The following is a 126,556-nucleotide window of genomic DNA, read 5'->3' on the forward strand; positions in this document are numbered from 1 at the left end:
AAAAATGAAAAAAACCAAACACTGTCTTCACTTTCCCAGCCCTTACCTCTACTTCCTGCCCCAAACTCAAGTAAGTGCCTATGGGATATAATTCCAGCCTCAAAGCCCATCCATGTGGGACTCTTATCGGTGGAGATTGATGCCCCTCACCTGTGTGAGTCCTTTCCAGGTTCTTTGAACCCTTTTGGGTGCTTCTAGCTTCCAGCTTTGAGAGAGAAGATGGACGATGCCAACTCCACTTAGGATGCTGAAGGAAAAGACTCTGGGAAGAAGCCAACATGAGAAAAGCTGATGGTTTCCATCACATTCCTACTCCCAGCTTGCTACACTAGGGACTTGGGGGTAATTCCCCTTGGATGAGATCTGGGGCTCTTTCCTTTGGTTAGCTGAGTTACCTCATTCCCAATGGGAGAGACTTCTCACTGTATTGTGTGGTATATATCCTCCTATGTATACCTTTTCTGATTTCTGTTTTGCTACTGAATTGGTTAAGTTGGCTTCTTTGATAATTGCTATTTGTGTTCATTATGGAATTGGTATTTGGTGGGAAAAGGTCAAGTCTTGGATATAAAGCTTCTTCCTTCCCCCTAAACTAATGAAACAATGATCAGAAGTTAGCTTGAACTTGAAAATCACATCCTTTAGATTGATAATATTTAAGGAAGCTGATAGATAAAATTCTATTTGGAAGGCAGTAGGGCCAGCCTCTGGCCCTAGTTTACTTTGTTCAAGTCGTTTTTCAGTTGTGTCAGACTCTCTGTGACCCCATTTGAGGTTTTCTTGGCAGACATGCTGAAGTGGTTTGCCATTTCCTTCTCCGGATCATTTTATAGATGAAGAAACTGAGGCAAACAGAGTTAAGTGATTTGCCCAGGGTCACCTGAGCATAGATTTGAACTCAGGAAGATGAGTGTTCTTGACTTCAGGCCCAGCACTCTATTCCCTTTGCCATCTGCCTGCCCCTTCCCCCCCAATTTGCTACATAATTCCTATTAAGATCTCCTTTGGAGAAAAGTGGAGAGAGAAGAGGCTAGAAATGTCTATTCTGCTTCCCTTTGAGCCACACAACGACATTCCAATTCTTCATATGGGGGACAACTCTTGCCACACAGGTTAAATTGATTGGGGTTTACAACCTAGTCCTGTGTGGAGATTGAGAGGGTTTGAAGGGTTTGAGAAATAAACTCTCAGCTAGGATGGAAGAAAGCAGAACTCTGAATTCCTCTCCTCCTACCCCCACCCTCCGTGAATTTTTGAGGTATTATTTTCTTCTCGGGAAAAACAAATGTCAGTGTGAGCCAAACAAATGTCTGTGTGGTATACTCTCTGGAGAGGTACCCAAGGGCCAATAACATACAAGAGCCATACATAGATGAACGGGAAGGGACTTGAAAGTCCATGTGGCCCAGCCACTTCATTTTACAGATGGAGAAACTGAAGCTGAGGGCTGTTAATTCACTTGTCCAAGGTCACACAGGCTAATGCAGTGGATAGAGTGCGGGGCCTGAAGTCAGGAAGACTCCTCTTCCTGAGTTCAAATCTGGTCTCAGACACTTAGTAGCTGAGTGACCCTGGGCAAATTACTTAACCCTGTTTGCCTCAGTTTCCTCATCTATAAAATGAGCTGGAGAAGGAAATGGCAAACCACTTCAGTATCTCTGCCAAGAAAACCCCAAATGGGGTCACAAAGAGTCAGACATGACTGAAATGACTGAAGAACAACACACTTCACTGGAGGGGAGCAATGTTGCAGATGCTTTTTAACATCGATGTTGTTCCAGATGTGTGCTGCCTATCCATGCCTTTGGTGAAGGGTGGGCTCAGGAATCCTGGGACACCAGCCCTTCGGATGGTTGAGGTCAAGAAGGTAGCATGAGCTTGGTTTAAGGTGCCTGGGACTGACCTCTGTAACTGACACCAAAGCCTAAGGAGGAGTGTAGAGGAGAAACTTTTCAGAGAAACCTTTCAGGGGCGAGCTGTGCTCACTGAATCCCTGCTGCTTGAATAGCAAGCTTCTCTTTTGCAATCCTTTGCTGGTCTGACAGGCTCCTACAGAATTACATCACTTCCTAAAAACCCTCAAACACATCTCCTTCAGAAAGTGAGCGCTGACAAAAAGGCAGCAGGAAACAGGAAACGTTCAGCTCCTGTGAGGTTGGAGCCCTAGACAGCATCATGACTGAGAGGGGCCAAGGTGACTTGAGGACTCCCGGCTTCCTCCTCATCTTCTGCCTGCTGCTTGGGAAGCTCTTGGGTGAGTTCCCTGGTGCCTTTTGAGGGTGGTTGTTCAGGAGGCGAGGGAGGCAAGCTGGGTGCCTAAGGCTACAGAACTCTGCTGGGAGGGAGGGCGGACAACACCCAGCAGACCTGAGCCTCTCTATGGACTTAGGAGGGAGGAGGAGAGGGCGGACTCAAGCTGGCTTGTCGGGTAGGCACCCTCTTTCTCTCCTTTGCTCCCTTCTGCAGTCTGATCATGTTCTTCTCTGGCAGGGTATCTGACCCTCCTGGAACAATTTCCACTCCTGGATGGCTGGGCCCCTATAATTTACCCACACTTAATGGCCACATTAAGAAGCCTGTAAACCCTGGAGAAACTCAGGGGAGGGAGTGGGGCAGCGGGCTGAAACAGACTAGGAACAAGTTGACTTTTAAAGTGAAGGGGCCCGAGACCCCACAATGGGAAAGCCATGGTTTGTAAGATGTCTATGAAGTGAACCAAGGAGAAGACAGTCGTTTGTGTTGACTTATCAATACGGAGGAGATTAGTGTGGGAAAAGGGGATGGAATCCACACTAAAGGGAAGGTGCTTTCTATTTCCTTCTCTGGTAACTTTTTAGAGGGGTTCATTTGCATCCCCCCTTAATAAATGTTTGTTGCACTTTTATAGTGGCAGGAATTATATTTACATTGAGGATTTTCTCACAGAAGTTAGAACACATAGATAATTTAGGCTAGCATTTTCCATCTTCCTTTTCTCTCTGTCTCTCTTCTCTGTCTCTCAGTCTGTGTCTTTCTTTGTCTCTCTCTGTCCTTCTCCTCCTCTTTCTTCTCCTCCTCTTTCTTCTTCTTCTTCTTCTTCTTCTTCTTCTTCTTCTTCTTCTTCTTCTTCTTCTCCTTCTTCTTCTTCTTCTTCTTCTTCTTCTTCTTCTTCTTCTCTCTTTCTGTCTCTCCTCCAGATAGATAAATACATAGATGTATATACATATACATATATGAATGTATTTGTGCATATGTATATGTGTGTAATCCCTAAAAGTTTCCATCCACCATTGACGAATGTTTGTTTGTAAAAGCAAAAACCTTCTTTATGGCTAAAAGGTTCCAGGAAGGCCAGAATATCACATTTCAACATTCCATGTAAGGAGTGGCAATTGATTTGTGTCCTTGACGGTTACCATGGGAAGCAGGATTGATCACAATTGCCTTCCTCTGTAGACTATTTGCTGCACCTGCCCTTGAGTAAATAAAAACAAATCTCATCTTGGTTACAGACTGCTGGCATCTGACCCAGAGCAGTCTGTGTGTGGAAAGAAGTGCTCTCATCCTGTAGGGACCCTAGAATTTTGCAAGTGGAAGGTATAATGGAACTCATCTGGTGAGGCAGTTTGTTGCTGGGAAAGAGTGCTGGGTCTGGAGTCAGAGAATCTAAATTAAGCTCCTGACTCTGACAACTACTAACTGTGTGACCTTGTGGAAATTGTTTAACCTCTCTGGGCCTCAGTTTCCTCACCCATAAAATAAAAGGAGTTGGCTTAGATGATTTCTGAGTTCCCTCGGAGCTCTAAATCTCCAATCGCATTCAAACTCCACATTTTACAGATGAAGAAACAGCCTCAGTGAGAAGAACTGATTTGTACAGGTATAAGAATCTTGGTTCCTCTTGGGCTTAAGCCACTACACACCCACCACTTGTCTTTTTTAGATACACAGTTTCAGGAAGCACTGACCAAAGGATTATTACAGCAAATTCTCAATTATGACGGAGATCCTCGTGTCTCTTTTTTTCATTGGCTGCCCTGATTTGGGGCACCTTCCAGCTCATGAGCAACTCTACCAGAGGGTAGAAGGGAAGGAGACGAAGTGAGACTTAGACCAGCTACCCCATTGGTTCCTCCATAGCAATGCTGTTATTATAAAGGTTTGATAAGAAGTTGAGGCTAGTAATTGAAATGAGTTTGAGGGAATCATCTATGGATTTTATTCCTTGAGTCAAAGTGTTGTGAAAGGGAAGTTACACATCATCTAATCTACCCTTTTAATTTTGCAGATGAGGAAAGTGAGGCCCAAAGGGGATTGGTGACTTGACAAAGATAACAGCTTAGTGTGGGGTCTAGAGTGAGGTCTCCAGGTCCAAAAAGCGAAGGTCTCCCACTGCATCTGGGGCCATCTCCAGTGGTCCTGATCCATATCTTGCCACTGGACTAAAATTGCTCTGGGGGAGAGAGTGAGACTGATGACTTTGCATAGCTCCATCTCACTTGAATCCAATTCACTTGCAAGTCTTGATAATACTTTCCTAACCTCATGGTCCTTTTTGACGATAAGGACAAACAACAATAATCCTTCTCTACGCTATCTGTAACATTTGGACACAAAAGTTTCTGCTAAGATTTCTCTAACCCATTGACTTCCTGAACCAAAGACTGATGCCTTTCTGGGCCAGAGTAGGAAGTATAGAATACTGGGCCTCATGGAGTGTGGTACTTGGAATCAGGAAGTCTTGGGTTCAGATCCCACCTCTGACACTTACTAGCTGTGTAACCATAGGCAAGTCACCTAACCCCTCTAAGCCTCAGGCTACACTGATATCTCCCAAGTTATAGAGGAATGTGACCTGCATCACACATTCTTTTTTTAAAATATCATTTTTTCTAATTATATGTAAAAATAATTTTTAACATTCATTTTTTTAAAATTGAGTTCCAAATTCTCTCCCTCTTTTCCTCCCCTACCCCTCCCTGAGATGACAAGCAATTTGATGTAGGCTATACATGTGCAGTCATGCAAAACATATTTCCATATGAGTCATGTTGTGAAAGAAAAAACAGACCAAAAAAACCTCCCAAGAAAAATAAAGTAAAAAAAGTATGCTTCGATATATACGTATATTCAGACTGCATTAGTTCTTTCTCTGGATATGGATAGCATTTTTCATCATAAGTCCTTTGGAATTATCTTAATCATTGTATTGCTGAGAATAGCTAAATCATTCACAGTTGATCATTATTAGAATATTTCTGTTATTATGTACAATGTTCTCCTGGTTCTGCTCACTTCACTTTGTATCAGTTCATGTAATCTAACCAGGTTTTTCTGAAAGCATCCTGCTCATCATTTGTTATAGCACAGAAGTACTCCATCATAATCCTATACTTTGACTTGTTAAGCCATTTCCCAACTAATGGGCATCCCCTCAATTTCTAATTCTTTGCCACCACAAAAAGAGCTGCTGTAAATATCTTTGTACATATAAGCACTTTCCCTTTTTTTAAAAAAAAAATCTCTCTGGGATACAGATCTAGTAGCAATATTGCTGGCTCAAAGAGTATGCACAGTTTGATTGTCCTTTGGGCATAGTTCCAAATTGCTCCAGACCAGTGCTTTAGTGTCTCAATTTTCCCACATCCCCTCCAACATTCGTCATTTTCCTCTTCTGTCATATTAGCTAACACGATAGGTGTGAGGTTGTACCTCAGAGTCATTTTAATTTGCATTTCTCCAATCAGTAGTGATTTAGAGCACTTTTTCATATGATCTGAGATAACTTTGATTTCTTCTTCTGAAAGTGCCTGTACACATCCTTTGACCATTTATTACTTGGGGAATGACCTTTTTTTTATTATTTATAAATTTGACTCAGTTCTCTATGTATTTGAGAAATGAGACCTTTATCAGAGAAACTTGGTGTAAATTCCACCTCCCCCCCCAGTTTTGTAGGATTTTTAATTCACTCTGCTATCTGCTTGTTTTATGGGTGAGCTCAACCCATTCATATTCACAGTTATGATTGCTGTGTATTTTCCTCCATCCTATTTTTTCCCTTTTCCCCCTTCTCTCTCCTTTCATGCTGTTCCTTCTAAAAAGTGTTTTGCTTCTACTTCCCCAAATCTGCCCTCTCTTCTGTCAGGCCCTTCTCCCCTCCCCCCTCCCACTTCTCTTATCTCCATCTCCTTCTACTTCCCTGTATGGTAAGATAGACTTCTATACCCAACTGAATGTGTATGTTATTCCCTTTTTGAGCCAATTATGATGAAAGTAAGGTTCAAGCATTGTACTCCCCTCCCCCCATCTTCCTCTCCACTGTCGAAGCTCTTTCATGCCTCTTTCATGTGAGATAATTTACTCCATCCTACCTCTCCCTTCCTTCTTCTTCAAGTGCATTCCTCTTTCTTACTCCTTAATTTTATTTTTTTAGCTATCATCCCATCGTAGTCAGCTCATATTCATGCCCTCTGTTTATGTATGCTCCTTCTAACTGTCCTAATAATGATAAAATTCACTGGAGTTACGAGTATTAACTTCCCATGTACTCAAATTTTCTATTCAGCTCTGGTCTTTTCATCAGGGATGCCTGAAAGTCCTCTATTTCATTGAATACCCGTTTTTTTCCCTTGAAGGATTATATTTGGTTCTGCTGAGTAGGTGACTCTTGGTTGTAATCCTAGCTTCTCTGTCTTTGGGATTATCATATTCTACACTCTCTGATCCTTTAACAAAGAAGCCTCTAAACCCTGTGTAATTCTGACTGTGGCTCCATGATATTTTAATTGTTTCTGGCAGCTTGCAATGTTTTTTCCTTGACCTGAGAGCTCTGTAATTTGTTTATAATATTCCTGGGAGTTCTCATTTTGGGATCTCTTTTAGGAGGTGACTGGTGAATTCTTTTGATTTCTATTTTACCCTTTGGTTCTAGGATATCAGTGCAGTTTTCCTTGACAATTTCCTAAAATATTATAGCTAGACTCTTTTTTTGATAATAGCTTTCAGATAGTCCAATGATTCTTAAATTATCTATCCTGGATCTATTTTCCAGATCAATTGTTTTTCCAATGAGATATTTCACATTTTCTTCTTTTATTCATTCTTTTAATTTTGTTTTATTGTTTTATTTGTTCTGTGAAGTTTGGATTCAGTCAAAGGGCCACAGTTGAGGATCTAGAAGGCCACATGCATCCTCAAGGCTACAGGTTCCTAACCCCTGCACCATTCTGTTTTTTAAGGTGTTATTTTCTTTAGTATATTTTTTGTGCTTCCTTTACCAAGTTGTTGACTCTTTTTTCATGATTTTCTTGCCCTTGCTCTCCTTTCTTTCCCCAATTATTTCTCTTCCTCTCTTATTTGATTTTTAAAATCCTTTTTTGAGCTCTTCTGGCAATTCTTTTGGGCCCAAGACCAATTCATATTTTTCTTTGAGGCTTTGCAAGTATCTGTTTTGACATTGTTATCATCTTCTGAGTTTGTTTTGATCTTCCCTGTCATCATAGTAACTTTCTATGGTCAAGTTCTTTTTTTGTTGTTTGCTCAATTTTCCAGCCTATTTCTTGACTTTTAACTTTATGTTAAAGTTGGGCTCTGCTCCCAGGGTGGAGGGGGCACTGTCCCAAACTTCAGCTTTTTCATGCCACTGTTTTCATAGCTACTTCTGGGGGTTCATAAATTTTAAATTCTTCCAAGGTGGTATGATCTAAGGAGATATGTGGTCACTGCACTCCTTACCTGTGCTCTGATCTATAAGTGACCAGAAGCACTTTTTTCTGCCCTGGAACTGTGACCAGGGTCCCTGTTCATGCTAGGGCTCTTCCTCACTCAGGAACTGTGACCTAGAACCTCATATGGACATGCAGGGCCAGCAAAGGGCCTTGTAATCTCTTTCTGACAAATTATCCACTCCTCTGAATGTCTGTGGGCTGAGAGCTCCAGGAGCCACCACTGCCACTGCAGATTCAATCACCCCGAAGGCCTGCTGCCAGCTTGCCAGTGCACATCCTGAGCTGGACTAGGGCTCCACTCCCACCCCAGTGAGACAGACCTTTTTTTGCAGACCTTCCAAGTTATCTTGGGCTCACCTCATCCTTTTGTTGCTTCTGCCACTCCAGAATTCATTTTGAGGTGTCATTTTAAAGTTGTTTGGAGGGGAATTTGGGAGAGCTCAGGTATGTCCCTGCCTCTTCTCTGCCATCTTGGCTCCGCCTCTCTCGTGCATCACCTGTCCTTGACATGTTGTCTTTTGGCACCGTCCTAGCCTCCATGAAGGAACCCCAAATCTACGTATTTGCCAATACTTGATCTCTTTTCTTGATTCTCTGAGAAATTCTAGAGATGCCCACTCTGCTCACTTAGATGACCTTCTAACCGTAGTCCAGTGTCAGAGTAACCACCATTTGGGCCATGAGCCTGATAATCAAAGATCTTGTGAGTATGCTGAAAGCTGTGGAGTTTTGCCGTCTCGCTTTGGTGAGTTTTGTACTTCTGGACCTGGAGGCTGCCACCCTCTAAACCAGGGGGTTCTTAATTTAGGGCTCATGAAATTGTTTTTTTAAAAATATGTTTTGATAATAAATCCTTTGTAATTCTGTGTTTTCTTTTTTTGAGTTGAAAATATGATTCTGAGAAGAGGTCCATAGACTTCACTGGATTATCGAAGAGGTCCGTGACACAGATGAGGTTAAGAAGAGAGGTCTAGAAGGCATTACTTCTCTCTCAGTGACTTTTAGCTGGCTTTATTGTACCAGATTTTTTTTCTGCTACTTGGTGGATAATGGCAAATTCTCCCCAAAGCTCACAGCTGTCCACTCACAAGCCATGAGTGGACTGTGTAAATCTGGCTGGGCACTGATCACCTAACAGTTCAGGAGTTTCCTCCTACAGGTGGACCACACCCTATCCTTCCCTCATGGTCCTCTTTGAGAATGAAGGACAAACAACAGCAACCTCTAACCCGACTCTAGCTAGGTGGTACAATGTTTAGAGTGCTAGACTTGGAGTCAGGAAGACCTGAGTTCTAATCCTGCCTCAGATACTTCCTTGTTGTATGACCCTGGGCACTCATTTAATCTCTCTGTGCCTCAGTTTTCCCATCTGTAAAATGGAGGAGGGAGGTTGGACTCTGTGACCCCTAAGACCTCTTCAGGCTCTAAATCTATGATCCTATAAAACTCTTGCATGGAATGCTGGTTGAGGAGGTTTGGCTAAGCACGAGATCATTCTTCATGAAAAGGACTTCAATAGGATACTTGGGCTGGCTACCTTCAGGTTTAAGTTTACAGTGGGATACATTTGGATTGATCACAGACATCTTAGATTGAATCAGGCACACAGTGCTGATCTTCAACAGATTTGTGCCTTTGGGGCAGAGAGTGCACTCTCTTTTTGGGATTCTCATGACCGATGAGCTACCTTGGAGCTGACTGAAGCCACGACACCAGAACTGCCCTTTTCCATGGACCCTCTGGCCTCTTCTGAGTCGTTTACTTGCTTATGAGGTTCTGAGACTTGACTCACAGTGACTCACTAGGAAATGCTAGTTTTGTTTCATGTTTTTCCCCTTACTTCTTAAAACCAGATCCAGGTTAGACCTAGAGGGCCCATTAGTTCTAATGACAGAACTTCCAGACAGAAACTCCCAAGGTGGAGTTAAACCCAGACTGGCCTCTCATGATGTGGCTGCTGTTCCGCCCAGTCATGCTCCTGTCTGTCAGTTCATGTCAGCTCCCAGGAATATATTCTGGCTTAAAGGGAGCTCCCAGGTACAGCTGTCATTACTAACATATGAATAGTATGGTCCTATTGGTAATAGAAAGCTTTTGTGGGGAGTGGGGGCAGATGGTAGAGATTTTGTGATTCTTGCTGTGTGGGCGTGCCAAGTCATTTAATAGAGAAGGTATACTGGGTTTAGAGGGGGATGTTCAAGAATATAGGGCTAAGTGCCCTCATGTGTAAAATGTGGGGTTTGAGCTAGATAATCATTAAAGTTTTTTCCAACTCCAAATCCTATAATTTTCTGACACTAAGTGGGAAGCTACTCCAAGTAAACCTCTCCTTTATGCCATAGGTTCCTCTAACATGAAGATTCCTTATAAATATTCTACATCTAGCATTTTGCACAATCCTCGCCTGTAGTAGGTGTTTAATAAATGCTTTTTGTCTAATTCAGACTTTTCTCATGAAAATTTAGAAATTTTGTCTTCCAGTTTGTCATTTCATCTCTCTCTAAGGTTCACAATGTAAGCCCAGCCCACCTTTCCAGGCTTTCCACACATTGGTTCCCTGCATTCCAACTGAACTGTCCCATTTGCTGTCCCTCCAGTTCAAAGTCCCATTTCCTGCCACCGTTCCTTTGTACCTGTGCCTGGAATATACTCCCTCCTCTCTTCCACCTCTTAGAATCCTTATCTTACTTCAAGGCTCACTGACCTTGAGTGCCACCTCCCAGGAAACTTTTCCTATATTCCCCTCCTGCTTAGTGGTCTCTCCCTCCTCAAATGATCAGCTTTAGAGTTAGAGAGGAAACATTTGAGTTTATGTGGTCCAATCCCCTCTTTTTGCAGACAAAGGAACATACGCTGGATCTCTTCATTGGAATGGAATTTCCTAGAGGGCAGGGATTTTGTTATTTTTCCTTTGTGTTCCTAGCCCCTAGCAGAAAGCCTTAAAAAAAAAGCCTCCTACATAGTAGGTGCTTAATAAATGCTTGTTAGATTGGATTGAATCAGATTGTATTTACTACCCAAGAAAGGTTGAGTTCTAGGAGAGCATGATGAAGGGTGACATAATGTCCATAGCACCTTAGCCTTTCATGTGACTCTGGGTATCTCTGGGTCATTTCTAGATCTGACAAGAGTGTAGGAGAAAGAGCATAGGACTTGGAATCAGAAGACCTAGGTTGATACCTTGTGTGACCTTGATCAGTCATTTTACTTCTCTGAACAACAATTCCACAGATGTTGATTAAAGGTAGGTTCAGACCATAGGCACTATGGCTCATGGGCTCATGAGAGATACAGAGGTTTGGCTATGGCTTAATCCCTGATCTTATGATATAGTAGGAGAATAAAGACACAAATATGGATACAAAGGCAGGATGAGATAAAAAAAAAAAACAAGCTTGCCTGGGAGTCAGGAATATTTGCATTCAAGTGTATCAAGGCCTTCTCATTGCCTCCCTGCAACCCTCTAAGACTGTAAGTTGTAAAACAAGTGTTAATCTTCATTAATAAGGGGGAATTTCCTTACCCAAAGTTACCCACACAAAATAATAATAGCCCCCCACCAAAGAAAACATGAGATAACTATGACACACAGTATTACATGATATATGTATTAGAGAATTGCAAAACAAGGTGCTTCGAAGGAATTTTCTTACCCAGAGTTCCCCCCTCCCAAAAAAAAATAGCCTATCCATCCCCCAAAGAAAATGGCAGCTAACTATGATATATACGATTACATGCTAAATGCATTAAAGAGTTGTAAAGCAATGTGCTTTTTAAGGTCTGAGGTGGACAAGCTTTGTATCTACCATGAGGACCAGGGCAGCCTTCCTGGAAGAGGTATATTCCATTTGAGTTGGGCTTTAAAGGAGAGATAGGAATTCATAGACCACTTCTGGTACTAGATCTGCTCATTAATCATTCTTTCAATAAACTGCTTATTATTAAAAATTAGATTTTCTAGACCTTTACCTCCTTAGTTATAAAAACTATTTTGACTAGAGGGTCACTTTCCATAGCCACCATATAAAAATAGGGGATTCCCTGAGATAGTTGGCCAGGAGTATTTGTTATTGAAATGGATATTTCTGCACACACCATTAGTCTAGAGCAAGAGTTCTTAACCTGGGGCCTAGGGACTCCAAAGGGGCACATGAATTTGGGTGAGAAAAATCACATCTTTATTTTGAATAACCTCTAACTGAAATTTAACATTTCTTTTAATTATGAATTTTTTAAAAACCATTTTCCTGAGAAGGGGTCCATAGATTTCCCCAGACTGCCAAAGGGATCTGGATATGACACCTTCCAAAATGTTAAGAAACCTTGGTCTAGAGATTCTTTGCTTCTTTTAACACCTGCTTATCAATTGCAACCATCAATTTATTTTTAGCGTTCAAAGGAAGTTCAGTCACATGAAGAGCAGAACACGGTGTCACAATGCTTTGCATGTCCATTTTTGTCTGTCAAAACATCCTGTGCAATAAGAAGTACACATGTTATTTATCTCCATTACACAGTTAAGCCAACCTGGAGGCAGAGGAGCTAACTAAATTGCCAAGTCTGTATAGCTACTCCTTGAGGCAGAAAAAAGGCTGGAATCCGATGGCCTAAGTAAGCTCAGTGGTCTTCCATCTATAAGCTCTGCCTCACATTGCCCTATAATAGATTGTATAGGAGAGAACAAAGAATAAGTAGGGAATAAAAGATAAAAGAATAAATCTACTTTAAGTCATCTGATCAAATTTCAGGTGACTTTCAGGCAAATGGAAAGTCCAACCAAAGAAGGTAATGAAAATAAAAATCTTAGATTTTTTTAAAGGAAGTCACAAATCTTTAACTGAAACTTTCACGTAGATTAAAAGAAATAGTAAGGATAAATATTTAATGTTTTCCCAATGATTATTTTTTAAAGGAGGAACTTTCTGTACAAAGGCCTAGGATTGTACTTGCCTAATGGCAAAAAAAAAAAACATTTTTATGGTAGATGAATGTGATGGAATACTATTGTGCCATAGAAATGGTGAAAAAAATAGTTTCAGAAAAACCTAGAAAGACTTGTATAAACTGATTCAAGAGTGAAGGGAGCAGAACCAGGAGAACAATTTATATAATAAGAATAGCATTGTAAAAACAAAGAATAACTAATCATGAGTCTGAGAGGCCCAATCACAACTGAAGCATGCTACCCACCTCCTTACAGAAAGGCGATAGACTCAAGGAATACAGACAGTGTGATTGTTGTTCCTGGCATTTTGTTTTTCTTTTTCGGTGATGGGGAGGAGCAGAGAAAAAATGGTGGGGTTGTTTTTGTTCATTGAAAAAAATTTAATTAAAATAAGTTTGAATTTATTTTTGATGCTTTCTGGGATCCCTCCACTGAAGCTGTCTTCTGAAGTGACATTGTGGTATGGAGGTGGCCATAGGTTCCTGAAGTGTGCCATGACAGAGGAAGTTCTGTTGGGTCCTGTCTAATCTGAAAAAGCCTCAAGCACAACCCTGTACATATGGACCATACACCTGATATTCAAGGCCCAGATCAGCCAAGCGTTAAGTCTCATCAACAGATCAGCTGCAGGGTGATGGCATTCTAGAAATCATATGTAGTTTAACCATCGAGAATCTTTTCAAATTCTACTCCCCCCCCCCATTTTGGTTCACATCTTACCCAAAACTTACTAAAAATATATAAGCATGAATGGAAAGGGTAAAGAAGTGGCAGAAATTAGCAAACTTTTCAAATTGGTTATAATTTATTTAATTTTTACCTTATCAAAATTTGGGAGAAAAAAAAGACATCCAGATCGGTGATTAAGTGGCACTTGTACATTCATGGTAGAAATAAAGTCAGCACAATAGTGACAGTGACTGGCATTTATATAGTGCTCTAAGGCTTGTTACATGCGTTATATAAATTGACACTCCTGTGAGGTAGATACAATTTAATTTTTTTAATTACAATTTTTTCAATGAACAAAATCCATTTTTTTCTCCTTTTCCCACCCCACCAAACAAACATACAAAATCCCTCTAACAACCACAGTATTGGCTCTTCACCTTAAATCTGTCACCTCTCTGTCAAGAAGTGAGAACATGCTTTAATAGTGATCGATCCTCTCTCAGTCATGGTTGGTCAAGGTAATGATCAAAGTTCTTATGGCTTTCAAAGTTGTTTGTTTTCACAAAGTTGTTGTTAATGTGTAAATTGCTATGCCTGTTGGACAGATGAGGAGACATGTCCAGAGGTTAAGTGAGTTGCCTAGGATCACCCAATTATTAAGCATATAAGGAAGGATTTGAACTCCAGTTTATCCAATCCCAGGGAATCCAGAAGACCATTATACCACACTGCCGGTTGAGCATTATACCATTATATCTCATAGCTACTACATTGGATTGTCTGTTGTTTTCCTGTAATCATTTTGACAATGCAATGAAGCCAGAGTTTTTTTTTTTAAGTTTCATTTATATTACAATCAACTCATTCTTTTTCTTCTGCGGTGGTTTCTGTTTGGTCATTCCCTTCTCCTTTCCTCTAGGATGTTATCTGTAGACATTGGCTTGTGTGACCAGTCATTAATCATTAATCTAGACTAGCTTGTTTCCCACTATTACTTTAGAGAAATCATTTGACTTTTCCTTCTTTCCTGAACTTTGAGAAGAATCTCTCACCTAGGGGGAGCAGGTCACTGTGTTTCTCATTGGCCTGTAGCCCTTGGTTTTCAGACTCTCTCGTTTGGCTGTTTTGGGCATGTATTGATTAGAGGGAATTATGCTGAAGCTGGACCAGAGGCCTTAATCTTTGTCCCAGCTTGCCCATTAACTTTGTGACCTGGGGCATATGCTTATTTTCACTTGCAGAAAAATTGGAAAGGCAATTTCTCATGGGGATGTAAAAGTGAAAAATGGGCCAGGTGGTGGGCACAAAAACTGAAAACAGGAGCTGACCAGGGATCGATTCTTTTCTACTTAATTTGGGGCTACAGTTTTAAAACCAGACATTTGTAATGGGAGGGAAGGGTGAATTTAATTTAATTTAAATGGCTAGTATCATAGGAAATAAGGAAGTTAACTAGGTGTGTACAAGTCATTTCATTTCTAGGGACCTCAGTTATCTCATGTATAAAACAAGAGATAGTAATAACTAAACTTCCTGAAGGCAGAGAGCTTGAATCACATGATATTTTGAGGTCCCTGGTTGTAGATATCTTTTATTTTATTATATATATATTTTTTGGCAAATAGTATTTTTTTCCAATTACATGTAAAGATAGTTTTCAATATTCATTTTTATAAGATTTTGGGTTTAAATTTTTTTTCTCCCTCCCTTCCTCTCTCTTATCCCCCTCCCCAAGATGGCAAGCAATCTGATATAGGTTATACATGTACAATCATGTAAACATATTTCTGCATTAGTCATGTTGTGAAAGAAGAAACAGAACAAAAGGGAAAAGCCACAAAAAACAAAAAAATAAAAACAAAGAAAAAAGTGAAAATAGTATGCTTTGATCTGCATTCAGACTCCATAGTTTTTTCTCTTGATGCGGGCAGTATTTTCCATCATGAGTCTTTTAGAATTCTCTTGGATCATTGTATTGCTGAGAAGAGCTAAGTCTATCGAAATTGATCATCACACAAGGTTACTGTTACTGTTACTGTGTACAATGTTCTCCTGGTTCTGCTCACTTCACGCAGTATCAGTTCATGTAAGTCTTTCCAGGTTTTCTGAAATCTGCCTATTCATCATTACTTATGTAATAATAGTATTCCATTGCATTCATATACCACAACTTGTTCAGCCATTCCCCCAATTGATGGGCATCCCCTAAATTTCCTGTCAATTTCCAACTCTTTGCCCCCACAAAAAAGAGCTGCTATAAATATTTTTGCACACATAAGTCCTTTTCCCTTTTTTATGATGTCTTTGGGATACAGACCTAGTAGTGATATTTCTGGATCAAAGTGTATACAGAGTTTTATAGCCCTTTGGGCATAGTTCCAAATTGGTCTCCACAATGGCTGAATCAGTTCACCAACAATGCATTAGTGTCCCAATTTTCCCGTATCTTCTCCAACATTTATCATTTTCCTTTTCTGTCATATTAGCCAATCTAATAGGTGTGAGGTGATACCTCATAGTTGTTTTGATTGCATTTCTTTAATCAATGGTGATTTAGAGCATTTTTTTCATGACTATAGATAGCTTTAATTTCTTCATCTGAAAACTGCCTGTTCATACCTTTTGATCATTTATCAATTGGGGTATTACTTGGTATATGTCTTTTAGCAGGGAACCAGAGCACATGTTGCCCATGGAAAAGGTCAGGGCCAGGCTCATCCCCATACATGCCCCATGGGATGGCCCCTGTTACAGACAGAAGTTGGTATAGGTCTTAAGACAGTAATGGATGTGGACAGACCTTAGAGTCAGGAAGGCTTAGACTCAAGCGATCCTTTTCACAGAGGCTGGCTTGGCAATGTAACCTCTCTAAGGCAGCACATTATAGAACAGATGCTGTTCTGCATTGGTTGAGGGAATTTCCTCATTGGGAGCTCTTTACACTTATGAAATCACAAATTTCAACCAAAAAATGATGTTAAGATGTTTTATGCATGTCCATGTTCAAGGGAGAAGGGAGAATCATTTAAAACATCCAAGAGGCTTGGATTAGGATGATGCACTCACAGGTACCCTAGTGGCCTGAAAAAACGAATCCACGTTTCCAAATGGAAACCGAGGGGCAACCTTAGCAACTAAAAGAAAGAATGGCAGAGCCGGAATAAATCTTAGGGACCATCCAAGGGTTTTGCATCTGTATTTTATAGAGGAAGAAACTGAGTGAGGCCCAGAGAGGCTTGGTTACTTGCCTAAAGTCATGTGTCTGGTTAGTGGCAAGATAGCATTTAGTTCCCAACCCCATCCCCTAGTTCCCTAGAGAATGCGCTGGCTAACACTTTCCTCCAAAATGTGTGTTCCAAGCCTCAACGGTCATTGTGAATATGTGTTCCCACATCTCCCGCTGCTTTGCACAAATCTTCCTATCTCACTCTAATATCCAAATGATGGCCTCTTACTGGGACACAACACTGAAGGGCACGAGTATGGAGCAGCTTCCCTAGAAACCTCACAGCTAATTGTCCCTTAAGACTGCTTTCCTAGTCCATCATCTGTCCCCAAGGTGGAATGCAGAGAGTTAAGCAGATCACCATCGACACATTTTTGTCGATTACTCCCCCAGCATCAGTCATGACTCCCTCTGGTTATGTCAAGGCCAATGATTGTATCTAAAATACACTCTCTGTTTTTAATACTTGCTAGGTTAAGCAATCTCTTCATAGGTCTCCAAATATAGCTATCGTTATTCGGGCAGTTAGAACACCTGTGGTATTAGAAAGCTGACATTTAGCCTTCCTCACATCTGCATAATTGCCTAATATTTTATTATCATTGCATAATTGCATAATTTGTTCCTCATGTAATTCCTCTAATAAGTGCGAATGAGGCGAATGTAGCCGAAGGGTGGGGTTGTGGGTACTCTCCATAGGGCCAGCCTTGATCTTAAGCCATATTAATTAATGATCATGTTTGATTGACAACGTAAGACCAAAAACACAGGATATCAGAGTCATAAGGAAGAACCATTCCTTCCACCAGGGGAAAAACAACCCTATACAATGCCTGAAATTCCACTATTAGTCCTTTCTTCTTCTGAATTATTTTTAAATTCAAGTACTCCCTTGGGAAAGGAAACACATAAAGTAAACAAATGTTTATTGGGGCCTACTAGGTGCAAAGGACTATGTTATCTGCTGATCTGACAGAGATACTGAGACTACAGATTTATAGCTAGAAGTCCTTCCATTTTATAGAAGTGAAAGCCAGTCTCGGAAAAGTTAAGTGACTTACCCAAAGTCACACAGGTAGTAAGCGACAGAAGTAGGATTTGAACTCAGATTTTCTGACTTCCAAGCTAACTCCTTGTCCATTCTGGCAATACTTCCTCTGAAACAAAGGACAGGGTTTTATATCATGTAATTTATAATTGATTAGAGGTGCTAAGACATAACAATATATCACTATAATAGTACATGAAAGATATAAGCAACATGCTATGAGAATTCCAAGGAAGGAAAGATCATTTACTGTAAGAAAGGATAGGAGGAAGCTTCACAGAAAAGATTGTTTTTGTCCTTAGGCCTCGAAGGATGAGCAGTAGAGCCACAGAGATAAGGAAAGAGAGCAAGCTCTGGGAATAGTAACTACAAAGATACAGAAATGGGAAAACAGAATTAGTATAGTTTGACTGGATAATAACACAGGAAAAGGAGTAGTACAAGATTTGGGCCCAATTGTGGGAAGTTTTGAATGACTGGCTAAGGACTTGAGCCTTGACTGGTCATAGAATTTCAGAGGTGGAAGAAACCATAAGGCCTTCTAACCCATTTGTCGTCCAACCCGTGCCTGAACAAGAATCCCATAGTCAGCATCTCCAGCATCCTCAAGTCTTTGCTTGGAGGGGGACCTCAGCTCCTCCTGAGGCAACTCATTCCACTTTTGGACAGCTCTGGTTGATAGGCACTTTTTTCTTTTGGTAGAGCCTAAATCTGCCATTTTGAAACTTGTACTCATTGCTCCTAAGTCTGGACTCTGGGGTTAAGCCAAACACTTCTTATCCATCTTCTACGTGACAGTCCTTTAGATATTTGAAGGCAACTCCAGAATCTTTTAGAAAGATTAATCTGACAGCAAAATGAAAGATAGACTGGAATAAAAGAGAGATTGCTGGCAGAAAAGTCATTTCTTAAGCTATAATCCAGGCAAAGCTAATGAGGGCCTGGTAATTATAACAACAGCAGACATTTACATAGTATTTTAAATATTTAGCATACCCAAAATTCTTAGGGCAGTTTTAATCTTGAGTAGTTTATTATCCATAATAATATGATATCTATATTATCTCATTTGACCAAGTTATTGCCTTTCTCTGTGTCCCTGGTGCCAGGCACATAGTAAGCACTTAATAAATACTTGTTGTTAAGGTCCAGAATATCAAAGGACTAATGAAAAGAAATGCAGGGGAAGGTGGCCTAGCCATTACCAGATCTTAAATTGTATTATAAAGCATCAATCATCTAAACTACTTGGTACTGGCTAAGAAATAGAGTGGAGGATCAGTGGAATAGGTTAGGTACACAAGACGTAGTAGTCAATGACTATGGTAATCTACTGTTTGACAAACCCAAAGATCCCAGCTTCTGGAATAAGAACTTACTATTTGACAAAAACTGCTGGGAAAACTAGAAAAGAGTATGGCAGAAACTAGGCATAAACCAAAATCTTACACCATATACCAACATAAAGTCAAAATGGGTACATGATTTAGATATAAAGGCAGATACTATAAGCAAACTGGGACAGCAAAGAATAATTTACCTGTCAGAATTATGGAGAACAGAAGAATTTATGACCGAACAAGAGATAGAGAACATTATAGAATGCAAAATGGATAACTTTGATTACATTAAATTGAAAAGTTTTTGCACAAACAAAGCCAAGGCAACCAACATTAGGAAGGAAGCACAAAACTGGGAAAGAATTTTTACAATGTCTCTGATAAGGGCCTCATGTCTAAAACATACAGAGAACTAAGTCAAATTTAGAAGACTACAAGTCATTCCCCAATTGATGGTCAAAGGATAACAGGCAATTTTCAGATAAAGAAATTAAAGGTATCTATAGTCATATGAAAAAATGCTCTAAATCACTATTGTTTAGAGAAATGCAAATTAAAACAACTCTGAGGTACCACATCACACCTATCAGATTGGCTAACATGTCAAAACAGGAAAATGATAAATGTTAGAGAAGATGTAGGAAAATTGGAACACTAGTATTGTTGGTGGAATTCTCAACTGATCCAACCATTCTGGAGAGCAATTTGTAACTATGCACAAAGGGCTATAAAACTGGGCATGTCCTTTGACCCAGCAATACCCCTCCTAGGTCTGTATCTCAAAGAGATCATACAAATGGGAAAAGGACCCACCTGTACAAAAATATTTATAGTAGCTCTTTTTGTGGTGTCAAAGAATTGGAAATTGAGGGGATGCCCGTCAATTGGGGAATGGCTGAACAAGTTGTGGTATATGAATGTAATGGAATATCATTGTGCTGTAAGAAATGATAAGCAAGCAGACTTCAAAAAAACCTGGAAAGACTTGTTTGGACTAATGCTGAGTGAAATGAACAGAACCAGGAGAATGTTGTACACAGTAACAGCCATGTTGTGCAATGGCTAACTTTAATAGACTTAGCTCTTCTCAGCAATGCAAAGATCTAAGACATCTCCAAAAGGCTCATGATGGAAAATGCTATCCACATCCAGAGAAAAAACTATGGAGTTTGAATGCAGATCGAAGCATACTATTTGCTCTTTTTTTCTTCTGTTTTGTTTTGTTTCTTCTTTCTTGTGGTTCCTCCTATTGGTTCTAATCCTTCTTTACAACATGACTAATGTGAAAATATGTTTAATAGGAATGTATATGTAGAGCTTATATTAGATTGCATGCCATCTTAGGGAGGGAGGTGGGGAGAAAGGGGAAGAAAATTTACAACTCAAAAGCTTATGGAAGTGAATGTTGAAAACGAAAAGTAAATTAATTAATTTTAAAAAATGTTTGTTGTTGACTGATGCAGCTAATTAAGGTGAGAGATAGTTTTTGAACCCAGGTACCTCTAAGTCTGGCACACACATTATTATTCCATATTACCTCACTAACTGGAAATTTAAAATGTGGTGTTGGGGAAAGGATGCTGCATTTGGAGTAAAGGATTTTGGTTCAACTTCCAGTCCTATCATTTACTACCTGGGTGACTTTGGTTGAGCTACTCTGAGCTTCAGTCCTCCCATTTATAAGATTAGGAGATTAGATTAGATACCCTCTAAGGCCACTTCCCAATCTAAGTCCATGATCTTAAGTCCCAAACACCATCCTGAAAAGACATTTAGCAGGTTACCAGATTTCACCTCATGATCATTACAGATTTTATGCCAAAATTTTTTGCAAAAAAAAAAATGGGATATGACCATTATATGAAGCTTTTAAAAAAATTGTGCCAGTAGTACTTAAAAATAATTTATTACTAAACTGTCTTTGGTGCAAGATTAGAATGCATGGAATTCTGGTGAATATACATTAAAATTGACTGACAATGCACATGGGCTGAGAATTCTAGGCTCATGGAGAGAGAAATGCCTACCCATATGCCTCTGGTGAATACATTGCTACTCTGTTTACCTTTTAGGTGGCATGATGAATAGAATTATACCATGTGACGATTACATAATGAAAGATTATAAACCAATTTTTGGACTGAAAAACACAGGGTACGGCAATTATACAGTGACAATGATTATGCAGTGGAATATAGTACTTTCAGTGAGAGGAGAGACAGATCAGCCTTTCCTATGCTTGTGAGTTTACTAGTATTATTTCCCTTTAATTAGCAAGAGAGTGACTGGACCTGTGAGCTCACTGTTATAGAGAACTTCCAAGTGTGGAAACTCCTTGTACCAAAGCTGATCAGCACTTTTACTGCAACTTGTCACTTTAGACATTTCCTTATTGAAACATTATGTGAGATGCCCATGTGAAGGCAGGTAGGTGACAAAGTGGATAGAGCACCAGGCCTGGGATCAGGAAAACTCATCTTCCTGAGTTCAAATCTGGCCTCAGCAGTGCGACCCTGGACAAATCACTTAACCCTGTTTGCCTCAGTTTCCTCATCTGTAAAATGAGCTGGAGAAGGAAATGGCAAATCGCTACAGTATCTCTGCCAACAAAACCCCAAAGTAAGGGCAGCTAGGTGGTGCAGATGCTTACTAGCTGTGAGACATGGGGTAAGTCACTTAATCCTATTTGCCTCAGTTTCCTCATCTGTAAAATGGGCTGGGGAGGGAAATCCAAACCATCTTTGCCAAGAAAACCCCAAATGGGGTCACGAAGAATTGGATACGACTCGACAGCATCAACAACAACTAGGGGCATGCAGACAATTTGAGTGCAACGTGAACCTAGGTCTTACCTGCTCTGAGGCTGGATTTCTATCCATCATCCTATGTTGCCTGAAACTGACCTATATTTGTTGCATCTCATGCTGACTCCAACTCTAAGAAAATGAAGCTCCACAGGCAGTTTTGACTTTGGTATCTCCAACACCTAGTATAGTACCTTTGACATAGCAAGAACTTAATGCTGGCTGGATAGCATTGGCTCCCAGAGTGAGCTATTTGGGTGGATGGCCCCACAAAAGAGAGAAGAAAAGGGCTGGGAGAGAGCTCCCTTGGTTGATGTCATGCTTTTTGCATAGGGTGACTCTGCCTGTTACTCACTTCCTTCCTTCCTTTCACCACTTCTGCTTTGAGCTCAGATAGGGCTGGACTGCTCTTGATTAAGATCAGATTTGCCACGTGGCCTAGGAGAGAACTTCCTTCTCTTTGCCTTAGTTGCTTTTTACTTTAAGCATTCATTTACTTTGTAGCAGCAATAGAACTCTCAATATATACCCATGCGTGTGCTGGAGCCAGCTCCTGGCTGGTGAGAACTGACACATCAGCATGTTCAGTGTGAACATTTACACTTTGGAAATCAGCAAAGGCTACAAATCAGGGCTTAATTTATTGTTTTGTTGATGGTGTAGACTTAATAAAATAATGGGGAAAATGTTAATAATGCACATTGAACTTAAAAGCATGTCCCCTGCACGTTTGTTGTTTGTTTTTTTGATAGCTGGTTGTTAAACATTTACTAGCATACCCCTGTTATATTTACCCACCAGAAACAACTGGGATGTGGCCTGAAAGAAGTGCTGAGCAGTGCAGACTGGTGCAAACAGCAGCTGAGTAGAGGGTAGAAGACCTGGCTTGGGGTACCTATTGTCTCATCCAGACATATAACTGGATAAAATCATTTCACTTTTTTGATCATCACTCTCCTCATTTGTAAACAAGACAGTGTCAGTCAACAAGCCTACTTTGTGGCAGGTAGGTGAGTGATATACAAATGAAAAAATGAAATAAGTCAAGCATTTGGGAGCTTACATTAGATCAGAGGAGGCAGCATGTACATATACAGGAATCTGGAAAACTTATACCAAACAGGTGTGTGGTGGTTTGGGGGGGAAGGGGTGGGAGAAAATAGCTGAGAAGGGAGCTCCTGAGCTAAGCCTGGAAAGAAACTGAGAACCGTAAGACTCAGAAAGGAGGAAGGCATACATTGTAGGGATCATGCTGAGTAGAGATTTGGGGGAGTGGGAAAGATAAGTACAAAAAAACTTGTTCAGAGTCCAGAATAAAGTCAAATTGAAGAATACAAGCAAAAGTGAGGGTTGGCTTTCAGCAATCTAGTTCAACTTAATACACATTTGAAGCACTTACTATTTTTAGAATACTGTCAGTCAGTCAACAAGCTTACTATGTATGTGCCAGGCACTGTGCTAAATGCTGGAGATACAAAGAAAGTCAAAACTACTGCCTCTGCTCTCAGGGAGTTCACATTGTAATGGGGGGAGACAACATTCAAAAAAATATAGGCATGCAAGATATACAGGAAAAACTGGGGATAATCTCAGAGTTGAGGTGGAAGGTAGTCAGGGCTTCCAGGGGGCAGAGGATAGGAGGGAGAACATTCTAGGCATGGGAGACACACCTGTGAAAAGGAACAGTCAAGATATAGAGTATTGTGTTAGAGGAATAAGAAGGCCAGTGTCACTGAATTGTAGAGGACATGGAGGGAAATAAAGTGTAAGGACACTGGACAGGTAGGAAGGAAGCAGGGTACAAAAGAGTTTTAAAAGCTAAATAGATTTTCTTTGATCTTGGAGGTGATAGGGAACCACTGGAGTTTACTGAGTACGGGGGTGGTGTGACATGGTCAGACCTGTGTTTTAGGAACCTCACTTTGGCATGGATTGGTTGGGGAGTGACTTGAGGCAGAGAAACCAATTAGGAGGCCATTGTAGTAGTCTAACCTTGAGGAGATAAACAGCCTGAACCAGGTTGGCAGCTGTAAGAGTGAAGAAATAGGGGCACAGAGGAGAGATTCTGTGAAGGCAGAAATGACAGGACCTCTCAACAGATTGACTATGTGTGTAGGCGGAACCAGAAATTAGGAAGTAAAAGTCGTTGGAGGCCAAGACCCTGCACCCCAAATGGTAAATGCAAGTGAGGAGTCAAGTTGTGAGGCTGGATGTCTGTATGGGAGGAGGATGGTACCCTCAACAGAAACAGGAGAGTTTGGAAGAGTTAAGGTTTACAGGAGAAAGAGGGTTTAAGGAGAAAGCACTGTATTAAGTTGCTGTTCAGTCATTTAGTAGTGTCTGACTCTTTGTGACCCCCTTTGGGATTTTCTTGGCAGAGATATTGGAGTAGTTTGCCATTTCCTTCTCCAGCTCATTTTGGAAACTGAGGTAAACAGAGTTCAGTGACTTGCCCAGAGTCACACAACTAGTAAGTGTCTGAGTCCAGATTTGAACCCAGGAAGCTGAATCTTCCTGACTGTAGGCCTGGCACTCTATTCACTGCACCATCCAGCTACTCCCTGCATTAAGTTGCTTTCTGTATCCAATTCAGCAAGCATTTATTAAGTCCCTACTATGTACCTGACACTGTGCTAGGTGTGGGGGATGCAAAGAAAAAAAGGAAACCATCCCTGCCCTCAAGGAGCTTACATTCTATTCTATAACAAGATTTCCAATAATATTTTCATCCTTACAGGGCAGTTGTGAGGAAAGGGCTTTGCAGATCTTAAAGAACTGTAGAAATGCCATCTAAGAAATAGTTTCATGCATTGGAAGAGGGGCTGCAACTGGAGACAAAGGACCTGGGTTCAAATCCCACCTCTCCCACTTAGGGTCTGTGTGACCTGGAATAAATGAATTAACCTCTCTGGACCTCTATTTCCTTATCTGTAAAACCAGGGGTTCTAGGGGCAGCTAGGTGGCATAGTGGATAGAGTACTGGCCCTGGATTCAGGAGGACCCAAGTTCAAATCTGACCTCAGACACATAACACTAGCTGTGTGATTTAATCGCTTAACCCCATTGCCTAGCCCCCCCCCAAAAAAAAATTGCATTGGCATTTGGGGCAGCTAGATGGCACAGTGGATTGAGCACCAGCCCTGAAGTTAGGAGGACCTGAGTTCAAATCTGACCTCAGACACTTACTAGCTGTATGACTCTGGGCAAGTCACTTAACCCCAATTGCCTAAAAAGAACCCAAAACCAAAAACCAAAAAAAAAAAAAAAATCAGGGGTTTGACTAGATAACCCCTGAAATCCTTAAAGATTTTCGTTAATGATAATGCAATAATAATAAGTTAGTTCAGGCCGTTATTTTTCTGGATGCCCCACAGCCAAATCCTGTAGCATAATCTCCATGTGGTGGGATAATATCTGCTTCCAAAAGTTTTCTTCTGTGACCTTTTGACTGAGTCCAAGTTTTACAGAACAAATCCTTTTATTAAGGGGATTTGTTCTGTGAAGTTTGGATTCAGTCAAAGGGCCGCACTTGAGGACTTAGAGGGCCACATGTGGCCTTAAGGCCACAGGTTCCAATTACAATGATAATTGATTTAGTTAATGTCTGAGCACAGATTCGAAGACTGTTTGAGTTGGAAGGGGCTGTTGAGGTTTTCTGGTCTAATACCTCGGGTTCCTCATCTCTAAAATGAGGGATGGGGACTAGATGATCTCGAAGGTCCTCTGCCAGCTCTTAATATATGACCCAATGTGATCCATGGATCCCTACATTTTACAAATGGGGAAATTGAGGTCCAGAGCAGTCAAGTAACTTACTCAAAGTCACATAGCAACTTAGGGGAGAGCCGGAAATAGATGCTGCGTCTCATGACTTCAGATGAGAGTTCTTTCCATAGTATTGGGAAATACTTAGTGAAGTCAACTTAACCGGCAAATGCTTTGTCACACCAGCTTGTCAGTTTTAAGTCAGGAAGAAACCAACAAATAGGGAAATAGGGGTTAAGAAAAAAGCAAAGCTTTACTCAATGCGTCATAGGTGGAGGCAGAGCTGAAATTGCAAGCCAGGTCTCCTGACTTCAAATCTAGTTATGTTTTCACTATATTACTCCTTAATGAAGATGCTCGTCTTAATAAATATTTATATATGCATATCTTTGTATTGTATATGTGTATGTATATATTCATCTTATTTAACTACGATCCTCTTGAATTTCATCTTATTCAAAAAGGTGGGCTTGTCAGACTCCTCTGTGTGTGTGGGCTCAGTCTTTCTTTCTGTGCCCATTTTCACTTTGTTGGCTTCTGCTAGGAAACAACACCTGCAAAGCTGAGAAGGTGCTTATTTGGGGTGCAGGGTCTTGGCCCCTAACTGCTTTCACTTCCTAATTTCTGGTTTCACCTACATTCCCCAAGAATGTTCGAAGATGAAAAGCAGGGGGATTTGATCTTGCACGACTTCATCTGGGGGTTGAGAGAGACAAAGGCTGTGTATCTGGAGCCGATTGTTAGTGGGCTTCCATTTCTGTCTATACAATAAATAGGAAATAACCTATCCTCTGGCTTCATGGTACAGCAGGAGACTCATGCAAAAGGGAAAGTACTATTGCCACACTATGCTTCCTGAAAAATGGTAGCTAGGTGGTGAAGTAGATAGAGTTCTGGGCCTGGAGTCAGAAAGCTCTGAGTTCAAACTCGGCCTCAGACACTTAGATCTGTGTGACCTTGGGCAAGTTAATTAACCTCTGTCTGCTTCAGTTTCCTCATTATGACACTGTTGCGGTTCACTTGGCTCACAGCCCACCTCTGGGGGTAAAGAGCTTTGCAGCAGCAGGTTGAAAGTGTTAGTACCAGAGCTGAGCTTCTTATGGGACTGTAGCTAGCATTTTGAGGGCAATGGAGTTGATGGAGGAGAGACTTCAGGACACTACCCCATGGTGGGGGAGGCACAGACGTAAGGACTCGAAGAAGAAATTGGGGGATGAGAGCAGGCCAGATTTCTTCTACTATTAAAAAACCTTCCCTTGGCTTTACCGTTCCCTCAAACTGCTGTCTTCTATCTCCCCTCCCTTTTGCAGCCAAATTCACAGAAAAAGCCCTTTATATTCATCACCTCCACTTCATCACCTTGCATACTCTTCTCAATCTCTTGCACATGGGTTTCCAACCCTTCTAAAACTATCCTCTCCAAAGTTACCAGTAGTATCTTAACTACTAATATTCAGTTGTTTTTGACTTTTCGTAACCCCATATACCATGGCCAGGCCCTTCTATCTTCCACTGTCTCTCAAAGTCTGTTGAATTCATGAGTATTGTTTCCATGATACTATCTATCTATCTCATCCTCAGCTGTCCCCTTTTCCTTTTGCCTTCAATCTTTTCCAACATCAGGATCTTTTCGCACTGAGTCCCATCTTCTCATTATATGGCCAAAGTAAGCTTCAGCTTCAGTATTTGACCTTCCAGTGAATAGCCTGAATTAATTTAAGTATCGACTGATTGGATCAAATCTTCTCCAGCACCACAACTCGAAAGTGTCAATTCTGTGACACTCTGCTTTCCTTGTAGTCTACATTGTATTACATCACTATTGGAAAAACCATAGCTTTGACTATACAAATCTTTGCGGGCAAGGTGATGCATCTGCTTTTTAATATATTGTCCAGATTTGCCATAGCTTTTTCCCAAGTAGCAAGTGTCTTTTAATTTTATGATTGCAATCACTATCTGCAGTAATCTTTGAGCCCAAGTATATAAAATCTGACAGTGCTTCCATTTCTTCTCCCTCTATTTACCAGGAAGTGTTGGGACCAATTGCCAAGATCTTAGTTTCTTTGATGTTAAGCTTCAAGCCAGCTTTTACTCCTCTTTCACACTCCTCTAGAGGCTTCTTAATTGCTCTTCACTTTCTGCCGTCAGATTTAACTGCTAAATCCAGTAGCTTTGCCTTAGTCCTCATCTTTCTTGACCTTTCTACATTTTGTAATACTATTAAACCAGAGGTAGGGAACCATGGCCTCAAGGCCACATGTAGCCCTCTAGGTCCTCAAGTATGGCCTTTTGATCCAAAAGGATTTGTTCTTTGAAGTTTGGATTTAGTCAAAGGGCCACACTTGAGGACCTAGAGGGCCACATGTAGCCTCAAGGCTGCAGGTTTCCCACCCTTGTTAACCCTTCCCCTTGCCCAGATATATTCTCCCTTGTCAGTTTCTCTGGTTCTCTTCCTACCTGTCTGATCACTCCTCAATACCCTTCTCAAGCTAGTCACCCATGTCCCATTCTCTAACCATTGGTGTCCTCCAAGTCTCTCTCTTGGCCCTTTTTCTCTACATCCTCTCTTGGATTCTTTTATCATCTCTTTGTAGATGACTCCCAAATCCCTTGAGTTCTAGTACTGCATCACCGACTTCCAGACTCTCATTGGAGGTCCTATAGGAAGGAAACAAGGGGATAAACATTTATTAAGCGCCAACTACATGTCAGGCACTGTGCTAAACACTTCACAATTATTATCACATTTGATCCTCACAAGAACCCTGGAAGGTAAAGAATATTATTTTCCCCATGTTACAAATGAGGAAACTGAGGTGAACAGGTTCAGTGAATTGCCCAGGGTGACACAGCTAGTCAGTGTCTGAGGCTGTATTTGAACTCAACTTCTTGACTCCAGGCCCAGAACTCTATCCACTGTACTATCAAGCTGCCCATAGGTATCTCAAGCTCAGCATGTGCAAAATAGAACTGATTATCTTTCCTCCTAAACCTACCTTTTCTCCAGACATGCCTATTTCTACTAAGGGTACCACCATCCTTCCAGTCACACAGTTTTGCAAACTCGGAATCATTCCCAATTCTTCTCTATCCCTAACCACCCTAACCATCAGTTGTCAAATCTTGCCTCTACCCCATCTCTCACATTCACCACCTTCAATACACTCACACCCTAAATTAGGTTCTCTTATCTGGACTATTGAAGTGGCTTTCTAATTCGAATCCCAGTTTCCAGTCTCCCTTTATTGACAAAATAATCTCCCTAAAGCGCACATCTGACCATGCTCAAGAGTCTTTAATGGCCCCTTCTGGCATTTAGGATAAAAGGCAAAGCATTTAAAATCCTCCTTACCCTGACTCTAGCCTAGTTTCCAGATACATCATATCACCCCTAATTATCAACTACATTCCAGCCCAGCTGTTCTATTTGCTATCTCCCAAACTTGACATTCCATCTCTTACCTCTGCACCTCTCATATATTGTTTTCCATGTGTGAGATGCACTCCTTTCCCATCTTCACCTTTTAGAATTCCTAGTTTCTTTCAAGGCTCAACTCCTGCAGCAAATCTTTTCTTAACCCCTTATGTCAATGCTGTCTTCCTCCCCAAATTATCTTGTATTTATTTGTTTACATGTTATCCCCTCCCCTCCCCCCACCCCAAGAACGTGAGCTCCTTGAGGACAGGAACAATTTTCCATTTTGCCTTTAAATCCCTAGCATCTAGGGATTGTAAATAGTGGGTGTTTAATAAATACTCAGACAATTGAATTAAAAATGAGGAAACTGAGGGAGAGAAAAATTAATAACTTGCCCAATGTCATATAGGGAGTAAGTGGCACAGTCAGGATTTGAACCCAAATCTTTGGCTCTTCCCATCAGACCATGCAATCTTCAATGAACTACATGACTATAGGCTTCAGTAATAGGAGAGAGAGGAGAGGCTCGGTGAGGATGGGAGTTTGTCCTGGATGTGTGAATTTCATAACCTGATCCTGGGAAGTAAATATAAGCAGATTTCATTGCTGGCTATCAATCACTAAAGGAAGAATAGGCCTATAAATCACAGCATTATTGCTCCTTAAAAAACACCCAGTGCACCACAAAACATTTTATGTGTAAATACATGAGACATGGCACAAGGAAATTACCTTAAGACAAAGTGACTTGTAAGCAAATCACCTCGATCTTTAGCGTGAGGTCAGAACTCTAGAAGAAAGAGACGAAGGTATTAGGCAAAACACATTCTTGTATTATTCAAAAGGAAGGGACATCAGTTGGCTCTATAGGCACATGTGTTACTGAATGAATCTGTTTTGAAGATTCTTCTCTGTAGGGACAGACACACAACCTCTTTCACCACGCACATAATAGGTACTTGCTAAGTACTTTTTTAATTTAACTGAATTAGTAAATGGTCTTCAAGAGCTGCTGCGGGCAACACTGTACAATGATTAACTATTATAGACTTAGCTCTTCTCAGCAATATAATGATCCAAGACAATTCCAAAAGACTCATGATGGAAAATGTTAACCATATCCAGAGAAAGAATTATGGAGTCTGAATGCAGATCGAAGCAAACAATCCTTCCCTCCCCCCCACTCTTTTTTTGTTTTTTCTTTTCTTGTGGTTTTTCCCTTTGGTTCTAATTCTTCTTTCACAACATGACTAATGTGGAAGTATGTTTGACATGATTGTACATGTATGGCCTATATCATATTGCTTGCTGTCTTGGGGAGGGGGATGGGAGGAAGGGAGGGAGAAAAATTTGGAACTCAAAATTTTACAAAAAGAATGTTGAAAATATTCTTTACATGTAATTGGGAAAAAATGGTCAATTTTTTTTTTAAAAAGACTTACTGTGGTAGCAAAGGACTAGAAATGAAATAGATGCCCATTGATTGGGAATGACTAATAATACATGAATGCAATGGAATATTAGTATGCTATAAGCCATGACAAATATGTTGGATACAGAGAAGCATCAAAAGACTTATACAAAGTAATGCGAAGTGAAGTAAGCAGAGCCAAGAGAACAATATGCATAATGACTACAGCATGTAAATGGAAGGAAAAAAACAGCAACCATCAAACAATCAAAAATGAATGCTGCAAAATTACAAAGAATAATCCTGTTCCCAAAGAAGAGATATAAGAAGATATCTCCTACCAATCCTTTGCAGAAGTGGCGGTGTGGTCCACAGGTGTGCACACTGCATATGTTGCCATATTTTTTCAATGTGTTGACCAGTTTTGCTTATTTTTTTCTATTTCTCATCTCTTTAAAAAAATTTCTGTTATAAGTTATGGTTTTTGGAGGTGAGGAGAAATAGGAAGAAGTATTGGTAATATAAAAACAAAAATATCAATACAATTTAAAAAAGAGTTGAAATAGCTGAAAAATGTGTCCACCTACAGCCAACCTGTCGATCTAGCTCTCCAAACTTAACTAGGTTTGTCATCTATCTATCTATCTATCTAATTATCTATACACACACACACATATATATTCCATCACTATATATATTCATTTCATATATATATGTTCCATCACTAAGCCTGGAATCAAAGTCTTTGTGCCTTGGTAGAACCTGCTACAGTTTAAATTCACTCTACTGTCATGGACTTTGAAAACCCAAGATTACTTCTAAACCAGGAAGAAGCATTGGAGGAGGACTTGGCTGAAAAAAGAGTTTGTCATATAACCAATACAACCGGATTCTCTTGGTAATTTTAACCCAAATTGGGGTAATTAACTGATATACAGTGTCAAAAAAGAGAAGGCAAAACTGGCAGTTCTGTGTCCAGTTTGACAATAGGCAATATGATTGAGAGCTCTAAGATCGTAGAGATCATCTAAGCCAAATCCTATTTTCTAGATGAGGAAACTGAAAGCGAGAAAGCTAAGTGTTATAATAGGCAGTTTAGCTGCAGAGCCAGGATTTGATTGCTTTAGAGACAGAGATATGACTTGATCTTCAGGATGACAAGATATTTCCACAGCCCAATCTTCTGTAGTACTGCTATCTTCAAGTTCCTAGAATTTGGCTGGGTTCACCATCTATTGGACTTGGCATTGGCAATCAGATTCCGTTCTGGATATCATCATTACCTGCTGTTCTCCACACAGGCTTCTTGGGACTCTAGTTCCCAAGGAGACCATGAATCCTGTAATAATAATAATAATAATAATAGCTAATATTTATGTGCTGAGCATTGTGCTAGAAGCTTTACAATTTTTATCTTATTTGATCCTCACAACAACCCTGAGAGATAGGTACCATTATTATCCTCATTTTACAGATGAGGAAACAGAGGCAACAGAGTTTAAATGACATATCCAGGATCACACAGCTAATTTATGACTAAGGCCAGATTTGAATTGCATAGCTGAATGAAATTTTCTCAAATTGGTTCTCACTAAATTATGGGCACCAGTCTACCACTGGTAGAAATGAAACATTTTAGCTCTTCTTCAGTTTATCACAAAGGTATAGAAAACTAGGTGAATAGAGCATGGGCTCTGAAGTCAGGAGGACCTGAGTTCAAATCCAGCCTTAGACACTTACTAGTTGTGTGACCTGGGCAAGTCATTTAACCCTGTTTGCCTCAGTTTCCACATCTGTAAAATGAGCTGGAGAAGGAAATGGCAAATCACTTCAGTATCATCCCCCCCCCAAAAAAACCAAAAAACCCAAATGGGATCACAACTGAAACAACTCAACATCAACAACAGCAACATGGAAAGATGAATCAACTGACAAAAAAAAAATTCTACATGGGTAACAGCATTCCTGCCACCCCCAACCAAATGCTGGTAAGCAGATCTACCCTGTCATAAGTCCTAATTTACACGGTCATTTAAAAATCAAATACCTGGATTCTGGGAAAGGGATAGTTTTCCTGCATGTTTTTCATAGCAAAAAGTTTCTAAATATTCTACTAAATTAACATAATGTAACTGAAGCTGCTTCCTGGTTCCTATGAAGCTGCCCCAAGAGAATTTCATGTGATATGCATCTTGTTTTCATTAAATACCCAGGAGGATTGCAGTCAGATAATCTCAGTCTAGCAGACAGAGTTCTACAAATTGTGAGTCACTGGTTTCAGAGATGTAAACCAATACACACAGTTCAGTTTTAATTCATTCTCTATCACTAATTCCCAGTCCTTTAGAACTTGGATCCCTTATAATTGATTATTCAATTTCACAATGCATCCTTCCTGCTCCACTTCTCAAAGTATTGCATGACATATGTTAATGTCATCACAGAATTTAAATTACTTGGTTTCAGAGAATTTCATGACGCCCCTTGAAATAGATTCACAAAATCCCAGAGCTAGAAGTGGCCTTGGAGGTCATGGAAGTCTAACCCAAATCTGAACAGGAAATGATTAAAGACAGCCTACAGTACTTCTAAACTAGGGCTGAGAATTGCTGTATTAAATCAACAAAGTTTCTCAGTGTTCTTAATTTAAATGTGTCTAAAGTATCTATTTGCTCTCTCTGTCTCTCACTGTCTCTCACTGTCTCTTTCTCTCTGTCTCTCTCATTCTCTGCCTCTCTGTCTCTCCCCCCTCTCTCTTCCCTCTGTGTGTGTTTCTTTCCCTTTTCCTCTCTTTTTCTCTTTCTCTGTCTGTCTGTGTGTCTTTCTGTCTGTCCTCTCTGTCTTCCTGTCTTCTTCTTCTTCTTCTTCTTCTTCTTCTTCTTCTTCTTCTTCTTCTTCTTCTTCTTCTCTTCTTCTTCTTCTTCTTCTTCTTCTTCTTCTTCTTCTTCTCCTCCTCCTCCTCCTCCTCCTCCTCCTCCTCCTCCTCCTCCTCCTCTTCCTCTTCCTCCTCTCTCTCTCTCTCTCTCTCTCTCTCTCTCTCTCTCTCTTCTCTCTCTCTCTCCTATCTCCTCTGTCTTTATCACTGTCTCTCCTGTCTCTGTCTCTCTCTATGTGTTTCACTGTCTCTGTATGTGTCTGTCTGTCTCTCCCTCTATTCTGTATACTCAAATATGCTGTTACTTCTCCTTATATGTTCAATCAATTTTAGGTCGGATGGACTAGTAATTTCAGCAGTGTAGGGAATTCCTAAAGAGGAAACTCCCTCTGCCAGTGAAGCTCAGCACCATCTCTGCAACTTAAAATCTTAAAGAGTTATCTGGGGCATCGAGAACTTTAGTGACTTGCCCAGGGTCACAGCCCTTATATGTCAGGAAAGACTCGAACTCAGATCTTCCTGATTCAGAGACTGGTAGCTGTCTGTCTCTGATGCCATGCTGTCTCTCATGTTATAAGTTAATGTTAAACCAATGTACTAATAATCATAATAATTACTGTTGCCATTTTAAAATGATTTAAGGTTTACAAAGCATTTAGTATATACTAACTTATTTGATCCTTATAACAAATTTGTTATAAACTGTTATTATTCAGATAACATACCTGTATCTATATCTATTATATATACATACATATATATACATACATATATATGTATATGTGTATATATATATATATATATATATATATATATATACACACACATAGTTATAATAGTTCTCAGAACAAAATATGGAAGGGGAAAATACATGCAGTAGTACAGAAGATGAAGCCACTGCTCCCAGGGAGTTGAGAAGCCAGAAGCTTTACTTCTCTCAGCCATGGTCCCTCATGGTCCAGCTTGGATGCTGCTGCTGTTGCTGTATCAATAGCAAGAGAGGCAAGCAGGAAAAACTATAACAATTGAAAAAAATGTAAAACTGAGCCCAAAACTTTTTTTAAGGCTTGACCAAGCTTGGCCATAAAAGGCTAAGAATGCAACCGGGCAAAAAGAAAAGCTAATGTCCCTGTGCCTTTTACTGCTCACTCACCTATCTGGGAGAATGAAGAGGTTTGGGATTGGAAAACTGGGCGACCTGAAACTTGAGAACTGTTTGGTAGTTATGAGGTGAATAGCCCTTATATGAACAACTACCTAGGGGCACCCTAACTGAAAATCAGGAGACATAGGAAATGATTCCCATAAGCTGGGTGAGGTGTCCAGAGAGACCTAAGCCCCTAGACCAGAAAGTTGCATTCAAAGGTGATATTAAACCTTGGGGTATTAAGTAGCTAAACCAATGCCCTCTGGTCAGAGACCAATGACTTTTACCCAAAACCCAGTGGAAAGGATCAGACTGGCGACCATAAAAGAGGCTGCATCTTACTAGTCATGTGACCTTGGACAAATCAGCTTGGATAGATGACTTCTAAGATCTCTTTCATTTTAAAATCTATAATCCTATGTGCAAAATCAAAATGTTTTTCTCAGATAAATTAATCTTTTTATTTAAAAATGGATGGGCTTTCATCCTTGAAAAGGCTGGAAATCACTGCCCATGCCATATTGAAGTAAAGGGAAAAGCTTTCAGTGGGTGTGGACAAGATCACTTAAAGTAACAAAAAACAACACATCAGCCCTGTCTTTTTGCCAATGTAGATGTGTTTCTACAGGTTTTGCTACACCTCCAGAATATTCTGGAGATGAGCCACTTGTCTTGGAAGAAATAATCCCTCCATTCCTGGTGGAAGTGCATACAGAGCTGTACTCTACCCCAGAACAAGGAGAAAATGATGCAGGGACAGAGGGCAACCTTCGAATTTCAACTATGACTCCCTCAGCTGTGTCAGAGGGGGAGGGTATGATGAGCCCAGAGCTGCTGCTAATGGTGGGCATTCCGCTGCTGTTACTGCTCCTGCTGTCTTTGATAGTGGTGTTCCTTGTAAGATACAAGAAAAGAAGAAAATCCAAGCCAGGTAAGCATTCAGTGTGTGTTTCCACTGTGGACAACTACTTTAAATGTTAAGAATGCGGTAATAATGATTTGTTTGGTTTTGTTCTTACACTCAGTGCCTTCGAGTCAAGGATCTCAAAGTGCTTTACAGTCGTGTGAGTAGCATTACAATTGTCATTCGCATTTGGGGAGATGGGAGAAAAAGTATTTATAGAAGTTTAAATTCAAACATGGGAGTGTGTCCAGTTCAAATCAACATTTACTAAAAAAAACCCCTAGGAAGTGCAATGCATCATTCTGGGGAAGGGAGACAAAAAGATGGACACAAAACAGTCTCTACAGTGAAGGTCTTTCTGGGAAGAGAGGGAAGTTGTAAATAGCTCAGATATAGGTAAATAAAAGGCAATTTCGGGAGGGAGAGAACACTAACATGGCGTGGGAGTCAGGCAATTGTTCATTTGTTTCCATCACCTCTGACTCTTTGTGACCCTATTTGGTGTTATCTTGGCAAAGGTGCTAGAGTGGTTTGCCATTTCCTTCTCCAGCTCATTTTACAGATGAGGAAACTGAGGCAAGCAGGGTTAAGTGACTTGCCCAGGGTCAAACAGCTAGTAAGTGTCTGAGGCTGGATTTGAACTCAGGAAGATGAGTCTTCCTGAGTCCAGGCCTGGCATTCGATCTATCATGCCACCTACCTGCCTTAGTGGATTTGGAAATGCTAGCCCTAAATGTGGCACTTTGAGGACTCCCTAATGTTGCTCCCATGGACTACTCCCAGGTCCACAGCATTCAAAGGCATAATTATGCATCTCAATTCATAACTGATGAGTCCGAATTTCTATTGAATCTCCCCGACCAAGCCAGAATGACACATGATGGTAAACAAAGCACATTTACTTGAGCAGAATCCAAGGCAGATAATAAGTAATGTTTGAGATCTGGAGTCAGAGGACCTGGGTTCAAATTCTTCCCTAGCTACTTATTATCTGTGTGACACTGGCCTCTATTCCTCATTGATAAAATGAGGGGCCTGGATTAGATGGCCTGGAAAGTTCCTTCCAGCTAGAGATCTAGATTCCTTTGAATCAGTAGCAAGCCCTCTCAGTGCTGATTTCCTAAAGGTCTGGAGGTTATAAATCCAGCCCCCCTCCAGATGCTCTCTCTGTATCTTCAGCACAAAGGGAGTGAAACGGGCAATTTCACTCATGCATAGGTTTGTTACAGAGGTGAATGTTTGCAAAGAGCTCCACTGAATAACCTCTCTCCTGTCTCTGCTCCCATCTCTGGCTTCTCAGCATGGCACTGCACACTACAGAAAATGGAAAGTTTCTTAGAAATGTGCCAAATAGACAAACCCTGAGACCTTGAATGCCTGAAGGCAGTGGCTTTGGAGCATTGCAGAGAACCTTGTTGCTTCTTGCAGAAACTGCAAGGGGAAAAGCAGGGAAGAGCCTTCTAAATACAAATCCAATTTTCTTCTTTCTTCCTCCGTCTTAGACAGGAGCACGATTCTGGAAAGCCTTGAATGCCAGAATCAGAATCAGAGAGGGGAGAGATTACAATGGAGACATAATTAAGAGTTTTTTCGTCTAGGGCAAAACCAGTTTGGAATAGGGTTGGAGCAAAAGCATAAAGGATAGTCTGTTTTAAGGTGCGGTTAAGCCAAGACAGAGAGTAACCTGGTTTTCATCCCCAGGGCAGGTAGGAGGAAAAGGTGTGACAACCTAGGGGTGGTTACCTAGTGATACAGGCTAGCCAAGTACAATGAGGTGAGTTGTGGCAATTGCCCTCAAAGCCGGGTGGAAGTATGCCCTCCTGGTGGATAGGAAAGGACCCTTCTCCCTATGCTAGTTACAGTTCTAGACCAGATGTAAGAAGACCAATGGAGAAACTATATTGTTAGTCTAGACAAGAAGAAATAATGCCCCAAATTAGAATGAGTGCAGAGGAAATGGAAAAAAGAAGTTAGATTTAGAAAAAAATGAAGAAGAAGAAGATTTTGCCAGTGAAGAATAAACAGGACTTGGCAGCTTGCCTCATGTACTTGCCAGCTCAAACCAGCCCACGAGAGCTGATTGTTAAATTTTCAATATTAGAATTTGCACTCAGAAAATCAGAAAGTACTGCAAATTGGGGCTTGATATATTGTTCTATTGATTGCCTAGATTTAAGAAAGTGATGAAGAAAGGATCAATAATGCAGATCAAAATTAAAAGTGTGTGTCATGCCTAATTTTTTTTTTGGATAGCTGGTTGCTAAACATTTACCAGCACATCCCTGCCTATCAATAAATTAAGCTTTTCTTGAATCTGTGTAAAATTGCTAGCCAGTACCAGTACTTAGTTCTCTCTAAGTAATGATTTTCGATAAGTTTATGACCAGTGAATATTGTGAGAAGGGCCGCTAGGTGGCACAGTAGATAGAGCACTGGTCTTGGGGGCGGGAAGATTCATCTTCCTGAGTTCAAATCCAGCCTCAGACACTTACATGCTGTGTGATCCTGGGCAAGTCACTAAGCTCTGTTTGCTTCAGTTTCCACATCTGTAAAATGAGCTGGAGAAGAAAACAGCAAACCACTCTAGCATCTTTGCCAAGAAAACCCGAAATGGGGTCACAAAGCGTCACATACAATTGAACAACACAACAATAATATTCTGAGATTTGAGTACCCTCAGTACACCCCATGATTTGGGGTAGATACCTGTGTTCATCTGACGCAGAACTTTTCACGATTTTACAAACTTCAGTCACATCTCCTTTCTAGACCAAAAGGCCGTAATTTTTTTAAAAGCATGTAATCATATGAAGGCTCTTCCAATTTCTTTAATCATTTTAGTTGACTTACTTTGAAATCTCTGTAATTTAAAGCACTTTTCCACTTACACTTAGAGGTGGGAGGTATTTAAATTTTGCAAACAGTAAGCCCTTAAGCAAGCCACTATTCAAAGTGAGGAATCTTAAAGATGGTCTAGTCCAAAACCCACTCTCCCCTCATACTCCCATTTTAGAGAAGAGAAAACTGAGGCCCAAAGAAAAGAAGCAATTAGCTCTAGTTAAGGGCAAGGATATAATGAGAATTCTGATCTTCTGACTTCTGAACTACTGTGTTTCTATGAAATCAACCTCCTTTTAACCTCTTACTCTCAGACTAACGTTCAATAATACAGGTACAGGAATACTGTGGTTTTATACAAGAGTAAGGCATTATTTTCATTCATTTATGTTAATTCATTCAACAAATAACTAAAAAAAACCCCTCAGATTAACACAGTACTTTGCTCACAACACCTCTGTGTAGTATGTAGTGTATTTTATATGTTTTATAGATGCATTTTATAGATGAAGAAACTGAGGCTCAGAGAAATTAGGTGACTTCCCAAAATTCACATGGCTAGAAATATTTATTGCACCTATTTTGTGCATGGCACTGATCCTGAGGCAGTGGGCATATAGATGTAGAAGACGTGATTTTATTTGTACTGCCTTCTTGATGAGACCAGCCAAGCTGTTGGCTAAGTGACTGGCTGGCCAATCTGAGAAAGTAATTCTATCTGAGTATTAATGACCAATTGTGCCTTACTGGCTAGGTGACTTTTGCATGTTGAAAGGGACTTTCTAGTTCCTGACCCAAAGTAACACAGGAATTTAATGCACCACAGCAGACCTGGGGGGAGAGGGGGATGATTTAGGGCAGGTGGGGTCTTTTGTCACCTCTCATATCACCACATGGACAGCTGCCTGTTCTGCTCCAACATGGTGCCAGCCTAATCTGCAACATCAGCTGGCTCTTTTTGTGTTGCTTGGCTCTGGTTGGTGATAAGCTCACTGCTTCGCCAAGGCTGGCCCTAGTGTTCTCTTCACCTGCCCTGACATTCTGTTTCTTTGGGTCATGTTTCCGATCTGACAGAAAAGGGAAGATCCATAACTTGTAAACTCCATGGGAAATGAAGACTCTGAATTTAGAGATAAGACAACATAATATGTCTCAGTCACTTTTAGTCCTGATGACTCTTTGTGATCTCATTTTGGTGTTTTCTTGGCAAAGATACTGGAGTGGTTTGCCATTTCTTTCTCTAGCTTATTTTACAGATGAGAAAACTGAGGTAAGCAGGGTTAAGTGACTTGCCCAGGGTTACACAACTAGTAGGCGTCTGAGGCTAGATTTGAATTCAGGAAGATGAGTCTTTCTGACTTCAGTACTCTATCCATTGGGCCATCTAGCTGATAGTTAAAAAAAAAAAATTCCTGGTGTCGCATTTTAGTCCTGTTTGTTGGAGGCCAGTTCTTGACTATTCTTTTATATCAGACCATTCAGTCCAGTTAGTATTTATAAAGGACCTACCATATACAAAATACTGTGTTAGACACTGGAGGTACAAAGACACAGTGAAAAACAGTATCTGCCCTCAAGACGTCTACATTCTACCGGGAGACACACAAGGTGAAAAGGAAAGTATTTATATGATCATTGGAGGAGGCTTAAGAAAGCACTAATGGCTGAGATGAGAAAGACTTCCTGTAGGAGACAGCACACTTTTTGGAGCTTTAAAGGAAGCTAGGGACTCTGGGAAGTATAGGTTGAAGAGGGAGTGTGTTCCAGCCATGGGGTAAGAGCCTATGCAGAGACATAGAGGTGGAAACAGCAAGGAAGCCCGTTTGGCAGGAACATACCCAAAAGAGAGAAACATGAACTAAAACCAGGAAATGTAGGTAAAGGGCCAGATTGTAAAAGGCTTTAAATGCAAAGCTGAGAACTTTGTACTTTATCCTAAAGGGAATATGTACCTGGTAGCATACATGTTGTTTTAGTCAAACCATGATAGAAAAAAAATTTCTCTAATATATTTTTACTTATTTCATTAAATATTTCCTAATTACATGTAAAAATGTTTATTCATTAAATTTTTTTCATTCCAAATTCTCTCCCTCCTGCCCCTCCCTACTCTTTGAGAAGAAAGGCAAGCCATTTGACGTCAGTGATACATGTGAAGTGATGCAAAAACATATTTCCACATTAGCCATGTTACAAAAGAAAAACAGAGACCCCCCAAATTAAAAAAAAAGTATGCTTCAATTGCTTTCAAGTTCATCAGAGCTGTCTCTGGAGGTGGACAGCATTTTTCATCAATCAAGAGAATTCCCTTGGAATTCTCTTGGAGTAGTGTCTTGATCATCCTTACAGTACTGCTGTTGCTGTATACAATGTTCTCACTTCACTTCGCATCAGTTCATGTAAATCTTCCTAGGTTTTCACGAAAGAAGATTTTAAAGTTGACTATTGAAAGCCCTTGGTCCAACCTTTCAGAAAGTCAATCTCACCTCATTAAGGGCTCCTTTCCCCCTTCATCATCAAGAAAGAAAAGAAAGACATTATGTAGCACTATGATGCTCTGAGATCATTCTAGACAGTGAGCATTTGAGCATTTAAATCTGTGGTTGGTATTATTTACTTATTAAACACTTCAGTATGCCAGTTCAGTGAAATAGGTAGAAGGAAAGCTCCCTTTGAATGGGGCTGCCCCAGCATGGTGTCAGCCTCCATGCAGGGAATCTTCGAACAAAGAGCACAGCTCATTCTCTTAGTGGTCAGCATAAGAACAGGACTCAGTTTATTCCTTCTCTAGCCTCCACACCTTTGCATCCCTAGAATGCTCTCCTTCCTCATGTCTACCTCTTTGAATCCAGTAAAACGTAAGTTACTTGAAGGCAGTTTATTTTGTTTTTGTCTTTATTGCCAGCACCTAATATAGTACTTGGCCCATGATAGGCTTTAAGAAATGCTTGTAGAGGGGCAGCTAGGTGGCATAGTGGATAGAGTGCCAGCCCTGAAGCCAGGAGGACCTGAGTTCAAATTTGGCCTCAGACCAAACACTTGACACTTACTAGCTGTGTGACCCTGGGCAAGTCACTTAACTGCAATTGCCAGAAAAAGAAAGAAAGAAAGAAAGAAAGAAAGAAAGAAAGAAAGAAAGAAAGAAAGAAAGAAAGAAAGAAAGAAAGAAAGAAAGAAAGAAAGAAAGAAAGAAAGAAAGAAAGAAAGAAAGAAATGCTTGTGGAATTGAATGCAGCACAGTATTGAAAAAAACAAGGTTGCTAGGTTTGGAGTTAGGAGATTTTGCTTCAAATTCTAGCCCTGTTCAAATCCCAACCTCTCCACTTTCAGAGTGTGTGACCTCAAGCATGTCCCTAAATCTTCCCAGACCTCAGTTTTCTCATCTGAGTGGTAGCCTAAATGACCTGGAAATCTCTGATCCATTGACACCTGGCTCCTACGTTGACTTCTGAGCACACTCAAAAATCCCACCTGAATGTAAAAAGAAAATGAATGAGGAGACAAGTATCGTAGGAAAAGACTTCCTGCACTAAGTACCATCAGTGAGATGAAGTAGAAAGAACCCAGTTTGAAATCAGAGGATTCCCATTCAGTGCATTAGATTTGAATCCTGTTCCTGAAGACAAGAAAAAGTAATAAACATTTATCAAATGCTTGCTATGTGCCAGGCACTGTGTCAGGTATGGGGGATACAAAAAAAGGCAAATTTTCCTTGACCTCTAGGAATTTATATTCAAATGAGGGAAGACAATATATTAAAGGGAGCTGAAAAGCAAGAGAGGAGAGGAAGAAGAAACTCCTAGAAAGGCATGGTGTTGAAGATGAGAAAATCAGAAATTGAGCCAGGAGGAATGAAGTTTGGCCAGCCTAGGCCCCTCCTCCAAAGTGGAGGCCATGGGAAGTACTCACCAATGAGAGAAGATAGCTAGTATGGCAAAAGGTATTCCAGGGTGAGGTTCTGAGGTAAGTTCCAGGGTAAGATGGCCGCTGAAGCATGGTGTCAAAGTCTGGAACATCAGAAGCAGAGCCAGGAAGAGAATGAAGGTTGACTGATCTGGGCTCTTCCTCAAAATGGAAGCTCTGGGAAGAACTCATCAATAGGAGGAGGAGGAGGAGGCTAGCATGGAGGATGTCAGGGTGAGAAGACCACAAGAGAAGATGGATGTTCCAGGATGAGGAGGCCTCAGGCTCTAAGGGAAGTTCCAGGGTGAAATAGAAACTAAGGTGTCCAAGTCTAGAAAGTCAGAAGAAAATTCCAGAGAAGCTGTCACTTGCCAGTTGAATGCTCTTGGGCAAATCCTTCCCAACCTCTGGGCCTTGGTTTCCTCAGCTGCAAAATAAATGGGTTGGACTAAAGAAGAGGTTCTTAACCCTTTCTTTGCCATGGACCTCTTTGGCATTCTGATCAAGTGCCTATGTACCCCTTCTCAGGGTAACATTTTCAAATTCATAAAAGACATAGGATTGCAAAGAAAACCATTCATATTGAAATAAAGTTATCAAAAGCAAGTTCACGAACATTAGGTTAAAAACCCCTGGATTCCATGATCACTTCAGATTCTTCCAGCTCTAAATCCTAAATAGAGTGAAACAATGACAACCAGAGACACTGGAGGCTATGGAATGAGAGGTCAGATCAGGGGAGGCTGCAGAGACAAAAACGAGCCATTAGAATCAATAAGTTTGAGAGGGGTCCAAGTTGCCTAAAGGACAGAGATAAGGGAGTAGGAGGAGATATAGAAAGAAAGGTAGGCCAGGTAGAATGGTCTAGAAACCTAGAAAATGGAGGACAAGTAATTGGTCATCTTTGCTTAATTCTTCTCTCTCCCCACTCACATCCTCCATCTTTCCCTATTACCATGGCATCCAGGACAAGGTTACAGAGCAAGGACGGGCAGTCCATAACAGGCTTTCCGTCCTGATTTAATGCCGATTGCAGTCACTTCACGTGAGTTTCCTCCGGAGCACATCATTAATGGGTTTTTAAAACTTACTTATCATCTGTACGCAGAGCCAGCTCGCGGGTGCCAAAGAGCCCAAGGGAGGAAGGGGCATCGAAAGAGAAACTGACATCCTCATCATGAAGTCATAGATGACTTCATGCTCTCAGGGGCGGTGCCGGAGGGTTATCATGCAGGGATGGAACCTCATGGCTTTGAGGGGACCTAACTGCCCCAAAGACAGTTCCCTCCAAAGACAAGCTTCCTCTGGAAAGGGATATTCAAAAGGAAGAAGGAGGAATGGGTCTATCTTTAAAGCAATATAGTAATATTCTGAACGGAAGGGCAGGTAGGTGGTACAATGGCTAGAGAGCTGGGTCTAGAGTTGAGAAGACCTGAGTTCAAATGTGACTGTACCATTTATTAGCTGTGTGATCCTGGGCAAGTCCTATGCCTGTCTGCCTCAGTTTTCTTGACTGTAAAATGGGGAAAATAATAGTACATGCCTCCCAGGGTTGTTGTGAGGATAAAATGTGGTAATAACTGTAAAATGCTTAGTGTAGCCCAGGGGTGGGGAACCTGTGGCCTTGAGGCCACACGTGGCCCTGTAGGTCCTTAAATGTGGCTCTTCGAGTCCAAGCCTGTGAAGTTTGGATTCATTCAAAGGGCCTCACTTGAGGATCTAGAGGGCCACATGTGGCCTTGAGGTCACAGGTTCCCCACCCCTGTTATAGAGAAAAGCAACTTTGAGAGACTTGAGAACTCTAATCAGTGACAATAACCACAAATCCAGAAGACTGAAGATGAAGCATGCCACTTAGCTCTTCCTTGAAAGGGGCCGAACAATGAATGAAGAGAGATACATTTGGGGCATGGCCAATGTGGGATTTGTGTTATTGGACTATGAATGTTTATGAGGAGGGTATTCTTTTTAGGGTATTTTTGTTGTTGTTGTTTAGTTAAGGGGTTCATAGAAAGAACAGATTACAAATGCATATAAAAATAAGTAAATTTTAAAAAGAAAAACACCACAAAAATGGATTTGTTATTATTCTTATTATTCTTACAGCTTGCACAGTTATCATTTAACAGTCACCCCCAGGACAAACACGCCTTCCATATCAGCCTAGGTTCCGTAAGAATCCAGCACCTGTAGGAATTTGGGACAACCTTATTCTGCTGAAGAAGGAAATTCCCTTCAGCTCTGTGAAAGCAATCAGACATTAATGCTGAAGACCAGAAAATTGGGTGCCAGATTTCCTTGGATTAGAGATGGCATTAGAACCTGCCAGCTCACAGGAAATTATAACAACAGCTCATGACTGCCAGGAACACAATTCCAGGTGCCTGCTGGCTGTTTTTCCCCACTTGGGACCTGCATTTGTCTGCAGGCAATGGACAAATAGCAGCCTACAATTGCTAGAGATCACCAATATTTGGTTCTATGCAGTGAATCCCACTGCTTGGTGTTTTTGCAGCTAAATGGTTCTCAGAAGATAAAAAGCCAATTGTGCACCTTGGCTGTCTGAAATCCCTCAATCAGCAAGCATTTTTAAGTGCCTGCTATGTGCCAGGCTCTGTTAGGTGCTGAGGATGGAATTCCCAACAAGTTCATATTGCAATGGTAGGTAGTGTCTCTCGATGGCCTGCTGGAGCCCACTTCCACAAAGCTCAGCATTCCAAGCTGCTGTGCTGGAGGTGCCCCAATTATGCTTCCAGGATCTGGAAAGTTGTACCTTCCTCCCAGGAATATCTACTGTATGCTAGGCACTGTCCTAGGTGCTAGGAATACAAAGACAAGATTCTGAGCCTGATCTACTTTATTACCATTCTGCAACTGAATCCCATAGTAGAATATAGGATGTAAAGTCCTTGACAGGAGTGATGTTCTTGTTTTATCTTTGTAGCTCCAGCGCTTAGCACAGTGCTTGACCCATTACAGGCAGATAATAAATACTGTAACATTGAGAAGCAGTGATGTGAAGCAGTGAGAAGAGGGCTAGCTTTAAGGATCAGGAAGAATCAGACACATACATACAGGCTTAGTGACTCTGGGCAAGTCACTTCAATCTCAAAGTGACCCTAGGACTAAAAATTCATGAGAAGGTGCTGATTTGCATTGTTAGTGGAAGTCTCTTACCAGGAGTTCATTATAATGAAGTTACAAGTCTGGTTTAAAAAAAATGGGAATAGGGGAAGAACTTGTGCAGAGCAGGACAAACTGAGAAGACGTGGGACACTTATGGGCAAGCCAAGAACTTTGCTGGGCCACCATGAAGAAATGCCAAAGCTGGGAGCGAGTCATTGTAAAGAATTCTCTGCCTCCAGTTGCTCCATGATTTACTCTGGGTGTAAGGAAGCAGAAATACTTTGCCTCCTCTTCAGGACTGGGATCCTGCGTGTGGAGAAGAGCTATACTAAAGCCATGTGGAGACCTGCTCTCAACTTATGCTGTTGAACTGGTGCATCATTAGGAAGGAATGTAAGGGCAAGTGCCCAGAGAAGCCTCTTCTTTAGCTGACTTACCATGTGTCTGAGAGCAACTTTTCTGGATGTCTGCAAACAGAGGGGCTCTCACTAAATCACCTATGAGGTCTCTTCCTGCTCTGATCAATAACATTAAGGTGGTTCTGAGACTTCTATTTAGCTTGGCTTTTTTTCCTGACTGCTATCCCTCACACCCTCTATAGCCATGTGCTGAATTTCTACCCATCCTTTAGCATGGTTCAATGGGATATCTGGAAGCAGAGGATGTGGATTTTGATTATATCTCAGAGCAAGTATCCCTTATGACTGTAGACAAGTCACTTAACCACACTGGGCCTTAAAAAATCACCTAAACCAAAAAAGCATGCATGCACCTACATATGTACATTATCATATATGTATGCATATATATCATAGCAGACCTAAAATGCTCACCTCTCCCCAGTGTTTGGCCATTTTTTTCCCCTTTCCTCAGATGAATTAGCTTTCTTCAAGTTCCAACTACAACCTCCTCTTCTACAGGAAGCATTTTCCAAACTCTCTTAATTCTAGCCCCTTCCCTCTATTAATTATTTCCTATTTATCCTCAGTATGGCTTGCTTTGTATATATTTGTTTGCATGTTTCTCTCTCATTAGATCGTAAGCTCCCTGAGGACAGGGACTATCTGTTGCCTTTCTTTGTATCTCCAACATCTAGCACACAGTAGGCATGTAACTACTGTCTGTCTGTGATTGCCTCTAAGCTGTATTTTTGAAGTTGATTTTTTTGCACCAAGCTATACGTCTTACTACAGCAGAACCTTGGGGGCTATCCAGTCCAACCCTCTCAGCTTTAGAGATTATAGAACTGAGTCCCAGGAAGTTGTGACTCATACCGAGGTCATGTAGACAGAAAGTGTTTGAGCTGAGATATGAAAGCAGTCTTCTGGCTCCAGACAGAGTCTTCTTATTCTTCATAGGCACATTCTAATTGATTAAATTTCATTCTATTAGCTTTATTCCAATGTCTTGATATTTTTTGGATCCAGACTCTGTCATCCAATATATCAGTAGTAGTAGCAACAGCAACAGCAACAGCAACTATTACTACTACTACTGACATTTATATAGTGCTTTAACGATTGCAAAGTGCTTTATTTACATTGTGTTTTCTAATCCTCATAATAACCACATGAAACCACCTGTATGTTATCTGCTTATTGGATAAGTGTGCTATTGATACCTATGTGGTTTCGACCAAGTTGCAGCACTTTGTTTACACCTCTCTAAAAATAATTCACTTTTTTCTATAGCACTTTATGGTTTGCAAAGCATTTTCTTCACAATAATCCTGTGCAGTAAGTGTTGTAAATGTTTAAATCCCCCCTTTTCACAGATGACAAAACTGAGGCTCAGAGAGAGCAGAATTGGGGACAGAATTCAAAGAGACAGTCTCTTGACTAGAAATCCATTATCCTCGCTGGTTGGGAGGGCAGGTACCATGTGTTTTCTAAATGTTGTGTCTTCTCCAGTTTTACTCAATCCAGTTTTCTAGCCCAATGTCCTGCCCTCAGTAAGGGCTAAGTAAATGTTTGTTGAATTGGATTGAATTTCTTCTTCTTGTTCCTCTCTCCATGCTCTTGACCCTCTTAGCAGGTTTTCAGGCAAAGCTTGACCGCTTCTCAGAGGCACTGTAAGGTCACCCTCTTTCTTTTTTTCCCAGCTCTGGGTTGGACTTAGTCTCTGAAATCCCTTAAAATCAGGAAGAAGCTGGAGCCAGCTCAAATCAGCCTGCTGTAAGGCCCAATTGTTAATCTTTACATCTTGGAAGTGGCAATCGTTACAAATCAGGGCTTGATTTATTATTTTGTTGATTGACTAGACTTAGGAGAGTGTTAATAATGCAGATTAAATTTAAAAGTGTGAGTGCATACATCTCTCCATCTGCCCCTCTGCCCCTCCCCCCCAGCCAGATTGTTAAACATATAACAGCATGCCCTAGATTTTAATTCTAACCATTCTGTAATTTTATGACCTCCTTTTCTTAGTAATGAGGCTAGGTTGAAGAGTGAGTCTGAAGCAGAGTTGGGGGTGGGGTGAAGGAGGCCCGAATTAAACTAACCTCTGAAGTAGCCAGACCCCAAAGGCTCCTGTTTTATAGTGCTTTGCCTTACAATGAAATGTGAACTTGTTGAGGGCAGGGACTGTTTTATATTTGTTATTATATCCCCAGCACCTGGCACATTGCAATGAACAGAATAGGGCAGGGTGGAGAACCTGCGACCTCGAGGCCACATGTGGCCTCTAGGTTGTTGGGTGCAGCTTTTGACTGAGTCCAAGTTTTACAGAACAAATCCTTTTAGTAAAGAGATTTGTTCTGTGAAGTTTCCATTCAGTCAGAAGGCTGTATTTGAGGACCTAGACTGAGGCCACAGGTTCCTTACCCCTACAATAGGGGCTTCATGAGTCCTTTCTGAATTGAAATGAAATGCTTCTTTTGACTTATAGATTAATTATTATTTGTTTTAAAAAAATTTTAGTGATGCCTTTTGTTGTCACATTACAATCATTTTCAAATACACCTTTTCCTCTTCTCCCCATGAGCCTTCCCTTGCAACAAAACAAAACAGAAAACCAGGTAAGCAAAACCAACCATCACATCTGCTAAGTTTGAGTATTACACTTCTGTAAGGAGAGGAGGAAGGTATGTTTCTTCTCCAGGGTTAAAATTGGTCATTATAGTTACAAGATGTTCAGTTCTGTTGTTTTTTTTTTTCCAGAAGAATTTATTTAAATTGATTTCTTTATTCTTTATGTAGAAGAGTCTGATTTTAGAAAGAGGGGGAGAATGCAGTGATTGATAGTTATGAGAATATTTATTTCATCTCTATTTTATTTCAGATGAACTAGGCAGTGAAAACGTCAAAAGGTAAGCCTTTTGAAGTTCTCAAATCAGCTCAATTGTTGATAAGCACAACTCTGGAGATCCTTAGGATTCTCCTGTTGTCAAGTCTTTCTTTTCTCCTGATTTTCCTTGGAAGGGAGGGGAAGTTCCTTTCTTCTGGTGAGGGATTTCTGTGTGCATTTTAGCACTATAACCCAAAAGATAGTCCCTAAGTGGTGAGCAAAAAGAAAGGCATTCATTTCCTTCCCTCCAAACCACATTCTCAGTAAGCTAAGAATCTCATCGGTTTGATTATTCTTGTCAAATGAACAACCCCTTTATATTTGCTACTAATGATTCTAAAGGCAAGATGGGTAATCAAAACTCATACTCTGGGTGATATCTCCCAATCTTGATGTTTTCTTATCTATTTCTCATGTTGTTAGGTAGTCTTATTCTTACCAAACAATTTCCCCTTAGCAATTAATTTTCCTTCTGAAACAAAGGAATAGTGGCAACCAAAAAGACAGTGGCAGAAATATAACCCTCACAAAATGATAGTGGGCATTTATACAGAGTTTTAGGTTTGTGAATTGCTTTATGTATATTATTTGAGCCTCACAACAGCTCTGTGAGGTAAGCGCTATTATTATTCCCATTTTACAGATGAAGAAATGGAGGCTGAGAAAAGTTAAATGACTTTTTCCAGGGTCACACATCCAGTCTAAGGAAAGATTAGAACTCAAGAACTCCTGACTCCAAGTCCAACCCCCTATCCACCATGCTGCTCCCTCTCCAGGAAGAAGCTTTTCTGGACAAAGCCCAGCAGCCCACTCTCCCAAGATCAACCAGTTATTATCTGATTGGACAATTTACTTGTCCCTTGTCTAATAAAATGTCCATACCACCAGGGATGGGAGCAGCAGCACAACATAGTGGTTAGAAAAGTGTTCTTACAATCAGAAAGACGTGGATTCAGATGCTGTCTCTGACTCATGCTAGTTGTGTGATGGACAAATCACTTATCCTCTGAATGGTCCAGGAAACTCTAAGATTTTCAGTTATACTTGAGCTGCTAAGCTGTATCTGTGGGGAACATTTCTACACTGATGAAATCAGAGGTCTGAACCCTGCAAAAAGCAGATGCTGGGGCTTTTCTTTTTCTTTTTTTTTTTTATGTCTATAATACCCAGACAGTTTCTCCCCGATTCTGTTCTACAGTCAGTTATGAAATCTGAGAATTGGTTGCAATGGATTTCTGAAATGGAAAAGTTCCATTTTTTTTTCAGAGGAGAGAAAAAGATAGGAGAAGGTAGAGGATTAAAGATGGTTTCTTGACCTCAGGGGATTTTTTTTTCAGAAAGGCTTTGATGAAAAGGGAAGTAAGACTTCACAGGGCTTAAAACATGAAGAATTACCTTCCTGAAGACAGTCTTCTGGTTGATGTGTTAGCTGACTGCATTTTCCACCTTTGGTCTGGCTTTTGGGCCACCCTGTAGTTTTCTCCCTATAGCCCACATGTTGATATTATGTTCACTTTTTTTTTTTTGGTCCAGTGAGAGATTGATGTTTCCTGTATCCTTAGCTTTGAGTGAAGGTTAACTTCACTGAATGAGGCAGAGTCCCTAGCCTGAACATCAGATACTGAATCATAAATAGCATTGTTTTTATGGTACTAAGACGTTGGGGACTCCTGGAGAAAAGCTTGGCCTACCAGACTCTTAGTTTCTCTTCTAACCTACCTTTTATGTCCTCTCTCCAGCCCCATTTTTGAAGAAGATACACCTTCTGTCATGGAAATAGAAATGGAAGATCTGGATAAATGGATGAACAGCATAAACAGAAATGGTATTGGTAACTCCTAGTTATATTTTGTAATGAGATTAAGAGCTTTTCCAGATAACCAAAGATGAGTTTTCCTAAAGATAACCAAGTTTTTTTCAGTAGGAGAGGATGTTTCTATTTGGGAGCCAAAGCATGGTAGCAACTGGACAAAAAGAAATTTAAAATACTAATCATAATAGCCAATACATTTTTTTCTTCACTCTTCAAAACATCCAATTATGTGGTAGTAGAGATCTCTAATCCCATTTTAAAATAGATTTCTAATGCCCTTAATAGCCTTAATGCTTCTATAAGAAAGGCAACATGGTACAGTAGGTAGAGGGTCACCCTGGGAACCAGGAAGCCCTGAGTTCAAGTCCAGATTTTCTGACACATGTGTGACCCATCAGTGTTCTAGGCAATTCTTTGACTGTAAGTTACAGAGAAGATGCAAGCCTGCATTGGTAGAGGGACTTTCCTCATCTGGGAGTTCCTTATACCAAAAAATTAGTAAGCTGTCTTTATCCTCATTCCTAAATGTTTGTATTGCATTTTGTCTTCTGTGGCAGCTAGGCTACTACCATTGTGACCACAGCAGAAAGCCATTTTTCATCCATTTTATATATTGAAATACCCAAATCATCAATCTTGGAACCAGGCTGGGGATCTGGTGTGGTCACTGATGTAGTTTGAGAATTTCAGTATATTTGGGTGGAAGTAGTGGAGGGAAGGGGAGATGATTTGTTTAAAAACACTGGGTTGGTGTTGTGAGAAACTTTTCATTGAAAGAACTCTAAAAGGTCCCGCCAAAGCTATGCCTTCGACTTCTAGAGCTCCCCAGGGACACAGAGTCTGAACAAATCATCCAAAGGATGAGGCTGTATTCTTCTGTGCTTATTCTGATGTCTGTGAAATGGAGTGACGTTGACTAATGATGGCCAAAATATCTTTCACCCTTTCCAGCTGAATGTGAATGTCTACCTACAGTCAAAGAAGAAGAGAAAGAGTCAAGCCACAACCCAAGGTAATTGCAGATAATGAAGGTGCTCCCTGTGGAGGTGGAGACTGTGAAGAAAAAGCTGCACAAAACATACAGGGCAATGTGTTTCAGTGGGAAGAGCATTGGCTCTGGAGTTAGAGGTCTTGGGCTCTGATCTGGCATGTATAACTTGTGTGGCCCTGGACAAGTCATTAGACTTTTGTGGGCCTCAGTTCCTCATCTGTAAAATGAGGGATTTGGACTAATTGACTTCTGAGGTCTCTTCCAACTCTGGATCTATAAGTCTATAACCTAGTGGCCACTTATAAAAAATTTAAAATCAGTACTTATACTTCCCAGACCTTCTAAGTAGATACTTAACTGTTCAGCTCCAGTTTTATTTCAGTCGCCCTAATTATGCTAAACTGTAGTTTGTGTGTATCAGAGAAGCGGATGTTTTGTACAGAAAACAGATGGCAGAAACAGTCTCCAAAGGGGGTGAATGTAAACAACAGCGAGAAAAAAAATGAAGCCTTACATTTAATAATTAAAAAAAAAAAGAAAAAAAGCCAACACCTGGACAGATTATTTTAGGAGATGGGGGCATTACAAAAACGTTTTTATTTCTGCCACTAGGTGGCTCTGCTTACTTGAGAATCTTATGCCCACCCAAGATGGGGTATTGCTGAGCGTCATATTGGTATAGAAAGAAGGTACTTAGATCTTGGAATCTTTAAAGCTGATTTGTAGACAGGGATTGTCTGGTCAGAGTACTGAGGAGATACTTTGCCCAAAGGTGGAACACTTGGAAAAATTAGAACAGGTGATCTAGAAGGCCGTGGAATTGAGACCCTACCAGAAGATGGTGCTTTTGGATGAAACATTAAATCAGGGAACTTAAAGAGCTTTTCATCATGCTTGTCTTTTGTTGAAATAGAAAGATCCACACACATTCCAATCCTTCTGATTAGAGTGAATTTCATTTTCCCAACCAAAACCCTTTTTTAATTATAATTGCTTTGATTCATCTTTTCTTGCATTCAGCTTGCCCGTTCCGATATGTAAAGAATCCAAACTTACCCAGCTGAGGCCCTGGAAATAGGCTTAGTTTGGGGTATGGAGAGTCAGCCTACCTTGGCCTTGGGGGAATCATAGTATCATAGCCTTAAATAGGGAAGATACCTTGCAAGTCATTTATGATCAAACACCCTTGTTTTATAAATTAAAAAACCAAGACCCAGAAAGTAATGACCAGGGTCATACAGGTAGTAAATGACAGCTACGATGAATCTAAGATTTTCTGCCGCCAAAGCTGACATTTTGATGATTCTACATCTTTCAGGCTACATGCTAATGAGCAGCTGCAGAGTCCCAACCCAGAAGCATGGGGAAATGCAGTATTTTGGTCATATCAATGATTAAGGGGGCTGGAAAGTCAATATTTAAACTCTTAAATGCTTCTTTTTCCCTCCACTCCCTTTCCTCCCCTCCAAGAAAGGCCTCCTTCTGTTCTCTCCAATCAACCCTGTTCCTGAAGAAGTGGAAGAGGGGAAATCTGATTTCATCATTTCTTTGTAGTGGTGTGAATCTAAGTCAATGAATCGCTCCCTCTTGGTATTTGCTTTTTAAAGGTTATCTCTTAATTGTGGAATGGAAGGTTTGCTAAAGGCAGTTCAAATGCTAGCGAGCTACAGAGAAAGTATTTGTGGGAAAGAGAAGGAGGATTTCACCGCCCCAAGAATCATATCAAGACATATTGTGACCCTAGACTGAATAAGGCAGGATCTCAAAATAGATTATTTCATCCTTGAACAAATCAGTGATTCCTCGTGCTGAAAACAACAACCCTTCCCCCTTGCCAAAATTCTATAATGAATGTAAAAGAGGCTTTTCATCAAACTAGATTTTTATCCTATTTAACTACAAAATAAAATCCTACTATAAACAGTAGGACTAGTTAGAAAATTTCATCTTCTGAAATTTTAAGAGAGAAACATTCCTTACTTAAACTTGACCCCTCTTGGCCTCCATCTCCTCATCTATAAAAAGAAGGGGTCAGATTTAGATAATCTCTAAAAACATTTCCAGCTTTTATTCCTGTGACTATTAATTCTGAGATCCCAGCTCCAGAAGTGTGTAATATAGAAAGGAAACATAATGCTACTGAGAAGCCTTACTTTTACCTATGACAAAGAAATTCCAGAACATCTTTCAAAATTTCCATCTCTTAAGAAAAGTAATTTACAAAGCTCCAGCTTACTACCTATACAGTGGGTGAGGGCTTCTTTGTGCATGGTCTAATCAAGAGGAGGTAGTCTCATCAACGGTCTATGATGCTCCTCTAATCTACTGATGGGAAGTTCAATTCAGTTTAATTCAACAAACATTTATTAATTAGCTATTATGTGCAGGACACTGTGCTAGGATGCTGTGTGATGGCAATACAAAGATAAACAAAACAAAACAACCTAGAAAGAAGAGAAAAATCCCTTCCTTCCAGGAGAATAGACAAGTAAATGCAAAGCATATATAAACCCAATCCAAAAGGTATTTATTAAGCACCTATTATATACAAGGAGCTTGGTATGGTGACTACAGAGTTGTCTTCTGAATCTAAAAGACCTGGGTTCAAGTCCACTTCTGACACATCCTGGCTGTGTGACCCTGGCCCAGTTACTTGACTTCTCAGAGCCCCCAGGCAACTCTCTGAGACTATAAATTATAAGAGAATAAATCTGATTTCGGAGAGGAAGTTTCTTCCCACAAACTCCTATACAATGAAATCACAAGAGTCTGTCTAAATGAACATGCACAAAGACACTGGGCTAAATGCTGGGCATACAAAGACAAAAGGAAAATGAGCTCCTGCTCCCAAATTGCTTATATGCTACCTTCACCTTGAGTTTGTTGATTAAAAATTTTTATGTTTTCGAAATGAGTAAAAAATCATTAGGTGTCATGAAGAGTCAGATATGACTGAACAACAAGAATCTTTGTATAACAATCATTCCAAACTCTGGCTTTATGGGATTCCAGATATCTCCAGTCCAATTCTGTCCAATCTAACAAGGATGCATTAAGCCCCTGCTATGTGCAAGACACTATCTAGGAGAATATCAATGTCCTTAACATCCGTAAAACAAAGTTGATCTTCATTTTCTTTCCTTTAGAATATATGCCATAAAATACAATTAAAACATTCTTTTAAAACCATTAAAAAAGAACATATGCCATAAAACCCCTTTAAGAAGGGGGACTGAAGAATGCCCCCAAGTCAGGCAATCTAGTGCTGAAATTGCCCAAAGCTTGCCATTCAGCAAAGTTGAGGAAATAACAGTTCATCCTGAATCCTGAACTGAAGGGTTCAGTGAGAATATCTCAAGAGAAAAAAGACTGAGAGTAAAGCTAGACTGTTCAAATCCAAATGTCACTGTTAATTAGCTGAAGAAAAAGAGTACCATTTTTCATTGTCGGTATGTCAAAATCTCTGATCATCAGATGATGTCAGACCTAGAAAAGACCTTTGAGATCAGCTCATCTAGTCCAAAATTCCTTAACGTTTCTTGTATCATAGACCCTTTCGGCTATTTAGTGAAGCCTACAGATACCTTCTCAGAATAATATTTTTAAATAATTGAAGGAAATGCTAAATTTCAGTTGGAGGTTAGTGAAAATAAGGATGTCATTTTCCCCCATCCAAGGTCATGGCATCCTCTGAAATCTCTCCACCTAACCTAGGTTAAGAACTCCTGATCTAGTCCAACCCCTTCATTTATAGATGGGAGTACAAAACTTCAGAATGCAGAAATCTCTTGCTGAAGACTCAGGAGTCATAAGTAGCATGGCTAGGGTTGAACCTATATCTCCAACTCCAAATTCAGTGCTCTTTCCACTTGAGACCCCGCTTTCTCCCATATGTTTTAGGGAATTGTTCTCTAGCATTACAATATTCTTTTATACTGATTATCTGTCCCAGGTTACTTGTCAACACAGTCCAGATTCAGTATATAATTGACAACTTATAATTTTGTGCCGAATATACCTACTCTGGCCTCCCAGGAATGGAAGGTCAGAACTGAATCAAGTTAGAGGAAGCCATCCTGGGGAAACTAATATGTTCCCTAAAAGCCAAATTTCAGGAATGAGGGAAGAAGCCAATCAGTTGGATTTCATTTGTACAAGTGTTCCAGAAGCTCAGAAATTCCTATTTAAGGAGAAAATTGAGCATCTGTCCAGTTACCAGTTGTCTAGCAAAGTCCAACTTTGACAGGTTAGTTCAAGCATCAGATACTCTTGATCATCTCTAGTTCTGAAAATGGTACGCCTGCTCCCTCACTGTGTCTCTTCCTATACATTCCATGAACTTAAAGGTCAATGCCCTATTCTTGGATTTACAAGGATTAATATCATAAGAGTTTTTTTCTTCTCTTAGCATAGTTGAAAATGAGTATGAATAGAGAGTCTGACTGCCCCAAAGAGCTTTCAGACTTTATGTTGTTGGCCCAGGCTAAACCAAGCTTGTGGGGTATTGAGGGAAGCTTGGGACCCCTAAAGATGTGTTGCAAAATATTACCCATCCTAAGAAATGAGGAATTTGCTTGTTTTCCTGGGATAAGATAGTCCAAATCTATGGCTATAAGCTCTTCCAAATTACCTGTGTATCACCCCTGAATGCAGTTCAATTTCAAAACACTCTCTACCCACCCCCACCCTTGTCATTCATTTTTTTTTTTTTGCAAAGTTATTAGCTTCCCTATAGGTTTTATTTTTTGCTTCTGCTTTTCTGAGACAAGTGCTACAGTGGAAAACACTTTGTACTGGTAGCTAGAGGACTTGGGTTCAAATCCTGACTATTTTCTATGTGAGTTTTATCCTTTGTAAAAGCTATAGGTTGGACTCAACAGCCTCTAAGACTCCTTCCAACTCTACATCTATGAGCTGGTTTTATTGATGTTATTTCCCCCAGGTAGTTTAAGTACAGGTGAAAACCAGTATCGAAGTTGAGAAGGATTAGCTTTTTATTGGAGGTCATGATCTGGCTCTGTTGCAGTAGTTTTCCCCCCAAAAGGTAAGAGTCTAGATTGGCAATTTTCTCCTACAAGCACTTTCCCTCCTATCTTTCCTTACCCTTAATGAATTTGCAGCATGGTGTAGTGGATAGATTGCTGGACTGGGAACCAGGAAGACCAGACTTCTGGTCCTATTTATGATGCTTGCTAGTTGTTTGATCCTGAGAAAATCCAGATTTCAGTTTTCTCATCTGCAAAATGGGGATAATGGTATCCATAGCACTACCTTACATGGTTGTTATAAGAATCAATCGAACAGCATTAGTGAGGGTCTATTTTACTCTGGCTGAGAGCTGAATGATCTTGCATGTAAAATATTATATCTGTAAAGACATAAAGAGATCACGTATGCAAATCACTTTAAGGTTTGCATGTCAATGTGAACTATTATTGAATTCCAAAATTCTTCCCAGATGCTAGGTCAACTGAACTCTTCAGAAAAGCAGTTAGAAATAGAACCTTAGTGGAAAACCTGCTCCTTTTCCCTCCTGCTAAAAGGAGAAAGACCAACAAACTGTAAGAGTTACCTTACATCCAGAGCACAGTCAAGAGCTCAATGTCGATGTCCTGGACAATTCTGAATCTAGTTTAACCCATATCTTCATATTTCCAGTGCAGATCACAAACCTTACTAGGGAAGTCCTACCAATGTTTGTCTTTCCCTGCTGTCAGGAAGTTGTCTGGACTTCCGTTGAACATTAAAACCATCAACAATTATTAAGCATTTATTTTGTGCAGAGAGCACTTCTGGGCATTATGAGAGATTGACAATGTTAAACACTGTCTTTTTTTAAAATCTTATTAATTTATTTTGATTTATCCACAATCACTTCCACATGCTTTTGAGTTGAAAATTTTTCTCCTACTTCCTCTCCCCCACCCTCCCCAAGACGGTGCACAATCTGATATAGGCTTTACATTTACATTCCTATAAACATTATCTAAGATATGATCCTTGTCCTTAAGAATCTTATGGTCAAGTCAAGTCAGCAGGCATTTATTAACCACTTACTGTGTGCCTAAGCATTGGGAAAGGAAAACTCAGTCTTTTCTTTAAGGAGCTCACATTCTAATCCAGTAGGTGATAAGTGAACTACTATATAAAAAACAAGATAGATAGATAGATAGATAAAGATATAGATAGATAGGTAGGTAGGTAGGTATGTAGTTAGATAGATAGATAGATAGAGAGATAGATAGATAGATAGATAGATAGATAGATAGATAGATGATAGATAGATAAAGATATAGACAGACAAAGATATAGATAGGTAGATAGAAAGATAGATAAAGATATAGAAAGATAGATAGATAGATAGATAGATAGATAGATAGATAGATAGATAGATAGACAGACAGACAGATAATTGGAGATAATCTCAGATGGAAAGAAGACACTAGCAAAGGGGAAAAAAAACAGGAAAGGCTTCTTGCAGTTGGTGGACTTTAGCTGAGTCTTGAAGGAAACCAAAAGAAGGAAATAAGGAAGGAGTGCATTCCAGGCACAGGGGTCAACAGCATTGGAAGGTAAAGTATTCTCTGTGAGGAACAGCATGGAGGCCAACATGACTGGATCAAATAGTGTGTGGAAGGAGTGAAAAGTTGGAAGGGGTCAGGCTGTGGAGGACTTTAAAAGCCAAACAGATGATTTTATATTTGATGATGGAAGTAAGAGGGAGGCACTGGAGTTTACTGAGTAGGGGAGTGACATAGTCAGACTTACCACTTTAAGGAGATCAGTTTGGCAGCTGAATGGAGTTGGGGAAACAGTTGAGGTGGAGATGCTGATTAGAAGACAATGATAATAGTCAAGGTGAGTGGTGATAAGTGTAGCAGCTGTGCCAGAAGAGAGACCAGGCTGTTTGAGAGATGTTAGAAAGGCAGAAAGGACACTACTTAGCAACTGATTAGCCATGTGCAGTGAATAAGTGAGAGTGAGGAGTCAAGGATGACATGTAGGTTGCAAGTTATAATAGTAATACACAAAAGTGCATCAGATAGCTACAAAACAGTGCATTAAGCCCACTTCTTATTTCTACTTTGAGTAAAAATAGAATGCAGCTGGTCATAGGATTCTACACTTGGAGCTGGGGGGGGAATTCAGAGGTCCCCTAATAGGATCCCCTCATTTTACAGATAAGGAAATAAAGACCCAGAAAGAGGAAATTCAGGCTTACCTAGCCAGGTATAAAGCCAAGATCTGAACTGAGATTCTCTGACTACAAATCCTGAGACTTTCCTCAGCACCCTATTGTCTCCTATGTTCATCACTTTTTGTCAATTACTCCTAATTTAACTTGTGTCAGCTAGATAGTGCAGTAGGTTGAGCTCTGTCTCTGGAGTCAGAAAGACCTGAATTCAGATCCGACCTCAGAGACTTAATTAGCTGTATGACCATGGGCAAGTTACTTAACTCTGTTTGCCTCATCTGTATAATGAACTGGAGAAGAAAATGGCAAACCATGTCAAGAAAACTCCAAATGGGGTCACAAAGAGTAAGACACAAGTGAAATGACAGAACGACAAAGTGGATCAGAAAATATATTCAAGTTCTTAGGAGTGATAATGCAGAGTGCTTTACAAACCATAAAGCTATACATAAACCCATATAAATGTCAGCTGTGGTTGTTATTTTTAAATTTTTATTCCCTTAATTTCCTGTCACTGAATTACAGAATTCCATTCACTTACTGTACCAATGTACAGAGACAGCTAGGTGGAGCTGTGGATAGAGCTCAGCCCTTGGAGTCAGGAAGATATGAGTTCAAATCTTGCCTCACACACTTACCAGCTGTTATGACCTTGGGCAAGTCATTTAACCTCTGTCTGCCTCAGTTTCACCAATTATAAAATGGATATAACAATAGCACCTACCTCCCAAGGATGTTGGGACAGCTAGGTGGCACAGTGGATAGAGTGTATGGCCTGGAGTCAGGAAGATTCATTTTTATGAGTTCAAATCTGGCCTCAGACACTGGCTGTGTGACCCTGGGCAAGTCACTTCACCCTGTTTGCCTCAGTATCCTCATCTATAAAATGAGCTGGAGAAGGAAATGGCAAACCACTCCAGTTTCTTTGCCAACACAGCCCCAAACAGGGTCATGAACAGTCAGACACAACTGAAAAAATGCCTGAACACCACAGGGATGTTGGACCAAATGAGTTAATATAAGTAAGGCACTTTGCGAAGCTTAAAGTTTGATATAAATGTGAGCTGCTAGATTCTACTGTACTGAGCACCAGGAATGCAGATTTGAGAGAGAATCCTTCTGGTCCCGTACACGCATCATCACAGTTTTTGGAAGGATGACTTTTTCGCTGTGTGGCTTGCCATTTTCTGCCACTCTTTGCTTCATGTTTCCAAACTCAAGAGCACTATTAAAATGGATGATTTCCCTGCTTCTTGGATAACTCAAGCAGCGGTTACACAGGATCTGCCTAATTTTTTCCTCTCCCTTCCCTTCACTCTCTTTTTTCCCTGCAAAAATAGAATTTGGACTATGTTTACATTGTACCAAAAAAAAAAGAGTTGAAAAACCAACTGGTTATTTGGATTGCAAGATGGCAAACACAAATGGTTGGATTCATTTTCTTCCCCTACTGAATTCACTGAATTGGCTCAATCTATTGGTACCTGGAATCAGAAGGAAAAAAAAAGTTCATTTTAGTGATAGAGTTGAATAGGTTATTTTCTTCTTTTCCCACCATCTATATTAGACCTTTCTTTGCCATGTTCTGTTTTTTTGCTTCTTTTGATGAGGCAATCAGGGTTAAGTGACTTGCCCAGGGTCACACAGCTAATAAGTGTCAAGTGTCTGACGCTAGATTTGAACTCAGGTCCTCCTGACTCCAAGGCTGGAGCTCTATCCACTGTGCCACCTAGCTGCCCCTTCTCCCATGTTCTGGAAGGACTAGTTCTATACAGTTATCATCAGATCATAGAATTTTGGAGCCCACATGGACCTTAGAGATCATCTATTCCAACTGTCTCACTTTACAGATAAGGATACTGAGATCCACGAAAGGGAAATGACTTGCCCACTAACAGTAGTTGAGCTTTTCAAAGTTTGCAAACTGCTTCATAAACATTACTTTCTTCGACCCTTGAAACCATTTGGTGGAGTTGACATTACAGACCCATTTTACAGATGAAGAAACTGAGGTCCATGTCACATAGCTGATGTTGTGGCAGGATTGGAATTCAGGTCTCCATGGTTCTGAGTCCAACACCCTACCAGTTCATTATATCCTTTGGACTTACTTGATCTTATTCTACAGGCATAGGGAGGACTAAGTAAGAGTTTATTTTATGGCTTTCTTTGTCTATCTACTTGGTCAATAGGCAGTTCCTGACTTACATACTTCGGTCCCTTTCATAATTTGGGTTACAGTGGTGAGGACAAAGTGGGAAAGGCTTCCCAGAGAAGTCTGCACTTGGGTTGGGCTTTGAAGGACAAGTAGGATTTCATTAGGAGGAGATAAAAGTGGGAATGCACTCTAGAAAGGTGTAAGGAAAGGGATGGAGGCAGGGTAGTTCAGGGAATGAAAATGGGAGTCGTGGGAGGCAACGTTTGACCCTGAAATTGGAGTCAGATCTTGGAAGGCCTTGAATGCTAGGATAAGAAGTTTGAATTTTATCTGGTAGGCAATGGAGAGAGACCAAAGTGGGGACACTTTTATATAGGAGACTGCTGTGATAGTGGAGGCAGAGCCTGAATGAAATAAGATGGTTTGCAAGTAAGGGACTCACAAACGCGTCAAGGATCATGAGGCAGCTAGGTGGTGAAATAGAGTCCTGGACCTGGAGTCATGAAGATCTGAGTTCAAATCCTTCCTCATACACTTACTATCTGTGCTTCCCTGGGCAAGTCACTTAGCTTCTTTTTGCCTCACTGTCCTCATCTATAAAATGGGGATAACAATAGCACCCAGCTCTTAGGATAGTGAGGATCAAATGAGTTAACATTTGTAGATGCTTGCAGAATGCCTGTTGCATAACAGGTGCTTAATAAATGTTCGTTTCCTTCATGCGACTTCATTAATGTGGTAAGCTTACAATGTAGGGATCCCTTCTTCCACAACCCATCTATAGGGCAGACTGTTAGTGAATGCCTCTTCAGAGATGAGAGCAACATAAACAGCTGTCTAAATAATCTTCCTGAAGAAAAAGTCTGGCCATATCACTCCCTGCTCAAGTCTTCCATGGCTCCTTAGTGCTTCAAAGAGGAAACCCAAAGTCCTCAGTTTGGGGCGTACAGCCCTGCATCATCTAGCTCCAGTTTGCCTTCCCACACTTCCCCCTGTTACTCCCCTTCCCTCTCTTTTCCAGCCAAATCGGCCTGTTTTCTCTTTCCAAAATTCTGCGCTCCACATACCACCTGGATCCGTGCCTTGGCACATGCTGTCCCCTATGCCTTTCACAACCCAACTCTAGTCTCCCTTCCCAAGTTGATTTCACTGTGCTCCATTTCATGCCCTTTATGTCCTATGCACTGGCTGTTTCCTGAACTAAGCACATCATCTACCACCCCATGCCTTTGTAAAGGCAGTCAGTCTCCCATGGCTGGAATCCTTAGCTCTGTATCTTAGAATCTCGAGTCTCCTTTAAGGCTCCACTTATGAGCCATCCCCTATAGGAATCCGGATCCCTTAGCTGTTAGCGCTTTCTCAAACCTCCTCAAATTACATGTACTGTGTGTGTTTATTTTTCTGTTTACCTGTTGCAACCCCCAGTGGAATGTAAACTCCTCCAGGGCACTTAGTGAATTCCTATCAAATTGAATCAATGAGAGAGAGCCCACATAACTTATTTGGGCCTGAATTGCAATCAAGGGGAAGAAATGAATTTACATAGAAGGTTGGATCTGTTCTTCTATCACCCATTTTTTGTCCCATTCTAGCCATATGCTTTCTTAGCAATAGTGGACACACTGTCCTACTTGAATCCTAATTATGCTACTTCCTAACTCTGTAAGCTTAGAGAAGTCATTTCTCTTCTGTAGGCTGGTTCTCTCATCTGGAATAATAGGCCTGGAAAATAGTGAAACATTCTTCCCCCTTGTGTGAGGGGAGGTAATAGGGAGGGCAGGATGTTGCATACATTGTCCAGGGTTGGTTACTTTTGCTGAAATGTTTTTTTCTTTTCTTTTTAATATGAGAAGTTTAGAGTCAGGAATAAGAGGGGCCCATACACACACACATACACACACACACACACACACACACACATATATGTACATACATATGTATAGGAGAGAGAGAGAGTGCTATGATGTAAAATAAAAACCGTTAATAGAATGATTTTTTAAGTGAAAAAAATGGCGTTAGGCTAGCTGACCCATAAGGTCCCTTCCAGTTCCAACATTGGGTTAGTGACTCCACTTATCGTAAAACTTCAGTATAATCTTTTAGATTCAAATGTTTTCCATTCTTAATTGTTCGTGTTGCACACTCTTTGAAAAAATATTTGTGAATGCCAATGCCCAGACTTTTGGCTAAAACCCCATGATAGTGTTGGGAGTAGATGGGGGGAAACAGAGAGAGATTTGGAAATGCTCTCCCAAGTTTGCCTTGGGCTGGCCCCATATCAGTTTGCTTTGGCGCTCTGAATGGGAGGCTCCGGAGGTTGCTAAAGCTGAGGCTGGCTGGGGCTTATTTGACCAGTTCACTCAGGTGATAAATAGCGACCCAGAAACCAAGGAACACACCTAAGTAAATAGAAGGAGTGGAGTGTGAGAAAGTGCCTCCAGGCTCAGCTCTGAATCAGCCAACAATCTAACAATTTTGATTCATCAATAGCCTTGTACCACCCCCCCACTCCCATCACTCTCCTGGTGAAAGGTGCATTTGAGAATTAATAGACACTAGAAACGTCCTTGTCTCCCATAATTAAAGAGACTCTATGCCCATGCTGGTACTGTATATGAGGTGGTGATGCCCTTCACTTTGGCCTACTCTCGTTGGCTTGAAATAATGTGCCTCATGAGCAATTGTCATCTTGTTCCTTAATGCCCTAAACCCATGGATTCTTGGTAATGGAGACTGGCCCATATTTTGCCAACTTTTGTATTCTAATGAACTAAAACATTGTCAAGCCCAGGCATTTAGACATCTGGTTTTAGAAAAAAATGGATGTGAATGTTTTGGCCATGTGAAGAAAGAGCGGTTTTGGTTTGAACTATTTACTTATTTTCTTATGATTCTAAAAGTCAGAGAGAAAGCAAGGTTGAAGCAAAACCATTCAATCAATCAGTCAATTGACAGCATTTATCAAATATTTCCTAGATGATAGACATTGTGATAAGCCTTAGGGATACAAAGAAAAAACAAACACAAAACCAGTCCCCAGTCTCTAGGAGCTTACATTCTAATGGGGGATACACATACATAAATATTTGTGTACAAGAATACATACATATACAAGAATTACAAGGTAGCCCTGCAGAGAAAACCACTAGCAGCTGAGGTGGGTTGCCTGGGAAAAGGTTCTGAAGCCCTATATCTGGCAAGTGTGACCTTGGGAAGTAACAAACATCCCCTTTCTGGGCTTCATTAGTAAAATGAGGGGGCTGACCTTCCTGACCTTTGAGTTTGCTTTCTCCAATTCTGTGGTTCTCTGATCCTAGACCTCTTCCTGTCATAATCCTTTCCATCTCTTGATGATCACTGAACCCAAGCTTTCTTCTTGAAGACACTATATCTCATGGTGCCCTCTCCAAGGATGGCTACTCTTGCATCACCCAATGCACAAGACCACCAGGAAGAGATGACCAGCTCGTTGTTCCCCTCCATCACATTAGAGACCTTCCCACTACCGTCATTCCTCCTCATTCCATTTTGTCCAGATCCAAGGATCCAGATCCCTGTCATTCATGGACCTCCAGGTCACTCTCCCTTCTTACCCATTAAGTTCAGACCCCAGTTTACTAATGTCTCTGTCCCAATACCTTCCCACTTTGAATAACCTGGCTTCTCTTCCTACAGTCTGCATATGTGGGAATGGTTAGACCCTCCCACCCCTGTGCTTCCTCCTCCCCTCCCCCCACTCCCTGCCACTCTTGGAAACTCAATTTTACCTTAGATGCTAGAATTACTGTCTACATCTATATGTTAGTGGCCCTAGTTTCATCAGTTAAAGCTAAGCTATCTCAAGACCTCCCCAAGCCAGCTTTCCAGGACGGGCAGCTAGATGTACAACCCAACTGCACAAAAACTGCTGAAAGAGGAATGAGAAAAATGAAAGCAAATTTAAAGTGAGAAACACAACAGACATATCAGTCAACAGCACCACAGTGGAAGAGGAGAAAGATATTCATTCATATCTGCTCCCATTGGGAGGGGGATTCAGAGCTGAAGGGCTTCTATGTGACAGGCGATAGCCACCTTTAAATCATTTGTGGATATGCTAAAAACAGGTTATTGAAAACATGCCAGAAACTCCAGCACTGAAGGGAAAACAACACATGGAATTTTTTTAAGGGACAATTTGGCATATATTCATAAAGAATTGTGCTAGATTTAATTAAAATTGAAAAAAACCCTCAGCTCCATCTGGATGTCTCAGCATCAAAGCTAGAGAAGGAGGTGAGCTGGAGTGAGGGAAATAGCCACCTTTTGGTTCTGTTACAGATTTCTTCCTTGGCTAGCAAAAAGGAGAGCCAAAGAAACCTTTGCTTCTAGGTCTGTTTTGGAGGGAAGACCTGGGTTGGAGTTCCCATTCTGCCACTTATAACTTACATGATCATGGGCAAGCCATTTCTCTCTGAGCTTCAGTTTCCTCAACTATAAAACAGAGATTAAAAAGGGTGTCTTACCCTCCCTTCTTGTGAGGTTCAAATAAGACCAGGTCCGTGAAACCTCTTTGTATGCGGTAAAGCCATTTAGAAATGTATTTGTCATATAATCTCAACTGGGCCCTCACAGAAGCAAGGAAATCCTTTTCTATCTTCCTGATTGCTTCACTATCTCACTCACCCCACAGGCTGTACCAAATCTTTCATCTCTCCCGTATACTTTCAGTTCCCAAACATGATGCTTCATCTCCCTACTCCATGCATTTTTACTGACTGTCCTCCCTCCATCCTCACTGCCACCTCCTGGCTTTCCCAGCTTCCACCAAGACTCAGATCAAATACCACACTCTATAGATCTTTCTCAGTCATCCCCCAGATGCTAATGTCTTCCCCTCTGGGGTTGCCTTCTATCTACTCCATGTATGTCTTGAATATACATAGCTAATTATTTGTTCTCTTCCCCATTTGAATATGAGCTCTTAGGAAGCAGGGACTGTGTTTTTGCTTTTCTTTGTATCTCCAGTGCTTAGCACAGTGCCTAGTGAATACTTAACAAATTCTTGTTGATTGAATGATGGCTAATCGAATTTGGTGGTGTCAGTAAGTGGTAATCTTAAATGAGATATTGACATTCCTCTGGCTTCCTCCATTGCACAAGGATCAGATCTAGCTCACCTACTCTGCTGTTTTGTTTTTACAGTGATGCTGAATCCTGAAGGTGAACAGTGCACATGTTTTTCCAAGAGGAACAGCCCACAAGGGAGTTAGCAAAGCCTGACAACAGAGGATGAAGTGGATAAAAATTTAATCAATTTCAAATAACTATAGACACAAAAACCTTTCCCTTTCCCTTGCTGCGCTTACTCTTCATAATGCTGATGACTTCACCTGGACCTGGAGGGACGTACTAAGGCAGACACGCTGGAAACAAGCTCTGGCTTCAGTCCACAAATCCCTGAAGTTCCCTAGTGCTGGACCTGCAGCCTGTGGTTATCCACTTCTCTTTCTCAACCTTCATTGACTGTGGCATGTGACTCTACCTCACTGTACTCACCTGTAGGAAACCTTTACTACCTTACTTGTCCACCTTTCTCATTTCTTCATGGGCCGGAATTCATTCCTTGGTTCTTTTTACATCTCAATGAATTCCTTTGGGTAAACTCATTGCCTCACTTGTTTCGCATGTGTCTGTAAACCATATATGTCTGATGGTAGATGAGGCATCCATCGATAGATTAATTGTGCCATGGAAGTGGCTGTAGCCAAAGCCAGGGTTTCAATTTAAGACGTAATCTCAGGACTGATAAATCTGTCCATAGTTCACGGGTAACTCATAACCCTATTAAAGTGCTGGGTGGCTTGTATCCTACCATCACCATATCTAGCCAAGTTCCTTTAAACAGTCCTTGAGGATTCAGGAAGGAGCTTGTAATGTTAACACTTCCTTTCATGCTGAGCTTTCCCCTGAAGCAGAAATCACCTTCAGCTTTGATCCGTACTTTCCCCTAAAACACAGGCAGGTTCATAAGGCATTACTTACTCTTGGTGTTTATATTGGTGGGGAAGAGAAGTAGAAAAGAATGAATGAACTCTTCCCTTATAACAAGCAAAGAGGAAAAAATGCTGAGGGTTAATTTTATTACTTACACAAGAAAGAAAGAAGGAAGAGAGAGGGAAGGAGGAAGGGAAAAGGGGAAGGAAAGGAAGGAAGAAAGAAAAAGAAAGATAGAAAAAAAGAAGGAAGAATTGATTCAACTTTGACCTTCAAAGTAGTCATGTGACCTGCCCCTTTCCTAGAATATGTAGCAATTTATTTGAGGCAAGTCATGATGAATGATAGTTTTATGTGTTTTGCCATCCATGTACCTCCTGAGGGGCTGGTGGGCTGGTGAAACATTCTTGTGGGCTGCTGGAGTTTTAGGGCTTATTTCTAAGGCTGCCTTAAGGTATAGCAAGGCAGCTGCCCCCTTTTCATTGCCCACACAAGTACCTGCATTCCTAACTATGCTGAGAACTTGAAGGCAGCGTTCCAACCCCATGGTGTCTTGTCTGTTTGCATGCCGGGAGGTTAATAATCCTTTTCTCTCTCTACTCAACAGGGGATGTGTTTCTAGCATAATTGTTTTCCCCTCTCTTGAAGCCAAATCCCCAAGTCCAGGTCTGTATTTTTTTTTCTTCCTGACTGTTCAACCAGGTCTAATTTATTCAGAGAATCTTATGGACAATAGCTGCAAAAGCATTCAAAAACTCTGTCTTGCATTTTTGAAGAAAAGACTTTTTTTTTTCCATTAGTAAGTGCGGAAACTCCTAAGGAAATGATGTAGATCTATGATTTCACTGGCATGGTAAACTCATAGAGGAAACCCTCTACCAATGCAGGGGTGTACCTTCTCTACCACTTGCTGTCTTAAAGAATTGCCTAGCTCACTGAAAGTTTAAGTGATTTGCCCACAGTCACACTGTCAATACTGAAAGCTCATCACTTGCTCTAAAAATGACCTAGAGCATATTGTGTCATTTCAGACTTGGAGGAAAACCAAGTCTGGGTGCTCTCCTAACACCTTTGGAAAAATCCCTTTTCTACTTGGTCCATTTACCATGTTCCCAGATTACTGGTGGCCTCAGTCTCCCCTGCTATTCTAAACCACACAGCTGTCCTTCAGTTTTCCCCAATCCTCAGACTCGTCTGTTCTCTTTCAGTCCATCTATAGACAGAGAGATTCCAGGATGTCAGTTCATTGCCATAAGGTTCTAAATGGGACGTACGATCTGTCTGTGATTGGATTTAGGAACCAACACCTGCCTTAAATCCAATTTAAGAAGAGAATAAGAGGCAAAAAAGCTGCTCAGGAATAGAAACCAAAAGATATTATCTGAGATTTCCATTTGGTTTTGACAGTCATAGGATCATAGATCTGGAGAAGGAAGAGACTTCAGAAGTCATCTAACCTGACTTCTTCTTACTAATACTGAGGAAACAGAAGCCCAGGAGGTGACTTGCCCAAGATCAGACAGGTAATAGTCATCCAAAGTGGGATTTGGACCTAGATGTTCAGACTCCAAAAGTAGGGCTTTTCTGCAGTCTTTAGAGAATTCATTCAATAACATTTTCTCTTCTTCTTTTCACTTAGTGATGCATTTCCTTTTCTTTACATTCCATATCTACGTCATAGAATTACAGAACTGAAAGTATAGGTCTATGATTAGACTATCTCCTTCTTAGTAAGCCAAGCAAGTTCTAAAGAGTCCACATCATTTGGTGGAGCTCCCAGCTGGAGGGGATTTCTAGAGGGCTTCTGGGAATCAGCATTGACAGGGAATAACTAAAATTAATAGATGGTTATAACTTCTTACTTTTTCCCCCAGAGAAAAAAACTCTGGGTCACCAGTTGTTTGATTGTTTTCAGTCGTCTCTGACTCTTTCTGAGCCCATTTTCTTGGAAAAAGATGTGGTTTGCTATTTCCTTCTTCAGCTCATTTAACAGATGAGGAAACAAGCAAATGGATAAAGTGACTTGCCCAGGGTCACAGTTAGTAAGTGCCTGAGACTGGATTTGAACTCAGGAAGAGGAGTTTTTCTGTTTCCAAGATCAGTTATCTTTCCACTGCACCACCTAGCTGCCCCCAAGCGACTAGGCAAGTATCTAAATTCTTTATTTAATAGTTCAACCTGTTACAATGCTCAAGAAGCCATCTGGTCCAGACCTCTTGCCTCTAGGGAGAAGAATATTAAAGTCATCCAAGACAGGACGTATTTTTCAAGATCTCTTGGGATAGATTCTTTATAACCTCCATTGGAAATTCAGCATTTCATCAGCCTTGTAATAAGGAAGTTCATGTCTAGGTTGAACCAAACCTCATCTTGCTGCAATGGAAGAATCTTTCTGTTTCACGGGATCACAGATTTAGAACTGGGGGTAGGGGGAGAGAACTTAGAGGCCATCCAGTCCAACTCCTTCATTTTACAAATGAGGAAACTGAAGCACAGAGAGATGAAGTGACTTGTCCAGGGCCACCTAGCCCTGTGTCTGAAGCATGATTTGAACTCAGGTCTTCTCAGATCCAACTCCAGCATTCTAACCATTTTATCACCTTGCTACCTCTGTAGATATAAGGAGGACTATTGGACAGTCTTCCTTAAATCCTAGAAGGCAGTTAGTAAATTAGTCCTCCTTTTCACTAGGCCAAACAACTCCAATTTCTTTAGTCTTTTCCAAATGCAGTATTTTCCCTCAAAATGTTCTTTTGTGGTTTTTTTTACTTCTTCTTGGAAGTGAAGGCAACAGTCAAATAAGTGTTTGACCAATACTAAGTGTAGCAGAATGTTAATAATAGTAGTAATAGCAAGCATCTTATGGTTCTTTAAGGTTTGCACTTTACCACTTTATACCTATTCTATTGTTTGATTCTCTCAACAACCCTGTAGGTTGGTACCTTTATTATTCCCATTTTATAGATGAAAAAACTAAATTTGAGAAAGGTCAAATGACTTACCCAGGGTCACACTGCTAGTGTCTAAGACAGGATTTGAACTCAGCTCTTCTTGACTCTGTCTCTATCTACTGTGCCATCTAGCTGCCTAATCACTTTCAGACTCTCATCTTACCTAGATCAGCATGACAGAAATCTGTATGTTTCATCAGTGTGAGTATACCCATCACCAATGCAGTCACCAATCCTTTCACACCTTAGTAGAATGTCTGCATGATTTACTGTGGCCAAAGATGTTCACTACTTGGTGGTCACCTCTAGTGGTGACCTCTTCTGAATTTCTTGAGCTGGTCCTCAGAGGACAGATGCACAGTCTGTTGCTGGGTCTGAGTTCAAAGGGTTTTCTAGTTCGGTAGGATATGCCGTAGTTTGCCCATAGCCAGCCTAAGCTTTGAGAACTCAGGATCACCTTCATGCCACTATGAATCATCAAAAGAGGCCGATAGTGGATGCTTTCATCTTCTGACAGCAGACTTAGCAAAATACAAAATAAAAGGACTATCTCTTGGTACTTGGTGGGAGGACACTGATAAGTTGCAGAGCAAACAAAGACTGGTGATCAGGCTACATCAGAAGGGGCTAAAAGATATGGGGATCTTTAGCTTGGAGAAAACAAGGACATAGATAAGGTATAGGGGATTTAGAATAAAACAACCAGGACGGGAAAGAGTTTTGAGTTCATACCATAGGAAGGGGTGTTCACCTCTGATACTTTCTACCTGTGTGGCCTGGACCAGTCATTTAATATTCTTGAGATTTAGCAAAATGAAGGGATTGAGCTAGCAGCTTTTGAGGTCCCCTCTAGTTCTAGATCAGAGAGAAGCTCTTCATCTGGGTTTATGGACCTCCAAGAAGTTCCATAGATAGACTTCAGTGGGTCCATGAACTTGGATGGGAAATCATTACACATTTATTTTTAATATAATTGGTCTCCTTTGCAATCCTATGCATTTTATCTCATGCATCTAAAAACATTATTTGGAGAAGGGGTCCCCAAGCTTCCCCAGACTGCCCAAAGTGTCCAGGACACAGAATAGGGGAAGAAACCTAGCTTTAGATCTATAAACTAGAAATATCCAGCCTAAAGGAGAGAAGATTTAAGGAAGACTTGATTATTGTGTTTGAAGGGCAAATGGGAGGAAAACATGACTTTTTTCTGCTTGGCTCCAGAGATTAGAACTAGGAATGAAGAATAGAAGTTGAATGAAAAATGTAAGTTCTCAAGCACAATGTTTAAGTTAATATAACTGTAAAGACTCCTCAATCATTGGAGTCACTCTAGAGAAGGATGGGCTGCCTCAGGATGCAATAGGTCCCCCTTCACTAGAAGCTGAAAAAGAAAGGCTGGATGACCACCTATTAGGGCTATCGCAGAGGCATCAGTTGGGCTGGCTGCCCTCTGGGCTCCCTTCCAACACGGACATCTTGTTACTCTGTCATTCATTTTGAAATTTTTGTTCAGGGAAGGAGGAGATGCACTTGGATTTGACAGTAAATTAAATTCTCTCAGGGAGATTTCTCACTTCCAGAAGATGACAACACAGGTCCTTGTGTGGAAGGGAGTCCAAGGCAACTTTGACATTAGAGCTGTTTCTTCATGGTCCTCAACAACCAGTCTGTTCCATATGGGGCAAGAATGGGGAAGGCGAAAGCACATAGTCCTTTCCTAGCCCATCATTTGATTTCTCCAGTTAGGCCTTGGATGAGGGGGCATTTCTGGAATTTGTCCTATTTCCTTTTTCTGGGTGGCACATTCAATAAAAGAGCCAGAGGATCACATGAAGCAGAACCTTTTTTCAGCTCAAAAAGATGATCTGGACCCTTTACTCTGATGTTCTTGTAAAATGCCAACATTTCCAAGGCACAAAGTGGCTTAAGGAAACATTATGATCTTAAATTTCTGTGAAAGTACAACATTAAGGGTACTGTAGGAAGTTAATTGATAAATAGATAGCATAATTTATAAGCAAAAGAGGAGAATATGGCTCCTTAGACACAAGTACACTGGATTATTTATAAAAGCTCTCAGATCTCTAGATTTTTTTTTAATTTTTTTTCATTTCTTTAAGTAGTCTATTGGGTCTGCACATAAAGCAGTTTGTTTTCTATGGCATGCCTGCACATAATGTGCTTCATTTTTCTATTGAGAAAACCACTTAAGAAGAGGCCTTGTGTTGTCAATGGAGGTGAAATTGCTGGAACTGCAACATTGGGAACAGATGTGAAAATTCAGCATGTTTTATAAATACCAGCCTGCAGAAAGACTGGGAATCACATAATCCTGGAATGGAAAAAAAAAGAAACAAACAAAAAAAACTTGGCACGATAAGAATAATTGTCTTCCTCAGTGGCCAGCATGGTATCTTATGTGAAATAATATACACTCGCCAAATCTTGAATCTTGTTTAAAATCAGATGAAAGATAATCTTAGGAAGATGGAGACTTTCTGTACTCTTTAGCCTTACAAACAGTGGAAAATCCTACGCATTAGTTCAGCGAGCCAATCAAACATGAAATTGATCATCTGGAGGAAAAGGTTAAAATCCTGCTATTATGGTAATTCAGTCTACTTTGACCTCACATTGTGCATGCCATTCAACATTACTACTAATTACAGTCCTGAGAACTATTGATGATTTTCAGCACTGATTGGACGATATGGGGGCTCTTCCCTTATAGTATACCTGCAAAGAATGTATTTGTATATGCATAATTATGGTTTTTTTTTTCATTTTCATCTTGCTTTCCAGCTTCCCAACTGTTTGCCAGATTGCCATATGTTGTAAAACAGACTAACCTCAGCTGTTTATTTGATTAAGAGTAGCTGAGCACTAGTAGGTCAAGAACTGCCAGTTGCAGAGCAAGGAGGGATGCTTGGCCCTCTCCAATCAGATGAAAGCACTTTGAAGTTAGGGACTGCTGTTCATTTCTGCCACTGCAGCGCCTTGTACATAGTAGGTACTTATAAATTCTTGTTGAATTGAATTTTACATCTCAAATTGAGAAGCAAAGGTGAATATGGAGGAAGGAACCCTTGGTCCTTCAGTTTCTTTGTTGTTACTAGCTCTTTAGAATGGAAAGAGAATTTAAACACCAGACAGCAAGCAAGGCCACTTATTAAACCTCAGAGTGGGGGGTAAAGGATGTTTACATCTCAGAGAGAATCCTCTTTGCTTTCTGGAAGAGTTTTGACTTTACAATTACATTCAGGTAATATAGCAATACAGATAGAGAAGCAATACCCAGGAGACATAAGAAAAATTTTCTTGTCAGAAAGAAGAAATCGCAGCTGAGAGATGGGCTAGACTGGAAAGCAAATGGAATTTGGCAAATTTGTCACTGTCCTTATGTTGTTACCTGTCCTAAGCAATACTTGTGTTTTTTTTTTTAACTGGGGGATGACATTGTAATTGTCTGAAGAAACTTTATTTTTCAAGTTTGTAATAAAAAATGGAAAAGCCTCTTGTTGGAGTTCAGACATATTTTTTTTTGGTTTGTTTTGAACCAGCTCCTACCTCAGTTCTCACACTACCCAGTGCCAACCAGGATGGTTCCTTGGGGCCCAATGGGTCCTTAGTACTCACCATGGATATTTCTGGGGATCATGAGAAGCAAGGCAATAGCAAGTAATCCTTTAGGGGTTTGGTCACAGGCCCTTAAGAGGTGGCAGGCATCCCTTCACTAGAGGTCTAAGAGGAAAGGTTGGTGGCCATTTATAGGGGGTATTATAGAAAGGATTCTTGCTCAGGTATAGGGTGAAGTAGATGGCCTCTAAGGGCCCTTCAGGATGCCTGGAACTGAAACTAAGTTGGTGAGGGTAAAGAGGGTATAGAAAGGGATCAGCAGTAAGGTTTACTTAAGTTACTTATCAAGTAGAAAAGCCTGGAGTTTGAAATCTGAGGATCTGGGTTCAAATTCTATTTCTTCCCCTTACTAGTTGTATATGAACTTGGCAACTCACTGCCTTTTTTTTTTTTTTGGTGATGCAGTCAGGGTTAAGTGACTTGCCCATGGTCACACAGCTAGTAAGTGTCAAGTGTCTGAGGTGGGATTTGAACTCAGGTCCTCCTGACTCCAGGGCTGGTACGCTATCCACTGTGCCACCTAGCTGCCCCAACTCACTGCCTTTTTGTGGGACTGTTTCCTTAGCTGTGGAATGTGGAGGCTGGACTATATGATCTAAGAAGGACATTGATGGCCTACACAATATCCAGGGAGGGCAACTAGAATGGTGAAGGGTCTTGACTCCATGCCATACAAGAAGTTTTCAAAGGTGATGTTCAATTTGGAATAGTGAAGGCTGCAGGGGAACCTGAGAGCCATCTTTAAGTATTTTAGGGGTTCTCCCATGGCGTCACAGATGTCCCACTCTTTCTATTTGACCGCGGATTTGAGAACTAGGAAATGAGTGGAAGCTACAAAGAGGAAGATGTAGGCTTGATGCAAGAAAAACTGAAGCAGTTTGAATGGTAGAAATGTGGGACAGGTAACCACAAGAGGCAATCAATGTATTTTCTGTCATTAGAGGGTTTCAAGCAAGGAGGCTGGATGACCACTTGTGGGGGTTGCTGTCCTGCAGATCCTTTCTCAGGCACAAATTGGATTACAAGGCCACTGAGGTCCCAGCCAGCTATGAGATTCCGAGATTTTATGAACTCTAAGGTTCCTTCTAACACTAGAGCCTATCATCCTATGATTCCTAATATCATTGCCCTCTCTACTAAGAGTGACCCGAGAATGTCTGCTGGAAGGAAACTATGGGTAGACAGTTGTTATTCAGTCATGTCTCACTGTTCATGACCCCATTTGGGGTTTTCTTGGCAAAGATACTGGAGTGATTTGTAATTTCTTCCTCTGGCTCATTTTACAGATAAAGAAATGGAAGTAAACAGGGTTAAGTGACTTGCCCAGGGTCACACAGCTAATGGGTGTCTGAGGCCATATAAGAACTCAGGAAGATGACTCTTCCTGACTCCAGCCCCAACAGTCCATCCACTGTGCCACCTAATTGCCCACAGAGTAACTTGCCCCAATTCAAATGTTTCCCTTATTTTCAAACATTGCCCCTAGTTTCTCTTATATAAGGGATCATAAGAGAAATGAACTGAGAAGATTGTTACAATTCCCACAGGGACTCTGTTCTCAGGCTCTATCAGGGGTGGGGAACCTGTGGCCTCAAGGCCACATGTGGCTTTCTAGGTCCTCAAGTGCAGCCCTTTGACTGAATCCAAACTTCATAGAACAGATCCCCTTAATAAAAGGATTTGTTCTGTAAAACTTGGACTCAGTCAAAAGGCCACACCCAAGGACCTAGAAGGCCACATGTGGCCTCAAGGCTGCTGGTTCCCCACCACTACTCTAGGTTATTCTCTTTTCTACTCCCTGAGAGAAGAGATATATCAGGGTGCTGGTCAAAAAGTCAGCTGCTGGGCTCCTGGATAATGATGACATAGCACTAGAGACTAAGAAGAATTAGTTATCAGCTCTTCCTTGACTGTGTCTCTGTCAGCAAAATTTCTAAAGTCATAACACTGTCCTCAGAGACAGGCAGGAAGGGCTCATAGAGGAAGGAAGCACAACCACAAATTGAAGTAACAGGACCCACCCTGCTGGGTGGACCCTTGAAGATATACATTGGCCAACCTGGAGCGGAGCGGCTGAGGCACACCCTGAACCTCCTTAGTTTCAAGGACACGTATTCCATCTGTGAAACCAAACCTCCTGGCAGCCAAACCAGTGGCTGGCTCCAACTCTGGCCTTGGCTTTTCCCATTCCTGTCTCATAACTTACTTTGTCCAGTTGGTCACACTTACATCCTTTGTTCTGTCCTCTGCCTGTGATCTCACCTCAGCTGGCCTGTTGGGACTCAGCCAAGTATCTACCCCAAGGCCACTTGTATTTTCCCAATTTTGACACCTGTTCATGAGATCATGGAATCCTAGAGTTGAAGCTAGAAGAGATCTTAGAGGTTATCTGGTCTAATCCCTTCACTTTATAGATATGGAAACTGTGGCCTGGAGAAGTCAGATGGCCCGAGGGCACATAAGAAGTGTCTGTGGGGCTTTTTCTAGTCCCCCAGGAGATTGCTTGTCTCTGACACCTGTTGTTTGATTTCCCATTAGCTCCATCACTAGGTAGCAGCGATTGCTCAACTCTCCTTTAAGTTCTGGTCCTCTTTTGTGGATTCCTTCCTGCAACCCCAGTTTATTTTTCTTATTTTTAATTTTTATTTTCACTTCCAAATTCTTTCCTGTCCTCCAGGCCTCCCCCCTCATTGACAAGGCAAGAAATATGATACCTGTCGTACTCCAACCCTAGTTTATATAACTGTCTGACTCAGCCAGTCCGTAGTCCTGGCTCCACCTACATCTACTGACCCTACCTCCTCTGACTGACTCACTCCTGATTAAATTAAACAAATATTTGTCAAGCACCTACTGTGTTAGGCCCTGGAGATATAAAGACAAAACTCAGGTAATGAGTGGAATGGCCAGTAAGGGCTCAGTCCTTAGAGTAGGCTCAGATTTGTCCTTTCTGAGGGAATATACAGGGCATGTATAGCTACTCCCTGCCTGATCCCAATCCACGTGGAATTTTGGAAGCTTGTTTCCAGCCGCTGGGTGATGAAGGGGCTAGTACTGCATTCCTCTCATTACACAAAGAAACAAGTCTTGCCTATTACTTGGGGGAGGTGGATACAATATGTACTTGGATAAGTCAATACAATGTATATAGAAACATTGCTGTAGGAGGAGCTAAACAGGAGATAGAAACTCTTCTCCAGAGTTAGAGGCAAGAGGGGCTGGGCCTGGGCTGAGGCTTCTGGAGGAAGGAAGAGAAATGAGCATAAGGCTTAAGAGACAGGAAGGAAGGCTTATTTGAGAGAGAATGTAAGCTCCTCAAGGGCGGGGGCAGTTTCATATTTATGTTCCCAATACCAGCACAGTGTCTGCACATAGTAGGCTTGTTGACTGATTGATCTGTAGCGGTAGCACAGGCAGCCCTGAGAGTAGAGGAATGTTCTGATAAAGAGTGAGTCTGCTGCTTACCAAAGCAGCCTCGTTGTGTATCAAACCCGGATAGCTCTGGAGGAGAAAGTGAGGCTGATGACTTTGCCTAGCCCTCCCTCACTTATATCCAAATTGTCAAGGCATGGCATCACCTGCCTGATGTTATGGTCCTCTTAGAGAACGAAGGACAAACAACAATAGCAATTATACTAGATTGTCATCTTTATGGTGGTTTTTCAGGGAGGACTTTTGCCAGGGGCTACTGATAGACTTTTTAGATAGAATGAATGTGTCTTTCTGTTTATGCATCTCCCCTGCCCCAATCCAAATCGACTCTAGAGTCCCCCTCAGGCCCTACACTTTTCTCTCTATAACCTAGTTCTTTCCCTCCTTTTAAATAAATTAAGAGATTTTTCCACTTCCCACTGCTGCCACCCTCCAGCCTGGACAAACACAATCCATATAAATTTTCTCTCCTTGCATCTATGCATCCTTCTAACTCTTGATAAGTTAGCCATATTCACAGGATAAAAGTGTCAAATAAACAGGCAGGGTGTTTAAGAGATGGGATATGGCAATATCCTAATTTTTAGGTCTGATATAATTTTTGCAGGACAGATCTTTTAAAACACTTTTGCTAGGCTGAGCACGTTTCCATGCACTTCTTCTATTTATTTATTTTTTAAATTTTTTTTAGTTATTAAAAATTTTTTTTCCCCATACACTTCTATGACTATGGAGTGGTAGGGGGTAATTTTCTCAAGTTGTGGTATTTTCTTGCAGTCTTAGCCTTGGTTCGATGGGAAGAGCACTGCATTTGGAGCCTGAGAACCTCACTTCAAATCCTTACTCTATCATTTACTTTACCTGTGTGAACTTTGGCAACTCTACTAACTTCCCTTGGCCTCAGTTTCTTCCACTGTAAAATGAAGGGGTTGGACTCAATGACCGAGGCCCCTTTCATCTCTAAATCTATGATCCTATGTGTAACACATTTGGCTGATTTCCTGTCACATGTGCTAACTTTCGTGGTTGTTCAGTCATATGAGTCACGTCTGACTCTTCATGACCTCATTTGGGGTTTTCTTGGCAAAGGTACTGAAATGGTTTGCCATTTCCTTCTCCAGCTCATTTTACAAATGAGGAAACTGAGGCAAACAATGTTAAGTGACTTGCCCAGGGTCACACAGTAAGTGTCTGAGACCACATTCGAACTCAGGGAGAAGAGTCTTCCTGACTCCAGGCCTGGTATTCTACTATGCCACCTACATGTACTCATGTGCTAACAAGTGTGATGGAAATACACTATGCATGTGTTTACCATATATATATATATATATAAATGGAAATACACTTCTCAATGCATTTGATCAAACTTTATTAATCAATATGTGCAAACAATACCCCCCCTCTAAAAACAAAACACCAAGCTAAGTCTTAGAGGTGATGATCACCTTTCTTCATACCAACTAGACAATAAAGTTCTCTCTCTGACTAACCAGAGGTTATGTGTCTCCCTCCAAGGTGGTCATTTGACAAGTCTCCTTGCTGCCCAAGTCTCAAGTACCCCAGGAGCCAGTTTCAGTCAGGACCCAGGGGTAGGTGAATGATTAGGGCCTCTCATTGGTTTCTTATTGTTCTAGCTATGGGTGTTCCTTACCCCATAATTTGGGGTTACATGAATTACTGATAAAGTTTTTAAAATATCATCTACATATGCATATCAGTTGTTTAAGAACACACACATTATTTACTACATCTTGTTATACAAGGGTTTACTGTTTTATTAAAAAGCAACTTACTCAAAACAACTTGATCACCAAATGGAAACTTAAAACAAAATGGATTCAGTTATGCTAAGTTGGCAGTGAGGTGGCACAGTGGATAGAGAGCTGGGCCTGGAATCAGAAAGACTCATTTTTGTGAGTTCAACTCTGGCCTCAGATGCTTAATAGCTGTGTGACCCTGGGCAGGTCACTTAACTCTGTTTGCCTCAGTTTCCTCATCTGTAAAATGAGCTGGAGAAGCAAATGGCAAACCACTCTAGTACATTTGCCAAGAAAACCTTAAGTGGGGTTAAAGAAAAAAGTCAAACACAACTGAAACAATTGAACAACATGCCAAGTTGATAAACATTCTTACTATTTTCTTTTTTAAGGTAATAAATTATATTCTCACTATACTATGATTCTTCCAGAATACTCACTGGTCTGACCTACATTTAACTAGCTGGCTCACATAAGACTTGCCCTACAAGTAGATGAAGTTAACAGCGCCTTACTTTAAGAGGGTAAGACCTCTATCGTAGAGATAGCCTTTGGAAAAAGGAAAAAGTGAGAAGACTCAGTGAAAAGTCTATAAGGAAGTAGCTGGGCCTCTTTGTATTTATCCTGTGTAGGTATATGCACTACCCCAGCTGCTACAAAGTCAAGATAAGTAGTGTTTCCAAAAATACGTCCAAAGGACGTACGTATACACAAGGACGTACACAGCAAGTGACTCTCCAGCTGAGGAATCTCATAGTGAGGCATGGAGAGCTTCCACAGAAGGAGAGGCCAACAGGATCCCAAGAACTAATGTTAGCAGCCTAGTAGGAGAGAAAACTCGCTACTTTCCCTCCACAGAATGAGGTCAACACTAGCAACTTATTGCTTGGAATTCAGTCATTTTTCACTCATGTCCAACTCTTTCTGACCCCATTTGGAGTTTTCTTGGCAAAGATACTGGAATGGTTTTTGCCATTTCCTTCTCCAGCTCATTTTACACATGAGGAACTGAGGCAAACAGGGTTAAGTGACTTGCCCAGGCTTACACAGCTAGTAAGTGTCTAAGGCCAGATTTGAACTCACAAAGATAAGTCTCCTTGGCTTCAGGTCCATTACTCTAGCCACTGTACTGTCTAGCTGCCCTATTGCTCACAAGCCATTCCTAAATAGTTCCCTTTTAGATTCTGCCCAGGTGGCTCAGGATCAACAGGTGATTGATTCTTCCTTGAGCAGTTCCAGTGAGCTGCTTTCTAGATCTGACTTCAACTTCCCTAATGCTGAGTCTCCTGCTTTTTCTCTCTAACATGGACACATGACATAGTTTCTTTTCTTTCTTTTTTTTTTTTTTTAAGTCACAGGATCGTAATAAAATCAGAATTACTAGATATAAAGGACCTTGGAAGGATGCAGTTCAATCTCATTTTAGAGATGTGGAAACTGGTTGAAAAGTAAGATGACTGAGACAAGGTCACGTGACTAGTAACAGACAGAGCCATTATTCAAGCTCAGGTCTTCTTACTCTAGATTCCGTGCTCTTTACTCTATAGCACAAGTCTTACCCTAAAACTACCCCCTTCCCCCTCCTCTATATCAGTCTTCTGATCACCATATTTATTTTGAGTTTTGAAAACTTTGACTCTTTCAAAATGTAAGGAGCCCTGAAAGGAATCATAACAGCTAACATCTATACATGATTAGTGGGTACCCAGCCAAGAGCAAGATGGTAGAGGCAGGAAGGCTTCTCTGAGAAAGAGGGTAAGGTCCTCTTAGAAAAGACAAGATGGCTCTCGCAATAATGACCATTTCTGCTGCTTCACAATTCTTTTGGGACTGATTCTGTGCCAGTATCTGCCAGTATAACCCAAGTATAATACGGCAATGATTTATCTGTTTATCTCGATATTTACTAAAGGCTACTCAGTTATTCCTGAAGTAGCATCAACCATTTTGCCATTGAATCTCACAGGGAGTATGTGAAGAATTGGGTGTTGTTGAATCTTGATTCCAGAAGAAAAATGGTAAAAACATACTTGCCTCTTCTTAGTAAAGAAGGTGATAGAATGCAGGTGCAAAATGCTGCATATACTGTGAATTAATAGGAACGGTATTTATTTTGTGTATGCTGAAATGGCTTTCTTTTAGGGAGACCACTCTCAGGATTTGGTTGGGCCAAAAGACGAGAGGCAGCAAAAGTCCAATCTATAGAGAGATAGTTGGTGTTCCTAAGGTCTGGTGGAATTCCTACTGCTTTGCAGAATGTCATTTTTTTCCTTTCTTTCTTTCTTTCTTTGGCAATTGGGGTTAAGTGACTTGCCCAGGGTCCTATAGCTGGTAAGTGTCAAGTGTCTAAGATCAAATTTGAATTCAGGTCCTCCTGACTCCAGGGCCACTTGGCTCTATCCATTGCACCACCTAGCTGTCTCTCTCTCTCTCTCTCTCTGTGTCTCTCTGTGTCTCTGTCTCTCTCTCTCTGTCTCTCTCTCTCTGTCTCTCTCTCTCTCTCTGTCTCTCTCTCTCTCTGTCTCTCTCTCTCTCTCTCTCTCTCTCTCTCTCTCTCTCTCTCTCTCTCTCTTTTTGTGGGGCAATCAGGGTTACAGAACATCATTTCGATCCAGGATTGCTGCCCTGGTGAATGAAGAGCTAGAAAGGAGCAGCCTCTTTTTTTTTAAAGTAATTATATCCATTTAAGTTCTTTATAAATCAAGTTTTCTGATGGTAGTTTATGATCCATGAGAATTTCACCACATTTCAGTCCTGAGCATGGATCATGGAACTGGCCTGAGCACAATGCCTGGCCCAGAACACACATTCAGTTGCCGTCATTGTGACAATTTGTTTTGTTGTGCAATTTTTCTTTATTGTAAAAGGGTGGATCATTTATTGGAAAGTAGTGGTGATGGTATAAAGATAAAAGGCATCAATGAAACATCATTTTTAAAAAGTACTGAGGAGGCAGCTAGGTGGCATAGTGGATAGAGCACTGACCCTGGAGTCAGGAGGACCTGAGTTCAAATCTGGCCTCAGACATTTGACACTTACCAGCTGTGTGACCCTGGGAAAGTCACTTAACCCAATTGCCTAGTGGAAAAAAAAATAGCTCAAAAGAAAATGAGCTATACCCAAGGTAGGCCTCAAGTTTCATATTAAATCCTCTTTTTCTGTTCTCCTGGGTGTACACCAAGGCCCACTCTATTGGATCTTTGTCAATTCAGAGTGAAAAATCAATTTGAAAAATAAAAGGTGTCAGGGTCCTTAGGCCACTTGTGGACATAGCTAATAAATTCTGAATTCAGCATTTGAAGCCAAATCTTCTGACTCCAACCTCTCCTTTGAAAAAAATGTTTCTGTATAGGTATCCACAGGACTAGATGTCTATGTACAGATTTGTATAGGTGTGTGGTCTAATACCTGTACTCTATTAATTCAGGATTGATGTTGGAATGAAATAAGGCAAGTCAGTCAAGTCAACCAGCATTTATTAAGCACTTACTGTGTGCCAGGTACCGTGCTAAAAGCTGGGCATACAAATAGGAGCAGAAAGAGCAAGTTTAGAGTTTGGTAGGGGAGGGCAGCACACAAAAGGAAAAGGGAGGAGTAGATGGGGGAATAGCTGCAGGGGGAATGGTAGAAAGATTCCAGAGTCCTGAGTACATGACTCACCTAGGAGCCCTCCTTAAAACAAAGGTTCTGAGAGGAAGAGGTCACAGGGAGAAGGGTACTACCAGTGTAAGAAATTCAGAGTTAGAGTGAATTTCCAAGATTAAGAGGTTTCTTTGGCATCCAACGTAGGGCTTGGAGTGGAATGGAGGCACCCATAAGTCACAGAAGAGTTAACAAAAGGAGAGGTTTACTTAATTCTAAAACAGCAAAGATATGCAAAAGGGTATAGAGGCGACAGCATCCATAGAGCATCCATCCTACACCTAGGACAGCCGGGTAAGGGGTGGTTATTCACATAGTCCTCAGATGTCCACCAAATTGGAGGGTTGGAACCCTATATAAGTGAGACTTATGTTGACAGACCCCATGTGAACCTAAGCACGGGGAAGCTCCACTCAGGGCCAATCACTGTTGGTTTTGTCAACATCTTCTAACTCACATTGGGAAAGGGGGAATGAGGGACCCCTGATGAACGTGGTCCTGTCACAATGCATGTAATATGAACATCACCTTTAGCCCATTCCCCAGGGGAAGGAGAAGAGCCAATTTTGCCACCTGAGAGATATGCCCCCTGAGGAGGAAGGACCAATGGTAATGTTGGCCCCAGGGTATGCTGGTACCTCCAGGCGTATAAGGCCCATGCTCCCCTATGAAACTATGCTAAATATACATTAACTTGTCAACCTCTTTCTCCCTCATGTTCCCCAGCTCTTCCTCAGACACTCTTCCATAATTATTTAGACAGGTATTTAAAATCCTCGGTAGAACTTAAAAGGTAAGATTATGGCTAGATTAGTGGTCTATTTCTTGCTCTTTATCTTAAAAAACCACAATTATAGAAACTTAATATGAGTGCCTAAGGTACAAAAACATTAAATTACTGATTTAAACATGCAGTAGTCAGTAAACACTATTCTCATAAAAATATTAATTCACCTTCATTGAGCAGCTACTGGATATCTTGTTCTGCCTAGCACTGCACTCATCTTTATTGTTGTATAATATGGAGATAAATAGCATATTACTGTAATGAAAACTGTAGACCCTGTGGACAGGAAATGGGATTCACTTTTCTTTCTTTTTGAAAGCCTGGACAACTTTTTTAAAGAGTCAGGACTTGCCCATAGCCTTTCTTTCCTGTCAAGCAATTAAAAAAAAAAAGCAAGAAAGATGTGGAAATAGTGTTTCCCTTTTTATCGATAATTAGAGCTTCAGGGCTGGAAGGTACCTTCCAACTCCTTCTCTGGACAGGTGAGGAATGATGCCCAATGGGAGTGAAGGGAAGTGATTTGTCCAAGGTGACAGAGTGAGTTGGGAGTAAAGCTAGGATCTGATTCCATTGTTAGTGTCAAGCTATTACAGAAACTTGCTGATTAAAAAAAAACAACTTATAAACTATGAAAAATCCTTGTGGATTTTTGGAGGTGCTCTGTGGTATAAAAGAAAGAACCCAGAGATGCCCAGGAAACCAATGTCGTGGTGCCAATTCTGCCCCCAGCGAGAAGGTCTAGGGCTCTGTGATCTGAGATAAATCATTGCCTTGCTGAACCTCAGTTTTCATATTTGAAAAATGAGCGAGGTATCTTGGCAGAGAAGGGAAGCACTAGAAACACAGAATCAGGTACCCATTTTGGGACATGACCAATGCATTGATTTGTTTTACTTGACTATACTTATTTGTTAAAAGGGAGGGCTTCTATTTAAGACAGTGGAGTCAGTGGGTGAATTGGTGAATTAGTGGGTAATGATGGAAAAGGAGAGAGAGGAGGAAGGGAGAGAGGGAGGGGAGAGAGGAGAAAGAGAGAGGCTGAGAGACAGAGGGAGACAAAGGGAGAGAGGAAAGGGGAGAGAGATTAAACAAAACTTTTTTTTTTAAAGAAAAGAAAACAGGGGCAGCTAGCTGGCACAATGGGTAGAGCTCTGGCCCTGGAGGCAGGAGGACCTGAGTTCAAACCCAGCCTCAGACACATAACACTCATTAGCTGTGTGACTCTGGACCCTCACAAAAAAAAAAAAAGAAAACAAAAGAAATTCAGGAGGGGACACAAACAGGTTAGTTTTGTTACTGTTTTAAATTTAATGGATAATTTAAAAACCTCGTATAACAGTTTGCCATTTCATATATAATTCTTTTTTGTTCTTTTCTTTGTATATTAAAATTCATGATTATTAAGTTCACAATTTCATAAAGTTCATAAATTCTGATTATTAAGTTTGTAATTAAAAATGAGGCATGTGCCTACTTGTTTTGGTTAACCATATATTGCTTTGTTAAAAGAGAGTTTTCTAAGGTCAGGGAGCAGAGGGCAATATAGAAATAACCAACAAAAAAAGCATATATAAACATTTTTTAAAAGAACTCCCATTTATTTGCATGCATCAGCTCATTTGATCCTCACCGTTGCTCGTGGAGAGACAGGCTATTATTATACTCATTTATAGTTGAGGAGACTGAGGCTCGGAGAGGACTCAGGATCACAGATTTAGGGCTGGTTGGGATTTCACAGTCTGTCTAGTCCAATCCCTTCTTTTTCAAAGATGAGCAAACTGAAGCTCAGAGAGGTTGGTGACCTGCCCAATGTAACATGACTGGTAAGAGTAAGATACAGAATTTGAATCCAGGTCTTCCAAATTCCAAGCTGGACACTGTTCTATCAGGAAGGGTGGCTGGATGAACAGTAAGGTCATTTTCAGGCCTGAAGTTCTCATTTAGTCTCTGAATAACCAATTCTCAGAAGCACAATATTCATCTCCCTGAAAATAAGAAGCCTGAAAAATAAAACACTTAGCTGGCCAGAAATGGGTTATTCATTGACCTCTCCTTTTCCTGATTTCTAGGGCCTTTGCTTCCCCAGTAACACCTTTTGCCCCTCCATCGGACACTTTTGTGCTGTTTTTGTTTCTCCCCTAAAGTGGCAAAGAAGGAGTTTCACCCCTTTGGCTTCTCTCCTCCAGCTCTAGCTTAGTATTGGAGTACATTTTAAGCATGACAAATGCTTATTGGATTGTTAAAATGAATGAGTCAGAATTAGAATTTGGGACCTGGCCTTTGATTGGTTGTCTTCTAGCTGCCTCTAGAGGTCTTGTCTTCTGAGGATCAATTGAAGAAAAGGGGGATGCTTATCCTTGGAAAGACTTGGGTGGTGAGGGCCGCAATAGCTTTCTTCATAAGTATATGAAGGATTGTCATATGGGAGAGGTATTATACTTGTTTGCTTAACACAGCCAGAAACATTGGGTGGGTGTCATAAAGAAACAAATGTAGGCTTGATGTAAGGGAGAAGCTACTGAGCATTATGGGTTTAGGGCTGGAATGAAGTGTAGATATCTAATTCAATGCTTTATTTTCAGGTAATGAAACAGAAGCTCAAAGAGTCACAGAGTCGCTCAGAGTCAGGATTTGAACTCAGGTCCTCTGAATCCAAATTCAGTGTTAATTCTACTGCACCACCCCCAAACTGGAATAAGCTGCCAAGGAGATACTAGGGTCTTTCTCCCTGGCAGTCTTCAAGCAGAAGTTTGAGCATCACTTTGGGGATTTTCTTGTTTCAGACTCCAGGGCTGACAAACTCTTTTCTGACTTTGAAATTCTATAACTCCAATAGCCCTCTGACATGCTTTTCCTAGTCTTGTTTTCCCTGGTGAAGGTAGAATATATGGGAAGAGGGCTACACTATCTCCCACTCTGAGAGAGCCAACCAGGGGGAACTTGGTGAATGAATATGATGGAGTCAGCTCCCATAGGCTCCTGAAAATCCATTGTTAAAATTTCAGTGTGAGCATTTATACCTTGGAAATCAACAATTGCTGCAAATCAGGGCTTGATTTATTGTTTTGTTGATCATCTAGACGTAAGAAAGTGATTGAGGGGGTGGAGCCAAGATGGCAGAGTAAAAGCAGTGATTTGCTTGAATTCTCCCCCAAACCCCTCCATATACTTGTAAAAAATGACTCTAAACAAATTCTAGAGTAGCAGAACCCACAAAAAGACAGAGTGAAACAAATTTCCAGCCCAAAACAACCTGGATGATTGATGACAAAGGTCTATTGCACAAGGCTGGGAGAGGAGCACAGTTCAGTCTGTGCCAAGCAGGCAAAGATCAGGCCTCAGAGGACTGAATCTCTGGCAGCTATGGCGATTTCCAGCCTTCTCAACCTACAAATACCAAAGACAACTTAGAAGGTCAGTGGGGAAGGTGGGTCAGACCTGGGTGAGAGAGGAGCATGGTTGGACCCCAGCCCTGACACAACCCTGCAATGACTGTGGTGGCTTCCACAGCTCTTGGTCCACAGACAGTAGGGGGAATCGAGGGGCTGATCAGAGGAGGATTGCAGGGATCTGTTTACTGGCACTGAGGGAGGATTCTCTTGCTTTGCCTGTGTTTGGATCTGTGTCACAGTCCTAGGTGGTGGTCCTGGGGTGAGGAAGAATGCTGGCATGGTGGAGCTTGTGGTGGCAGTGAAGAGAGAATCTTCCTTACAGTTCCAAGGCAGAAAAGAGTGCTTGTAGTCACTCATACACCAGAGCACAGGCCAGGAAAGGAGTAAACACCCTCCTTTGATCATACCACCGTGGAAGAACTGAAAATTTACGGGTCCCTAGAAGTATGTCTGAAAACAGCTGCACAAAACCCCTGAAGCTTGGGACAGTACACTCTCCACACTGGAAGCAGAGCCTTGCCTTAACAAAGAGTTAAAAAGTCAAGTAATTGGCTGGGAACATGAACAAACAGTGGAAAAAACCCCAATACTATAGAATCTTACTGTGGTGACAAAGAAGACCGAAACATACAACAAGAAGAAGACAACAAAGTCAAAGCTCCTACATCCAAAGTCTCCAAGAAAAATAATATGAATCAGTCCCAGGCCATGGAAGAGCTCAAAAAGGATTTTGAAAAGCAAGTAAGAAAAGTAGAGGAAAAATTGGGAAAAGAAATGAGAGTGATGCAAGAAAATAATGAAAAACAAGTCAACAGCTTGCTAAAGGAGATACAAAAAGTACTGAAGAAAATAACACCTTAAAAAATGGACTAACCCAAATGGAAAAGAGGTCCAAAAAGCCAATGAGGAGAAGAATGCCCTAAAAAGTAGAATTGGCCAAAATGGAAAAGGAGGTCCAAAAGCTCACTGAGGAAAATAATTCCTTAAAAATTAGAATAGAGCAATGGAAGCTAGTGACTTATGAGAAATCAAAATTATAAAACAAAACCAAAAGAATGAAAAATAGAAGACAACATGAAATATCTCATTGGAAAAACAACTGACCTGGAAAATAAATCCAGGAAAGATAATTTAAAAATTATTGGACTATCTGAAAGCCATGATCAAAAAAAAGAGCCTAGACATCATTTTTTCAAGAAATTATCAAGGAAAACTGCCCTGATATTCTAGAACCAGAGAGTAAACTAGAAATTGAAAAAAAAATCCACTGATCACCTCCTGAAAGAGATCCCCAAAGGAAAACTTCTAGGAATATTATAGCCAAATTCCAGAGTTCCCAAGTCAAAGAGAAAATATTGCAAGCAGCCAGAAAGAAACAATTCAAGTATTGTGGAAACACAATCAGGATAACACAAGATTTAGCAGCGTCTACATTAAGGGACCACAGGGCTTGGAATATAATATTCCGGAGTGCAAAGGAGATAGGATTACAACCAAGAATCACCTACCCAGCAAGACTGAGTATAATCCTTTAGGGGAAAAAATGAAGATTCAGTGAAATAGAAGACTTTTGAGTATTCTTGATGAAAAAATCAGAGCTGAATAGACAATTTGACTTTCAAGTACAAGACTCAAGAGAAGCATAAAAAGGTAAACAGGCAAGAGAAATCATAAGGGACTTATTAAAGTTGAACTGTTTACATTCCTACATGGAAAAATGATATTTGTAACTATGAGACTTTTCTCAGTATTTGGGTAGTTGGAGGGAATATATATATATATGTATGTATGTATCTATATATATATGCATACATATACATATATATATACACACACACACATATATATACATATACATATATACACACACACATAAATACATGTATATATACAGAAGACACAGGGTGAGTTGAATATGAAGGGATGATATCTAAATAAGATTAAGGAGTGAGAGAGAATTGTACTAAGAGAAGGAGAAAGGGAGAGATAGGATGGGGTATCGCACACAAAAGAGGCAAAGAAAAAGCTTTTACAGGGGCAGCTAGGTGGTGCAGTGGATAGAGTCAAGAGGGCCTGAGTTCAAATCCAGCCTCTGACACTTGACACTTACTAACTGTGTGGCCCTGGGCAAGTCATTTAACCCCATTTGCTTCACAAGAAAGAAAGAAAGAAAGAAAGAAAGAAAGAAAGAAAGAAAGAAAGAAAAAGAGCTTACAGCGGAGGGTAAGGGGGGGAGGTGAGAGGGAATGAGTGAATCTTACTCTTATCAGATTTAGCTAAAGGAGGGAATAACATATACACTCAATTGGGTATAGAAATCTATCTTACCCTACAAAAAATGGGGGGAAGGGGATAAGAGAAAGGGGATGACAGAAGGGAGGGCAGATTGGAGGAGGGGGCAATCAGAAGCAATCACTTTTGAGGAGGGACAGGGTCAAAGGAGAGAATAGAATAAATAAGGGGTGGGATAGGATACAGGCAAATGTAATTAGTCTTTCATAACATGACTATTATGGAAGTGTTTTGCATGACTACACACGTATAACCTAAATCAAATTGCTTGCCTTCTCAGTGGGGGTGGGAGTGGGGAGGGAGGAAGGGAAAGAATTTGGAACTCAAAGTTTTAAAAATGAATGTTAAAAATTGTTTTTACTTGCAACTGGAAAATAACATATACAGGCAATGGGGTATAGAAATCTATCCTGCCCTACAGGAAAATAGAAGGGGAAGGGGATAAGAGAAAGGGGAGGTGATATAAGGGAAGGAAGATTGGGGGAAGGGGTATTCAGAATGCACACTGTCTTGGGGTGGGGAGAGGGGAGAGATGGGAAGAAAACATGGAACTCAAAATCTTGTGGAAGTAAATGTTGAAAACTAAAAATCAATTAATTAAAAAAGGAAGTGATTAAGAAAATATAGATAATGCAAATTAAGTTTAAGAGTATAAATTCATCACATACAATGGCTCTCTAGGAGAGGGAGAGAGGGATACTTGAGATAACTATGGTGATGTTAGAAACAGTAAATATCAATAAAAGCTTATTTTAAAAGAAATATATGTTCATACTTTTTTTGGGAGGGCAGCTAACTAGCTTAACTAGTTTAACTAGTTAAACATTTACTAGCACACCGCTGATCTGACTCACCTCTCAATAGTTAGCCCATTCCATACTCTTTTTTTTTCTTTTTTTTTTGGCAGGTAATGGGGTTAAGTGACTTGCCCAAGCTCACACAGCTAATAAGTATCAAGTATATGAGGCTGCATTTGAACTCAGGTCCTCCTGACTCCAGGGCCGGTGCTCTAGCTACTGCGCCACTTAGCTGCCCCCCATTCCATATTCTTTTGTACTCATCCTATCACAATGATTCTGATACCTTGGCTTTTGATACACAGGCTCTTTTCACCAACCCCAAATGGCCACTCTCTTACTTCTGTCCACCTGAAACCTCCCCTTTCCACCATGTTCTACTCCTTTCATTATATTATCTGGAATGTTTGTACCATAATTAACCTAATTACTTTCATTTTAAACTCTTCCTTTCTCATCCTTCTCTCTTCTGGCCTTCACCAGGACCTGACTCTCTCCTGATAATGATAATGATTCCAACACTTTCCTTTTTCTTATATCCCATCGCTCACTGGTAATGGTGGGAAAATCAGAATATTCCTTGTTCTCCATTGCCACTTGCAGACTTTGTGTTTACTACCATTACTAAGCATATCTCTTTTGAAGTTCATGCAATCCAAATTTATCACCTAATCTAGATGCTGGTAATTTTAGCCTCATAAGACACCCCGATTTCTTACTTAATGAGGTCAGTGTCTCGTTGAGGTCACAACCTTCTTCTCCTTTCCAGCTCCTATTCTCAATATATGTATTGATATTCCCTCCAATACCATGATTTTCCATTTCCTCAATCCATTTCCATTTCTACTCAATCCATGACCTACTCTTCTGCTCTACCTTAATCATGCACAAAGATCTTCATACCCTGATCTTTGCCCACAAGTGTTCCACTTCTATGTTCATGAGCTCAGAAATTCCTTTATCTGATCATAATCCTCTATCATTTCATTTTCCCTATGCTTTATGATGGCTCAGAGTGAGTATAAATAGCAATTGTTTCTGTTCTGGCCAGAGGCTCTGAGGGTCTTCCCCTCCTAGACTGATTCTTTTGTGAAGGCAAACTAGGTCATCTTTTACCTCAACTCTTACCTAGCCTTTAATTACTGAATGGGCATTGCCTCAGAGTAACTGAGATCTGGGAAAGACCTTAGCTTGAAAAGGCTGAGGTCTCCCACTGTTTCTGGGGCCATTGCCAGTTATCCTGACCTTTGTCTTGCCACTAGACCCCAATGACTCTGGAGGATAGTGTGAGGCTGATGCCTTTGCACAGCCCTGCATCACTTAAATCCAATTCACATGCAAGTCAAGACAACCCCTTCTGGATGACATGGCCCTCTTAGAGAATGAAGGCCTAACAGCAGCAGCAGCATTGCCTTATGACTCTTAACTCTGTTCTCTAGCGTCAATGCAAGTTCCATTCCCTCCACCCCCAAGTTCATTCCCAGGCTACCTCCCTATACTAGTTACGCTCTCCTCACCTTACTATCTCAACTCCTTGGAGAACTAACTCAACCCTATGCTATCCTCTATCCATGACTCCCTTGCTCCTGTGACCTGGTACTGAGCACAGCTTGCCAAACCCCAGCCCTGAAATACTCCCCCCATCTGTCTCCACTACTATTTATGAGCTGCTGAACAGCTGGAGGAAATAAAGCAGTTCTGGCTAGTTATACATTTATGTTGCATAATCTCAACTGGCCATCACTACATTTAGGCAAACATTCTACTCTTTTCTAATTATTTTGCTATGCCATTCTTCAAAGCCTTTTCATTTCTCTTCAAGCCTCTCGTTGCATCCCTCCTCCCACAGTCTCAGCCGAAGACCTCACCTCATACTTTACTGAAATAAACCTGTGTGACTTTGGGCAAATCACTTAAGCCCAGTTTGTGAGAGACTCAGTTTCCTTATCTGTCAAAATGAGGAGGTGAGATTCAATGACTCCTAAGGTTCCTTCCAACTTGAAATCTGTGGATGACATGGTGAAAAGGCATTGGACCTGAATTCAGATGATCTGCCTTTGGATTTCATCTCTACCACTTCCTTTCTTCGTGGCCTTAGGCAAAACACTCTGCCCATCAATTTCCTTATCATCTGAAGAACACTGGACTGGATGAAATCTCAGCTTCGTATCTGTGATCCACCAGGAGCATCACAGAAGTGAAGGGATCAGAGGTTTGCTGATAAATGTTTAATATCCAACTCTGAAAAAAATAATGTATGTACCACATGCTTTAATTTTAATCTGCATTATTCACTTTCTCCTCTATCATTTTGCTGAATCTAGACCAGAGGTGGGGAACCTGTGGCCTCGAGGCGGCCTCAACAATCAACCAAACAACAAATTAAATCCCAATTTGTAGCAATTACCTGTTTTCAAGGGGCAAATGCACACAGTGAAAATTCAACAATTGGGCTATGTCCCTTGTGACAGCACAGCTTGAATGGGATTCCAATACAGACCCAGTATCTTTCACTGCACCACACTATCTCTCATGTGAAAATGATGGGAAGAGGCGGAGGAGGACTTTTATAAAGCATTTTCTTTCTAGTCTCTGTGTGCTTAAAGATCAGATCTCTGCATAGCATCCAGAGATAGGGATGATCCTGTCCTTCCCATTGGAATGTCCTTATCTCTTGTTTACAAAGACAGGTCAGGAGTAATGCCTACTTGTTGACATTTGGGTAAAAAACTGCAGATAGCATCTGGAGTCAGAAGCTCTGGTTTTCTATTCCCAGCATTGCAACTGAGATCTGTAATCTCTGGCAGGTCCCTTGTTTAGCCTTCCTCCCAACCTGACTTCCTCACTAGCACTGGCTTATGAGAATGCCTAGAAGGATAACCAACTAAATATTTGAAAAGAAACTCTCTGAGAAATGAGACAAAATGCAATCCATTTGGAGCTGTAGGGTGAAAAATCAGACTGGAGCCTGGGACCAGACTATGCCTGGTAGGCACAGGAAACAGTCAGGGAGTTGGCTTCATGGTTAGGCCCTAGAGAGAGTGTCAATAATTAGACCTGCATTGCAAAGGTAGCAGGAGTAATTAAAATCTTTTCCCCCTCACAGGAATATGTCCTAGGCTGTCTTCCTTTGAGAATTTTTTATCCCACCCCCCACCCCCCCAATCAGTGTGCATTGTTGATTCTTCAGGCAATCCATTTAAAATTGCAAAATGCCTCACGTGTCTAAAAGTTTGTCCCAAGAGCATGAGAGGAGATGATGGCTTAGATTCCTTGTATTGATGCATCATTGTCTGAGTAGGAAACAAATGCATATCCATTCATATGGGGTTCAGGGTGAGAGAATGATCCAGCAAAGAAGGGACTGACTTGCACTTTAGAAATCAATTTCTGCCACTGGTTTGTTCCTCTAATTTCTTGCCTTTATTTGCCCCTCCTCCAGGGCTATTCTAAGCAGACTCTGTCTTGCCATTCAAATTGTGAGACAGCTTCCTTCCTTCTACCCTTGTTTAGGGATTCTTCTCTGAGAACACTGAGCTGTGCTCAGTACTGCAGGAGAAATGAGGACAGCTTTAAAGAGAAACACATAAAAAATAAATGAGCCGTACATAGAAATGAATATTATTACCAAAAGAACCCTCTGCCAACGTCTCATCTCCATGTATATATTAACTTAGCAGCTGAGCTTAGGAGCAACATAGAATTAAACCAATGGATCATTTTTTAGGAGTTACTCAGTTGATTTACTAGTAACTTCACACAATCCATTGAGAAATGAGTAGTCCTCATCACTGTAATGATGACAAGGCTTTCCCCCCCACGTTCTTTATGTTACAAGTTCTCAGATTAAGCCAAACCTGTTCTGTGGAGTTCCCTCTTAGAGTTTTCCAAAATAACCCAAATAGTCAAGTGGGGACACCTTCTTACAACCAATGCTGAAAAAAAACATTCGGCAAATTAAAATGTCAGCAAAGGTGGACTCTTTGGGAACTATTTCAGGGACACTGGGATAGTTCCTTTAACCTAGTGCAGAAAGATCATTTTTTTCCTTATGAAGTCTGCTAATACTTCTAGTGCACAAAACAAAGAATATGCTTGTTTCTCATCAATATCTGTCAAAGGCTTCTTACTCTAAGGCCCCATTCACGCACCACCTTCACCATCAAGTCTGCCCAGATCCACTCCAAGCTGAAAATGATTTCTTTCTCTTCAAATTTTCCTGGAGTGTTTGCTGCAGTAGGGTGGTAGGAGACTTTTCCTTTACCTTTGTCACATTCTACTTTGCATGGTACTTTTTTTTCGTGCACATTGCAATCCACCAGCAGAATGTAAATTCTTTGAAAGTAAGGATGGTCTCCTTTTCCTCTTTGAATTTCCATGCTCAATACACTGCCTTTCACTTAATAAGTACTTTAGAAATATTTGTTGGATTGAATGGAACACAAAAATACCTGAAATTTACTAACACAGTAGCTGAGATATGTAAACATCTAGTTTGTTTGTTTGTTTGTTTTAAGTAAAAGGAAATGCTTTAGGGGCATGAATACCATGTTCACTCTGAGAACTGCATTCCCTAGGGGCCAGTGCTTGGGCTCAGAAGGTAATGACGCTATCCTCAGAATGAACTCTGGTTGGATAGGTGTGCTTCCTATGTGCACTGGTTGGGAACTGGAAAGATATCTCCCAGGGGACAAGAAATGAACTGGAGTTCAAGGCCACAGAGCTCAAGAGGGAGGAAAAAAAAGAAATACGGACTATGCCTAGAGAATGCCAGAGCTAGGACTCACTTGTCAAAATAGCAACAGAAGTTTTCTCCTTCCAAGACTCAAGAGGAAGAAATAAGGCTTTCTATAGCAATCTAACCTTCTTGTGCCCAGAAACAGCTCCTTCAATAAACTAAGACTTGTGTCTTGTGTTTCCATGCTGATCATCAGCCCTTTCCAGACATGGCAGCCTTAGTGTTATCCAGTTGACCAGCCTCTACCACTTTTATCCATTCACTAACCTGAAACACTATGCTATGAAGCCAGCTCAAGAGAAAGGAAGTGATCCTTTGGAGCTTCCCATGTGTACTAACCTCTGTCTGAATAAATCACGTATGAATAAAGCTGACTGTATCACTCTCCAATTATGTCGAAGATATTAAGGGGGGGGGCAATAGATGAAGACTGGATTAACAGCCTCTGTCCCTGGAGGGATGAGATATGGTAGGAAATGGATAGTGGGAATGCTAGCTTCTTGATTTAATTCCCTATTCTTTATTTTGCATTCTGTTCAAGTGAATGTTCTTTGCTATAACTATGATGTCACATGTTTTATTATAGCTTAGTTAGAGAGATTTAGTGGAAACAAGGATTTGAGAGCTATGGACTAAGATGGACAGTTACCCCTTGAGTACCATAGACCTGGGAGTAAGCAGCAAGGGGCCAGGTTCGAGGGGTCCCAGATGAGGCACTCACTTGCCATTTTGCTGGTTCTCAAGGATTTTTTTCTACTTTCTGTCTGACAATTTGCAGGAGGGGAGGCTATGTTCTCTCTCTCCTATAAGACGAGTCTGGAGAGCAGCGAGACAGATTTTCATGTGTGTCTTGTAGAATCCGGTATTCATCTCATTGTTTTATACTCCCACTGTCCAGGCTACAAGATGATCTGTCCCCTGTGATTCTGAGAACAATATGCAGAGAACAGTGCCAGGAAGGACCATTATGGTCAGTGATGCTCTCACCATCTGGAATGGTTACAGTTGTCAAGCTCTGAGATGACTCACTGGGCTTTGGGGAGCATTTCTCTAATGGCAGCTCTCTAATCAGGAGGGATGAAGCTGTTGCTAAGTGCTGTGGCTTGAGAAGAATACCCTGCCAGATGAAAAAATATGGGCCTTTTAAAGCCCACAGAAATGCTTTTCCCATTTAAAAAAGAAGTTGCTTCATTTAGCATAGTGCTTGGCACATAGTAAGTACTTAATACATGCTTTTTCATTCATTCATTCATTCACTCATTCATTCCTCCAATTTTGATCCCAACTGTAGTAATAGTTCTAACTAAAACTACACAGAAATACTAGTACTATTACTACTAGCTAGTATTTATATAAGGCTTTAAGGTTTACAAATGTCTTACAACCCTGTGAAGAGGGTGCTATTTTTAATCCCCATTTTACAGATGAGGAAACTGAGGCAGACAGAGATTAAGTAACTTGCCCAGAGTCACATAAAGAATGAGAATATGAGGCTAGATTTGAACTCAAGTCTTCCTGATTTCAATTAGAGCACTCTATTCACTCTGCCACCTACCTCATAGAGGAGCTAGAAGAGCACTTTTGGGAGTTAGAAGACCTGGAATCATCTTATCTCTGTCACTCCACTCCAGGCCACTCTGTGGATTGGACCAGAAGCTCTCTAAGATTTCTTCCAGCTCTAGATCTTTTTCTTTTTTGCTTGCCCAGGGTCACACACCTAGTAAGTGTCAAGTATCTGAGGCTGTATTTGAACTCAGGTTCTCCTGACTCTAGGGTGAGTGTTCTATCCACTGCACCACCTCACTGCCCCAACTCTGGATCTTTTGATCCAAGGTTCCTTATATTCCCTCAGGGTACAGCAGCAAACTGCTGAGCTTCCTCTCTCCCCATCCCATAACAGTTCTAAAATGCTGTCCTCAGTATATACAGCCCTTGAAATTGTTTGCTGGGACAGTGGGTTTGAAATGAGCCAGCTCATTTCAAGTGCACCTGCCCTGGAGTCAAGAAGACCCAAGTTCAAATCCAAACTCAGACATTTGCTAGCTGTGTCATCCTGGGCAACTTACTTAACCCCAATTACTTCCAGAAAGGGGGAGAGAAAGAGACAGAGAGAGAGAGAGAAGAAGGAAGAGAAGGAGGAGAGGAGGAGGAAGAGGAGAGGAGAAGGAGGAGGAGGAGGAGGAGGAGGAGGAGGAGGAGGAGGAGGAGGAGGAGGAGAAGGAGGAGAGGAGAGAAGAAGGAGGAGGAGGAGAAGGAGGAGGAGGAAGAGGAGGAGGAGAAGGAGGAGGAAGAGGAGGAGGAGGAAGAGGAGGAGGAGAAGGAGAAGAAGAAGAAGAAGAGAGGAGGAGGAGAAGAAGAAGAAGAATAAGGAGAAGAAGAAGAAGAAGAAGAAGAAGAAGAAGAAGAAGGAGAAGAAGAAGAAGAAGAAGAAGAAGAAGAAGAAGAAGAAGAAGAAGAAGAAGAAGAAGAAGAAGAAGAAGAAGAAGAAGAAGAAGAAGAAAGAAAGAAGCCATCAGCACTCTCTCACCAGGTCTCCAATCATAACTACAGATAGTATTGGAGCACCCTATATGTTTGTTTGGGGCTATTTATGGGTGGAGAAGGCGGGGAGGCCATCGTCCAGACCGTGGATTATAGGAAGATGCCTCCCTTTCCTGTGGTGTCATGAGCAAACTCTAACTTCATCAACTCACGGATAGGCTCATTTCAACCTCTGTTAGAGATGGGAGAGCCTATAAAGCAGGGGGTCTTAACTTGGGGTTCATGAAATTGGTGTTTTGTTTTGTTTTGATAACCATAGTTCAGTATAATTGGTTTCTTTTGTGATTCTATGCATTTAATTTTATGTGTATTATGCATTTTAATTATACTTATTATTAATATATTTATAAACACATGTTACTTATTACTTTAATGCATTTTAAATATTTATACCATTTTTTAATATCACACATTAATTTATTAACATTCATAATTTTGAGAAGGGGTCTGCCATCTTTATCAGACTGCTAAAGGGATCCATGGCACATAAGAGTTTAAAAAATCCTGCCCCAGAGGTCATACTAACTACCTTGTTGTATAGACAGGGAAACTGACGCTCACAGATGGTAAGTGACTCATCTAAAGTCACATGAACAGTAAGGGGCAGAATGGGATTCTCAAACCAGTTTCTCTGATTCTGAATCCAATGAATGCTCTTTTTTTCATTCTATTCTGTGTCCTTGAATTTGTTGGCCATGTCTCATTAGGGATGATGGGCTGCTATTAAAACTTTGGCACATCTCCCCTGCTTGGGCTCAGGAAAAGGAGGGCAGCCCAGAGCGCATGAAAGGAGGGTGGGTGACTGATTTTTGTCTGGGCAGTTAATCACTTGGCATTGGCCCAGCAGAGAGACATTACAACCTCACCCCTTACTTACTGCCTGGTTATCCTTCTCTCTGCAGAATTCACATGCAGCAAGTATTTCATTGTTGTAATCATGGGTCAGAGCACTGGAAGAGACGTTGGAGATTTCTTCATTTTATAAATGAAGAAACTGAGGCACAGAGAAATGACATGACTTGCCCAAGGTCACCCTGAGAATAAGGGCAAGAATTAACATTTGAACTTCAAGTTGGGTCCTCTGACTTGAAATCTTTTTACTACCTACCCTGATTCACTTGTATTTCTTCCCCACTTCACTGCTGCCTCTTTTTTCTTGTTCCTCCCATAGAATCACAGATTTTCAGAGTAGGAAGAGACCTCAGAGGCCTTTTAGTCTACCTGTTACCTGACTGAGACCTTTAACATGAAGTGCTTTTGTCTAAAGACAGATCCCTCAGAAGAGGGAATCCAGAAATACCAGAGACAATTTATTCTGCTTTGACCTAGCTCTAATAACTGGGACTTTGTCATGACATCAAGCTTACATCCTTCTCATTGCAACTTCTACCTATGGTCCTCTTTCCCAGCCTTCCTGCCCTCTCTCTCTTCATCTCCCTGCTGTGGTACTGCTTAGAGAGTCTTGCCTGTACATCTCGTGTACCTATCGATTTAGTTACATACTATCCCCTCTTTTAGGATGTAAGCTCCCTGAGGGCAGGAGCTATTTTGACCTTTCTTTGTATTCAGCGCTTAGCACAGTGCCTGGCACATATTGAAAGCTTAATAAATGTGTATCCACCAATGAACTGTCTGACATGGAGTTCAAGTCCCTGCTGGCTCTAGATATAAAAGCCTCAAACCAGTCTAACATGTCAAGTTAGACAGAGACTGACCATTGATTCAATTAGAAAGCTTGTTCAACAGACATGTATGAAACTAATAAGAACAATATTTAGCCAAGGAAGTGAATGAGCAGAACATCTGGATTTCTCAAGGGTTGGGATGGGAAACAGGCACACACTTCCTTGTTTCTGGTTTCATTTACATTTATTCATTGTTAAGTCATTGCCACAGGAAGCAGGCTCGTTTGCTACTGTTTTTACAGTGTTTGCCAATTAACGTGAAGAAACTGAGCAAAAGCGAAAAGCTGTCCCATACCCCACCACCAAACCCCAAAGGCATTGATCTGAAAAGAGAACCCACAGCTTACTGGGGGGCACTCTAGATACTCATGACTTTGTTTCCCCATGTGTATGTGGCCAAAAATTCCTTAAGGCTTTGGTGGCCCCTGCCTTCAGATACTGTCATTTGTGTGTGAGCTGGTGTCTACAAACAGTTACCTGGCTCCAGAGATGACATTTTAATGAATGACGTTTCCACTGGATGATTAAAAAAAAAAAGAGGTGGGCTGATAATATGGGGAGAATGGAGGACAGATAATGGACAGCATTACTCTCCATACATTCTGTGTTCCAGACAGATAGACCTACATGAAATTCCCCAGATGTGACACCCCATCTCTCACCTCCATGTGTCTGCACGGGCTGTTCCCCATCCCCTCATGCCTGGCACACTCTCCCCCTTCATCTCTACTTCTCAGAATTCTTAGTTCCTTTCAAGTCTTGGCTCAAGTGTTATTTTTGAAAACAAAATTTTCCTGATTCTTCCACTCATGGCTTCTCCCCTGTTCCTTCCGCCATTCTCCATTTATTTGAGATAGGTTTTGTATTGATTTACCTATGTACATGTTGCCTCCCTAATCCCTCCTCCACCCCTATAAACTCATTGAAGGTAGGACTGTCTTGGCACATAATAAATATTCAGTGCCCTCTCTGGGCTGTCTCCACCTAAAACACATGCTCAAAGGCTAGTTCCTTGGGGAACCCTTCTGCAAGGGAGATGTTATTTCCTGCCAGGAGAGGAAGCAGAAGGTTGGGGCCTGGTGGTTTGGCCATTCTGCTCTCTTAAGAGAGAAGTGGTGTGGAACAATAATTCAATTCAATAAACATTTATTAAGTACCTACTGTGTGCTAGGCACTGTGCTAAGTGATGGGGATATGAATAATAATAAGAAAGATAGTCCTTGCCCTCAAGGAAGTTATATTCTACAGAAGGAAAACAACATACAAAGGGAACCTGAAAAATAGGGAGGGGGGCAAGGAATAGTGGGTATGATGTTTCCTGGAATCCAAACCAAGCAGAGTTGTTGATGGAAAGTGGAGAATTAGCTGGAAAGTTCAGATCCCAGCCCTCTCTAAAGGAGTGCTTTGGGAAGAGTTTGGTGCTCCAGCCTCCAGTCCGACAATCAGAGGGGCAACAAGGCTGAGGAAGCTGGGGTGCTGAGTATCCAAAGCTGAGTCACTGAATTATGTCCATTCTTTTAAATGATGTTAGTCTAGGGGATGTGATTTTCAGGTTCAAGCTAACTTCTGACCACTCTTTCTTTGATGGGGAAAGGAGAAAGATCCCAAGATTTGTTCAATAAGCATTTATTGAGATTTATATCCAAGGCCTGACTCCCTTCCTGCTACAGTTCCACAATGAACACACAGAGGAAATAGCAAAGAAACCCATTTATCCATGTCCAAAGTAAAAGAAAGAAAGAAAGATGGAAAGAAAGAAAAGAAGGAAAGAAAGAAAGAAAGAAAGAAAGGAAGAAAGAAAGAAAGGAAGGAAGAAAGAAAGAAAGAAAGAAAGAGAAAGAAAGAAAAGAAGGAAGAAACAAAAGAAAGTATACATAGAAGAATATATATCAGACCATACAGAGTGAAGGAGCTCTCCCATTGGGAGTGAAGCAATGAATTGAGAGTCCTTGATTTCACCCAAGGGGAAACTGCCCACAGTTCCTCATGTAGCAATCTGGGAATAGGACATAATAGAGGCTGGCAGCTCCTCTGATTATCAGCTTCTTCCCAAAGATTTTTCCTTCAGCACCCTGAAGAAGGATTGGCATCTTTGATCTTCTCTCTTGAAGCTGGAAGTCAGAAGGACCTGAAGCCTGAAGAGACTGAAGAGAGACCAAGAAAGTCAGAAGAGAGCAGGACTCACCTCTTGACCACTCTCACCAAAGTCCTCTACCAGTGAGGAGAGAGTACCATGCCAATGGGCTTTGGGACTTTGGTTACATACATGTAGTATGTATAGAAAGGAGGGAGAGGGAGGAGAAGAGAAAGTGAGAGATAGAGGAAGAGAGAGGGAAAGTGAGAAGATGGAAAGACAGGGAGGGGGAAAGAGAGAGAGAGAGAGAGAGGGACAGAAAGGGAAAGTGAGATGAGAAATGGAAAGAGATAAAGAGGAAGTTAGGGATGAAAGAGAGAGGGAAGGAGAGAGAGGGAAAGGGAAAATAAGAAGATGAGAAGATAGAAAGACAGATAAAGGGGAAAGAGAGAAAGAGAGTGGGGAATGGTAGGAGGAGAGAGGAAGAGAGGAAGGAGAAATGAGAAGATGGAAAGAGAGAGGAGGGAAAGAGAGAAGGAGAAAGAGGGAGAGAAAGTTAAGTGAGAAGATGAGAAGATAGAAAGTCAGAGAGATAAAAGGGAGAGAAAGAGAGAGACAGAGACAGAGAGAGTTGGAAAGGACTAGGATCCAGATGATCTCATCCAACACTCTCATTTTATAGATAATGAAACTGAGGCCCTGAAGGTGAAGCAATGTAAGGAACTTACCCAGGGTGACCCAACTAGTAAGTAGCACAGCTGGGAGGGAACCCTTGTTTTCTGACTCCAAATCCAGTGATTCTTTGCGAATATCAAGTAAGGCCTCTTCTAGCTGTAAAATTATTGGATTCCATGGTTTACAGAAAAATGCAAAGTCCCTCAAAAGTAATGTAAGATAGTGATTTGAAAACCGGTCTCAGACCTGGGTTCAGGACTTTCCTCTGTCATATCCTGGTTATGTGACATTGGGCAAGTCACTTACCCTCTCAGTGCTCTAGGCAACTTTCTAAGACTATAAACTGAAGACAAATAACTAGGTGGCCCAGTGGATAGAGCAATGTGCTTAGAGTCAGGATAGACCTAGAATCAAATCTGGCTGTATGACCCTGGGCAAGTCACTTAACCCTATTTTCTTCAGTTTTCCCATCTGTGGAATGAGCCAGAGAAGGATATGGCTAACCCCTGTAGTATCTTTGCCAAGAAAATTCCAAATGTGGTTATGAAGAGTCAGACACACCTGAAACAAAACAAATAATTGATCTACATTGGTAGAGGAAATTTCCTGCTGAGATTTGCCTATACCAATGGAGTCACATGTTTGAAGGAAAGGAAAGGTCCCTGCCTTTTGTTTTCTAAGTTTTGATTAAGCATAATACATGGTAATGTTCATCCAAGTAGGAAAGCTAAGAGGAAATTCTGGGATGCATCACATAGCAAATATTCCCCATATAGGGAGTCTGGGATCTAGACTATCTTCAATCATATATAAACAGGCACTCATTTACTTGCAGGCTCCCTGTTTATATGAAGAGAAACAGCTGCGGGCAGGGGGAGGCACTCAGAGAGAAGGGAGGGAGGGAGGGGGAGAAGGAAGGAGGAGGCAGGCTTGGTGCTTCTAATACAGAAGTGGACAGCGCACAGGGGGAGAGCAGTTTCCTCTGATGGAATACTGCTAGACGATGAAACTCTTATCTGCAGCCAGAAATGATTTCTGCTGGATGTGCAAATGTCAGGCTGGGGCTTGCCCTCAGAGATGCAGGCTGCATTACCTAACTCGAGCTTTGTAACATCAGCACTGCCTGAGCCGGAGCAATCAATCACAACTGCTGATGTTACAAGCAGCTTAAGGAGGGGCACCTACACATTGGGAAACAGGCTGAAAACCGGAGGCTGTGGACAGCTTGGGGGTATTGCAGCCTAGGGTTATTTAAGCCAAGGGAAATAATCTTTGTAAAATAGGAAAGTGCAGACAGGAATATAGATGTCAGAGCTGCAAGGGATCTTAGAGACCTTATAATTTAACTCCCTCATTTTATAGATGAGGAAACCCAGGTGCAGAGAGATAAAGGGATTTGCCCAAGATTGCCCAAGTAGTAAGTAGCAGAACTGAGATTTGAACCCAGGTGCCTTGATACAAATCCAGCATATGTTCGACCATGTCACAAGTTAAGCTATGCTAGGTGGTGCGGCAGATGGAGTGCTGGGCCTGGAAGACTCATCTTTGTGAGTTCAAATCTGGCCTCAGACACTTACTAGCTGTGTGATCTTGGGCAAGTCACTTAATCCTCTTTGCCTCAGTTTCCTGAACTGAAAACAGAAATGGCAAACTACTCTAGTATCTTTGCCAGGGAAACCCCAAGATGGAGTCATGAAGAGTCAGACACAACTGAAAAATGACTGAAAATGATAACCCACCGTGCCTAGAGTCAGGAATATGGCCTTAGATATTAGCTGTGTGACCCTAGGCAAGCTTTGTCTGTCTCAGTTTTCTCTACTATAAAGTGGGGATGCTGATAATAGCACCCATCTCCCAGGGTTGTTGCGAGGATCAAATAAGATCATATTTGTAAAGTAGCTTATAGTACTTGGTGCACAGGAGGTGTGCAATAAATGCTTATTTTCTTTCTTCCTAATGTGTTTGGAATCTTATCTACTAAGTTCCCTGCCACACAAATTAAGCCATGATTTTCCCTTCAGATCAATGAAAATGACCTTGAGACTTAATTGGTCCAGGGGAACTAAAGCTTGAACTGTTGAAGTAGCCTCCTGGTCACTCAAGTATAAAAGCTCAGGGCTCCAAGAGGCAGGGGCATCTTATACTTCACCCCACTGGCTTCTGACTGGCCAACTGCCACAACCCTCAGTGAATGGGAGGCTGGGGAGCAGCACCCAGCTGAATCAGTGCCGTGTCTTTGCTGGCTATCCTTTGCAGGTAGTTGTTAAGCCCACTGTTTTTTGTGAAATGTTGGATGGCCTATAGGTATCCCATTGAGTTCCAATATCAAGCTGGAACTACTAGCCCAGAACAGCTTTCAACAGTGTATGATGCTTTATACTCGGTGCCAGAAAGACCTGGGTTCAGCTCCCATGTCAGATATTTACTAGCTATGCAACTCTGGGCAAGTCACCTAACCTCTCTGAGCCTCAGTTTCTTCACCTGTAAAATGGGGGTAATAATAATAGGAACTACCTGATGGGGTACTTTGTGAGGATCAGACGAAACAAGGTAAATGTGTAAAATGCTTTACAAACATTAAAGCACTACATGCATGCTAGCTGGGATTTTGTCATGCCTACTTATCTATAGGAGATGTTCAGAGTAATCAGCCCAATTCAATCCTCCTTTTCCTGTTCAACCTCAACATCCCCTCTAGTGGGTTCCAGCTAAGGGACAACAACTCATCTCAGAGGGAAAACCAGCTTGTGCAGGTACTCGTCTGCCCTGACCAATTTTCACGGTGATCCTGATTGACAGCTCCAGAGAACCAGCTTCAATTATCCTGAGATCTCCTCCACTTCAGGCAGCAGCAGGAAACTCCCTAGAGGGGCAGGAAGGCCATCCAGACCTCAAGACTGCTCAGTGCCAGGCCTTTCCGCTGAAACTTTCAACCAGTGACAATAAAGCATAATTATTCCATGGGGCAGAAATACATGCCCGTCACCCAGCCAGCCAGTCAGTCATCTCATAAATCAGCAGTTGGGAATAGATTTGAGCTGCCATAGACCTGAGCCACATTCAAAACCTGGCTTGTGGGAAGTCGTCAAACTGTCCCCTTTGCCCTTGAACCAAGTATTGTTTGTGATCATTTGCACACATGAATTAGCCCTAGGATCATGGATCTAAAGCAGGCAGAGCTCTCTGATCTTACAGAGGAGGGAAATTGAGTCTCAGAGATGGTAAGTGAAGTACAGGTGGTAAGTGGCATTGCCCAACCCAGGCTCTTGCTATCATCATCGCTGACATGTATGTGGTGCTATAATAATAGCTGATATTTAAGTGATACTTTAGTAATAATCAGGAAGCTTTTTTTTTTTGGTAAGGTAATTGGGGTTAAGTGACTTGCCCAGAGTCACAGTTAGTGAGTGTTATGTGTCAGATGCTAGATTTGAACTCAGGTCTTCTTGACCCCAGGGCTGGTACTGTATCTACTGTGCCACCTAGCTGCCCCTCTCAGGAAGCATTTATTAAGCATGTACTGTGTGCCAGGCACTGGGCCAGGCTCTAGAAATATGGAGACGATGATGCCTTTAAGACACTTTGTCTCCGTTGGGAGACAACACATAGAATATATATAAACATATATAAAGCAAACATGTCCCCCTTTTGAGAAGGGAGGTACAAGCATCTGGGGGGCATCAAGAAAGATCCCATGTAAAAGAAGGAACTTGGGCTTTGGAGGAAACTAGGAATTCTAAGAGGTGGAGGGAATGAGGGAGAGTATTCCAGGGTCAGAGGGCCGCTGGGTGGCATAGATAGAGTGCCGAGCCTGGAGTCAGGAAGACTAGTCTTCCCTGAGTTCAAAACCATCCTCAGACACTTACTAGCTGTGTGACCCTGGGTAAGTCACTTAACTCTGTTGGCCTCCATTTTCTCATCTGTAAAATGAGCTGGAGAAGGAATCGGCAAACCACTCCAATACCTCTGCCAAGCAAACTTCAAATGGGGTCACAAAGAGTCAGACATGACTGAAAAACAATTCCAGGGATAGACCCCTTTTCCATAGAAAGGCATTGAAACTGAAGGTGGAACACTGTGGATGAGGAAGAGCAAAACAAAAATAAAATAAAAAGGCCAGTTTGGTTGGAATGTAGAGTGAGTGAAGGGATGGAATGTGAAATGTGTCCGACAAGGCAGACTGCAGCTCAGTTGTGAAGGGTTTTCAATGCCAGCCTGAGGAATTTGAAGTTGGCTCTCAAGTCCATTCAATTTCAAACTTTTTTGGCCTCATGACCCCTTTATGCTCTTAAAAATTATTGAGTATCCCTGAAGAGCTTTTGTTTATGTGGGCTGTATCTATTGATAGTTATACTAGAAATTAAAATGGCTTACTATTATTTTGAGAACAGATTTCACTTCACAGATCTCCTGGAAGGGTCACTGGGCCTCCCAGGGGTCCCTAGACCTCATTTTGAGAACTATTACTCTAGTCAGGGGTGGGGAACCCTCCGCCTTGAGGCTGCCTGTGGCCCTCTAGGTCCTTAAGTGTGGCCCTTTGCCTGAATCCAGATCTTTTAGATTTGTTCTGTGAAGTTTGGATTCAGTCAAAGGGCAGCATTTAAGGACCTAGAGGGCCACAGGTGGCCTCGAGGCTGAGGGCTCCCCACTTCGGCTCCAGGTTATAGCAGCTAGAGTTTATTGAGTAGGGTAGTGACATTGTCAGCCCTGTGCTTTATAAGAATATCATGCTGGCATCTCTGTAGAAAGGAGATTGGAGAAGGAAGAGACTTAAGGCGAGACCAATTGGTAAGCTATTAAAATAGTTTGGGTGAGAGGTGCTAAGGGCCTGGATTAGAGAGATGGCTGCAAGAGTCAGTCAACAAGCATTCATTAAGCACTTACTAGGTACCAGGCATTGTGGAGAGAAGGGGACTGTACTTGTGAGAATGAGTGAGAGAGTAAGGAATGATATCAAATTTGTGAACGTGGGTGCCTGGAAGGATGGCGATGCCCATGACAGAAATCACAGCTGGCTTTATACAATGGCTTACAGTGAATTAGGTGCTTTGGGGGGGTGCACTAGCTTTAGAGTCAGAGGCTCTGAGTTCAAATTCTGCCTCTGAAACTACTTCTGTGACCTTGAGTTAGTCAACATTCCTTGGCTTCAGTTTCCTTATTTGTTAAACAAGGGAGCCAGATTAGACGGCCTCTAACGACCATTTTTCCAGCTCTAGATTTGGGATCCTAAGCTCATTGACAATATCCTTGTCAGGTAGATGCTACAGGTATTATTACCATTTTGCAGTTGAAGAAACTGAGGCTGAGAGAAATTAAATGACTTGCCCAAGGTTATATACCTGTAAAGTAGTAGAACCAGGACCTCAACCTAAGTTTCTGGGCTTTTTATTTCTTAAATCTATTAGATTATTTTTTTTAATTTTTTTTGCAGTTGGATATTTTTAAATTTAATTTATTTTATTCTGAACTTAAGAAATAAAACAAGCATTTTCATACTATAGTAGAATAGGAAAAAAAAAGATTTAGCATTGTGGGAAACAGAGAAACATCACAGAAAGTCTGTAAAAAGTGCTTTGAATTAGAATTAAATAAATATACCCAGAAAAGAAAAACCAAACAAATGACCTTTGAATCAGAGATCTAGAGTTATAAGGGACTTCTGTCTAACCCACTCATTTTACAGATGAAGAAACTGAGACACAATTTTACAGATGAGGAAAGTGAGGCTTGTGGAGATTAAGTGACTCATCCAAGGTCACATATATAGTGAGCATCAGAGACCCAGACCCTCTAACTCTAGTCATACTCTTTCTCCCAAGGAGCTCATTGGCCTAAATGTCCCAGATGAGGTTGGTAGTATTGACTGATTAGGAGAATGCCTGTTTCTGCAATGCAGCTATTGGTACCATTGGTGGTGTCCAGATAAGGACACAGCATTTACTCATTGCTCTCCCAGACCCAAATGACTGTCCTCTGTGCTTTCCTGGGTCAGGACAGAGTTCCCAGTAGTGGAAATCTATGGGGAAGAAAAAAGAAGGAACTTCTTCATAGAGCAATGCTTTTTCTTTTATTCACGAGTTCACTTTCACCAAATTTTCCCCAGAGAAGTCCCCATTACTGGGTTATAGGAAAAAGGCATAAAGGATTCATGCTTCTTCATGGTTGGAAGTGTCCATTTTTCCAGGGAGAAATTAAATGTGAGGATAAATAATTAGGCTAGGTGTTTGAAAGGGAAATGAAGGTAGAGATGATGATGCTGAGTAAAAATGTCTCCACTAATAAAAACTCAGCACAGATTGCTAAATATAGTGTGTCAATTCACAGAGGGCACATGGTGTAGTGCAAAAAGTACTGGCCTTGGCATTGACAGGCCTGCTTTGGAGTCCTGGTTGTGATACTTCTGACCATAGACAAGCCATCTCGCTTCTCTGAACCTCAGTTTCCTCATCTGAAAAATGGGGATAATTCACTACCTACATCAGAGTGCTATGAAGAAAAAAGCTGTGGAATTCCATGAGCACTACAGAAATGAGTGTAAGCTATTACAGTTTGCATTTTTCCTTGTATTAGAGGTGAAGGTCTGATGATCTTTTTTTCTTCTTTTTATAACCTGCCTTTGGGGGTGTCGAGAGAGCTGAGACAGGAGGATGTAGGAACCCTATAGACAACATGGAAGGGAAGGTCATCCCTCCCCACAAAGTCTCACTTGGCTTGCAAAGGCAGGCTCAGCTTTTCTGTTTTAGAGCCAGAAGGGAGCTCAGTGACCAATTAACTAGGCCAGGGACCTTTGAAAGGTCTTGGATTCAAAGGACCACAGCCCCAGTCCTGCCCTGGATCCTACCTTTGGAGTTTGGGACAAGTTATTTAAATACCTTAGATTTTGGGTTCCTCATCTATAAAATCATTACACTAAATGATCTTTAGGGTTTTTTCCAGACCTAGATCTAAAATCCTTAGAATTTGAACAAGAAAAAAAAATCTTGTCAACCAGGATTGTGCTTGTAAATGATTAACAACCAGCTCTCTTAAAACCAGGACATACTTTCAAGTTTAATCTGAATTATTAACATTTTCTCCATTAGTTTCTTAAGTATAAATAGTCAATAATGACAAAGTATCCAAAATAGTCAAATATAACAAATAATCAAAAATAACAAATAACATAACAGAAAATAATAAGTAATAAATAAATCAAGCCTTTACTTGTAACATTTGCCAATTTCTGAGGTATAAATGCTCACATCAAAAATTTAACAATTGCTTCTCATGAGCCAGGATAGCCTACTCAACAAGTGGTCATCCAGTCTTTGCTTGATGATGTCTAGAAAGGGAGGCACCTGCCATGTTTTGAGGCAACCATAGCCATTAGGAAAGCTGTTCCTTGTATCTGGCATCTTTGTAATGCTCACTCTTTTCTCCTAATTCTTCCCTCAAAGAGCAAATAAGATGAATCTCTCTTCCATATGTCATTCCTGCAAAGACTTGAAGACAGTTTTAATAAATCTTCTCTGTAGGAGCCACCTGAATTTATCATTTGGTAGTTACAGTTTTCAAATGAAAAAGAAATGTACGGCATATATAATAAAAAGAATTCTATACTTGGAGCCAGAAGGCCCCAGTAAGAATTCTGCTTCACACCCTTATGAGTTAAGTAACTTACCCAAGGTCACACAGCTTCAGAAGCAGGATTTGGAGGCAGGGAAAAAGAAGTCCTTCTATTTAACACAACAAAAAGGAAATTAATCAGGGAACTCATCATTTCTATTAGCTTATGCAGCCAGAGCCATTTATAAAAATGCCATTGTTAACTGAGTGCTCATTCATTCTGGCAGATGGCAGGGGGACAGAATCAAAGGACGGCTGTATAATGATAAGCAGGTCATTTAACCTCTCTCTCTCTCTCTCTCTCTCTCTCTCTCTCTCTCTCTCCCTTCCTCTTTTTGGAGACTGGATCTCCCTATGTTACCCAGGCTGGGAATGCAGTAGCCACTCAATGCTGACTGGCACAGAATCTTTGATCTATTCTGGCCTGGTTCACCTTTCTTTAGGCAGCCTGGTGCCTTGCTGTCCTGGGGACTCCACATATTGATGCTGGACTTAGTTCAGACACCAGAATTGTCCTACTGAAGCTCAAAGCTACTACAGCCTCAGCTCCTCTCAGTAGCCTGAATTATAGTTCTGGGCCAACAGACCCAACCACTAAATGGTTTAGGACTTCAGTTTCCTCATCTGTAAAATGGGCATGAGAGTTACTATATTATAAGGCCATTGTGAGGAAAGCACCTTGCACATTCCCAACTGCTCTATAAAAAAAATGTTTATTTATTTGGACGTGATTCATAATTGAAGTAATCCATACAGCATCAGGAGAGCCTAAAGGGAGGAAAGTTTGCCCAGGCTTTCGGATGATATGTTGGGATACTTCTGTGAAAAAGAGTTAAACTTCCACATTAGGTAGTGAAAGGTCAATTAGTACAATGGAAAATGTTGCAAACAGGGAATTATTTCTTTCTTAACTTCCAAGTACATTCTTGTAATTATGTTATTGTTCATGCAACTTCACGGGTAATTACTCTGTCTGCCTGGGTTTAAGACTTTGGAAAGGACCTATCAAGATACCTCCTGCTGAGAGAAGAAGAGACAGATTCATTTGCAAGGGGGCGATGGATACAAAAACAATGGACCTTTGTTGTCTCTCAGAATACACAGGGTGATCCAGAGACAAGGAGGTGAGTGCATGCTTTTGGAAAGAGATAGCATCAGCCCTACTGATATGCCAGCATATTTTGTCAGGCCTGGTAATGATGAGAGAGAGAGATAGAGAGAGAGAGAGATAGAGAGAGAGAAGAGAGAGAGAGAGAGAGAGAGAGAGAGAGAGAGAGAGAGAGAGAGAGAGAGAGAACACTTTAAAGTTTGCAAAGAAATGTACTTGGATTCTCTTATTTTCTCCTATAAGATAGCTTCTAGGGGTATTGGAACCCATTTTACAGATGAGAAATCAAAGTCTCACTGAGGATAGGTGACTGGCCTGGGGTCATACAGCCTTATGAAGTAGGTCCTGTTTGTATTATCCACACTCTATAGGTAAGGAACATGTAGCTCACATGGGTTAAATAACTAACTCAAAGTCATACAACTAGTAAGTGCCGGTGACACTAAGGTCAGCTTTCTACCCATGACTTCACAACTCCTGTTGAATTTTATTTGTCAATATGTGCCTTCTTAAAGTACTCAAGTAAAGAGTAGGTTTCCCAACACCAACCTAGGATGGAATATTCATAATGGCTAGGCAAGGCACACATCTTAAAAGGTGTTTTGCCTCACAGGCACAACTGTCCTATCCCCTAATTTTGAGAGCTCTCTCATGAGCCAGCTTCTGGTCCCAAGAAGTTTATTTTTAAAGCTGTGGCAGCAGCTGCCCTAGTTCTTTGGAGAGAAAGGATTGCTAAGTAGGGAGGGAATAATTACTTTAATTCAATCAGATGCACACAGTCGTTTTTTTCCCTAATTTAGAGCAGCGTTCCTCTCCTGAAGCCCTGCTTTGGTACCTTGCTGGGATGTGGAGGTGACACTGGGTATGAGAAGCTATACCAGCAGAGAAGCTCTAACAGGTCTTACCAAAATGGAAAAAGGTTGTGTTAGGCTGCGGTGTCTGCTGCCAGAGTTTCAGCTTAGCCAGGTTCAGAGAGGTTCATCATGAGAAGGCTGAATTTGTGAAAAAAAAAATTTTATTGACTTTTTTTTACATCCCAAAGACTGCACATGCACGTGCGCATGCACACACACACACACACACACCCATAAAACACATAAAACAAACGAACATAACTGCCCATATCTGGTACTGTATGCCTTATTCTGCACCTACCGCCACCTGTCTGACCAAAGGCAAGAGGCAACCATTAGACACTTCGTGGATCAAAATTTAGATGTCTTTCAGTGCTATTTTCATTTGTGTTACTGTAAACTATTCTCCTGGTCTTCCATATTTTACTTGGAGTTAGTTGATGTAAGTCTGCCATGAATCCCTCATATTCATGATTTCTTATGGAACAATAGTATGGATAATTTTTAAAAAAGCTATGGGTAAGAATGAAGGTCATGGAAGAAAAAAAGAATGAAGGCCATGTATCAGGTCTGATCTACATCCTTGGATGCCCTCTCCCATCCCCCATGAAACTATGGACCCTTTAAGTGTTGAACTAAGTGTAGTATTATGGGCTCCCAATTGCCATGTGGCAGCAGCAGCACAGTGGGAAAGTCAACTAAGATGGGATGAGCCTAGAACTGGGGTCCACCTATTTCTTCTTCTGTAAAATGAGGAGGTTGCTGACTGGAGAATTGTTGAAAAAATGGTGGCAGTATAGAGCCATGAGAAATGGCAAATTTGAGGAATTCAGAGAAACACAGTAAGGACTCAGAATCCTATGAAGTAATGCAGAGGGGAAAGCAGATCAGCCAGAACAATGCACACAGTGATCACAACAATGGAAATAACAACGCTAAGAAGGACCAGCCTCCCACAAGGAATCCAGTGCCTAGAGGTGTCACAGATTTAGAGCCAGAAGGACCTTTAGATGCCCCCTAGTCCAACTCCCTTATTTTTCAGTTAAGGAAATTGAGCTTAAGGAAATAAAGTGACTTGCCCATGTTTCCCACTGAGAGTGAGGGGCAGAACTGGAGTTTGCAGCCAGGATCTCAAACCCCAAAGGTTTCCACTGCACCGTGATGCCTCATCTATTCTCATTTTACAGATGAGGAAACTGAGGCGAAGAGAGGTTGGTTTGCTCAAGGTCACATGGGTGACCAGAGACAGGATTCAAACCCATGGCCTCCAACCCCAAAGCCAGTATTCTTTCCACAATACTCCACTGCAATCCAGCATACTCCTTTCTCTTAGATGGCAAGTGGGAGCTAAAGGCGAGAAATGTGCTTTAGATATTGTCAGATGGTGTCACTGTATTTGTTGATTTTGCTGAATTTTTTTTTTTAACAAAGAAGAATTCATAGCATTTGTGTGTGGTGGGGTAGAAGTTAAGGGGAAATAACTGTGGCATAAAAACAAAAGGCGAAAATAAAATTTTTAAAAATGAGAAGGCTGTAACAGGCAATATCAAGGTCTCTTCCCACCTCTAGATTTTGTAATTTCATGTATCCAAAAGCAAATTGAAGTCTGGGCATTCTCAGTCAGTTTAAGCCAGGAAGAACTACCAAGTAGGGGGAACTACAGCAAACCTCCAGCAGGAGACTTAGAACCTGTCACCTAGTCTTCCCTCCCACTTCATTGAAAGGTGTTTCTGAGAAGAATAGGATTTGCTGGAATTGGTCTTTAACTCTCCTGGGAGATGCAGATGAATTTTCTGGCCAAGCAGAGCAGAAGGTGATAAATACCTTTATGGGAGGCCTTGGCAGGGAAATGAGATGCCCATAAAGCTGATTGGTGAATGTGAGGGTGGAAAGAATTGAGCAAAAGGTGACTATGACTGCATGAACATGCCCTGCTCCTGCAGCCCTGATTTATGGTGATTAATTAATTAAGGATTCTGGAAGGCCATTGTTGGGTGGCTGATGGTCTTTCTTCATTGCCTAAACTGGGATGACGTCAGCTGATAGGATGACAGAGTTGGAACTCTGCAGCCCTCAGGAGGATTCCAAGAGCCTTTTTAGCTGTCTGGAGGCTATGGGCCAATACTCTGAGAATTGAATTCCATTTGAATCATATGGATCCCAGGTTGACACCCTATGCCATCAATATTCTTTTCATTCACTATGAAAGTGCTCTTGCATAAAGGGGAATGTAGAGAGGAGGGGTGGGCAGAGAGGACTACAAAATGATTTTTAAACAGCTCTCTCTCTCTCTCTCTCTCTCTGTCCCCATCCCTGCCTCTCCCTCTCCCTCTCCCTCTCCCTTCTCCTTCTCCTTTCCCTTTCCCTCCCCCCCTCCACACATTTGGCCTGGGATCTTCCAGAAATTTGCTGTATTTCTCTCTCCTCTTGAGTATTCATAGAGAAAAATGGAAGTGAGAAACAACCCTCTACTCCCCCCACGACCACTTCACCCCAGTGACAGCTGGAATTTCTTTTGCCCTCCTGTCTCTTCCCTCCATCAGAAAGCAGATGGCATCCTTGCCTCCTCTGTGCCTTTGTTTGCACTGTCTGTGGCTGGGATATCCTCCTTTCTCATTTCTGCCTCTTGAAATCCTTGATTACTTCAAGGTTTAGCTCAAGCACCAGCTTCTACATGAGGCCCTTTCTGATCTGCCAGCTGGTATTGCCTTCCACCCAAATAATCTCATATCTACTTGTGTATATGTATATAATTTGCATACTTATGTATTATGCATGTAAACTACACACACACACACACACACACACACACACACACACACAATACACACACAAGTTGTTTGTAAGCTCCACCCTAGACTGTAAGATCTTTGAAGGGCAGGAATTGTTTTCACTTTTGTCTTTCTATCCCCAGTGCCTGGAGATATAGTGCCTGGTACATAGTAGGTACTTAATAAATGCTTGTTGATTGATGGATTGATTGAATAGTTATTAGAAAAAATGGGATCTGATCCCATTAGCCAGAAGTGGGGTAATGTCAGTCACTCACATGTGGAAGGCATTCTGGGTTATTTTAAAGTTCAGAGAATATTCTTAAAGTATAATAGAAAGTCACCACTGTGGTATGATTTTCAGGGTGCCATAAAACAATCAATCAACTAACAAGCACTTATTAAATTCCTGCTATATACCAAGCACTGTGCTAGGCACTGGAGATACAAATACAAGGAACGAACCAATCCCTAATCACAGAAATAAATTACTCTGGGCAACACAGACCCTAGCCACCATTCTTTGGGATTGAGGCATTCTTCCTGTAATAATGAAAATACCCTGCATGGGTCACTCAGGAGTTTCCCTCCCTGTATCCCCCACCATGATAAAGGGTTTTCATATCTCACTATGAGTTTGTGCTGGAGATTTATTAAAGTGACTTAACCTTTTTCCCCCATCTGAACAATTCAAGTCCCTTCTTACATTAATATTTCAAGTATCTTTGATTTCACACACACACACACACACACACACACACAGAGTCTTCACCTTGTAGCCATACCCTCCAGTGATGAGCCTTGCTGAACTTACCTAGGCTGCTCCTCAGGACATATATTCCATTACAAAACCAAGATAAAATATTGGGGAATGGAGAGCTAAGTGCAATGGAAGACTAGAGCTGGAACCAGGAAGGAGTTGCTCGTCTAAGAAGAGTCAAACAGTGGAAGATGAGCTTCCTTTCCCTTGACAGGATCTCCTCATCTCAGCTTTCTGTGCCAGACCTGTGCGTGTTGGATGGCAATCTGCCCTGCTCCCTCACCTGGCTCCTGCCCACTACTCTCAGATAGACCCATTGCTTCAGCACTGCTTTCCTAGGGCCTCCTTTCTCCCAACCCTATGGTGTAAGGTCATAGGAAGGAAAGAAGGAAACAAGTATTTCTTAAGCTCCTACAATGTGCCTGGTACTGTGCTGGGCACTTTTTCAAATATTCTCTCATTTGATTCTCAGAAAAACACTGGGAGATAGATGCTATTATAATCCTCATTTTACTCTTTGATCCAGTGAGAAAACTACTAGGTCTCTATACCCAAACAAATTAAAGGTTAAGTAATTTTTCCAGAATCATACAGCCTACATATATTAGCACCAGAACATAAAGCCAGGTCTTCCTGACCCTGAGGCCAACTCTTTATCCATTACGCCACACTTCTCTTAGGAATATAGTTGTACCATAAGATAGAAAGAATTACAAAATACAAAGAAATTAGAGTAACTTGGGGTGAATTACATGAAATGATGCAAAATGAAGAAAAGAGAACCATGAGAAAAATATACAAAATGACTGATTACTCTAAAGTAAATGAAAGCAATACTAATAGTCATCTGGAGAGATAACATTATGCAGTAGGTAGAGGGTCAGATGTGGAGACAGGAAGACCTAGATTTATGTGCTTCCACTAATACATATTAGCTGTGTGAGTAATGTGATTAACCCTTCAGTGCCTCAAGACAGCTTTCTAAAACTATACATTTTAGACAAGTTGCTCATCTGTATCAACAGAGGGATTTTTCACACTGGAAGGTCCTGGTGAGGAATTTGCTTTACCGGTATAGAATGGCACTTTCTCTGCAACTTCTAGTCTTGTCAAGTTGCCTGGGGTGCTATTCATTACAACACACTGCCTCTTTCCACTTTTCATTGAACACCAATATTTCCGTATCATTGTAATATGTCAAAGGCATGTGTCCTGCTAAAAGCTCAAAGCCACCAGTAAACCAGAATGTACACAAAGTGAAATTGTCAATGGCAAAGGAGTACAACTTTCTTATCTTCCCATGGGATCTTGAATCCTTCTTCCTGGCCCTCTGCTGTTTATTCATTTTGTGAGATCTAGTGACAAATTCATAGCTAAAATGGAAGTGTGATCCTGCCACCAGGAAAGACTTCATCTATTTATACCCTCTTATCCCATCTGGATTTTGTCTGGATATTATCCGTGTCCTCCCATAAATTCTCAGTACTGAGTCTATCCAATATTCTAGCTGTTTTGATGGTCTATTGATAGCAGTATGACACTCAGATTATCCATCCCAGTGTTGTTGAAGCAGGTATAACTAAGGATCAATTACACATGTTATTCAGGCTTAGGAATACTCCCAGTACTCGACTTGAACTCTGTGGGGTAGGCATAGATTGAGCTTGAGTCAAATCCCCTTTGCATGTGATTTTGAATATATTTACTATTTTGTTATTGTATAAAATATTCTGATGGTTCTGCTCACTTCACTCTGCATCAGTTCACACAAGTCTTCTTATGTTTCTCTGAAACCATCCCTTTCATTGTATCTTACAGCACAATAGTATTTCATCACATTCTTATACTATAGCTTATTCTGCAATTTCTTAATTGATGGGCACCACATCAATTTCTAATTCTTTGCTACTGCAAACAGAGCTGTTATAAATAATTTTGTGCATATTGATCCCTTTCCTTTTTCTTTTTAATTTGTTTGGGTATAGAGACCTAGTAGTTTTCTCACTGGATCAAAGAGTATTTACAGATTAATAACTTTTGCAGCATAGTTTCAAATTGCTTTCCAGACTGGCTGGACCAGTTCATAGTTCCACCACCAGTGTATTAATGTACCTGTTTTCCCACAGATCCTCCCAGCATTTGTCATTTTCCATTTTTGGTCAGCTTTGCTAATCTAATGGGTGACAAAAGGAATCAATAGGACATATTTTCACAAATCCTATCCAAGTCCTTCAAAAGATGGTTAAATTTTCTCCAGAATGACATTCATAGTTGCTTAATAAACTCACTTAATGAACCATTCAGCACAGTGAGATGGAAAGGGAACTGGATTATTAGTCAAAAGACTTGGGTTTTAGTCCCAATCCAACTATTATATGGATTTCTGATAAGTTACTTACCCTCTCTCTGTCTCAGTTTCCTTATTTCAAAATGAAAAAATTAAATGATGATGACAGTAGCTAGCATTTATATAAAACTTTAAAGCTTGCAAAATGATTTTCAAACATTTTGTTTTATCCTCACAACAACTCTGGGAGATAAATGCAACTGTATTATCTTGTTATCCTCATTTTTACAAATGAGGAAACTGAGACAGGCAAAAGTTAAGTGATTTGTCCAGGATCACACAACTAGTATCTGAGATCTTTCTGACTCTAGTCAGACTATCCACTGAAAATTGAGGAAGCTATTGAGCAACTATTCAATAAGATTAGGTATCATCTCCTCCCCATGAGAACCATGATTTCTGCCCACTGAGTCCCCATATGTGATAAATGAACTTTTGCCTTATCTTGCTGGGGTCCAGGCCTTCACCACACTTCCTGATCATCTCTATACTATGCTGTCCTACAAGGGTTCCCCCTCCCCGCTTTCCAGCTCCATGTTATATATTGCCTTCCCCAATCAGAATACAAGCTCTTTAAGGGCAAAGATCAACACTTATGGCACTTAGCACTTAGCAAGTACTTCACAGGTATATCTATCTAACTATTTATCTATCTATCTATCTATCTATCTATCTATCTATCTATCTACCTATCTACCCATCTATCTTTCTACCTACCTACTTATCTATCATCTATCATCTATCTATCTATCTACAAAAAAGAAAGGAACCCAGTTTTCTGTACCCAGCATATGGCTAATGTTCTTCTTTGACCTGGACTTGTGATTTCAGCAGTGTAGGGAACTAAGAAGCTGCCTGCCCCCGAGCAAAACAACCACTCATCTGCACATAACATGATTTCATACAGAGCATGCACCAGAATTCCCCTGGAAACTTCTGGGGTCTCCAAAGTCAAGGTGAGTCATTACTTGGGTCTTTTGTGATGACAAACTTCCTGGCTGCTCCTGGCCATCTGGTGGCTTAGTGCTAGAAAGAACTTGTCATTCTAGGATGACGTGAGGGTGCCTGAGTGGTTCCTTTCTTGTTTCCACCCTGCCCGCCTCCTGTGACAGGAGCAAGTGGGAAGGGAACCTTACTAACATAAAAAGAGAGACAGAGATAGTTTCCACTTGGCTTTCTTTGGACTGCAGCTTTCCAAGTGAAAATATGTCATTCTAGCAATGAGGGGAAAAGAAAGATCCTTCTACAGCTCAATATAATGTTGACTCTGCCACTACGCCCCAACTAATGGTCTTATACCAGGTGCCCCTGGCTATGATCGCCTCTGTTTCCTGTCCTTTAGCACATGACTCATGAGTTTCAGAAGGTACTCAAGGAGTGTCAGCAGTATCTACAGAACCAATTGTGGTTGCAGCAGCTGGAGAAGCTGAGGAGGCATCTGCATCAGAAAGAGTGGCCACTGCCAGCAGAGGGGCCAAGCCTGGCCCATTTCACCAGCAGGCTTCTAGGAAAATTGATCAGTGTGAAATGTACAATGGTAAATTAGTAATGTTACAAAAGCTTTTTGTGTTCCTATGAAGCTTAACAACCAGCCTTCCAAAAGACTGTTACAGTAGTTGAGTTATTGAATTCTGTTCTAATCATTCTATTAAGATGTGTTATGAATCTCTTAGGCTTAGCATTGCTTTCTGTGTATGTGTTAATAATAGAGCCTATACTGATTCATAGTGTAACCTGAGTACTCTTTGTTACTTGCCCCTACTTTGGGGCGAAACTTGGACCAGAACCAAAAAGGGCACTGTACTTGGGTTGGCAGAGTTGGGGGCAGGGTTGATGACCCAATAAGTGTGAGAATTGGAAAGCCGATTTCTCCTAATGAGGGGTAAGGCTTCCCAATGAATGACCTTGGAGAAAACAGAAATGTTTGGGTGTAGGGCAGGGAGTGATGGCCCTAGTGAGCCCCAGCCCAGCCCTTTGATGCAACATTATTTTTTATACAGAAAATCAGGAACTATTTTTTCTGCTCCCCTCTATGTTAGATGCAATTTGCAGGTGATTACCTAGGGGCACCAAGAGTTAAATTGACTTGACCCAATGTCATTTAGCTAGTGTGTGTCAGAGGCAGATAGAAAACCCAGGTCTCCCTGACTCTCAGACCAATCTTCTATTTCTATTCATTTACCTTTTGGGCAAATGAATATGAAGATTTATATAATATGTTCATGAATACTTCCTATAGTTTTCTATGACACTTCATGCTTCTAAGGCTTCCTCTCAAACTTACACAAAAGCTGGTAAAATTTTTTAGTGTAGGCTTTCCCATTCTCTTGAATGTTCTTTTCCTAGCCCATATCTTTCTCCTCCTATTCCTCTGTTTGCCTTCCTCCTTTCTATTTCTTTTACAGGACTTTCTGTCCTTCATAGAATAATTCTCATTCATGTACTCCTAAGCTTTCCCACTTTCCCTTAAGGAATTCCTTAAGCTTTTTCAGCTTTCCTCCCCTCCCCTAAATTCCCTTAGCAAAAAAATTCAAATAAAAATCTCCTGTAACCTTTCGGGGTTTTGTTCTTAAAGATGGCCAATCTGCTAAGAATTGACCATAGTCACAACTGGCAAATTGGCAACGATGACAAAAAACAATGGTCATGTTGGAGGGCAAGTGTGGCATGTTAGGCACACTAATGCATTGTTGTTGCTGTGAATTGATGCAACCACTGTGGAAAGCAATTTGGAATTATGCAAGCAAAGTAGACAAGATGCCCATACTCTGTGACCCAAAGATTCCACTGCTAGGCATAGATCCCAAGGAGATCGCTGATAAAAAGAAAAGCCTCATATATACCAAAATATTAACAGCAGCACTTTGGGTAGGAAGGAACTGGAAACAAAGTAGATTCCTTTTGATTGAGGAATGGTGAAACAAATTGTGGTATACAAGTATAATGAAATATTACTGTGCCATAAGAAACTATGAATGTAGAGAAGTATGTAAAGACTTACTTGAAAAGATACAAAATAAAATAAGTAAAGCCAAGAACACAAAATACATATAAGGTGTGCATTGTTCACATAAGATGTGTATATCCACATGGATTTTCTAAATATGGTCAAGAGGTGGCAAAGAGGGATATCTCTGGAATTTCGCCTATCCCTCACCAAGAGAAACTTTGATTCCTGCCCTGAAAGGAGCAAGAGAAGAGGTCCCAATACTCTCTGTTCTGTTCTTCTCTGAAAGAGGAGTACTAGATTTGAAATATATGTTATATATATGTGTGTGTGTGTGTGTGTGTGTGTGTACGTATATATATACATAATATATATATATAATATGTGCATGTATATATTTATATACATATTTATGTGGATAATATAAATAGGCATATATCTGCCCTCTTAAATATTGCTGGTCAGTGGCATGATCATTTTCAGGTTTAAGTGCTTATTCACTCTCTTTTGAAGGGGAAAGGGTAATCCCAAGCTTGTACCTGCAGATTTGACTCCATGTCAAATGCTAGTTACACAAAATAGTATTACAAATAGTAAATGACTCATAAACACATTTATCCAAGCAGATGGAAAACAGAAACCAGAGAAATGATGCATGCTGAATATGTCAGATAATATACAGAGTGAATAAGCTGTCCTGCTGGGAGTGATATATCTCAGCTCAACCCCCAGAGAAGCCCCATCTCCTCCAAAGAGAAAATTTCCAAAGTCTCTAGGAAAGGAAACTGGGGATCAAGGACATGTTGAAGTACCAGCTCCTCTCTATGTCTCTTGCTTTCCAAAGCTTTTCTCTTACTCCACAGCTATCTCCCTGAAGAGATTCTAAAACTGCACATTTCTCTCTTGAAACAAAGGGGAAAAAACCTTTCCTCTCCAAAATTCTTATACCAGCTCTAGTCCTTGTGCAGTCACAGAGGGTTAAGTCAGCATTCTCTGTACCAATCCAGAATCAAGGTTCACAGGGAGCAAGCAGGAAGCAAAATAGAGTTGCCCTCCTCCACAGCAATTGGTGTTACATACGTAATGATTACAACAATGCAAATGGAAAGAATAACAAATAAAATAAAAAATGAATGTTGCAAAATTACAATGAACAAGCTTGGCTACAAAGAAGACTTATGGGAAGAAAACTTCCCCCCTACTCCTTTGTAGGGGTAGGAGAACCATGGGTATGTAACATTGTGTGTATTGTTAGATTATTATTATTATTTAATATGTTGATTAGTTTTGTTGATTTTTTCTATTTTTAAAAAATTCTTTGTTATTTGTCATGCCTCATTGGGAGGCAGAAGGGTACAGGCAATAATTTACAAACAACACATAGCAATATGAAGTTTTTTTAAGAAAGAAAATACTGTATGTATAAGCAAACTTTCCCTTCATTTTCTCCCTCTTTACCACCCACCAGTTCTTTTTTCCCCTTGCTGTCATTGGGAAGATGTTTTATAGGTCAATTGCTTCTGGTACTTAGCGGAATAATATTTCCTCTGACTGAAGTCTGCCACCCCACTATGAAACTGGAATTCCCCCTGGACTGCAGTATTCGTGGTAGTTGAATCTCTGAAAGTTTGGTCAAGATCAATGGAAGTTGTATTCTCATAGATTCCTTGACATCTGGAAAGGATCTTAGAGATCATCTAATGCAATGGATTTTTACAGGTAAGGGAACTGAGGTACAGAAAGGTTAAAGCGATAGATCCAAAGTCATGTGTAGTTATTAAGGGAAATATTGGATTTGTACTGTAAGATAATAAATTTAAAGCTCCATGCTATTTTTCTTGGTAATCTCACCAACTCCCATGGATTCAATTATCATCTTTATGCAAATGATTTTTGGATCTATTTATCCATCCCTAGCTTTTTTCCTGGGTTGGAGAGGTACCACTGGAGAGGCAGTAGATAGAAGGCCAGGTCCCTGGACAGCTAAGTGCTACAGGAGATAGAGGGCCAGGTCTGGAGTCAGGAAGACCTGAATTCAAATCCAGCCTCAGACACTTACCAGTTGTGTGACCCTGGGCAAGTCACTCAACCCTGCTGACCTCTGTTTCTTCATCTGTAAAATGAGATAGAGGAGGAAATGGCAAACCACTTCAGTATCTTTGCCAAGAAAATCCCAAATGGGTTCATGAAGAGTTGGACATGACTGAAATGACTGACCAAAAACACCCTCTCTCATGACAGTCTCTTTAATTGCTATTGGACATCTCAACTGGACATGCAACAGACTCAATGTGTTCAAAACGGAATTCATTATCCTTCTTCCCTCCCCCTTCCCTGTCATTTTCCCAAACTTCCCAGTTATTGGTGAGAGTACCACCATCCTCTCAGTCACTCAGACTACAAACCTAGGGGTCATCCTTTGACTTATCACTCTCTTCACACCCCCTAGCCAATCTGATATACTCTCTTATGGTCCATTCTCTTCTCTGATACCACCACTACCCTGGTGCAGCCCTTATCAGCTCATGCCTAGACTATTGCAGTAGCCTGCTGGGGCAGGGGTCTCCTTGCCTCAAGCCTCTCCCCACTACAGGTCATCCTCCACTCAACTATTAAAGCAATCTTCCTAAACTGAAAGTCTGACCATGTTACCCCCAGCTCCCACTCAAGAAGCTCCAGTGTTTTCCTATTGCTTCCAGTAAAAGGCACTACCAGGCAAATTGCAGCTCATTGCTAATGACATGAAGCTCTAATACTTGAAACAATAGGTGACTCCTATCAATACATTCTGAAAGATGAACATATTATTCTTGCTTTTTTTGAAACATAAAAATGAATTGCTCATTTGGAAGCCCTTTTTCTTTTTGTTTCTGCTTAAGTCAAAGGCTCCTCAGTTCCTAACACAATTTAGTTTGGGTTTTTTTTGAATCAACTTTTTCTCAGTTGACATGACACCCATCAACATGTAAAAGCTGGGATGTTAGATCAGAAAACAGTGAAGGCACATGAGAGTCAGGATAAGTTGTAATGTCCATTGCAACAAATCTCGAGGCTATGTTCTTGGCAAGAAATATCCTTAAGGATCCTCCTCATTAGACTTTCTAATCTGATCCCTTACAGGGCTGCTAGATTGAGACTATATGGCAAATGCTTATTCAGATCATTTCTTAAAGGTTTTTCAGTGTGTCTCCGCATAAGACATTCTAACAATAAAAGAAAGTATAAAGGCGACCTTTTGTGCACCAATAAGAGATTTCTCAATACAGGAACACAGGCTATGATATGGATGAGCTGCCCCAAATCACCCTAGGGGTGCCAGCCCTGCCTGTATTCTGCTCTCAAGTGGCATGATTTTAGAGACAATGGAGGCCCTCCCTTTTTAGGGCTGAGGTCAGCTGAGCATGACTTTGAGGGAGTGGAAGGAATGGGATCAAATATATAAGGACAGATGAATAATTATAACTTATTGTTATTAATAATAATAGTTAATATTTATTTAATGCTCACTATGTGCTTGCTAGGCATTGTACTAAGCATTTTACAATTACTATGTCATTTGAGCCTCACAACAACCCTGGGAGGTGGGTGCTATTATTGTTCCCACTTTACAGATGAGGAAACTGAGACAAACAGAGGTTAAGTGTCTTGCCCAGGGTCACACTAGTAAGTATCCTAGGCCAAATTTGAACTCAGGTCTTTCTGATTCCAGACCCAGCACTCTATCCGCTGTACCACCTAGCTTTTAATAATAAGAACAGCAACAATGATAGTATTTATTTAGCATTTTAAGGTTTACAAGGTGCTATGCATGTTACTTCATTTGATCCCCACAAAACCCTAGGAGGTAGATGCTATTATCATCATCCTCATTTTACAGATACAGAAATTGTGGCAAAAAGAAGTTAAGCTATTTGCCCAGGGTTGTGCAACTATAAGTATCTGAGGCAGAGTTTGAACTCAGGTCTTTGGTAACCCAGGGGAATGAATCGCAGTCAAGGAACTTACCTTTTGTTCTGGGGGGAGAAGAAGGAAATGAAAAACTCAGCATAATCGATAAAGAAAATGTTTGCCAATGTCCAATTTCATTTTTTTTCATAATTAATTCCAGAGATGGCCTTTGAATCCCTCTAACTCTCTTCAAATTAGCATGATATATGTTGTACTGTCCCAGTTCAATGTCAACTTCCCAAGGGCAAGTAAAGTTTTTAATTGAATCTTTGTATATGTTTGTTGTATTGGAGGTGATCCTATTTTCAATATATAGGGGGCCGATGGCTGGATTTTGCAGAACGGATTGTAGAAAAGAAAGCATGGCTTATTAAAAGCTACACGCAGATCTACAGCAAGTTAAACTGATAAGAAGTAGCTGGCAAAGTCAATAGAGGAGGCTGCCCTTGCACTCAGGAAGGAAAAGCTTCCTATGCTGGCTTTGACATAAGCCAGGTGACCATGGGCAAAATTCTGACCTTCTTGGTGCCCCAAGCAATTCTCTAAACCAAAAATCAATAAACACCTATCAAGTGCCTCCTATGTGCCACTAAACGTGCAGGCCCTGGGAATAAAGACAAAAATGCAATAATCCCTGCTTTCAAAACATTTACATTCTACTGGGGGGACAAATCACTCCAGTATCTTTGTCAAGAAAACTCCAACTGAAATGGCTCAATAGCATGTGCATAAATAAGTGTAGCATAGCTCTTGGGAGTTATTTTTCCAATTCACACCTGCAGACTGGGGCTCTGGCTGGCCACTGCTACAGCCCCTCAGGGTTCCAGGGGTACACTGAGAGAGCTAGGGCATGTATTTCAAATGCTATAGCTTTGCAGCTCCTACCAGAGTACCACAATCATCAACTGCATATCCCTTTAGCCAGCCAGATACTGCCAAAAGCTATTGCTATCATGAGACGAGGGCTAGCTGCTACTAGGAGGCTAATGGGAAGCTCAAAATCCACCAGCTTCTGAATTTCAAAAGATCCTGCTCTGGTCAGTAAAAAGGGAAGGAGAGATGCACTCTTCTATGTCCCAAAGTGACTCCCCTTTAGGCGACAGCGAGGTGGCGCAGTGGATAGAGTACCGGCCCTGGATTCAGGAGGACCTGAGTTCGAATCGGGTCTCAGACACATAACACTTACCAGCTGTGTGACTCTGGGCAAGTCACTTAACCCCAACTGCCCTAAAAAAAAAAAAAGAACCCAAATCAGGAAATGGATAGAACACATTTGTGCTTAGTACATCAGAACTTTTAAAAAGTAAGACAACCTGGCAGGATAGCCTTTAAAGAAAAAAAGAAAAGGACTTCTCTGGCTCTTGGTCTGAAGCAACTGCCTTAGCAGAAACAGAGGCAAGTGGGAGATGCCTGAGAGGAGATTAGCTGCTGTTCCTAGGAAGAAGTGAAGGGACTGGTCCTGGAATGTGAGAAAGGCAGTGTGGAAAGATAAGGAAGACAGTGAATAAATCTTTGCAAAGGAGGCAGGATATCTGGTCCCATGGAATTCCAGAGGCCCAGAAGAGACTCCATTGCCTCCAAGGAATAGAAATGATGCCCAAATGTTGGGATTGGAGAAGAAAGGGACGTAATAATATCATCCTCCAAAACTTCTCTCTTAGCCGTGTGACCTTGGAAGGCCAAGGCAGTGCAGCAGAATGGAAAGAACACTAGATTTAGATGTAAGCTTGAGACCCAGCTCAGCTATTGACCAGCTATGTGACCTTGAGCCGGTCTCCAGCCCTTTCTGCGATACAACTTTCTAATCTAAAAAATGGGGTTAATACTTCTTAGACTTTGTTGTTCAGTCTGACAGGACCGAGCAACAACAATATTACATAAGGGTGCATTCCACTTAGACTGCCTTTGCATTTTGTAGAGGGCGACCTTATCTTCATATGTGAGTAGACCATTCTATACCCTGTACAAAACTAACACTCTGAGTCAATCATTTGCGTGTGAAAAGGCTAGCTGAGACGATGAGCTTGTCCCCAGGTCAGGGATTGCTTTTGTGCCTTTCCCCAAAACACTCATTTGTAAGAATCTTAGAGTTTTAAAATAAAAGCCAGAGAACCCTGAACCCTAGAGAGCTTTTTGGTGATTATTGGGCAAATGGCCATTCCCTAGTTATGGGTTAGTCTGCAAAGATGGAGATTTGGGAAATGTCTTACATGCCTCTATAAGGTAGGGTCAGTCTCTCTTTGAGAGGACCTAACCCTGAACCAGGAAGAACTGTTAAAAGTGAAAGCTTAACCTCTGTTCTTTTCCTGTCTGTTGGTAATAAATCTGCCTCCTAGTTGGGATACTAAGGGAGCAGAACTGGAGAGGATTCTGCAAATCATAAGTTAAGAGCCTTTGCCCTTCCTGGAAATATACTGTTTAGGAGGAGAAAGGGGAACAGAAAAAACATTTATCAAGTACCTACTATGTACAAAGCACAAGCTAAATCATAACTCATTTGATGCTCACAACAACCATAGGAGGTAGATGCTATTTTTAATCTTCATTTTACAGTGGAGGAAACTGAGACAGAGAGAAGTTAAGTGATTTGCCCAGGGTCAGTCCAGTTAGCAAGTATCTGAGGCTGGATTTGAACTCAGGTCTTTGTGACTTCAGGATCAGTGTTCTATCTGTTGTGCCACCTAGCTACCTTTAGCCACAAAAAAGTGAAACCCATTATTATCCAGGGAAAGATCCTAGAGAAGATCCAGTAGCTTTTTCAGTCATGTCTGATTCTTCGGGATTCCATTTGGGGTTTTCTTGTCATAGACAATGGAGTGGTTTGCCATTTCCTTCTCCAGCTCATTTTATAGGTGAGGAACTAAGGGAAACAGAATTAAGCGACTTGCCCAAGGTCACATAGTCAGTAAGTGTTTGAAAGTGGATTTGAACCCAGAAAGATGAATCTCCCTGACTTCAGGCCTAGCACTCTATCAACTGTACCATCCAGCTGCCAAAGAAAGCTCTAGGGAGGAAAAAACTCCTCCCTTCTCAGATGGAAGGGAGGGAGAAGAATACATGAGATGTCCTCATTTGCTTGCCAATGTAGCTAGTGGAGAAAATGTCCACTATAACTCTGATTGCTGCTTTCTGGTGTTGCTGCCTAGAATGCTCATAGTGGACTCTGCTCTCATTTGAACAGTCTTTTTCCTCTCTTTCTCTCTGCCCATCTCCTGGTTTATGTACCCCAAACTTCAGCACTTGGCTACAGATTTCATTCTCTCAT

The 126,556-nt window shown here is 41.1% G+C and overlaps 1 protein-coding gene across 1 annotated transcript; it reads left to right on the forward strand.

Annotated features, from left to right (window-relative positions):
- The first annotated feature begins 2,079 nt into the window (after positions 1–2,079).
- TMEM154 (transmembrane protein 154) lies at positions 2,080–73,013 on the forward strand. Its single transcript, XM_020994001.2, has 7 exons — positions 2,080–2,254; positions 34,992–35,294; positions 35,389–35,427; positions 48,414–48,441; positions 50,159–50,244; positions 51,184–51,244; positions 65,761–73,013. Exons 1-7 carry the CDS (start codon positions 2,176–2,178, stop codon positions 65,774–65,776), a joined length of 612 nt encoding a protein of 203 aa, XP_020849660.1. The 5' UTR covers positions 2,080–2,175; the 3' UTR covers positions 65,777–73,013.
- Positions 73,014–126,556: the final 53,543 nt, after the last annotated feature.

Source organism: Phascolarctos cinereus, unplaced genomic scaffold (assembly GCF_003287225.1).
Source record: "Phascolarctos cinereus isolate Bilbo 61053 unplaced genomic scaffold, phaCin_HiC Scaffold_9;HRSCAF=440, whole genome shotgun sequence".
NCBI lineage: Eukaryota > Metazoa > Chordata > Mammalia > Diprotodontia > Phascolarctidae > Phascolarctos > Phascolarctos cinereus.

What these genes read in the sequence shown, in the direction of transcription:
- TMEM154 (XM_020994001.2), top strand. Translation starts at nt 2,176, where the DNA reads ATGACTGAGAGGGGCCAAGGTGACTTGAGGACTCCCGGCTTCCTCCTC. An exon ending in TCAAAGTGCTTTACAGTCGT is followed by an intron (nt 35,428 to 48,413) that starts GTGAGTAGCATT and finishes ATTTTATTTCAG; the next exon opens with ATGAACTAGGCAGTGAAAAC. An exon ending in GAACAGCATAAACAGAAATG is followed by an intron (nt 50,245 to 51,183) that starts GTATTGGTAACT and finishes CACCCTTTCCAG; the next exon opens with CTGAATGTGAATGTCTACCT.